The sequence below is a fragment of the Syngnathus acus genome, chromosome 23 (assembly GCF_901709675.1).
Source record: "Syngnathus acus chromosome 23, fSynAcu1.2, whole genome shotgun sequence".
Lineage (NCBI taxonomy): Eukaryota > Metazoa > Chordata > Actinopteri > Syngnathiformes > Syngnathidae > Syngnathus > Syngnathus acus.
Window position 1 is genome coordinate 506043 of NC_051107.1, and position 144179 is coordinate 650221.

General features: G+C 40.3%; 6 protein-coding genes and 1 long non-coding RNA gene across 33 annotated transcripts in view; 3 read left to right on the forward strand and 4 right to left on the reverse strand.

The window, feature by feature from the left end:
* Window positions 1-2136, forward strand: part of tmtc1 (transmembrane O-mannosyltransferase targeting cadherins 1) — a 17472-nt gene extending 15336 nt beyond the window's left edge. Inside the window, exons 13-19 of one of the 2 annotated variants that reach the window (XM_037242562.1) lie at window positions 1-12; window positions 84-219; window positions 370-514; window positions 1029-1166; window positions 1474-1596; window positions 1772-1849; window positions 1979-2136. The exon at window positions 1-12 is cut by the window's left edge and continues 91 nt beyond it. In XM_037242562.1, the coding sequence (XP_037098457.1) occupies window positions 1-12; window positions 84-219; window positions 370-514; window positions 1029-1166; window positions 1474-1596; window positions 1772-1849; window positions 1979-2104 (758 nt within the window). In that variant the 3' untranslated portion in view covers window positions 2105-2136. The remainder of the gene's footprint in view (window positions 13-83; window positions 220-369; window positions 515-1028; window positions 1167-1473; window positions 1597-1771; window positions 1850-1978) is intronic. The other variant, XM_037242563.1, reaches the window with a different exon arrangement.
* A 2955-nt stretch (window positions 2137-5091) lies between these two features.
* cog5 (component of oligomeric golgi complex 5) lies at window positions 5092-19734 on the forward strand. Of its 3 annotated transcripts, none has more exons than XM_037242564.1 (22): window positions 5092-5223; window positions 5312-5451; window positions 6189-6246; window positions 6333-6387; window positions 6647-6716; window positions 6841-6961; window positions 7890-8020; window positions 8152-8311; window positions 8565-8677; window positions 8750-8827; window positions 9449-9530; window positions 9632-9827; window positions 9893-10054; window positions 11079-11178; window positions 11439-11549; window positions 11630-11692; window positions 11852-11955; window positions 12888-13125; window positions 13202-13278; window positions 18964-19090; window positions 19143-19255; window positions 19466-19734. In XM_037242564.1, exons 1-22 carry the CDS (start codon window positions 5169-5171, stop codon window positions 19584-19586), a joined length of 2475 nt encoding a protein of 824 aa, XP_037098459.1. In that variant the 5' UTR covers window positions 5092-5168; the 3' UTR covers window positions 19587-19734. The 3 variants fall into 3 exon arrangements, with proteins under 3 accessions (XP_037098459.1, XP_037098461.1, XP_037098460.1); XM_037242566.1 differs by having other exon boundaries at window positions 19176-19255; XM_037242565.1 differs by having other exon boundaries at window positions 5109-5223; window positions 5324-5451.
* Window positions 19735-19819: 85 nt separating this feature from the next.
* ndufa5 (NADH:ubiquinone oxidoreductase subunit A5) lies at window positions 19820-23125 on the reverse strand. 3 transcript variants are annotated; one of them, XM_037242569.1, is made up of 5 exons: window positions 22990-23125; window positions 22004-22048; window positions 21005-21121; window positions 20175-20240; window positions 19820-20016 (listed from the first exon to the last, which is right to left on the reverse strand). In XM_037242569.1, the coding sequence occupies exons 1-5, from the start codon at window positions 23008-23010 to the stop codon at window positions 19915-19917; spliced, it is 351 nt and encodes a 116-aa protein (XP_037098464.1). In that variant the 5' UTR covers window positions 23011-23125; the 3' UTR covers window positions 19820-19914. The 3 variants fall into 3 exon arrangements, with proteins under 3 accessions (XP_037098464.1, XP_037098465.1, XP_037098466.1); XM_037242570.1 differs by lacking the exon at window positions 22004-22048; XM_037242571.1 differs by lacking the exon at window positions 21005-21121 and having other exon boundaries at window positions 19856-20016; window positions 22990-23114.
* Window positions 23126-24037: 912 nt separating this feature from the next.
* Window positions 24038-27647, reverse strand: aebp2 (AE binding protein 2). Its single transcript, XM_037242568.1, has 8 exons — window positions 27055-27647; window positions 25910-26141; window positions 25684-25791; window positions 25419-25605; window positions 24959-25083; window positions 24817-24884; window positions 24612-24725; window positions 24038-24540 (listed from the first exon to the last, which is right to left on the reverse strand). Exons 1-8 carry the CDS (start codon window positions 27528-27530, stop codon window positions 24528-24530), a joined length of 1323 nt encoding a protein of 440 aa, XP_037098463.1. The 5' UTR covers window positions 27531-27647; the 3' UTR covers window positions 24038-24527.
* Window positions 27648-34067: 6420 nt separating this feature from the next.
* plekha5 (pleckstrin homology domain containing, family A member 5) lies at window positions 34068-112515 on the reverse strand. 19 transcript variants are annotated; one of them, XM_037243797.1, is made up of 31 exons: window positions 112243-112487; window positions 112067-112143; window positions 111500-111557; window positions 70708-70791; window positions 70189-70242; window positions 65974-66130; window positions 62524-62628; window positions 61777-61849; window positions 61569-61669; window positions 61199-61344; window positions 59854-60879; window positions 55712-55998; window positions 54604-54836; window positions 53166-53249; window positions 46972-47091; window positions 45727-45780; window positions 42468-42548; window positions 41444-41500; window positions 41283-41336; window positions 41052-41204; window positions 40634-40735; window positions 40445-40550; window positions 40255-40298; window positions 38046-38270; window positions 37023-37161; window positions 36823-36947; window positions 36542-36736; window positions 36322-36465; window positions 35140-35282; window positions 34868-35028; window positions 34068-34787 (listed from the first exon to the last, which is right to left on the reverse strand). In XM_037243797.1, exons 1-31 carry the CDS (start codon window positions 112332-112334, stop codon window positions 34753-34755), a joined length of 4515 nt encoding a protein of 1504 aa, XP_037099692.1. In that variant the 5' UTR covers window positions 112335-112487; the 3' UTR covers window positions 34068-34752. The 19 variants fall into 19 exon arrangements, with proteins under 19 accessions (XP_037099692.1, XP_037099690.1, XP_037099691.1 ...); XM_037243795.1 differs by having other exon boundaries at window positions 36823-36929; window positions 41283-41363; XM_037243796.1 differs by having other exon boundaries at window positions 38073-38270; window positions 41283-41363; window positions 112243-112486.
* Window positions 39759-40215, forward strand: LOC119117506. Its single transcript, XR_005096535.1, has 2 exons — window positions 39759-39831; window positions 40138-40215. It is a non-coding gene; the product is annotated as an uncharacterized LOC119117506 (long non-coding RNA).
* A 21050-nt stretch (window positions 112516-133565) lies between the features above and the next one.
* The window catches only part of recql (RecQ helicase-like), an 11651-nt gene continuing 1037 nt past the window's right edge, over window positions 133566-144179 (reverse strand). For 3 of the 4 annotated variants that reach the window (XM_037243115.1, XM_037243114.1, XM_037243113.1), the window contains exons 2-15: window positions 144122-144173; window positions 143266-143490; window positions 142755-142934; window positions 142558-142664; window positions 141492-141690; window positions 141261-141427; window positions 140704-140782; window positions 140478-140626; window positions 140139-140256; window positions 139920-140058; window positions 139754-139845; window positions 138919-139135; window positions 138465-138591; window positions 133566-134232 (exon numbers count right to left, since the gene is read on the reverse strand). In XM_037243115.1, coding sequence (XP_037099010.1) covers window positions 133615-134232; window positions 138465-138591; window positions 138919-139135; window positions 139754-139845; window positions 139920-140058; window positions 140139-140256; window positions 140478-140626; window positions 140704-140782; window positions 141261-141427; window positions 141492-141690; window positions 142558-142664; window positions 142755-142934; window positions 143266-143490; window positions 144122-144146 — 2442 coding nt within the window. In that variant the 5' untranslated portion in view covers window positions 144147-144173 and the 3' untranslated portion in view covers window positions 133566-133614. Of the gene's footprint in view, window positions 134233-134694; window positions 134807-138464; window positions 138592-138918; window positions 139136-139753; window positions 139846-139919; window positions 140059-140138; window positions 140257-140477; window positions 140627-140703; window positions 140783-141260; window positions 141428-141491; window positions 141691-142557; window positions 142665-142754; window positions 142935-143265; window positions 143491-144121; window positions 144174-144179 lie in introns of those variants that run through there. The other variant, XM_037243116.1, reaches the window with a different exon arrangement.

Here is a 144179-nt window from a genome sequence, read left to right on the forward strand (position 1 = left end):
TGGTGGATACTGGTAAAGTAACCATTTTTAGTTTGAACATTCTCAAAAACTGTTGACTCCTGCTTACACTTCCTCTTCCATAGGAAAGGAGGAGCTGGCAACTGTTCACTACCAGCAGGCAATTCAACTTAAACCAGCTCATTATGTGGCCATGGTGAACCTGGGCCGCCTTCTCCGCTCTTCCAATTTGAACAAAGAGGCAGAGTCCTGGTATAAAAGGTAGCTAAATTGATTGTATTTTTTGTCAGATGAATTAAAGAAGCACATAGCAGATTGTCTTAAAAGTAAGAGGGGCTGGTAGTAAGGAACTGTATTATCAAACTGAACAGCTTCTAACTAGTAACCATGATCCTTGACACCACCCTGCAGAGCACTTCAAGTGACAAGGAAGGTGGAGATTCTGGCACCACTTGGGGCGCTGTACTACAACACTGGCCGCTACGATGATGCCCTGCATGTTTACAGAGAGGCTGTTATTCTACAGCCAGAGAACACTGACATTCGGCTAGCACTGGTTAGTATACACATAATTACGACATCCAGAAAGAGTTTCATGACATTTTAAGATAATTCCCATAATTCTGAGGAAGAAGTTGAAGATGCTAGCTTAGATGTTAGCTTATGTGATAACTGCAACTGTGGGGCTATTCCTTTAAAAAGCTTCTTTTTGTCATTTCTACGATACCCTCAACTTGACGAGTTGCACTTCCAAGGCTTGACCAATTCAATACGTGTACCACGTAAAACACATTTTTACATATAAGTGTAACAACACTGACTGCTACCACCACAACTACACGAGACACAAACACACAGAGCTAATTGCATATCGGCATTCAATTGTTGCATTAGCGACAACAACGTAACCCGCAATTTGTAAAAATAATATTTAAATGAAGAAAGCATTACAAAAGTAAGTACTGCCTGGTTGTTATCAGCTTAACCAGTAACCTTCCAATAGACAGTCAACACATTACAATAAACCTGTATGGCATCTTGACATAATACTTGTCTGTGTTTCCATCCAGGCGCAAGTATTAGCCATGGCTGGCCATACAAAAGACGCAGAGAAAATGACCCGGGACATCATTTCCAGAGGGAACAGATGCATTGAATGTTACCGCCTCCTGTCTTCCATCTACAGCAAGCAAGGCAACCACACGGAGGTGTGCAGTATATTCAATTATTCAAAAGTTGAAGATGTGTTCCATTATAGTAATTATGATAGAAACTCCGTTTGAATATTTGCTTCTCCTTTTGTATAGTTTACTGTTTATAGTTTTGTATAATTTTTGTCGTAGGCATGATCGTTCATAATGAATAAAATGCCCTAAAATCCTATCTATCACAACTGTCTGGATTGCCAGTGTGGCAATTAATTTTGTTTTCTCAGTTCTGTTATGAGAGCACAGCAGAGAATAAAATTGTTAAAGACCATGACGATAAATGGGTGGCATTATCTGTTTGCGTCAGGCTCTGGAAGCTCTGAACAACGCTCTACACCAGAATCCCAGTGATCTTGCAGTGAGAGCGGAATTGTATTTCTCTAAAGGAAACCAGCTACGAGAGATGAACCAATTGGACCTAGCTTTCAAGGTACCGTTCTTGTCCTTTTGTGTATTTCTGTTGTTTACAGACTGATTCTTGTTTCAAGATCCTGATCTTCTCAGAGTTACTCAGATGTCCATACAAGCACACTTTGTCATTGTGCTGCTTGGTCAGTGGAGCCATTCTTCTTAATATTTACCTCAATGTTTACTTTCCTCACTAGAGCTATAAATTAGCTGTGGAACTCAACCCAGATCAGTCACAAGCTTGGATGAACATGGGAGGGATTCAACATATCAAGGTATAAAAACTCTGTCGTCCAAATAAAATTGATAATATCCTTCCTCTGTCTCTCACAGCTCCATTCCAACATTTTTAAACACAAATATGTCCTAAATCAAAGTATGTGGGTCTGTTCGTGTTTCTGCAGCGAGACTATACAGCAGCCCGCATGTACTATCAGAGAGCATTGAGTCTCAATCCTGGGTCCAAACTTCTGAAAGAAAATCTGGAGAAGCTGGATCGGCTTGAGAGGAGGATGACAGGAGTTCCGTAGTCCCCTTTACTTGATTCGTCCTTGCAACTTCACAAGATTTGCCACAGATTGACCTTTGCTAGGCTTTGCAGCAGTTGGGATCCTGCCTCGCTGGTCACAAGTGTGATGACAGTGTGTAAGAAGGAAAGGGACTACCGTAATTTTCGGACTTTAAGTCGCTCCAGAGTACAAGTCGCATCAGCCATAAAATGCCCAAAAAAGTGAAAAAAAAACATATATAAGTCGCTCCGGAGTATAAATCGCATTTTGGGGGGCAATTTATTCGACAAAATCCAACACCAAGAACAGTCATGAACGAGCAACAACAGGCTAAACGATAGGTATGCTAACGTGACATAAACACAAACGAAGAGCCGAGAACGGCCCTGACGTAACACTCAGTTATTTAAAAAAAACTATTACATAAATAACACGTTAATAAAACCATCTGTGTCACTCCAATTCATTAAATCCATCGATCGTCCTTTGTCAACAATGCGTGCGCGCCGTTGACTGCGCTTGCACTTCAAAATATTCCACAGGCCCATATAACGATATATAAATTAGATATCAAATAACTATTATATAAGCAATAATGTTATCAAACCATCTGTGTCACTCCAAATCATTAAATCCATCGATCGTCCTTTGTCAACAATGGGTGTGCGCAGCTGACGGCGCTTGCACTTCAAAATATTCCACAGGCCCATATAACGATATATAAATTAGATATCAAATAACTATTATATAAGCAATAGTATTATCAAACCATCTGTGCACTCTAAATCATTAAAGCCATCGATCAAATTCCTCGTCCTTTGTCAACAACGCCGCGCGTGAGCCCTGACGTCAGCCTCGTCGTTATTCCACAGATCTAGTATATAACTAGATTGTAGCCTTAACAAAGTACAAGGAAAGACGTGGGTTTGGTAAACGGCTCTTTATTTAACAAAACAAACTTCCAGGCGTGTGGCGGCGTGGACTTCCAGCCACAGAGGTGGAAGAGAGATCCATAGAATAGGACCGGGCGTGCGTAAAAGCCATGACCGAGCCCCATCCACCGTCCCCGGACAGCCACCCGGCCGAGCGCCGGCCCGCGACTTCCATCCACGGAGGTGAAAGAGAGCTTCGTAGAGTAGGACCGGGCGTGCGTAAGAGCCATGTCCGAGCCCCATCCACCGTGCCTGGACAGCCACCCAGCTGAGCGCCGGCCCCCGACTTCAATCCACGGAGGTGAAAGAGAGCTCGGTAGAGTAGGACCGGGCGTGGGTAAAAGCCATAATAGTTTTTCAAACCTTCTGTGTCACTCCAAATCCTTCAAACTCTTCGTCCTCCGTGTCACTTAGAAACAAAGCCGCTAATGATGCCGGTAGTACGTGGGGTCCTTCGTCATCCCGTGATCAATCTTTGTTCTTTATGTAAACAACCGCCGCGTCGCGCTGCTGACGTCACTTGAAATTCAAATTACAGTAATCCCTTGCTTCATTCATCGCGGTTCGTTCATCGCGGTTTCACTTTTTTTTTTTTTTTTCGAACATTTTTGAAAAAAAACACATAAGTCGCTCCTTATTATAAGTCGCCCCCCCACCCAAACTATGAAAAAAAACACGACTTATAGTCCGAAAATTACGGTACTTGGTATCGGACTCAAGAAGAGCCCCAACATTTTAAGTGAGGAGTATCTTGGAAACAATGGGGCAATATAGCCATTGTCCACTCTATATGAGCTATCCCAAAACATGTACACGGGTGGACAAAATATATAGTACTATCATAGATTACTTTGGGGGTCACTTGTATTTGAGAAAGATTTAAACCTGTTTTATACTGTGAAAGTGAAAAAGACAGGTTTGACTGGACAGATCGCCAAGCAATTGCAGGGTTGTTCATTTTGTTCTGTGAGAATGAAAAAATGTCAATGTAATCCCATTTCGTACAGTTAATTTTCCTACACTTGTGTGTATTCTGAAATGTCAGTGTTTGAATACCAGCAATTATTGAGAAACGTTATCTTGAGGTACTTTCGGTTTAGAGGTGAGACTGCGCTCCATACATATTCCACATATAAAGAAAACCAACTGAACCCCTTAAGAATCCTTTTTTATGTTGTCTGACTGAGACGCCTAGAACAGTTTTCTGTTTGAAATGTCTTGTTTTCTCGGGAAAAAGTCACAGAAGCTAGTACAAGATAATGAATTCATTTACTTGGGCTGATTTAACAAATTCAAAAAATTGTTTGTCAGTTACGCTCAATAGAGTATCGTGAGATTTTTTTCTTTATTATTTTCAAATGCTATATTACAAAACACTTCTTACTCTGTATAATTTTATGTAAATTCTTATAATGTAATCTTTATAAATTGAAAGTCTATATCAGATTATGTTATAAAGTACTTTAAAAGTAAATGTTGATCTTGCTGTTCTGCTCATCAACACTGTAGAGGACAAATGCAAATATTTACTGGAAGGATATATGTTAGAGATGGGCACTACTGGTACAAGTGAAGTGAAGCAGTCTGGTTTATAAATTTATGAGTACAAATGCAATTAAAAGTAATTTCAAAAAGACCAATTGAGATACCGAATAGGAATCAGAATCCAAGAAATGGCAGAAAACTAAGTATAATGATGTGAAAAAAAGAAACACCAGGACAGACTCACCACCACTGACTGACTACTATAATTGATCTGGAGGACAAATACAAACATTTACTGGTAGGATATAGTATGTTAGAGATATTAGTGTATAGCTAACAATTAATGTAATGTTACCATAATAAATATTGACATTTTCTGGGTTTAGATTTTATATATATGTTTAGATGATCCAACGAGACTTGCACTTTGTAGAAAGCCGCTTTATGGAAATGACCCATTTATGTTCCAGTCGAAGGGTGGATTTGCCACATTCAATATGGCAGACAGACTGATGTACCGTGGCAGAGGGCTGAACCATCGCAAGGCGCAAGCTTGTATTGTACCTATGGCTGTTTCTACTATATATTGTGTCTATGGCTGCCACGAAGAAGAAAATAACACGCCGAAGAAGAATCCCGACTACCTTGGGTCGTTTACGGAAGTCAACATGGATAACTTGTCTCGCGGCAAAGATGCGTCCATAAATTTGTCGTTAAAAGACGGTAAAATAAATGAAATAATAAATAATAACGTAATTTGAAAAAATATGGGGTATTTTGCGTAAAATGAATTATGTTTCTGAATTTGTAGAGTTCTACGCAGATTTCTTGTCTGGGGATTTCGATGTGAAGGTTTATGCAGCTCAAGCGATCCACCATGGTGTCATCGCTGAACAGCTGGCGAAGCTGGCACAAGGAATCAGTCAACTTGATAAAGAGCTGCACAGCCAGGCAGGAACGCCACACACACACACACGCACACACACACACACACACACACACACACACACACACACACACACACACACACACACACACACACACACACACACACACACACACACACACACACACACACACACAACCTTCAAGTCACCGAATTGCGGCTGACGTTTGCAGTCCATTTTCAAGTTTTACCTAGAGATGAAAGAAAATACAGTGATCCCTCGCTACTTCGCGTTTCGTTTATCGCGGCTTCACTGCATCGCGGATTTTTTTCCAAATTAAAAAAACATTTAAAAGTCAAAATAAAACTTCTAAATTGAGGAAACGTGTCTAACCTTTAGGGCAGTGTAGTATTGCTCCAAATGTTCGTTTACATTCCATTAGAAGTCCGTTTTCGCACGATCGAGAATTAGCATCTTTCCGCTAACTCGTTAGCCTGCCCAGTACTTGTTGGTGACCGTACTTCACGGATTTCACTTATCGCGGGTGGTTTTTGGAACCAATTATCCGCGATAAACAAGGGATTACTGTATATCGAGTTTTGATATTCTGGTTGGAATGGTCAATTCCACCACAGTAACAAAGCACCGATATTTTAATTTTCTGAATTGGGTGTTTTTTTTGTGTGTGTCAGACACTCGAACTGTAGAGATGACACCAGCACAATCTGATTGGTCTCTTATAGACTATATGTAGTTTTATAATAAACAACAGTATGTAATATGTTTTTCTTTGCATTCCAGGTAGTAGCCAGACATGAAGACTTACTGGCTCAGGCAACTGGGATAGAATCTCTTGAAGGTACTACTATCTTTTATAACACAAAGGTAACATGAAAAAATATGATCATTGCAAAGTTTTACTGAAAAAAAAACCTTTGTCTTCAGGGGTCCTCCAGATGATGCAGACGAGGATCAGTGCACTACAGGCAGCTGTTGACAGGTAAACATTGTGGCCCCTAACTGTCGTCATGTTCTTTTCCAGACTGACGCAATTATCATTGGATGCTTTTATGTTTCCTGTCAAACAGATATTGATAAGTGTAAAACTGTAAGATTATTCAGAATTCAATTTGTTAGATATAAAATGCTCTTTTATTTTTCATGTTAAAAAATATGGTTAAAAAGTAAAGTTTACCTGGCCTGGTGTGTTACACTGTGATAATAAAGCGTGTCCTTATTTTCTCCTGATGTATTTTCAGGATAAGAACGAAAATAGTTGACCCGTACAACAAGATCGTGGCCAGGATCACTCAGCTGAGCAGATTACAGGTAAGGCCTGTATATTTCTTTATTTTTCACAATTTTCTTTCTTTACATTTGTCATTGGTATGAGTGATATTCAAAGCAGTACCTTAACTCCATCACTCGTTTCTGCTATCCCCTCACTGTCCAGGTGGCCTGTGACCTTCTGCGAAGAATTATTCGTATCTTGCACTTAAGCAAGAGGCTTCAGGTTCAGCTTCAGGGTGGCAGTCGGGAGATAACGAAGGCTGCTCACAGTCTCAACGAACTAGGTCAGGACATTGTTTTGCCCAACTCAAATATACAGTGAAGCCTCTTAGTTCTGTTACAGGAACACTCTGGATGTACTGCAGCTGTCTTGTAGCTCGTTTAAAGAGCCCAGTGAGCAGACCATGTGTAACCAGCACTGTGCAAACACGTACAGTAGCGTCATCATTTAGATGTAGTATCTGTGTATCATCTGCAGAGTTGTGGTTGGACACTTTACAGCTGTGAATGGAAGCTTGTACAGCATGAACAAAAGGGTTCCGGGATTGACCCCTGAGGAACCCCGAAGGTCGTAATCATTTGGTCTGAGACGCGATTACCAATTTCAACAAAGTACGACCTGTTCTTGAAACAGGAATTGATCCACGTTAGAGTTGTACCAGGGGTTACCGCCCAGTGTTCTCACCTCTGTAAAAAAAAAATAAAAAATGGTACAGCAGAGCAACAACTCCGATTTTGCCCGGATCTGTATTCGGGCGGATATTAGCTGTGTTTTTATTGCTCCATGTCTCATTTAAAAAACAAAGTTTGTAAGAGGAAATAAATGTATTAATGAAATGGTTGTGTGCTGCATGCTAAAGATTATCTAGAGTTGAACTGGATGCTGTATTCTTGTGAGAGATGTAAATTAGAATTCTCTAATCAGAGTCTGAATTTCCCTCTCATCTAATTTCTTGGGGTTGACAGTAATTACTTCAGAAGAGAACGCTCTCGTGGACCTTCAGTTAAAGTCATAGTGGCCATTGGTATTGTGATCTGAGTTGTTGAGGTGGCCTGAGATTAGAATTTGTGGGGGAAAAAAACGTTAATGTTTCATTCATTTCAGATATGGCATTTTTGCGCTCATTCCATAGTCACACTGCCACATGTGGAATTCATTAAAACATTAAATTGTTTTTCCTTTCTCTTTCTTTTCCCTTGCAAATACACCAGATTATCTGTCACAAGGAGTCGATTTGAGCGGCATTGAGGTGATTGAGAATGACCTGGTACTGATCAGTAGAGCAAGGCTGGAGGTGGAAAACCAGGCCAAGCGATTATTGGACCAGGGCACAGAAATTCAGGTAGGAAGTCACGCGCACACACACACACACACACATACACACACAAAGTGGCAAAACATCATATTTCTAATGCGAGTTTTGGATACTCTGCAAATGGAGTTGCTTCATTATTTTCTCTCTGTGTGTGTCAGAATCCTACGCAGGTTGGCACCGCCTTGCAGGTCTTTTACAACCTTGGTAGTCTGAGGGAGACCATCAGCTCTGTTGTGGGGGCTTACCAGACAAGCATACGGGACAGCATCATCAGTGCTCTGGACATTAAGGGCCTGACACAGCCATCCAACCCCAGAGGTAAACAACTCAAAACACACAAAATGGTTGAGTAAGATGTTCATGGTTGGAGGCAGAGATCCTTGCCGAAAGCAAGAAACACAAAATATAATATGCTGTTATAATTCTCTAGGGCCTCTTTCTTCTTTGTATTTGCACAACCATTGTGTGACTGTGCTGTATTTAGAAAAATGTGGCCAGAACTGTAAATATAAATCCAATCAAATTCTTTGCACAAATTTAAAGTGTGGCCACCGGAATATCTTCCATTCAGGTGCCCCTGGAAGAGCAGTTCTTCCAACTCCAGGCAGCACAGCAGCTTTCCGCGCTGCTCTTTGGACAAACCTGGAGAAACTAATGGACCAGATATGTGCTGCCTGCAAACAAGTGAGAAAGTGAAGAATAGGAGATAATATGAAAAAAATGATTTTCAGCAATTCTGCATAATTTTTTTTCCAGGTGCAGCATCTTCAGAAGGTCTTAATGAAGAAAAGAGACCCTGTTACTCATAAGTGTTTTATTGATGAGATTATTAAGGTGAGTAATAGTAATAGTTTAGGATTTTTCATTGTAGTACTCTTTTTGTTTAGTTTTATTTAGTTTTATTTTTTAAATGCCTCATGCCTGTTTTTATTAGTTTTAGCATTAATTTTAGTTTTGCAATACAGAGTATTTGTCAAGTGCAAGATGAAGGAGAAAAGTTAATTAGATATTGTGTAAAAAAAATACGAATATCAAACGATGAGTTGACCTTTCTCGTTTTGTTCGGACATACAGCAAGACCAATCTAAATATCTAATGAGTCTAAAATGAACTTTGAAGGCTCATGTATGATTATTTGATGAAAATGTTTGCTAATGTTAGTTTTATGAACGTAAGAACTAATTTCAGTATTTTTAAAGCATTTTTGGTTTTATTTTATTTTATTAATGCTTTTCAGTTTCAGTATTTTTTTATAACCTTGGTCATCACCATTGTTAAGCATCAAAGTGAATTGTTGCATTTTGTTTGACAACAAAAACACAAAATATTGAATTGCCTATCTTGAAGGGATTTTACTCCAATGTATAGCAGTTCTATTTATTTTTGCTGTGAGTGCTCGAATAATGCACATTGAGCCAAAGTATAAAATGATAATTTTGTTTCATATAATGACAGGATGGTGAGCCGGATATTCTCCACACCTTTTGGACTGATGTAACTACCAAATTAAGAGAAGAATTTCACAAAGCAACTCAAGGTAACAATTTGCTTTACCTGTAAAGTATTTGCAACAGAGTTGGGTGAAAAAATGATGACATGGTCAATTGTGCGCCTCATCCTTTATTTTTTCTACATCAGCCTCATCTTTTCTGAAGCAAGCGTTTGAAGGAGAGTATCCAAAGTTGTTGCGACTCTACAACGAGCTGTGGCGTCGCCTCCAGCAGTATAGTGCCAGTCTGCACAGCTCGCTGATCAACAGCGGTGGGATGGACACCACTCTGGAGCCAGAAACGGACAGCCTTGACCTATTCTCTCAAAGAAAACAGGACTACAAGTGAGCATTTCATTTGAAGAAAAATTGTGTTTGACCTGTAAATCTATCTATTTGTGTGTGCGCAGTCCAGAAAGAGCCCTGAAGGATTCTCTTCAACCGTACGAAGCAGCGTACCTCTCCAAATCTCTCTCTCGGCTCTTTGACCCCATTAACCTTGTGTTTCCAATGGGTGGTCGCAACCCGCCCTCCAATGATGAGTTGGAGAGCATCATCAAGACCATCAGCAGGCAAGTACCGTATTTTTCCGACCATAAGGGGAAAGTCTCAATGATGATTTGTTTTGGGGGGAAGTTTCCATATACAGTGATCCCTCGCTACTTCGCGTTTCGTTTATCGCGGCTTCACTACATCGCAGATTTTTTTTTCCAAATTAAAAAAACATTTAAAAGTCAAAATAAAACTTCTAAATTGAGGAAACGTGTCTAATCTTTAGTACAATGTAGTATTGCTCCAAATAATCGTTTACATTCCTTTAGAAGTCCGTTTTCGCGTGTTAGCATGATCGGGAATTAGCATCTTTCTGCTAACTCGTTAGCCTGCCCAGTACTTCTTCTTGGTGACCGTACTTCGTGGATTTCACTTATCGCGGGTGGTTTATGGAACCAACTATCCGCAATAAACGAGGGATTACTGTACGGGACAAACTGGGTTATAAGGCGCATTATACCAGCTCAGTGGCCTAGTGGTAGAGTGTCCGCCCTGAGACTGGAAGGTTGTGGGTTCAAACCCCGGCCGGGTCATACCAAAGACTATAAAAATGGGACCCATTGCCTCCCTGCTTGGCACTCAGCATTAAGGGTTGGAATTGGGGGGTTAGATCACCAACTGATTCCCGAGCGCAGCACCGCTGCTGCTCACTGCTCCCCTCTCCCCCAGGGGATGGATTAAAATCACACGGGGATGGGTTAAATGCAGAGGGCAAATTTCACCACACCCAGATGTGTGTGTGACGATCATTGGGACTTTAACTTTTAACTTTATTATCACACATTAATGGAGACGAACCGGTACAGCAAATGAGTCAAACTTTAAAGTTCGTTTCGACATGAATACATAAGGCACACACAGTCGATTTTGAGAAACAGATTTTAAGTGTGCAAAAAATCCAGCACATTACTTGCGACTTCCCTGAATACTCTGTATTTGTTCAAATAATGGCCCCCATGCAAGATACCATGTTTCTTACCTTTTTAAATAGCGTTAAATGAGTTTAAGAAAACATGTTAAATGTCTTTGTTTTATTGTTTGCAGTGAGCTGAATGTTGCATCCATGGATTCAGACCTTTCTCTTGCTGTTGCCAAGAACGCTGCCAAGACCGTGCAGCTCTTCTGTGTCAAGTCTGAACAGCTGGTACGTTCACCATATATTTCCCAGATTTTAAGGCGCACTTAAAATCTTTTGAATTTTCTCAAAAATCAATGGTGCGCATTATGAATGAATGATGTGTTAAAGTTGAATGAAGGTTTACGCATTTGCTGTACTGGTCTGTTATCCCTTAATGTGCCTTGATGCAATGCCTTACAGCCCCAAAAATAAAAATAAAAAACTCTTTTATATATGCAGCACCAGTATGGAACAGTTTTGAAACTAATTTTCTTTTGGTTGTATAGTTGTGTACTCAGAGTGATGCCAGTCAGGTGATTGGTCCATTATCTGAAGGCCAAAGGAGGAACACTGCAGTAGTCAACTCACTCTACCGTCTGCAGCAGGCCGTTGCCAAGGTTTGATAAAGATTCTGAAATTCAGTGATGGTTGGCCTATATATCTTGTTGAAAGTAACCGTTTTGTTTTCTTTTCTCAGATAATTTCTGGATTGGGGTCATGTCTGACAGCTCCCGTAGAGGCGCTCTCTTTGTCTTTGGAGGTGAACAATCAAGCTCAACTAGATAGAGATAAATGATGCCGCAGACAAGATTTTCTTCAACAAAATTTTTAGTTGGACTCCAGTTTGCATTGTAATTTAATGTTACCACTGTATGTGCGTGCATGCAGTCACATTGGTTTTTATTTTTTTGGATTTCAGGAAGTGCTGGCCCTGATGAGCAATGCAGTGCAGCCGCTCTTGCAGTCAGTCAGTGATTCTATCGAGGCAATCATTATCACGCTACACCATGAGGACTTCTCAGGGTCAGTTATTTCCTTGAAGACTACAGTACATATTCATTATACAGTGTTATGGCTACTCTTGTATTCCAAAAATTGTCACCACAAAAATAAGAGTTGCTTGTAAGGAGGAGGTCTTAAACCCACTAAACCAAAAAGCACTCGCGGAGATAGTTCTTCAATCTAACAAAGGTATTTATTTACATTAAACATAAATCTCCGGGTTGACTTTAATACAAGAAAAATAAAACAATAAAACATAACCTAGTAATGATTTTAGTGGTTGAAAAAAACGGTATCACACTCCTTCAAAACCAAGGACCCCCCCCCCCCACCCCAAAAAAAACCCCACACCTGTCCTAACTCCCTCATTATAGGTAGAAGGTGGCTGCAAAGGAGGAGGAGACCTGACTGGCACTGGCACTATCTGGCTTCACATATAAAACAGAAATAATTCATAGGCCAGACCACAAATAATAATGATATTAATACAATCAACATAAGAAATTAAATAGGCTCCAACATACAGTAATCCCTCGTTTATCGCGGATAATTGGCTCCAAAAACCACCCGCAATAAGTGAAATCCGCGAAGTACGGTCACCAACAAGAAGTACTGGGCAGGCTAACGAGTTAGCGGAAAGATGCTTATTCGCGATCGTGCTAACACGCGAAAACGGACTTCTAAAGGAATCTAAACGAACATTTGGAGCGATACTACATTGTCCTAAAGGTTAGACACGTTTCCTCAATTTAGAAGTTTTATTTTGACTTTCAAATGTTTTTTTAATTTGGAAAAAAAAATCCGCAATGTAGTGAAGCCGCGATAAACGAAACGCGAAGTAGTGAGGGATCACTGTATATAATATTTATAGAGTATATTTTGTGTGTGTTGCAGTCTATAGTACATATTCATCATATATAATATTTATAGAGTATTTTGTGTGTGTGTTGCAGCAAGCTGCCCAGTCCTGATAAGCCTGACGTTGTCTGCTCCCTCTACATGAAAGAGTTGCAGGGGTTTATCTCCAGAGTCATGACTGACTACTTCCGACACTTCGAGTGTACAGACTTCATCTACGAAAGCACCGAGTCCATAGCTCAGAGAGCGATCGAGCTGTTCGTTCGGCACGCCAGCTTGTTGCGTCCACTGGGCGAAGGCGGGAAGATGCGTCTGGCTGCTGACTTTGCACAAGTTTGGTCTTAAAAGAATGTTTTTAGTTGACTGTACACTTGCGTTATTTGGAGTAATTGTACTTGTCTTTTCCAAGATGGAGATGGCTGTGGCTCCGCTATGCAGACGAGTGTCGGATTTGGGGAAACCTTATAGAGTGCTCCGATCCTTTAGGTATGTCTTTGACTCTTTAACTTGACATTGAGGAAAAGCTGAGCGACTTTGTCAAAATTGCCAATCATATAAAGAATTTAAAAAGCGATACATTAGCACGTGGCACGTTTAGACAAGTTAACTTCAAATGTAGCACAAAACGAGAGTACATTAATTTGTTACGACTTGCTGATCATATAAAGAATTTAAAAAGCGATACGTTAGCACGTGACACGTTTAAACAAGTTATATTCAAATGTATCTCAAAACAAGAGTAAATTAATTTGTTACAATATGCTGACAAGGCAGTTAATGTTTGCACAAGTATGCACCCTGTTCCTAGTAGGATTTGGCTGTGTTGAAAATTAACCAATCTCATTCAAGCTCATGTTAAAAACAGAGTATTTGAATACTCAACATGCTCCTTACGAGCTGCATGCTAATGCTGACATTTAGCTAACTTTGACGTTTGATGTGCAATTATGGCCAATATTGATAACGTGAGCAGAAATAGGCTGCTAACCACAATAACAGACTGTTACGGGCAAAGCATAACATCATCGTCATCATTGGTTTAAAGTCCGCTTTCCAGGCGCCGCTGGGTTGGACTGGATTCTCGATATGGCTTTCTTCCACCGGGAACGGTCCATGGCCATCTCGTGGTTGATGCCGAGTGCCTTCATGTCGGCTGCCACGGTCGTCTGCCAGGTCTTTTTAGGCCGGCCGCTGGGTCTTGTTCCCTCTACGTTATACGACATGACTTTCTTCACCCAGTCGTTCTCGTCCTTCCTCACTACATGTCCGTACCATCGCAGTCTGCCTCTCCTCACCACATCCACTATGGCCTCCAGTCCCATCTTCTTTCCCAGCTCCGCACTGGTCTTTTCTTCCCTCATTGACACCCCACACATCCATCTGATCATCCTCATTTCTGCTCTGTTTAGTTTGTCTTCATGTTCTGTTTTCAGGGCCCATGCCTCACTTCCGTACGTCAAACCACTTCTGACGCAGGCTGAGTACACTTGGCCTTAGATGGGGCATGAGTTCCCTGAATTTCTTCCACCCGCTTCTCACCCTTGTTGGTCACTGCTAGGTCCACCCCCCCATCAGCGTTAAGCATGTCTCCAAGGTAGCAGAAGCTGTCCACCACCTCGTACATCTCCCCATCTACTACGAGCCCCTCTTGCTCAGCTGGGTCTGCTTGGGCGACTTCTCCCCTGCACCGCTTGCATTGGAAGGTCTCACTTGCAGCTAGTAGGCTGCCTTTTACTCCGCTGCATCTCCGGTGTACCCATCTCTGACAACCCTTGCACCGGATAGAGTTAGCTTGCACTCCCTTCCCGCAAACTCCACATGGCCATACTCCTGACTGCGGTATCACTCCCATGCCAGCACCACAGACCATGACCTTTGATTTTGCCGCATTCACCTTCATTCCTTTCACTTCCAGGCATGAATTCCAGGCCGCTAGCTTCCTAGCTAGGTCTTCTCGACTGTGAGCCATCAATACCAGGTCATCCGCGTAGAGCAGCTCCCATGGTAGTCCACCCCTCACTTCCCTCGATACCACATCCATCACGATAGCAAACAGTAATGGGCTAAGCACTGATCCCTGGTGCACCCCTACCCTTACTTCAAACCCATTACTGTCGCCAACTCCTGTTCTAACAGCTGTGCATGCTCTGCAGTAGAGAGCCATCACAGCCTTAACCAGTCCCTCTTCCACGCCCGACTTTCTTAGGGCCCACCTCACCACCTCCCTTGGCACCCTGTCGAACGCTTTTTCCAGGTCAACAAAAGCGAAGTACAACCTCTTCCTCTTCTCCTGGTGTTTCTCTTGCATCTGTCGGGTGACAAAAATTGCGTCTGTTGTACCTTTACCAGGCATGAAGCCATACTGCATCTCGTCCACCTCTACCCGTGACCTGACCCTCCTTTCCAACACCCTCTCTAACAGCTTCATTCCATGCTCCAGCAACTTTATTGCCCTGTATGACCCGCATGCGAGTGGGTCCCCCTTCCCTTTGAATAGAGGCACCAGGACACTTTTTGTCCAGTCCTCCGGAATGTGCCCCTCAGCGATGACACTGTTACACAGGTCAGTCATCCACTGCACACCGACGTCTCCCGCTGCCTTTAGCATCTCTGCCACCACTCCAGATGGTCCAGTTGCCTTTCCATCCTTCATGGCCTTCATGGCTTTCCCCACTTCTGTTCGTGTGATCGGGCAACATTCACCCTCCACTTCATCGCATCCCACCTCTCCATCCCAGTCATTCTCCAAATTCAGCAGCTTCTCCATGTACCTTCGCCATACTTCCTTCACTCCTCTGTTGTCTGTCACGATGTTGCCATCCTCATCCTTCACGCAGTTTGCACCGGTCACATCACGTCTCTCCTTAACCATTTGCTTCGCTATCTTGAAGAAGCTCTTTTGTCCTCTCTCACTCTCCAATTCACTTGCAAATTATTTCGTCTTGGTCTCTTGGGCCTCCCACACTGCTGTCCGTGACGCCCTCTTTGCCTCAGCTTCGAAAGGCTGCTCAAAGATCACATCGTCTCCAGACTCCCCCCAACATTCGATCCGTTCCAGTTTGCCTACCGGCAGAACCGCTCCACTGAGGATGCCATCTCCTCCGTTCTTCACCTGAGCCTGGCTCACCTGGAGGAGAGGAACACCCACGTGCGGTTGCTGTTCCTGGACTTCAGCTCAGCGTTTAATACCATCATTCCACAACATCTGGTGGAAAAACTGGAACACCTGGGCTTCAGCACCCCCCTTCGGAACTGGCTGCTAGACTTCCTCACCAACAGACCTCAGTCAGTCCGGGTCGGACAGAACACCTCCGATGTCATCACCCTCAGCACAGGCTCCCCTCAGGGCTGCGTCCTGAGCCCCCTGCTGTTCACCCTGATGACACACGACTGCGCCCCCAGGTTCACCACCAATCACATCGTGAAGTTTGCAGACGACACAACGGTGGTGGGCCTCATCAGGGACAACAACGACCTGGACTACAGAGAGGAGGTGGAGCAGTTGGTGGGCTGGTGCAGAGAAAATAGCCTGATCCTGAATGTGGAGAAGACGAAGGAGATCATCGTCGACTTCAGGAAGAACCAGCCTCACCACGCTCCACTGATCATCAACAGCTCAGCTGTGGAGGTGGTCAGCAGCACTAAATTCCTGGGAGTCCACATCACAGACGACCTCACCTGGACTGTGAACACCACAACACTGGTCAAGAGGGCACAGAAGCGCTTGTACTTCCTGCGGAGGATGAGGAGAGCCCACCTGCCCCCACCCATCATGAGGACGTTCTACCGAAGCACCATAGAGAGCATTCTGACAAGCTGTCTCTCGGTGTGGTGTGGAGGTTGCAGCGCCTCCGATTGGAAGAACCTGAGGAGAGTGGTGAGGACAGCAGAGAGGATCATCGGGGCTCCTCTTCCCTCCATTCAGGACTTGTCATCCCAGCGCTGCGTGTCCCGAGCCCGAAATATTATCAGTGACCCATCACACCCCCACCATGGTCTGTTCTCCCTGCTGCCCTCTGGGAAGAGGTTTCGCAGCATCCGCTGCAGGTCCACCAGGTTCTGCAATAGTTTTTTCCCTGCTGTCGTCAGACTGCTGAACATTCAAACGTAGCATTCCTCTGCACACTTGTAAATACTGTTTTTGTCTCCTGCACTGTTCACATACTTTATCACTGCTGCACTTTGTACTTTATAATTATCTTATCTCATATTTTTATATAGAATGTCACTTTTTTTAACCAGCCGAAATACCTCTACATTGCTGAAAGCCGTATGCAACGAAATTTCGTTTTGTACACACCTAGTGTTGACAAAATGACAATAAAGTTCTGTCTAAGTCTAAGTCTAAGTCTACTTTGCCTCCCTTTTAGATTATGGCACCTCCTCTTCTCATTCACCGCTCTTTCGACACTGTCATTCCACTACCATGTTTCTCTTTGTCTTGCTTTACCCTTTGACCATCCGCACAACCTCCTCTGTAGCTTCAAGCAGAGCCTTCTTCATTGCCTGCCACTTGCCATCCACACCACCCGACTCCATCATTTCCTCCACTACTTCTGCTATTTGCTCAATCTTCTCCCTAAACTCGTTTTTATTCCCTGTGCTATGTAGCTTCCACACCTTCAACTTGGGAGGATGCTTCTTAGCCCCCACCTACTTGATTCGCAGAGTTAGGTCTCCGATGACTAGGCGATGCTGAGACACACACTCTTCTCCGGGGATTGCTTTGGCATCTTTGACCAGGACGCGGTCCTCCTTTCTGACCATGATGTAATCTATTGTGCTCTTGCAGCCACCCGAACTGTATGTTACTAATTTGGCTTCGTCCTTCTTGAAAAGCGTGTTGCACAGCACCAGCTCCAGTGCGTCGCCGAACTCCAGGATCCTCTCTCCCTCTGCGTTCCGCATGCCGTACCCCTCCCCATGTACCCCCTCAAAGCCATCTGACTCCCTCCCCTCATGTTCATTCAGATCACCTCCCAGAATTATAACCTCATTCTGGGGGATCCCTGACAGCACCATGATGGCCTTGTCCCAGAACGCATCCTTCTCGTCCTGACTTCTGCCAACTTGAGCGGCATAGATTGAAATTACGTTTGTCAGGCGCTTCCCAACGATCAACTTCACAAAGATGATCCGCTCATTTACCCTGCTAATGCTTAGCACTTGATCTATCCACTTTTCGGCGATAAGTACTCCGACACCACCAGTCCCTTCATTGCAGCCTTGCCAGAAGAACTTGTACCTTCTGCCGATTGCACCCAGCATCCTTGCACTTCCACCCTTCCATCTTGACTCCTGGACACAGCAGACATCCACCCTTCTCCTGTGTAGAGCCTCAACCACCTCCCCCGATCGGCACGACATGCTACCGATGTTCCATGTAGCCACCCTAACACGTGCCTCCTGCCCCTCTGCCAGTTCAGGCCTCCCCGCAGTCCATCGGGCCGTCATATAATCTACCTGCGGTTTGGCCTCCTTCTCCATCATTCTTTTTGTCGTAGGCTGATGAAAATGCCCACGGAGTACTTAAGGCTGTACCCCGCCTCTCCTGTGTTTGTCTAGCCATACTGAGAATATTTTGGAGCAAAAACGTTTTACAGTCGGATGCCCTTCCTGACACCAACCCAAGGGGAAATTGATTTTCTGTAGGGATTGACTCCTTTAGCCCATTCCTCTCCCGAGGAGCCCACTAGGCAGTGGTACTATTTAACCCATAGTTGGGTGCTGGTTCGTGGGCACCAGGGCGTGTCCACACACCGGTGGGCCTGCGTGCCGCACGTCTAGGGGCCAAACCTCCTCCGAGTCCCTTGTAGTTTAGCCTGGGTCCGTGTTGTACCCAGTTACCATGTGTCGCCGCGTGGAGGCACTACATAGGGCTTGCTGTTAGAGAGGCTATGTACTGGCAGGGAGAGACTTATGCACTCGGCTCTCCCATTCGCATACTGCTAGCCAGCGGTGAGGGTTGACAGTGAGAAGTGACATGCACTGGGCACTCTACGAACACACTAGACGCATCACAACAACCCGACTTGGTCTTATGAAGTCAGACACATCTTATGAAGTCAGACACATTATGAAGTCAGACACATTATGAAGTCAGACACATAACAATACTTCCAATCAACATTGTTAATGTTACTCTACATTACTGTTGATGCTATCTTTCAGGCCACTGCTGTTTCAGACAAGTAACCTGATAGTCAAGAGTCCGGCTGTGGGTGACCTGATTCCTTACAGCACTGTGCTTCACTTCCTCTTCGCTAGGGCTCCGTCAGAGCTCAAGTCACCTTACCAGGTCTGTACCAATTACACACATTTATCAAAAATGCTTTTTTTTTTTTTTTAAGAAGATTTTAGTTGATGTACGTTTGTCCCCTCAGAGAGCTGAGTGGTCGGTCACTTGTTACTCCCAATGGATGGATGACCATCCGTCAGAGAGAGACCGTCTCACGCTCATCAGGTAATCAATGAATGTTTTTTTTTGTACTATGATGAACACCCGAGACAAATACGCTACAAAAGACTTTTAACTCGCAACCTAATAAAATTATTCTGATCTCATTGTGATTTTACAGCTATCCTCTGTAAAAAAATTAAAAACAAATCTATCAATTTTGCACTGAGTAAAATAATTTCCAGATGTAAGTTGATCATTTGTATTTTTCAACAGGGGCACGTTGGAGGCGTATGTCCTGTCCGTAAGGGCTCGGCAGGGGAAGGAGTTTGCACCAATCTATCCCATAATGCTCCAGCTGTTGCAGAGGGCCACCTCATTGGAAGTGAAAGGATGATGACTGAGTGCTCAAAATGGTTCTATGCTACTACGAGTTAGTTCGACTTGTGCTTTTTGAGTTGGAACTGATGAAAAATTAAACTTTGGCCAAAATCTAATTGTGACAAATCAAGTGGATGAAATAAGGACTTTTTAAATCTTAAGTTTAAAAAAAAAAATAATAATAATGTAATTCTGTGAACTTTGGAACATTGTATTTACGTATTTAAAAAAATTGCAGTGACAAAAACATGCTTAATAATTTGGATCCAACACAGTGAAACTAACTTTCTGTCTGAATGGATTCATTTTAATAATAATGGCAGTAATATAAGTCACAAGTATTTTCAGATGGGCCATTTCCACTGGTTAGGAGGAGGCTCCTCAATCAGAGGTTCCCATGGTTTCCACTCGGCCATCTTTCTTGATAGAGCCAGCTCACATTCGGCCTGTAAACATGAAAACAGCACCTTCATTGTATTACTGTGCCGGACTTAAATTTTGTTGTACAATTAAATTGAAAAGAAACAGAAAATGACTATGTATCCATCCTAATCATTCAATAATAATTAATGTTCTTGACTTAGTCAAAATCCCATCTCAGTACCTGAAAAATTACTTCTTCAATTTGTCCACAATTAATCTTCTTCTCTAATTGCTCAACATCAGGCTCCTGCAAACAACATTTATTTGTATTGCTTTGATCAATTAAATAGTTAAAAGCAGGGCTGTGGACTCGGGGACTCGGACTCGATCGGACTCGGTCATTTTTGCCGGAGTCGGTGCTGATTTTGACCGAGTCCACCGAGTCCGACAATAAAAAAAATACATTCAATTTTATTTGGAGGGGCCGTCGATGGAGGCCGAGGTTGATGGCTCCACATCGACGGAGGAGGATGAGTTTGAAAAAGAACTTGACAGCATTGAGCGCCGCCACCTCGCCAACCGACATAGATGAAGAAATTGGGGCAATGTTGGCACTTGGTCGAATGAAAGAGAGCCCATTTGTTACAGCTGATCGTTATCCGTCCGGCCTCAAGGCAGCGACTCGGACACTAACAGCAATGCCAATCAGCCAAGTCAGCGTAGAGCGCCTGTTTTCCGGGCTCAAGTTTATCATGTCTGATCAGCGCGGCGCGATGAAGGCTGACTTGGTTGAGGCGATTTTGTTCCTAAGAACAAACTCAAGTCGTTGAATTGAAACTTGAAAGTATCTGTTTATTGTATTCGTTTATATGTTTAATAAAGACAAAGCCATCACAAAACTGTTGTAATTATTTAGATTTTGATCTAAATTAGCCTTGAATAAAGACTAAGCAGTCACATGAATTAACAGAAAAAATGGACAGCCGGACTCTGACTCGGTGGTCAAGAGGCCGGACTCGGACTCGGTGCAAAAATCCGACCGAGTCCACAGCCCTGGAAAAGGTAACTGACCGTTTTGACGTGGCTGAACCTCTCATTGACCAACTGTTCAGTATACTTCCTGTAGCCAGCATCCTGTGGCATGCTCTGCACTGATGCCAGGATTTTTGAGTAGAGAATCCTCAGTCGCTGAGTGATGTTTTGAGGAATCAAACAGGTGGGGGGAAACAAAGACATCTTGATTGAATGTGTTGGTTAATTTTTACATTTTCAAACATGCTTCATTTTAGTTTTGTTTTCCTTAGTTTTGGTAGTGTTTTTTCTTAATGGTGTATTTGTCAAGTATACTGCAAATCTCAAATGACTGTTGGACCTTCCTCTGTTCGGTAAGAAAATACATTTAAAATGAACCCCATAAGCTCATGTATGTATCATACATGAAATAGTGAAAACAGAGATCATTTTGTAGTTAATCTGGAATTTATGATTTTTTTTTAAAAGCACTCAGCATTTTTATTTTATTAATTGGTTTTAGTAATTTTTTATTTAGTGGTTGGGAAAGTTTTTAACTCTTGTTATAACTTTGCAGTGCACCAAGAATACAACAAACCAATAACTCCTATTTTTGAGCTACCTAACTAAAAGCTGCTGCATTGTCACAAAACAATTGACACTGCTGCATTGGTTTAAGTAAATTTCTAGATAAGTTTAAACACTGGGGGAAAAAAACCCTGAGCTAGACAAACCAACAAACAAACAAAATACATGAATGTTTAATTTGTTTTCAAATCTATTCATTCTTCCCCCATTTTGGAACCTCTGGAGTTTTTCAATTGATAGCGACATAGCATGTAGAACATGACCGATTTATCGTTCTACCAATTAAATCTGCCGATTATAGCTCTTTTTAAGCGGTTCGGAAAATGGATGGATGGATGGAATTATTTTCTTTCAAGTATAGGCATTGGCCTAAAAAAAAAACATATCAGTACATATAGGGGGTTTTGTAATTGGTTTTTTTCTTTCTAAGTTTGTCATCACGCAAAATGTTGCTGACGCACACTTTCTAACCTCATGTGGATTTTGGGACACTGCCAGGCCAACCAGGCCAGTCGTCTGCAAGAGAGCAATGGGAGATGATTTGAATGACAGCAATGAACACACAACTGTTATTTCACATCCACGATTATACTACTGGATAAAAGAAAGCATTCGTAATTGGTGTAAATTATCTTTGTGAGATAAAGAAACATTTATGCAACTGTTAATTGCAATGTCTACCATTATTTAATGTGAGATGCACATCTTACAGTCCCAGAATATTAGTAATTTAAATTACTTAATTTTGTCACGCTCTGCTACTTTGTCTTGAATCATACGTTGGGTATTATCATTTGAAGCATTGTGTGCACATCAATTACAGCAATGTATTTTTTCCATCATTACCAATCATATAGGATATTCTCCCATAAATAATCATACAGCATAGCTTTCTTTAGCTACTGCCTAGAATGACATGAATCACTGTGAAAGCAGACCATTTTTACACACACTGATAATAACTAATGGTGTGAACATAATTTACTATATAACACATTATTTTACTCTGGTACACAAACATGTAATGCGTTTAGGCAAAAGTAAGACGAATGGGAAACATTTAATCATCTCCTCAAATCCCAAAATATTTTCTTGACAAACCAGCTACATCCAAATCATAACAAATGTTGCGAAGAGTACAATTTGGATTAGACTCTTGCTTGTGGCGAGTTGCAAAACGTTTTTTTTTTTTTTTTTTGCTCTAACGGTGCTTGTGTAACAGACGTGGTGAATGTGAATAGTATATTAGCGAAAATTTACGTACAAATAAGTCAAATGGCTCATGAAATGAGGTAAGCTACCACGCTAGCTAAAGCGGTCACTTTTAAGCTGTGCATATGACGTCAACTACAAAAAAAAAACGCTGTTGGAACGCGACAATCAAACGAACAAAGAAATTGTCTTCTTTTTAGGTTTTGGTTCATATCAAAACAAAAATCATTGACCTCTACTTGTACCTTTTTCAGCAGTCCAGCCATCGGATCAACACGGGACGGTGAGCGATTTCCGGCCACTTGTTATGACGTCACGAAAGGATCCCGACACGGTGGTCTGTGGGGGTACGCTTCCCAACTTCGTTATATTGTACAGCCAGGGGTGTCAAACTCCTTTCCTCGGGGGCCGAATCCCTACATGTTTTCCAAGTTTCCCTTGTTAAACACACCTGATTCAAATGACCAGTTCATCCTCACTTTCAGCAGGAGCCTGATTAATTGAATCAGGTGTGTTTAACGAGGGAAACTTGGAAAACATGTAGGGATTCGGCCCCCGAGGAAAGGATCTTGACACCCCTGTATGTACACCCTCTGAACTGTGAGGCGAACCAGTGCCGCCTACTACCTAATTTAGTTTTAAAATAAATACCATATAATTACTATTAAACTCCAAAACCCTTATTCTTTCTATTGCTCGTGTGTTTTGGCACAATCTACAACTGCAGAACCTAAGTTTGCTTCAACCTGATGTCACAAACTGATACCCAAATATTTTCCCTTAGGAATTTCTGGTAAAGAGCCAAATTTATGATTCAATCAATCACAGCAACTCACCCAGTACAATAATGCAAAGCAGCCCCAGACCATTACAGTACCCCCACCATGTTCAACTCTTGATATTTTGTTTTTCTGAAATGCTGTTTTTACACTTTCCAAAAGTTCAACTTTGAATTCACTGACATGTTCACTCACCTTAACTAAGGCCAGAGAGGCCTGCAGTTCTTCAGACGTGACCTCCTGAATGAGTCAACGTAGTGCTTGGGAAAACTTCTGTAGGCCCGGGAAGCATCATGACTTTTCTACGTTTCCTCCATTTGGAAATACTAATTGCTCTCATCGTACCTCTTTGCCTTGTAAATACAAATGAATATCAGAATACTACATTTGTTAAATGTGTGGCCTGTTAAGAAATGGAGTCCTGTAGTTGTGCACTTGAAATATGCTAACAAACTTTTTTTTGTCAGAAAGATGTTTACGATGTATCATTTGGATGTGAATAAGAAAAGATGGATGAAGTCTCAATTTGGGATCTTTATATAACTAAAAACACACAAGTTACACAGAAACAATACAGCAGATAGACCAGTTGTTTTGAACCACTCTGATTAAAAATCACATTTTGTAGAAATGAGTAAAAAAGTGGTACAGCACTAATGACGGTTAAGGCAATCTCCTGGTTTTCATGGTGCTGACAATACCTGATAATGACCTCGATAAAACCAACTATTTAAAAATATATTTAAAAAAAAAAAAAGGTACATACAGCTACAGTCCATTTTGAGAAACTTTTCAAAGTCAAGGTAAGAAAATATATTACAAATCTCAAGTATTTACAAACTGCTTTTCTCTACAAATGTGTCTAAATTGACTCTGTTCTGAATCTAGTAAGAGTAACACATCCCTAAATATCTTACGAGATTAAGCTCCTAAGCACAAAAATAAGTCTCTAAACGCTCCAAAAATCTTTGTATATAGCTCTACTTCATTCCTGGGAGAAATCCTTAGAAGAACATCCTGTGAGTGGGGACACAATATATTTTTGTTAACAACAAAAGTGATTCTCCTGCTCCTCATTTGTCACACACCTGTAAATGTTGGGATCCAGGAGAACAGCCGTGTCGGTCGGCAGCTTGGACAAGTGCACAACTTTGGTTTTCTGCTGCAATCGGTCACTCTCACTCACCCAAACGTCAGGGAGTCTTCAAAAAAAAAAAGTTATCCGTTGACATTTAAAGACAGATTAAGATAAGCACAAAATCACAAGAATGGGAGTTAAATAAAAAAACCTACATGTCTTCAGGTGTCCAGTGCAGAAGGACTTTCACTTTGCCAGATTCTTCTTTCCTCCTTGCTATTACCTGGATACACACACATATGCTCATAAAAACGCAAAAACACATGTAGTTTTTTTTTTTTAATCTTATGTGCGTACCGTGCTGTGGAACACAACACTGTGTCCGTTTCCAAGGCTCTCGATATGTGTGGCCAAGTTGAGGCATATAGCTCGATGGCGGATGGCGTCCATGGTCTGGGCGTCAAAGAAATCATGTGGACGGGCTAAAGAAAGAAGGGGGGGGGGGGGGGGGGCGATTCATGCATTATTTGTCTAACTTGTAGAATTTATTACAATATGGGTAGTTCTCTATAAGAGTGGTCTCGCGTCGAGAGTCATTATTTTCTTCCCTTTACAATAAAAAAAATGACTCCAGACAGAGATAAAATTAACAACCTGAGCTGTGTGTCAAGGGGTCCGTTTTATTGATAAATTATTTTCCGTCAATTGTGAGTCAGCAGCAGATTTACTAATGAGAAGCTAAATTAATTTTTTTTAGATTGAAAATGGATTTTGATTACTTGTCAAAAATGTTTTAATGGTCATGTGCTGTACGTACGGAGTGAACGTCTATGCTTGTTCTTGAGCTTCCTCCTCTTGTTGAGGCCAGCCTTGGACGGAGATTCCTCCTTCATTTTGCCTTGGTTGGAGACTTTAGACGAACTCTGCGAGCTGAAGTGAGTGGGGACATGGCGGGCCAGCCCACCCTGGGAGGCAAATGTGGCATTGCAACCTCCAACCACACACTGCACCCATACAAATACATTACAAGCCAGCAGACAAAGTGTGCGGTTTTGACAATCAATTCGTGAACCGCGTGTCACCTTGAATGGTTTGTCGCCGCTGTGAGTCAACATGTGTCTCTGTAGCCAGCTCTGACTGGTGGACGGTGTGTTGTACACTTTACAGCCTTTCCACAGACACACAAAAACCTGTGCAGAGCAAACCGAAAATGCAAGTCGAGAAGTGACTTAAACTAGCTTTCAAATTGAGAAAAGCAAAATTAAAAAACTAACAGGCACTGTCATACAAACATGGAATAAAACTCACTCCTCCTCTCTGTCCATCAACATGGGTGGCTCGGATGTGATCGGCCAAATCGGGGCTGGAGGAAAAGTGCACTTGGCAGTGATCCCAACAGCACGTATAACTCAACGATTTGCCGTTCACCGGAATGGAGCCGTTGCCGACAATCATGGCCCCGCCGTGACTGTTGAACGTCGCTGGTGTGGAACGGCCACTTGATGCTATGCTCTCCATGTCCATTAGAGTGCTGCTGATACTAGAAGACCAAAGACAACAAAGAAGTTAGGGTTGTGATGGGAGAATGGGTCTTATGCTTCCTCATATAAAACGTGAGTGGGCCTATTTTTTTGGACTGATATGCTGGATTTGGACTGATATGCTGGATGATATGGTACCTCAATAATATTAAAATGTTGAGTGAGTTACTTTAGAGAGGAAAAATAGAACATACGTAAGTTCTTATTTTGTGTTCAGCAGTTTTCTGCCATGTGTTAATGATGACAGTAAATCGTCATAATTTCGAAAAGCAGAAAGGCAGAACTGTTAAATTGAACTCCTAATTTATTTTATTTAACTTCTGTAATCCCACATTTACACTTTGTTTTAGCATTTATAGTTAATGTTCAAATCTGTCTTAAGTACAGTTAAATGTTTTATGATGACAAATATTTGACCCTCAAATGGATTGATTCCATTTGGTAAAATGTGCTGTAAATTTGAGGGAATTGATTACGATTGTTACCTTACAATTTTTGTTGATGCTTAAATTGGATTATTGCAATTGACCATTTATTTTTTCTTATAATTTTATAGCTTGAGTGAGAAACGTTTTTGGGGAAAACCAACCGATTGTAGACCCAGTTGCTGCATTTCGGTGCGTTTGTTTTAACGTGTCTATAAATCAAGTTGAGTTCAGAGTGAAACAACAGCGCCACATCTGGTTGCATCCAGGTATTGCACTCCAATTTGTTTCAAGACGTGAGGCAGGATGGCACGCATTTAAATTTTAACATTCTTTTCATTTTGGCTGAGTGTGCCGTTATTTGCACAGGAAAGATTTCAAAAGGCTGGCGCGTTTGGGTTATTTTAGGGGAACCTATTCTTCGGAGTAATATTTAGACTACCAGTGACCAAGTCGCCATGCTTCTTGAGTTACTACTTTCCCAGACCTGTCCTCAGAATCCATCCGACTGAGCGGCTCCCCGTCCGACGAGGCCACTTCCACGCTGGCTCGTCTTTTCACGCCGTGCTCGTGTTTCTCCGCGGCCTTTGTATGCTCTGTCGGAGGCTCGGAAGAACCGTTGCCTCCCTCCCTTTGTTCTGCTTTCAGCACCCGGGAGCCCTCTTGGGCCGACTCGGTGCTAGTCGCCAGACTCCCCTGTGCGGGACTTTTGCCCGGCTCGGAGAGTTTGCCGTAGTCTCCCTCGTCTTTGCCGTCGTCAAGCAACGAGTTGTTTTCCACTCCGGCACCGCGACCGCCACGAACGTCCATTCCGAGCCCAATGTCGTTCTTTTTATCCAGTTCCTGTTTGGAGTCCGACACGGCCTGTCCCCCAAAGCCGGTATGGACGGTTTCTCCGTTGTCATTGTGCTCCAACGTTGACTGAGAATCTTGTTCAACTCCCCCGGAAGTTATTTGAGCCATATTTGCCCTTCAAGAGTATCTATTTTGGGGTTATTCCAGTGAAAAAGTTGCTTTCCTGACGCTTTCCTCGTCCAGTCTGCAATTCAAGCATTGAAAACAGCAGGCGTTTGTGGTGACGTCACGGCCAAAGATCGTATAAAATAATTTATTGTCACTCGTTAACTTAAATTTACCCCACCCCAAAAACTATGGACTTTCAAAATAACATCCCGCATGTGAAATAAACAATTAATCTTAGCAGCGCTACGTTGAAAAAAAAAAACTAAAACAGTTGCAACTTAACTGCAAATCCAGCACCACCGCTTTCGTTGGTAGGAGTGATTCATTTTCACTCCCGTCGAAAATCTTTGGCATTGTGGTGGAACCCCTCCACGTGTTCCAACAAACAGAAAATGAAGAAATTCGCATCTTGCAAGGTGCATGTAAGATTTCACTTTTATTATTATTCTTTTTTAAAGAATCACACAGTATACTTAATGAAACGAAAATTGTTAATTTCTGACCAATTGAAATACGCACTACCCTGGTTGACACATTTTTACGATTTTATTTTATTTTTTCAAATCAGAGATGCAAGTAAACTTTTCTGAATTAATTTTTGGGTGCTGATTCCAAATCCACCCCATTTTTTTCTCACTGCACACAGATCTCCATTTGCCTTGATGGATGGATGAGGGATGGATAATACAAATATTTGTCTTCATACTAGCCTTTTGTGCTTTTTAAAAAATGTTTTAGGCATTGTTAGAATGGTGTTCTACTTTTACTGACCCATATAATTTGGTCAGAATTGTATTTCACCTTCAGGAGGCAGTGATGGAACTGTTTTTAAAATACAACTTTATTTTCATAAATGAAATATAGCTTTATTTTAAAGTTAAGTAGTTAAGTCCCAATGATCGTCACACACACATCTGGGTGTGGTGAAATTTGTCCTCTGCATTTAACCCATCCCCATGTGATTTTGATCCATCCCCTGGGGGAGAGGGGAGCAGTGAGCAGCAGCGGTGCCGCGCTCGGGAATCATTTGGTGATCTAACCCCCCAATTTCAACCCTTAATGCTGAGTGCCAAGCAGGGAGGCAATGGGTCCCATTTTTATAGTCTTTGGTATGACCCGGCCGGGGTTTGAACCCACAACCTTCCAGTCTCAGGGCGAACACTCTACCACTAGGCCACTGAGCATATACAGTGCCTTGCGAAAGTATTCGGCCTCCTTGAAACTTTCGCGACATTTCAGGCTTCAAACATAAAGATATAAAAGTTTAATATTTTGTCAAGAATCAACAACAAGTGGGACACAATCGTGAAGTGGAACAAAATTTATTGGATAATTTAAACTTTTTTAACAAATAAAAAACTGAAAAGTGGAGCGTGCAATATTATTCGGCCCCCTTGCGCTAATACTTTGTAGCGCCACCTTTTGCTGCAATTACAGCTGCAAGTCGCTTGGGGTATGTCTATCAGTTTTGCACATCGAGAGACTGGAATTCTTGCCCATTCTTCCTTGCAAAACAGCTCGAGCTCAGTGGGGTTGGATGGAGCGCGTTTGTGAACAGCAGTCTTCAGCTCTTTCCACAGATTCTCGATTGGATTCAGGTCTGGACTTTGACTTGGCCATTTAACACCTGGATACGTCTATTTGTGAACCATTCCACTGTAGATTTGGCTTTATGTTTTGGATCATTGTCCTGTTGGAAGATAAATCTCCGTCTCAGTCTCCGGTCTTTTGCAGACTCCAACAGGTTTTCTTCCAGAATGGTCCTGTATTTGGCTCCATCCATCTTCCCATCAATTTTAGCCATCTTCCCTGTCCCTGCTGAAGAAAAGCAGGCCCAAACCATGATGCTGCCACCACCATGTTTGACAGTGGGGATGGTGTGTTCAGGGTGATGAGCTGTGTTGCTTTTACGCCAAACATATCGTTTTGCATTGTGGCCAAAAAGTTCGATTTTGGTTTCATCTGACCAGAGCACCTTCTTCCACATGTTTGGTGTGTCTCCCAGGTGGCTTGTGGCAAACTTTAAACGAGACTTTTTATGGATATCTTTGAGAAATGGCTTTCTTCTTGCCACTCTTCCATAAAGGCCAGATTTGTGCAGTGCACGACTGATTGTTGTCGTATGGACAGACTCTCCCACCTCAGCTGTAGTTATCTGCAGTTCATCCAGAGTGATCATGGGCCTCTTGGCTGCATCTCTGATCAGTCTTCTCCTTGTTTGAGATGAAAGTTTGGAGGGGCGGCCGGGTCTTGGTAGATTTGCAGTGGTCTGATACTCCTTCCATTTCAATATAATTGCTTGCACAGTGCTCCTTGAGATGTTTAAAGCTTGGGAAATCTTTTTGTATCCAAATCCGGCTTTAAACTTCTCCACAACAGTACCTCGGACCTGCCTGGTGTGTTCCTTTGTCTTCATGGTTCTCTCTGCGCTTTAAACAGAACCCTGAGACTATCAAAGAGCAGGTGCCTGATTACACACAGGTGCATTCTATTTATCATCATCAGTCATTTAGGACAACATTGGATCATTCAAAGATCCTCACTGAACTTCTGGAGTGAGTTTGCTGCACTGAAAGTAAAGGGGCCGAATAATATCGCACGCCCCACTTTTCAGTTTTTTATTTGTTAAAAAAGTTTAAATTATCCAATAAATTTCGTTCCACTTCACGATTGTGTCCCACTTGTTGTTGATTCTTGACAAAAAATTAAAATTTTATATCTTTATGTTTGAAGCCTGAAATGTGGCGAAATGTTGAAAGGTTCAAGGGGGCCGAATACTTTCGCAAGGCACTGTATATATATATATATATATATATATATGTATATATATATATATATATACACAGTGGAGCCTCGGTTTTCGAATGTCCCGGTTCTCGAACAAATCGGTATTCGAAAAAAAAAAAAAAAAAAAAGAAATCGAGATTTTCTTTCTTCGGATGTCGGACGAAATTCGGTTGTCGAACCTCGCGAGAGGACCCGCATGCCAACTGACTCCGTTCGTTATTACATTGTCGTTACTCTGAGGATTGCATCAACTCTAATCATGCCTCCAAAGGAAGCAAGTGGGAGCAGTAAAGCCATCCTAAAACACAAAGACGCTCCTAAAGCAATGCGACAGTGAGCGCCCGGCGCGCTGCGGTTGCGCGACCGGACCAAATTAAGCTCCCTGCGCACTGAGGTCCACTTAAATTTTGGGAAGTACATCAGGACTTTAAAAATATTTTCTAAATTTGAGTAACCGCTCTGTCACAATAATGCGACCAGCGCGGTGCAGTTGCGCGGTCGGGGGCGCGCAACGGTTGCGCGTTCGGCGGTGCGCTGCAGTTGCGCGATCGGTCCACTTAAATTTTGGAAAGTACATCAGGACTTTAAAAATATTTTCTAAATTTCAGCGACGGCTCTGTCACAATAATGCGACCAGCGCGGTGCAGTTGCGCGGTCTGCGACGCGCTACGATTGCGCGTTCGGCGGTGCGCTGCAGTTGCGCGATCGGACAAAAATGCGCAAATAAAAAAATGCTTAAAAAAGGCGCTTTTTTTGCTTGGAACGGATTTTTTTTTTCATTATTTGTATTGGGAAAACATTATTCGGAATTCGAACGATTCACTTCTCGAACAGCCTTCTGGAACGGATTGTGGTCGAAAACCGAGGCTCCACTGTATAAAAACATGCACGCAGAGTGCGTGTGATTTTACGAAACAATGTGGCCGGAACATTCCGACAATCAAGGAAGTCCAAAGAGGAGTCAAGCGATCCAAGGGGATCACCATCCCTACCCTGGAAGAGATGGAACGCCTTTCCTGGAACGCCTGGAAGTGGTCTAGTGATGGTGAGGAGGTAAATGAAGCAAAGAAAAGAAATCCTGGATTGAGTGGAAGTGAAGAGGGTGAAGATGAAAGTAAAAATGAATACATAAAATAAAAAAATAAAAAAGCTAGGTTCGTTTTAAGTTAACGTTATGCAAGTTGGATTAAATAAAACTGAAAACTAGAAAAAAATGTGTTTAAAATATAAAAAAATAAAACAAATAAGCAAAGTTGATTTGAAGTTCACATACTGTACAGTAAGTTAAGGAACGTATGTATTTCTATGTGTCTCTAAGGTACAGCGACAATAAAAATCCCTTTTTATTGATTCTTTCTTAGTAATTTATTTATTTTTACATCTTTCTGATATAATGCGTTTGTTTTATTACTATGTGTAATTATCTGCAGTATTTATGAAGAAGTTATCATTGATTTTTTTGGCTGTCGAACAAATTAAACGAATTACAGTGTATTCTCCTGGAAATATTTGATCCAATATACGACTAATTCAACATACGAAGTAGGTCCTGGAACAAATTAAATTCGTATGTAGATCTATCTATCTATCTATCTATCTATCTATCTATCTATCTATCTATCTATCTATCTATCTATCTATCTATCTATCTATCTATCTATCTATCAAGATCATTGTTTTCTATTTAATGAAAAAAATAGATTGAGTAATGGATTTAAATTAGTGCAACATAATGATAGTGGGTAAAGAGGAAAAACCAGAAAAAAAGCAATCAAGTTTGTATGAACATCAACATTTATTCCACAATATAAAACACATGGGGTATGAACGTTTTGCATATTGGATCTAATAACATTAATAATAATCTCTATAATATATTTGCTCTTTTTCTTTTTAATTTGTACATTATTATTATATATACAGATTTTTACATCGCTTTCATTTCTTTTCTGTTCTCAAGTCCCACTTATTGCTTCGTACATGTGCTATTCTCTTTATTTTCTGTTTTAGGGTGTCTACCCTTTTGCCTCATACTCATCTCTTAAACGGAATAAATGTCACTGGAAATGACACTGGAGAGTCAACCCAGATGGATGAAAATGATAAATTCAAACAGAACCCAGTCGTGGTCACTTTGGAGTTGAAGTAAAGCACTGCATGTGTTGTGATTTGGTGCCATTCACCGTACGAATTCTCAAATGCTCCATTATATACAGCTGTACACAAAATGTATCGACTACCCCCCCCAGGCTGTACAATGTCATCGTTATATTATATTCTAGTTTGAATACTCATATCAACAAATTGTATGTACTGCATATCAAAATGTACTTGTACTGTAGTTAGAAACAAAATCGAATTAGCATAATTTCACATTTCACTCACAAAATTTGTTTGAATTGCTAAACGTCCGAGATCACACTGTTTGTAAAAGCAACACAATTTCCCACTTTTAATCTTCAGATAATTTTCCACCTTTCTGGGAAATGGTGTGGCTTTGTGAAAGCGCATGATTGTGGAGGTATCCAGCTTTTGCACAAAGTGTAAAAAGGCAAAGACAAAAAAATCTTTCTTTCCGCCGCTGATGTAGGACACAAAACTAAGCCTGCAAAATAAATAAATAAAAATCAGAGATAGTGCATGTATTTGTATGTAAACCGATGAAGTATTAGTGCTACACTGTCATAAACATATTACAGTGAAGAAATGAAAAATAACGGATAAAGTTGTCGTTTAGTCGATTTGTCAGATTAATGTTGGACATTCATGAAGAAAAAAAAATAGAGAATAAAGCATATACAATTAAATTAATGTTGCACGAAAAATTTCTGAACTTTCTAGGTGACAAACTTTAATACAATTTTACGTTGGGCATTCTAATTGAATATTTTACATTTTGCTGTTGTGAAAATTCTCTTTCACAGCAACGAGTTTCCAGAATCGTTGTTCCTTGTATTGTCCCCTCCAACTTCAACATTTAAAACCAACTTGGCAAATTGTTTTGGAGCGAACAACTTGCTTACTTTGTTGTGCTAAGTAACATAGTTCCCGTAAATATCAATAATTGATATTTTAAGCCCTCCCTCAAAATACAAGTTGTGTTTTCTACAATGCATCTATCAATTTATCTACTTTTACGGACATAATCAAATCCTGCAAAAGTGGTTTGCGAAACAAAGTTTTATGTAATTTTATGAGAAAAAGGTTAATTTTGTGAAAAAATATGTTGCTAATAGGATTAAATCAACACATGAGCAGAAATTTACTACATAGGCGAAGAACAAGCTGATACATGTTTTTGGTACTGTTCTTGGTAAAGACTATTGGAAGTTTATTATGATTTCACAAATTAATGTTAATGTCACACTATGATTTATAATTAGTAACATTCAAATCTTGTAACAAAGCCTTGGTGGTCGACCGTGCAGCATTACTGACTTGCCATTTCTGAAACATCTGTATTCAAACCTACACTCCCACCTAGTGGAGTCAAAAAATACAACACGTTGGTCATGAAGCAAATTTGAAGCTCCATTTCCCCCATCACTACATAATGTGCTTTATTCTTGTAACTATGTCTTTTTGTTCAGTTTTCAGTGTATACTTAATACTTCTTTGCACAAACTAAAGTTGGTTGTGTTGCAAAATGCATCAAGTTGCATTATTATCCGTTCGATTGATTCAGGCTCAACTAATTCAGTTTCCTCCTTTCGCTATGACAACGTTCTCTGAGCAGCATGGAAACAGGACTTTTGAACATTCAGAGATTTAATTCATGAATAAATTAATAAATATTATTGATCCATCTGTTTTTCTTACAATTGTAGTCAGATGCCCATCCACATGTCACGTACAACTGCTCAGCAGCAAACAGGTTAGAAAATTGTTCAGAAGCTTTTATAACAAAATAACGAACTGGTGTAGAAACAGAAACAGAGAAAGCTAACTTATAAGACTTTGTGGACAAATATAGTCTAGTTTTGTTGGAACATATTTTAGGCAAGTACGCATGAACATTTCCAAACATAACCAATAAACGGAATATTATTATATACTGGTTCATCTCAAAAGTTAGACAATTGAATGCAATTTCATTTTGTTTCAGTAGTTTAATTCAAAAAGTGATACTTGTGTTGTACAGATTTAAATACTACCTGGGAAAAATACTTCATTATATAATATGAGGTTCACTTTTTGAATTGAAGTACTGATACAAAGTTAGTTCGTTTTTTTTTTTGTTAAACTTTAAAAAACCTTTGGGATAAGAACATGTACACCTAAAGTCTCTGCCTCGACCACTTGCCATCATCTTTTTCAGTCTCCTTGTTGTGTCATCGTAGTTGTGTTGTAAATGTGGGAAACTGGGGGGTGAGCTTGTTGTAACTTGCTACATTTGGGCTCTATGGGATGCCATCGTGGATGTCCAGGTTGATGCTCATGTGTCATTGCTCACCATAGTGAATATTTGTGCTGCGAGGCAGAGAACAATGAAAGTTATGTTTTTTTACTTAGCAGTATTTACACTGATTCTATCGACTGTATATACTCACAAGCCAATAAGTTGTTATTGTTTTTCTTGTCATTTTCTGGTAGCTGGTTGTAAGATTCCAAGTGCTTCTCTAGGCTTTCCTCCCTGGAATTTTGTTGTAGCACATCTACCTCCCCTTCTTTTGGCTCAGGACTTGGCGTCTCTGGATCAGGACTCTGGAAGCTGGTTATTAAATATGACAGCAATTTGGAATTAGTAAAAGAGATGATGTTGAGAAATGATTTGCACACAAACATTGAATATTATGGGAGAATACTCCAAGCAAGCACACACCTATTTTCAGTTGTGATATTGGTTGGTGAGCTGGTCATATCGCCTCTGCTGTTGTCATCCTCAAAGGAGTGAAGGCTTACAATCTCCACATGCTGGGTCTCAGTGTGCTGGTCCAAAATCACTACTGTCTGCATTTCACACAGCTAAAAAATACAACACAAACATGATGTCATATCATTTCCAAACAAACATGAGGACTTTTGTATTGTTATCTCATACTGTGTGACTTGCATGCATTAAATGAATTTCAAATGTATCCTGAGGACTGGTAAAGAGAACACTGGAAAGCAGCCTAGACCCTGGCTGCATCCAGCAGATAAAACATTTAAAGCCAAGATGACTTCCTTTAAAATTCCACAAATCTTGGCACAGATTACACTCTGAGATGATAGTTGAGCTTCATTGGGAAAGTAACCACACTCCAGCATGCAAGATAGGATTACAAATGGTGCTTTAACATTGATAGCTGTAAGCTGTGTCAGTAATTCCTGCTTCTGTAGATGCTGCTTTGTTACCAGCTCAAAATCCCGAAGATAGAAATGTATTTTCTATTCCATTTTCTAGCAGTGAAAATGGGCAGACTGTCCAATAATACTCCACAAGGGAAGCTTCTAAAGACCAAAGAATTCTGGTTCAAGTACAGACCCCTGCGGTACACCGTATTTAATAGGCATAGACTTTTTGCCTCTATTTACAAACTGTAGGATGACAAGTATGATTTAAACCAGGGGTGTAAAACTCGTTTTTATCACGGGCCGCATCGTAGTCAGTTTCTTTTGGAGGGCCATTATGACTGTCAATGCCTTATGCGATATATAGTATCACACAACAAACTGATGAATAGTTTTGAAATCAGAGATTAGTAAAATCTGCTCAAATATTTTAAAAAGGTCAATGCTAATTTAAATTGCTCGCAATTTTTCTATTTTTTAAAAGTGAAAATCATCTGTAATTTTAGTATTGACATGAAGTACTTTTAGTAGTATTGACACATTTAGTTGATTTAGTTGTCTGCCACATAAAATATGGCGGGCCGTATCTGGCCTCCCCTGGGCCTTGAGTTTGACACCTTTGATTTAAACAAATTTAGAGGTGGTATGATGTAGTGATCATAAAAACAGTATATCATATACTGATGAGTTGTTTAGCTGTGGTAACTAATTATAGCAAAATTCTATCAACCTCTGATGTATTCGGCACTCTCTGTGTGTAGGTTTGACTTTCAGCTTCCGTCCTGCTCTGCTCATTGTGAAACATTGTAACTTGCTTCAGGGCTGCTTCCAGCTCAATTGGGTCTGCGCAGGCTCCCTCTGTGAGGTCCCGGAACTGAGTACATCAACAGACAAATTTCAAACACTTTCAAACACAAAAACACTTTATTTCGATGTTATGTTTTTATCACCTGTGGCATAACAAAGGGCTCGTCTTTGCCAAACGAATGCGAGCGAGATAGGGCTTCTCTTCTCTTCTCTCGTTGAGATGATGCCTCCTGGTGTCTTCTCATCCTTTCCATCTGCTCCTCCACACTCATCCTGGGTCGGCCCACCTCTCTCTCCCCGTAGCCAATCTGGTCTACTAGTGCACTTCTGGGACGGTCCTACAAAGACCGAAACACAGACTTAAGAGTATTTAATCAATCTTGGAGGTGTTGTCTACTAAGTTAAAGCTAAAAGCAAAACATACCGATCTGGATTCTGTCTTTTTAGTCTTCCTCAGGGTGACGTAGGAGGCAATAGTTGTGGACTCGGGAGGGCTCATGGGGGATTTGGTTCTCGGAGGAACAATGCCCACTGGGTAGAGGGGTACAACTGTGTTGAACAATCATCATAATTAATCATAAGTTAGTCAAGAGAATCAGTCAAGTGTTAAAAAAAAAAAAGTACCTTTTGTGGCTACAATGTCAATATTCTCAGCAGTTTCATTCTTGTCCTTGTCTTTGTCCTCACCGTTGACTTCATCCACTTCCTCTTTGACTGTGGTGAGCTCAGGTTCGCTCTTATACAACCGATAGTCTGGACCTTGCTGTGTGGTGTAGGGGTGGAGAAACATTGAGTGATGTTGAGGCACACACAAAGTATTTCATGTCTGACCAAACACAAAGAAACATAACACTGATGGGGTCATTTTAATCGTCTGTTATGAGATATTGTCATGAAATTCATTCAAATATGCGATTTTTGTCCTTAACGTTTTATTTCATGCCACATTTCACAGTAAAATTGGCGTTGCAAACCACACCAAGAAGAATTGCATGCGTAACCCACACACACACACAAAAAACACATGCAAACATCTGTGTGAACTGCTTGTAGGTGACAAACTGAGATGGCTGATGTTGAATGAATTTTTTGAAAAATGGCAACATAAAGCTGAGTGGATCTGGGTACCATGAGTCCTTTCCAAAAATTTACAAACAGCATGAACAAAGTTTAATTTTTTTGTGTGCAATATATGAACTTGTCTGTTGGGAAGATTCGTTATTCCATATTTTCAATATTTTTAATAGCTCTTTACATCAATATCAATGCTAAAAATATACATACGGATTAAAATCCATTAAAATAATACACAATAACCAGATTTGCTTTCATGTGGGCTCCGGCTGCCGAAATCCTAAAATCTCAGAACATTTCGTTTTAAGCACTTTGATGTCACCCAAGCGTCCAGAAAAAAAACGTCATCTTGAAGCGATTTTTCTCGAGTCAATTTTGAATGAAATTCTAGTATTAAAAGTCAGCTCCTCAAAAACTGCCAAAACGAGCTTCAGCATTCAACTAAGGGTCCCAAATAAAATTGGAATACATGAGAATGAATGTCAAATAACAGCAAGAACACAAAATCGTCTGAGGATGACCGAGTGACATCACAGACAAAAACTAGACCAAACATGTTGACAGAATGCGCACGCTATGGACGTTTTGCGCTGCTCTTACACTGTGCGCGCCATTCCTAGAGCCGGTTTTGCGGTCCTCGGGACGTTGCGTATAAGGAGGCGGACGGCTGCTGGAGTTTGGATGGTGGGAAGGGATGTGAGGGGGTTGCTCGGATGAATAGTAGTACTGTGGAAGAGGTGGACGGGGGGGAACGCCGTTTCCCGTCTTGATAGGACTGAGTGGCAGCAATGTCACTGCCTGTTAAAAGTTAACACAGCGGCTGGTCTCAATCCAAGAAACATGATGTTACTTGGTTGACCGATGACGTGCAAGAAAAGGGGAAGGGGGCAGTGTCGCTGTTTGTAATTGTTGTTTCTGACAATCAATTGTTGTTTCTGACAATCACAATCGTCAATTTAAAGGTTTAGGTTTGTAAGCGTTAGACAGTGAGCTGTAATCAGAAAGTGTTCTTTTTTGTGTGAAAAGCATCTAAAATTTGATTTGAAGACCACATTGCCAAGGCCAATTATTGCATGTAAAAGTTAATCCATTGTCGATATTCAGAAGAACCTCTGACTGATATCAAACACAATTGGGTTCAGGATGTCGGGTGAGTTTTTATTGGAAATCATGTAACGAGTAAAAATCTGGTCCGGAGCTGTAATGAGGCCATCGCAAAATCACAAATCACATGATTAAGTGATGAAGAACTGCAATTTCACGAGTACAAGACATCTGTACTTTTGTGTAATGAGGTACCCCGATTTGTTATTTTCTTTAATTATCAGAGTGGGGAAGAAAATTTAAAACAAAAGATTGAAAACATACTAATTATGTGTAAATGTTTTTAAATACAGGTTAAAAAGATCTTTCCTACCTTTTCTCATAGCAATGATTAAGGTCTTTCAAAGCATTTTTAAAATCATGTTTTCCAAAATATTTTTTCTTACACTGTGTGCTCTCTTAGTTAGATACCTTTTGTTTCTTTATTTTGCTTCTAAATGCTATTAATTGGTTTTGAATGTTGTACTTTATATGAAGTACATTTGAGTATGTTTTATGTATGTCGCCTAAAACCTCAAACAATATGATGACGCTATCTAGTGGCTACAAAAGAAAATGACACTTACTAACGTACGTTGAAAAATTATAACATAAATTCTAACGATTGTTAGGTGACTTTACAATATACTAATAGTACTTACAACACTTTTTTTTTGTTGTATTTTACATCCCCCAGGTATTAGCGAACTTATAAACAATGTGAAATTTTTTCCTTATTTTTTCCCCGCTGAACCTTTTACAATAATCCACACGGATTTTAGATAATTGTTTTTACAAAATTTTTTTTTTTTTAAAATGCATATTGTTCATGGGAACTTTGGTAAACCACTGTAAAATAAAAATAAAAAATACTGCATGCTGAAGAAAACCATCGCCGGTACATAAAAAGCAAGACCACAATAAGTTGGTGTAGTTCATCTCAGCATGGCCTAGACAACGAGACATTAGCATATAAAATTTGAAGAACTACAGATTTTTTTTTTCCAGCGGACCTCATTTAACGGATGGTTTATGGGTTCCAGTGAACAGACTGGCACAGTTGTAGGTTAGTTTGGAATGTTAAAGGTTTGCATCACGGTGAGCAGCCACAATAACAAAACAAGTGTTATTCTTATTGTCTTTAAGATTCATCTTCAGATTCATCTGTCTCTGTTCTCTGTCCATCCATGTTGTACAATCCACACGACTTGCATTTCGTGGGTTTGCGTGTACACCCTGGACAGGCCAGTAACTCCCAAGGTCTCCATTTAGAGCAGTGGTTCTTAACCGGGGGTGCTCGCACCCCCTAGGGGTGCGAGAATGCTTCCTAGGGGGTGCGAGGATACCCTGGGGGAAATTTAAAATTTTTCGGGGATAATGGTCGGGTAACCGAAAAAAGTGAAAGATTCTGGAAATCAAGAAGTCATTGTGTTAATTGGCATTAGGGATAATGCTAATTAAGCCTTACTTTATAGCTGTAAAGTAAACCAATTATTATTATAATAATTATTTAGGGTTAGGGTTAGGGGTGCGAGAACTGGTTGGTGAATTGAATGGGGTGCGAACAAGGAAAAAGGTTAAGAACCACTGATTTCACATTCACGCCAATGGGGAAATGTCTTAAATTCACCTAAAATACACGTTTGTAATTATGTATAAAGGTTAAACAAGATTAAAAAGTGCTAATGCAGAAGCTTACCTCATTTTTGTGTTGGCTGGATAGTGGTTTGGAATCAGAACAACCTGTAGAAATGAAATTTTATAATTAGACTTTGACATTTCTCGAGTGTTTTGTTAGCTAAATTGAGAAAATAATTAAATGTTTTTTTGCTTTATTCTGTGATTCTCACAACACAAGAACGCATAGCTCATTCACGAATGACACTCACTGTCTATGCTGCGCTGTGGTTTATTTTTAGTCAATGCTTCCATCACATCCTGAATTCTCCACAGCTCCTTCTGGATTTGAATGTGCCGCTGGCTTGGAGGCTCTGTCTAAATCCCCAGATGCACAAGGACAGAAAAACAAATGTAAATAACTGGCAAAAAAGTGACTCTGTGTGTAAGGTGTGTGTAACCTGTGGGCTGCCCAGAGCTTCCAGCTGCTCCAGTAGGTTGGATTTTGCCAATGTGACGTCTCCCTCCAACCTATCATACTCCCTCCATGAGCGCTCCAGCTCCTGAAAGCAACCATGATGCAGCCAATGTCATTCCCGGTTTTTGTTGGCACGCCTGACAATTTGGTGGCTGAAAGTAGCCTAAACTTGAAGCCTTCTGGTGGATGTCATCATATTGCATTCATAAATATGACGACAACGTGCATTGAACTCTCTCAATCAATGTAGTCATCAATCCAAATCATATCCCGAGTGATTGTGTTTACGCCCACAACGGGGCAGACCTCCCTTTTGCTCCTGCATAAGACCTAACAACAGTGTGTGCTTCAATGAGCGCTAAAGTGCTTGGACTTCTCACTGAATATGGAGGAATTCTCACCATATTGACTCTGGAAAGTTCTCTGCAAGTGCTAAGCAGGCCATTTTGGAGCACATCTCGCTGCTGGACCAGACTTTGTGTAGCTGACGCACTGGGATTAGTTTGGTCACTTAACTCTTGACTGGCGGATAGCAGCGCTGTCTCCAGAGTGTGCTGGAAATGGACAATGCACATTCCAATATAAAGTTTGCATGAAACATAAGATCCAAAACAACGAATGACACGCATTACCTTTTCTCTGTGTAGTTGCTGTAATTTCTCCTCTTGCATCCTCACTAACTTGTCCTGCTCACAAAACCTGCTCAATTTGGTCTAGCATAGCAAATCATAAAGCATTAACGACAGTCGTTTGTGACATACATATGGCTAATACGAAATACAGTTTGTCTTACATCAATGTCGTCGGCGGGTTGGATTATAGAGCAGTCTTTGTAGTCATCTGGAGTTATCTGGAGGAAAAACAAACACGGGAGGAAAATGTTTATGCATAAAGGGTGGATGAATTGAAATCATTCAGGGAAAAAAAATCCGTTCATGTGATGAAAAGCAGACCACTTTAACGCTCTAAAAAGTGCGATGGGAAACTGTGAAACCTTCCAAATACCAAATAAGAAAAATCACCCTTCTATAATGATGTTTTGATGTGTGAAATTAACTTTTCAAATAGCAATCATCCCATGCAGTTCGAAGCGCAGTACAATAGAAATGAAGTTAAAATAAGAAACTCAGTTTCTTTGACAGGTTGGAAGATTAGGAAATGTGTTTACCAAAAAAGGGCAAATTTAGGAAAATGTACTGCTCTGCCACATGGCAACATTCAGCAAAGTGTGGAGTCAACCCACAGTTTTGCTTGAGAACATCTTTAGCAGTCCAGGATAAAACCTTCCATTCATTTTTCCAAAGATCAATTCACTTTTCTCCACCTTCCACTACCCATATGAACCCAGTAATCATAGTAGGGAGGCAAACAAAAATGCAATCACAGAATGACATGTAACTGTTCAAAAAAAACAACAACAACCAAGACTCCTTATCTGAAGACACAATGTTCACCATTAACAGTATTGTGGACAAGGATGGGGTAAATGGGAAATCCATGACTATATAGCATTGGACTATAAGCCATGTTCAAGTCAACTCAACAGCAAACAGCCAGTGAAATAAATTAAAACCATGTATGCAAATGAGAAATAATGAGCTTTTTCTGTGGACGTGATGACTACATCCAAAATGGAGAAATGGGAGGTGCATACTGAAGGGGAGACATAGATAACTACATCATGTCAGATACAAAGGCACAGGTCTGGCTTGAGTCGACCGTCTGAGAAAAGAAACATTTGTTGCTTAAACAATTTGCTGAATGCTAATTTGACTGACTCAACAGTGACTCAAGCCAGAACCTGCCTGAAATCTTACTTGCTGGTAGAGTTGCGGCCGTGGTGCCGAATTCTCGATCATAGTGTGAATGATGAAGATAAGAGGCTCATTCTCCTTTTTCTAGCAGAATGTTGAGGGAAAAGAGGACATGTAGCTGTCATCTTTGTTTCAATGGAAGTTTCTTCCAAAGTGGTATTTTAGCAGTGATGGGAAAATGAAGCTTCAAATTTGCTTCATGAAATCTTCTTTGGACTCTAGATGGCACTGTTGGTTGAAATAAGGGACTGAGTAAATTGCAAGTCAGTTTTCTTTCAGCCCAATGTTAAACAGAAAGTGAAATCTAGAGGAGTCAAAAAATACAACTGGTTCATGAAGCAAATTTGAAGTTTCATTTATCCATCACTACATTTTAGAAGATGATGATGCGCTGCAGCGCATCCGCAAGCTGAAAACTAGCAGGAATTCTCTTTTGGCCATAGCAGGGCAAATTTTGACAATCTACCAGAGGCCCAATTACGGCATGTCCCATTATCCTTGTCATGATGACACCAGGGATGACAAACATACGGCGTTGCCTTACAGAACCAGAACTGAATTTGACAATAATAATGTACAGAGTATCTTAACAGCAGTTTCTGTCACGATTCGTCCCCGGTTGCTTTACGTTTGTTACCATGGTTTCTGTTCGCGTCGCCCCTCCCCTCCTGTGTCACCTCAATCAATGTAACCACAGTCACCTGCCTCTTGTTACCTGTTTTGTATTTAAGTCCTGTCTGCCCCTCACTCCCTGTCAGATCATTGATGTCGTCACGTCTGATGTCGTCACGTTTGATGTCTTTTTGGTTCCTGTCGTTATCAAGTCTGTTTCTGTTTGCCATCCCTGTCGGTCAGTCAGTCATGTTATTAGTTTGCTAGTTCCCGTCTGTTTCCCTTGATGCTTCGTTCCACTTCCCCTTTCCCTAAATAAATCCTGGTCCAAGCTGCATTTGGTCGCCCTGCTCCATCCCGATCCGTGACAGAATGATCCGACCACTTCAGCGACCAACGCCTGGACCAACCTCCTCCATCAGCTCCCGCTGCGACGCCCGATTCACGTCCGTCGTCCAAGCTTGTTCCAGCGCCATGGGCTCCGCGGCTGCCATCAGACTTCACTCCAGCGACGCCGGACTTGCGGCCGCCATCGGAGTTCCTCCCGGCGCCATCGGCTCCGCGACCGTCATCGGACTTCGCACCCGCGACGCCAGACCCACGGCCGCCATCGGAGTTCCTCCCAGCGCCATCAGGACTCGCGGCCACCATCGGGCCCCACCCAAGTGTCACCAGACCCGCGACCGTCGCCAGACTTCAATCCAGCTGCGCCGGACTCGCGATCGTCCCTGGCCCCACTCCCACTGCTGCGGCGCGTGATGGCTCTTGCCGCTGCGCACAGCCCCGCCTTCCGAATGCCGCTGATCGCGGTACAGACTTCCAGAGTTGCCGCCGATTGCGGTTCGTGTTCCAGAGTTGCCGCCGAATGCGGTTCGTGTTCCAGAGTTGCCGCCGAATGCGGTTCGTGTTCCAGAGTTGCCGCCGATTGCGGTTCGTGTCCCCCGAGTAGCTGCCGATTGCGGTTCGTGTCCCCCGAGTAGCTGCCGATTGCGGTTCGTGTCCCCCGGGTAGCCGCCGATTGTGGTTCGTGTCCCCCGGGTAGCCGCCGATTGCGGTTCGTGGCCCCCGAGTAGCTGCCGATTGCGGTTCATGTCCCCGAGTTGCCGCCGGTTGCGGTTCATGTCCCCGAGTTGCCGCCGATTGTGGTTCATGTCCCCGAGTTGCCGCCGGTTGCGGGTCAGGTCCCCGAGTTGCCGCCGGTTGCGGTTCATGTCCCCGAGTTTCCGCCGATTGAGGTTCATGTCCCCAGAGTTGCCGCCAAGCACGGTTAGGACTTTGTCATAGGCCAGTGAGGTCGTTTGGACTGGTGCGCTTCCCCCCCCGCCCGCCCGCTCGCCACGTGGGGGTTTCGGTTATTTGGGACGTTGGGAGCCATCCCTTGTGTGTGTGTGTGGGGGGGGGACTGTCACGATTCGTCCCCGGTTGCTTTATGTCTGTTACCATGGTTTCTGTTCGCGTCACCCCTCCCCTCCTGTGTCACCTCAATCAATGTAACCACAATCACCTGCCACTTGTTACCTGTTTTGTATTTAAGTCCTGTCTGCCCCTCACTCCCTGTCGGATCAATGATGTTGTCACGTCTGATGTCGTCACGTTTGATGTCGTCACGTTTGATGTCGTCACGTTTGATGTCTTTTTGGTTCCTGTCGTTATCAAGTCTGTTTCTGTTTGCCATCCCTGTCGGTCAGTCAGTCATGTTATTAGTTTGCTAGTTCCCGTCTGTTTCCCTTGATGCTTCGTTCCACTGGCCTTTTCCCTAAATAAATCCTGGTCCAAGCTGCATTTGGTCGCCCTGCTCCATCCCGATCCGTGACAGTTTCTTTACAGTTCATACGAAACTTCATATATGCACAGTTGAATACTTCAGTTGTTTCTGGCAAGTCAGTGTACAACGACCAAAAACAAAGTAGAGTGGATAAGACTAACCTCCGAAAAAAAGAATTGCTTCTGACACCTGTTGCATCTCTCAATGAACAAATCAATCTCTCTATCAACAGGAAAACTTTGTCAAAATTCAGATTCCAACATCTAGAAAATCTTGCTCCATGACGAACTGATTGGAAAGATACCTTAGGGCTGTCGAGCAACCGCACAATATACTTTATCTTCATTCCCAAACTGTTGAAACCGTAAGGCCAAGTCCTTCACTTTTGCTTTCGGCCGAAAAACGTTTTGACATCAGTTGATGATGCAACTTATACCATCGTTTCAAAACAAATTGGCCTTACTGTTCCAAACTCTTAGAAGGGACATCCTCTGTCAGGTGTTATCATCTTAACCCCTTCCACCAGAGACTCTACTAAGGACTCAAGAAAACCACTTATGGAGTTCTCAGAGAGTAGTGTTGAGTAAATCAATCAATCAATAAGTAAATAAATAAAATAGATGTCCTTTGCTTTTGTACTGCATCCTCAAACAACCTTGATGGAGTTCCATCAATTATAGATCATTGCAGCGTAATTAACTGGATTCAAATCGACTTTTGGGTCGCAAATAAGACGGAGCCCCGGTGTGGAGTTGGCACAATTTTTGATTGGACCCTCTGAAACAAAAATGGTCCAATTATTGCCTCTTGATCACATTGTATTCCTCGTCATTGGGACCTAACAATCTCATATGGAATGGGGCATAGATACAGGTTTGTCCTCACCTGGTTGTCCAGGTAAACAAGGTTCCTCTGAAGATGATGAGAAAGAACATCAGTCTGCAGTGGCAGCAGGAAAAGGAGGGAAAAGAAGCAGAAAGCGAGCTCTGTTTGGTAAGATGGGATCAAGGAATCTACCGACATTGGATTGGTCTTCTATAGACTTGCAAAACAGTTAAGACTGAATCAACAGCACCTCTGCTGGTTGAAGCTCAATAGTGCACTCAACTTTACTTCAATTGGTTCAAGGAGGGATCAATTCACACGAGAGAATTAAGGAGGAAATACTCAATTAGCATGCCAATTCAAAGCAGGAACACATGGTATGCTGACAGAACAGCAGCTATTCATAAGAAAAGTACAGTACAAAGACGGTAAGGAAATACACACAAGTGCATAATAGGGCTCACTGTGCGCAAGTGAGAAGATTGAGATGTAAGATTGAGCAACACAGGGATTTTCAGACCGATACTTGTACAAGAATTTGCTATCTGAATGAAACCTTTCTGTCTTTCTGACACACAATACTGAACTAATGCCAAGGAAGACTTACTTGATCGTCAGAGTTCTATTTTTTGCTTTAAGTATCAGTAGCTGGTATCGGTATCCATCACAAGGACTAGATACCTTGAAATATGCCTGATATGCGCCCATCCCTACTATGAAGTCTTTATTATAACAAGTTGTTGTGCTGTACTTTCACTCTCCAAATAATAAAAATGACTAGAGAATTATGAATATAAATAAATGGTTTAAAAACTCTCATTAATGAAGATTTATAAGTGAACAAATGCAACATAAATGTCAAATGCATCTACTACTACAAATTCACAGTATTACAATGCTGTCACAACGTGAATATGCATGGGCAGAGAGCGTATATTCATGCTCAAAACACACAAATACACCCCCCCAAAAAAAATCACCAGCCACAAATCAACCACCACAAATTACTGCAATGCGTTCAATATGAAACTGATTTTGGTGTGTAAAAAAAAAAAAAAAATCCAATAGACTCCCATCTTATTTTTTAATTGAGTCTAAAACTCAATTTAACAATGTGATTCCTGTAACATTAAAACAAATTCAATTTCATTTGAACTAAACAGCAAGCCACCTGAAAAGGCATGCATCTGCTGATACACACATACATACCAACACTTAATGCAAGGTTTGGACCGCAAAAGCAACCCCAGCACCAAAGACTCTCCGTGCGTGAACATTCAGTACATACATACGCTCAGTGCTGACCTTGGGATTGGGCCCCTCTATTCCAAGGGCCATTAGCTGGGATAGTGTGTGCTCCCGCAAGCTGTTGAGCTCTGCCTGTTGCCGGCGGAGCTTGATGAGCATCAGTGTCAGTTCCTCAGGCTACGTGAAGCATCACACAGAGGAGAAATCAACTGCTACATTAAAAACAATACACCATACGTCAGACTGAGACGACCTTACATCGGATTCACACAACCCATCAAACCAGGACCAGTAAATTCAGACTCATGCACAACTACGAAAGCGCGGAAGTGCCAATGTTAAGTGAAAAGTTTTGGCTGGCAAAAGTTGCCATTATACCAATATGTGAGAAAATTAGTAAGTAAACGTTGTGCATTTTTAATGTAATGGTTTGATTATGTTTATATTTTTCTCATAATGCCAAAATAGCGTATCGATATACTGTAGGCCAAAACACCAAATAATAATATGGCGTATTGGCCTACATTATATCGATACACACACGCACGCACGCACGCACACACACACACGCACGCACGCACGCACATACATACGTATATGTACACATATATACATACACACACACATATATACACACACACACACACACACATATATATACACACACACATATATACACACACACACACACACACACACATATATACACACACACACACAAACACATACATATACACACGCACACACATATATATATATATATATATACACTGCTCAAAAAAATTAAAGGAACACATCAGATTTCAATGGTGAAAAAAAAAAGTTGGATATCTATGCTGATATGGACAGTTTAATGTCTCAGGAACAAAAGGCTGCCACATCTTTTGATGGAAATAAAAGTTTTCAGCCTACAGAGGGCTCAGTATATAGACACCCCAAAAATCAAAGTGAAAAAATTATGTGGCAGGCTCATCTATTTTGCCTAAATTCAATTTCTGCAACTCAAAATTCTTTTCAAAATCTTGTGTGGCCCCCACGAGCTTGTATGCATGCTTGACAACGTCACGGCATGCTCCTAAGTACGTACCTACCTCTGCAACTGGCTACTGGACTTCCTCTGTCAGAGGCCTCAGGTGGTACGTGTTGGCGACAAAATCTCCGCCAGCATCACGCTGAGCACGGGGGCCCCCCAAGGCTGCGTGCTCAGTCCGCTGCTCTTCACCCTGCTGACGCATGACTGCACTGCAACTTACGGTAGCAACCACGTGCTGAAATATGCCGACGACACGACTCTGGTGGGTCTCATCAACGGGGGCGACGAGACTCAGTACAGGTCGGAGGTCGACCTTCTGGCCACGTGGTGCAGGGACAACAACCTCCTGCTGAACGTCAACAAGACCAAGGAGATTGTTGTTGACTTCCGGAAGGGTCACACCCAACACCTGCCGCTGACCATCGACGGTGCTGTGGTGGAGAGAGTGAGCAGCACCAGATTCCTGGGAGTGCACATCAGTGAGGATCTCTCCTGGTCCACCAACACCGCATCACTGGCGAAGAAAGCTCAGCGCCGCCTGTACTTCCTGCGGAAACTCAGGCGAGCAAGTGCTCCTCCGGCCGTCATGACTACATTCTACCGTGGCACCATTGAGAGAGTCCTCTCCTGTTGTATCGCTGTTTGGGGCGGTAGCTGCACTGAATACAACATGAAGGCCCTGCAGCGCATAGTGAACACGGCTGGTAAGATTATTGGTGCTTCACTCCCCTCCCTGAAGGACATTTACACCTCCCATCTCACCCGCAAGGCGACCACGATTGTGAGTGATGTGAGTCACCCCGCTCACTCTTTGTTTGATCTTCTGCCCTCTGGGAAGAGGTACGGGAGCCTGCGCTCCCGCACCACCAGACTCACCAACAGCTTCATACTTAGGATCCTGAACTCTCTCCCCCTTTCTGCGTAGCGTCCTGTACTTTTGCGCTATATTCTGACTGTCTGCTGTATGCACACTTGCTCCATTTGTGCTCCTCTTATTTATTATGTTATTTGTTTATTATTTATTCATCACTCTTATTTATTTATTGTTTGTGCCTTCTTGTTTTTATTTTTTTTGTGTTGTTTACTTGTATGTATATATTGTGTACTATGTCTTGTCACCGTGGGATAGTGGGAACGTAATTTCGATTTCTTTGTGTGTCTTGGCATGTGAAGAAATTGACAATAAAGCAGACTTTGACTTTGGCTTTAATGAGACGACGGATGGTGTCTTGTGGGCTGTCCGCCCAGATCTGTCTCAGGGCATCAGCTAGCTCCTGTAAAGTCTGAGGAGCAACCTGGTGGCGTCTGATGGACCGAAACATTATGTCTCAGAGGTGTTCTATCGAGTTTAGATCAGGTGATCGTGAGGGCCATTCAATTGAGTCAATTCCTTCATCCTCCAGATACTGTCTGCATACTCTTGCCACATGAGGCCGGGCATTGTTGTGGATCAGGAGGAACCCAGGACCTACTGCACCAGCGTAGGGTCTCACTATGGGTGCAAGGATTTCATCCCGATACCTAATGGCAGTCAGACTGCCGTTCTCTAGCCTGTAGAGGTCTGTTCGTCCCTCCATGGAAATGCCTCCCCAGACCATCACTGACCCACCACTGAACTGGTCATGCTGAATGATGTTGCAGGCAGCATAACGCTCTCCTTGGCTTTTCCAGACCCTTTCACGTCTATCACAGGTGCTCAGGGTAAACCTGCTCTCAACTGTGAAACGCACAGGGCGCCAGTGGCGGACTTGCCAATTCTGTTGTTCTATGGCAAATGCCAATCGAGCTCCACGGTGCTGAGCAATGAGCACAGGGCACACTACAGGACGTCATGTCCTGAGGCCACCCTCGTGAAGTCTGTTTCTGACTGTTTGGGCAGAGACATTCACACCAGTAGCCTGCTGTAGGTCATTTTGTAGGGCTCGGGCAGTGCTCAACCTGTTCCTCCTTGCACAAAGTAGCAGATATCGGTCCTGCTGATGGAATGAGAACCGTCTACGGCCCTGTCCAGCTCTCCTAGAGTAACTGCCTGTCTCCTGGAATCTCCTCCATGCTCTGGAGATTGTACTGGGAGACACATCAAATCTTCTTGCAACAGCACGCATGGATGTGCCATCCTGGAGGAGTTGGACAATCTGCGCAACTTCAGGAGGGTTAAGAAATCGCCTCATGCTCCCAGTCGTGATAATGACTCTAGCGAAAGCCAACACTTGTGGAAAAACAGTTAGAAAAGATCAAGAGGGAGGAACTTGAAATGGCCTCCACCTGCAAAACCAGTCCTGTTTTGGGGACCATCTCGTTGTTGCCCCTCTAGTGCACCTGTTGTTAATTCCATCAACACCAATGCAGCTGAAACTGATTAACAACCCCTTCTGCCACGTACCTGACCAAAACCATATCAGAAAAGTGTAATTGAATTCATGCCATACCCTGATAAAAAACTGTTCCTTTAATTTTTTTGAGCAGTGTATATACATATATACATATATATATATACACACACACACACACACACACACACACGCATATATATACAGTGCCTTGCGAAAGTATTCGGCCCCCTTGAACCTTTCAACATTTCGCGACATTTCAGGCTTCAAACATAAAGATATAAAAGTTACATTTTTTGTCAAGAATCAACAAGTGGGACACAATCGTGAAGTGGAACAAAATTTATTGGATAATTTAAATTTTTTAACAAATAAAAAACTGAAAAGTGGGGCGTGCAATATTATTCGCCCCCCTTGCGCTAATACTTTGTAGCACCACCTTTTGCTGCAATTACAGCTGCAAGTCGCTTGGGGTATGTCTCTATCAGTTTTGCACATCGAGAGACTGGAATTCTTGCCCATTCTTCCTTGCAAAACAGCTCGAGCTCAGTGAGGTTGGATGGAGAGCGTTTGTGAACAGCAGTCTTCAGCTCTTTCCACAGATTCTCGATTGGATTCAGGTCTGGACTTTGACTTGGCCATTCTAACACCTGGATACGTCTATTTGTGAACCATTCCATTGTAGATTTGGCTTTATGTTTTGGATCATTGTCCTGTTGGAAGATAAATCTCCGTCCCAGTCTCAGGTCTTTTGCAGACACCAACAGGTTTTCTTCCAGAATGGTCCTGTATTTGGCTCCATCCATCTTCCCATCAATTTTAGCCATCTTCCCTGTCCCTGCTGAAGAAAAGCAGGCCCAAACCATGATGCTGCCACCACCATGTTTGACAGTGGGGATGGTGTGTTCAGGGTGATGAGCTGTGTTGCTTTTACGCCAAACATATCGTTTTGCATTGTGGCCAAAAGGTTCGATTTTGGTTTCATCTGACCAGAGCACCTTCTTCCACATGTTTGGTGTGTCTCCCAGGTGGCTTGTGGCAAACTTTAAACGAGACTTTTTATGGATATCTTTGAGAAATGGCTTTCTTCTTGCCACTCTTCCATAAAGGCCAGATTTGTGCAGTGCACGACTGATTGTTGTCCTATGGACAGACTCTCCCACCTCAGCTGTAGTTATCTGCAGTTCATCCAGAGTGATCATGGGTCTCTTGGCTGCATCTCTGATCAGTCTTCTCCTTGTTTGAGATGAAAGTTTGGAGGGACGGCTGGGTCTTGGTAGATTTGCAGTGGTCTGATACTCCTTCCATTTCAATATAATTGCTTGCACAGTGCTCCTTGAGATGTTTAAAGCTTGGGAAATCTTTTTGTATCCAAATCCGGCTTTAAACTTCTCCACAACAGTATCTCGGACCTGCCTGGTGTGTTCCTTTGTCTTCATGGTTCTCTCTGCGCTTTAAACAGAACCCTGAGACTATCAAAGAGCAGGTGCATTTATACGGAGACTTGATTACACACAGGTGCATTCTATTTATCATCATCAGTCATTTAGGACAACATTGGATCATTCAAAGATCCTCACTGAACTTCTGGAGTGAGTTTGCTGCACTGAAAGTAAAGGGGCCGAATAATATTGCACGCCCCCCTTTTCAGTTTTTTATTTGTTAAAAAAGTTTAAATTATCCAATAAATTTCGTTCCACTTCACGATTATGTCCCACTTGTTGATTCTTGACAAAAAATTAAAATTTTATATCTTTATGTTTGAAGCCTGAAATGTGGCGAAATGTTGAAAGGTTCAAGGGGGCCGAATATTTTCGCAAGGCACTGTATAATATATATATATATATATACACTTTGATGTAAAGTGATGCAAGTCAATACCCCATGACATGGAGGGAAAACAAAATCACATTGAAAAGATTATGATAATGAATGGTACTTCATTTTCTAATGTATTGGGCCAAATGCAATTTCCCCCCCCCGCATAATATTAATACCCCGTGGCATACGGGAAAAAAACATGTTTGGAGCATTTAGCCTACAAGCGCTTTCGAACGTAATCACAAATCTGTTTAAATGTTCACACAAATACATTTGAATATGATCCCGAATACATTTTGAAGTGCTCGCACAGACGTTCGAACGTGCTCGCAAACATTTTCAAACACATTTAAATACATTCGAGCGTACTTGCAAATAAGTTCGAACAAACTCGCAAGTACGTTGGAACATATTTGAATACAGTTACACATGTTCAAATGACAACTCTAGGAGGCCTGTGACACATTATAATATCCAAAACAATTACAGAGATGCAAATGAAATATTCATATTCATAGACTGCAAATAAAATATTCATATTTCATTTATATATTACTTTCATACATAATGGTCTTTAATCAAGACAACAATATACCAATCCAACATGTCATGCCTTATGTCTTTTCCAGTATGTCAAACAATTCATATTTTTATAGCCACAGGTAAAAAAATAAATTAAGATTGCGACATAATGGCTAACGTGTGCCCCCCCAAATAATACAATGAATAATTTTATTTTGAATTTGTTCCACAAAAAGACAAGATGACAAAACAATTGGCCAAAGTTGTGCTTTTAAAACATCTGTGTTTACGTCAACATGATCATAGAATGTTGCTAATGGAGGTAACGGAGTCAAAAGTCATCATGGTGCAATAGACTACATGCTAGCTGATAATAACAGCTAAATTTTATGTCCGCCTAAGTCAGGCCCTATCTGTGAAACAGTAAAAAAATAAAATAAAATAATAATAATGGAGTCAGCCTTTGGTGACAAGCAATTGCGAGGAAACTGATGTCTGAAAAAGCCAAATGTAATAGTGTCGCAAATAAGTACTCTTAGACTCACCGTTTTGCCTTGCAGCGACTGAGGTGTAATGGGCTGAGAAGGAACACCAGCTCCCATGGGACGGCGATCGAGTGTGCTCCCGAACTGAGGAAGAAATTTTGATTTGTGTGAATATATTAGAAAAAAGATTAAAAAAGTGCTCTGTAGCCCTTTGTACCAAGCCGTAGGAAACTAGAATTTAATTTTGGTGGGGCATTGTTGCAACGTTTCACAATACTCACTTCGACTATCCCCTTTTGCAGATTCTCTTTTGTACAGTTTATTACCGTATTGGCCCGAATATAAGACGGTGTTTTTGCATTGAAATAAGACTGAAAAAGTGTGGTTTGTCTTACATTCGGGGTCTAGATATTATACCCATTCACAACGCTAGATGGCGCCAGATATCTTTGAAGCGAATGAACTTAACTCCCCAGGCCAAAGCGAACCCCTGTCACGAAGAATAAAAATAAAAATAGCGGTAGCAGTTTGCATTATTTTATTGCAATATTTTTCCTTATTCAGATTTGTTTCAAGAATACAGTTACATTTAGACTTCACTTTGATGGTTAATGCGGTTATTGCAATTTTGTTGTTTTATCACAGTAGATTGGTTTATTTACATTTCAAAAACCAGAAGCCATTCATTTATAAATGTGATTGCACTTTAGTTTACATATATAAATGTTCAGATATTAAGATGTGATAGACCGTTTTTGCATGATTTGAATGAGGCAAAATAACTTGCTTTTTCTGTCGAATATATTGTTATAATCATTTGTTTCAGATGTACTGTAATTATTTTCTGTATAAAAATTAAATTGGTGTTCAAAAAGTCTTTTTTCAAACTTGAGTCTTGAAAAAGAGGGGGTCGTCTTATTATCAGGGTCATCTTATATTCGGGCCAATACGGTACTATTTTTTCCTCGCTCCTCTTTATTTTGGGTGTAATTCCACTGATGACCATTGGATGGTGGAACATTTCTGTTGTAAATTTGGAGAAAGAAGAGCAAAAACAGGAAATACTTTAAGATCATTATAGTTTTTTCTAAGGGTTATCGAATGTTAAATCCTCTTTAATCCTACTTTATATGCCAATAAAAAGCAAAGGGTTGTAGAATCATTTCGCAATGTACATCTTTAGCCATCATTAATGAAGTGTATTGTGCGATTATAAATTTGGTAATTTGGAAAAAAAAAAAAAACTGGATTTCCTTATTTTAAACAGAGAAATGGGTACAATATTTTTGTTTCATCCATTTCCTTAGTTTTCTCAATATACTGTTGTGTTTGCATTTGAATGACACCAGCCTCTTTGTTTATTTATTTATGTATTCTTTTTAAAAAATTAGTGTCAATAACTGCCAATGCGAAAATAAATCAAGTTTTCTGAATCTGAACCTCCGCGTGGAAAATAAGGGCATGCCAGTTAGTCAAACCTTTATGATCTCCTCTTTACCTTGGCAGGGTGTGTCCTATGGAGACGATCAAGCGTCCCATCTTCACTAAAGTTTGGTGATGACACTTCGGAGTGGGAGCTGCCGGTGTTAGAAATGCCTTGCTTGCATGGAGGGGGCAGAGTGTTGTAGAGCGCTAACGATCCGTGCGATGGCGAGGTGGGGATGGAGTGTACGGCGCCGTGTTCTGATATGTTGCCCATTGTTTTTGTGTTGGGAAGGGTGCCATAATGACCTGCAGACAAAAACACAAAATGAGAAAAGCATGTCAGTTGTTCTTTTCGTAATTTCTGACTTACTTTTTATTTCTCTACTTTGCCACTACTCCTTTTTTTTTTTTTTTTTAAAGTTACAACATAATTTCAGTGGACCACAGCAATTTGGGTTTGTAGAGAAAATAACTTGCAGTTACAACAACGCAACGTTATACTGTTAGCTTTTTTTCTTACCTGGACCATGAAACATAACTTGTACATCAAATTTGTATTTCTCATGAATTACGCTTAGGTCTGTCATTAGCTAATACTTTTAGAATTATCGATAATTCCATCAATTAATCGGTTGTATTTGTATTTTGTATTAAAAAACAATTTTTGCCCCATTTATTGCTTATTAGCCAATTGTTGTTTATATGGTATTGTTTAAGTGAAAACAACTAAACAACCAATAATATCACATGACTGAGATCACTGTTGTATTCACCAACCTTTTTCAAATTGATCCAGTTTATTGATGAGGTTACTGTTTTCCAAAGTAAAAGCAGAAGTTTGTAAATAAAAGATAATCAGTCTGCTTTCATATGAATGATTGCAAAAATTAATGAATTACTGTTAAGTCTGACAGAAAATGCGGACAATTTTAAGTTAAAATGGCTCTAAACAATTAGTCCATTATTAAAATAGCCGTCAATTAATTTGATAATCGATTCGTTGTCAATTAATCGATTCATTTTGACACCTCTAACTTAGGCACATATTATAATTAAGGTAAATGAAGAATTAATTAATATCAGAGATGGTTTACTTCAGTGACAATTAAAAATGTTCTTTGTAGCGATTCCCCACGAGAACTTGAATTTTCCGTCGTATTTGCTCAACTGTTTGTTGCTACCTGTTGGTTGAGCCAGACTTTGCCTGGAGAAGGCCTGCCTCTGCTGCCATTCATACAGCTGCCACATGGTGTCGTCTCTCATTGACCTTCTCTTCTCCGCTGTGGTGACGGTGCTGGTTGAGGCAGGTCGAAGAGCCTGATCATATGTTGAACCCGCCACACTGCAGATGCTGTCAGGCCTCATCATGCTGTTTCGGGGTAACGTGCGGTAGCCCTCTGGGTATCTGGGTACAAGCTGGGCATGGTGGCTGGGCATGTTTCTGGGTAACGTCTGGTAGGATGAAACACTGGGAAACAAAGGAAGAATGGAGATTGCTGGTTGGCTCTCTCTATATTTGTTACTTTTTCATTACTATTTTGTAATTTCCCTTCCATTTTGTATGAAAAAAAAAAAGTTTGACAAGCCAGACGGTCTTGTTCACTCATTTCAATTAAATGCTCATCCTTTACAGATTTATTGATGAATTTTCTTAAATTATGCAAAGGCAACACAGCCAAACAAGTGTCCCTTGAGACTATTTTTGAAAACACTACCATGTATTTATTGCTTAAGATTTGAAAGCCTTCTCTGTGTTCAAATGTTATTTACTCACTTCATCTGTCCATGTTCAGGCAATGTCATTGCATGACAAAAATTATACAGAGATTTTTTAAGTGACAAAATGGCCTTTATGAAGTGTTTCTCCCTTTATTATTGATTTTATATTCCCGTTGCAAGAACACTGAACACTGAAGTTCTTATTTAGAGTACCATAAAAAGCTTTGCTCCTGTATTGCTCTAAATGGCTGACCAAATGGTAAACAAAATCCGCACTTAACAAGTGACACAAAAAGCTTTTAGCTCCCTCAGGACAAGGATGAAGGACTCTATACAAAGTGATGAGGGAGAAAAGCTTTTAAGTTTTGTAAAGGAGCACAAGTTGAACCAACTGCATGCGTACAAACTATGTAACATAATTTCTGTCCTAAATTTCTGTATTGCAGAACTAATGAAGGCCTATATTGTTGTCAATTAACTATCAGTTTTTATTGTGTTGTAGGTCAGAAAATCATACTGAGTGATGATTATCATTACATTGTATGTGCATCACACAATTAGATTTTCTATATTTTAAAGCTATCATAACCTATTCATTTACCATAATCCTGCAACCGTAAGCAACTCGCTTCCTGACATTTAATTAATTAAATTGTCTTAATTTTTTCACAGGAGGGAAATTTAAATATACTAATAACATTGTCTATTCCAAATACAAATCAAGGCTGGCCCTATTTCCAGTAACACCAATAAAGGGCTAAGCAACTACTTGCAAAATGCAATATTTATTTTTAACCCAGCCAGGGTTTCTGCAGGTATCAGCAAACCTAATTTAAGACTTTTCAATGCAGATTTAGTTCATGTAAAATTAATGACTACTGCATATATATATACCTATACCCACAATTAATTGCATGATTTCCACTCAGGATTAATCGTTAACCATTTTGTTATTGTTTTAAATGTACAAGAATTTTTTTCAATTATTTACTAACATAACAGTGGACTGTTGTAATCTTGATGCGTGCCTTGCGGAGATCAAGCAATGGATGTCTCTCAACTTCCTTCGTCTTAACCCAGATAAAACTGAGATGTTGATAATTGGTCCAACTCGTTATCAACACTTATTTAAGGACACCACTATAACTACAGGTAACCGTACTATCACTCAGAGCGATACTGTAACTAATCTCGGGGTAATATTTGACCAAACGCTGTCCTTTCAAAAGCACATTAAGAATATAACCAGAATTGCGTTTTTTCACCTTCGTAACGTTGCTAAGATTCGTCCGATCCTCTCGACCGGTGATGCGGAAACTATTATACATGTGTTCGTCACGTCGCGCCTGGACTACTGTAATGCATTATTCTCTGGTCTTCCTAAGTCCAGCATCAAAAGTCTACAGTTAGTACAAAATGCTGCTGCGAGGCTGCTCTCACGGACAAGAAAATTTGATCACGTTACCCCAATATTAGCCAACTTACATTGGCTCCTGGTCCATTTAAGATGTGACTTCAAGGTTCTTCTATTAACCGATAAATCACTGCATGGCTTAGCGCCTTCATATCTCGTCGACCTAGTTGTTCCTTATGTTCCGTCTCGTAACCTTCGTTCGCAAAACGCTAGTCTTTTAGTGACACCGAGAGCCAAGAAAATGTCCGCAGGGTCTAGAGCATTTTTTATTCGGGCTCCAGAGCTTTGGAATGCCCTACCAATGGATATTAGAACTGCTACCTCACTAGGAACATTTAAGACGCGTTTAAAGACACATTTCTCTGATATGGCCTTTAATTAACCTGTAGTGGCCGCTTCGGCTGGAGTTTGTTTTTGCTCCCTCTCCCCACACCCCTCCCCCCACCGGCTGGGGAGGTGGTTAGGTGGCACCAAAGCTGACAGCGGCTATCTGGATTCTCGTGGACCAATTCAGGATGAGGGAACTGCAGCGCACCCTCCTCGAAGACACTGCCAGGACAATCGAGGGCACCTCCGGCAGCTCTTCGCTTTGACTTGGACATCCACTTTTTCATTGATTTTCATAATATGTATTATTTGTGCCATCTCTGCATCCATTGCAGCCTGGTGATCCTGAAAGGGGGATCCTTCCATCTGTGGTCCCTTCTCAAGGTTTCTCATTTTCCCCTGGTAGGGGTTTTTTGAATTTTTCCTTGCCCTTTTGGGAGCTTAAGATCAGGGGATGCTTTGAGAATAATTGTCAATTTTTGTCTATGTGAAGCCCTTTGAGACTGCTTGTGATTTAGGGCTATACAAATAAACTTGACTTGACAAATGTGTTGGACAGAATAAAAGTATCTTTTAGTTAATTGTATGTAAGTTTATAGTAATGTTGAGTTATTTGAAGTTAATATACACACACACGCGCACACACACACACACACGCACGCACGCACACACACAAGGATAAAAATTGAGTCCGATTAAGATAAATTTAAGTGATTTTTCTACCACTAGGTGGCAAGAGCATTTCATGTAGGATCTTGGTGAAAGGTACAGTACATTTTTCTTTTCGAATTAAGTAAATTAATTGCCCATATTTTTCATCACATTAATTATTGTTTTAATGTCTTAAAGTGACTCCTTTGCACAACTTTGTGTACCTTTAGTGAGTTAAGTTTTATAATGATGCACATTGTAATTAGAGACACAGCTTTTCTGCAAACGAGACAGAAAGGACACTGATGATGTTACACATGCTATTTTCAGGAGTTGCTGAATAAAATATGCCTCAAGTCTGACGAGCAAATGACTTGGAGTAACTCCAAGTGACAAGCTGGGCATAGCCTCTTGGTTCTAAGGGTCTAAAAGAGTTGTCGCAAGCAAGGTCAGTGCTAACTAATGATGTTTTCCGTATTTTCCGCACGCACTGTAAGGCGCACCTAAAAGCCTATAATTTTCTCCAAAACCAAAAGTGTGCCTTTTAATAAGGTGTGCCTTGCGTGTGGATCGAATTCCAAAATCTGTTAAGTTGTTTTGTGTGGCTTCCGTAATATACAGGCGTAATTTGTAGACCCGATGACCCAATCAGAAGACATTACGTTCTACGTAGATCGGTGCAAAAAATAACCAATCAGAGGACTGTACTTAACACGTAGCGTATGTACCTCCTCCGCCATTGATAAATAAATACTATCGTTTTTGCAAAGCATTAGGACCCTCTAAAATGGCATAGACAAAGAGACATGCTTACGAGGCACAATTAGAGCTTTATGGAATGCCAGGATCATTGCAGAATAGCAACGTGACAACGACGAGAAGGAACTTGGCATGTTTAATGGCGAACTTGCCAAACTGTTTCATTTGGATACAGAAGATGAGGATTTTGATGGATTTGCGTATCGATTAACAATGCGAGTACAATACAGTACATGATTAAATAGTAGAATAAAGTACAACGGGAATTGACTGCCTTGCTCCTGTGACTTTTTTTTTTACCGTAAATCATGGCCCTATAATGCGGTGCATCCTGTGTGGATTAAGTACAGAAAAGCCCCCGGAATTGAGTCTGCGCCGTTTAACCCGAAGCGCCTTATGGTGCAGAAAATACGGGATTTGATGCTTCTTGACATCATCTCACAGCCATCTTACCTTCTATCATCTTCTGTCCGAGTTCTGCGACTCGTCTGCTCCAACTGCTGAATGGAATTGGTTCTGGACAAACCTCTAGCTGGTTCCTGAACTGGAGTCGCTGCAACCCTCGCCTGGTATTCGTTTTTTGCTGTGTGGTCTACTGACCCTGATCCGTTCACCTGTGTAGGTTTTGGCAGCGCGAGTGTGGCCTGGCCCTGGCGGGAAGCAGACACCGCTGCTGCAATGGCAGCCGCCTGGGCTGGTTGTAGTTTTAGGTTGCTTATTTTTGTGTGAGACAGCTCGGCACTGGGATCTTGCTGGAAGCGGTGTTCATTCCCATGACGAAGCGTAGCATACTTTTCCAAGTCTCTTAGAGTTGCATATTTATCCCCTTCTCTGAGCGTGCTGTATTTCCTAACTTCCTTCAAAGTGTTATATTTGTCCACAATTTGTAATGTTCCATATTTACTCTGTGTTTCCTTTAATGAAAGCTGCCTCCTCACTTCTCTCTGAGGGACGTATTTCTGTGTTTCTTTTACAAGGGTGGGCGGGATTCCCATTTTTTGCAGTAGGAATGCGTCTTCTTCATCATTTGACAAAAAATATTTATCACCAACTTTAGTTGTAGCAAGTTTCTCTTCTGTTGGCGTCGCTCTGTATTTGTCGTCGGCTTTCCGAATTGAGCACTTGTCCAAGTCCCTTTGGATGGAGTACCTTTCGCCATCCTTCTGCAGCATGTACTTTTCACCTCCCTTGTGCAGGAGATACTTGTCACCATCCCTTTGGAGCATGTAGCTAACACAGTCTTGCTTTAAGCAATACCTCCCCCCATCTTTCTGTAAGGTGTAGTACTCTCGCTCCTTCTCGCCGTGCGGTTTATCAGCATCTCTCAGTCGTTTCTCATCAGCTCGTGATAAGGAATGTTGACGTACAGGCACACGATTTCGTTCGTTGTTTTGGATCTCTGGTCGGCTGAAGACTCTGTTATTCAATAGGTTGTTTAATTCCTGAGGTGCCGGCTGATCTACTTTAAACTTGTCCAACCTGTGACAGAAGCAAAAAAAAAAATTATGTTAATTGTAAATACAGAAAAGTCAGATTTATGCTCCAAGATCAAACATATAAGTAGCGTTCTAAAATGTAATTATCATAAAAGAGAGAAATTCTCAAAAGGTATGACGCCCCTGTATAGTATTGAAAATCATTCATCGTTGTTAAAATGAATCTTTGACGTCTATAGCTGTCAATGGCAGTGAATGAGATAAAAATAAAATTGTGCGTTTTTGCTGTTTTTGTTTCTCATGCGAGTTTTTAATTAGGGTTGCATTATGATAACAATATCAAATATGACATAAAAACTAACATGTCTATTTGTGGGCATTGCCCCGCAGAGGTTTTGACAGGTCCACCGTGGACAAGGGCAGCGTCTGTCATGACTTTCATCCAGGACTCCATTTCTTTGGCTGTGTCAGTGCAGAAATAGTACGTCCTCATATTGGGGTGAGTGGCCTACAAGAAAGAGATATTAAGAGAGACAGCGAAAGAGAAGCATCAAACTGCACAATGCCTTGATATGATTTCTGTTGACATCCTAGATTTGTCTGAGTGTGTTTGGCTTCTTTAATCCAATTTATAACAAAAAGTAAGCATGACCCCACTCAAAATATCTGTCATGCTGATGACATAAATCCCCATTGCTATGTGGTTATATCAGTCACGATGAGAACTTTTACCTTAAAGGCATATTTTCTGCTGATGTGGTCATCCACTGACAACATGGAGATATGAAAGCTCGGGAGCAGGATACTACCAAGGATGCTGTCTTCTTTTTCATCTGCAACACATCATAACAATAACATTAAAAGATGGTTGTAAAATCATCAATACTTTGTTCAATATTGTTTTCAATGACAATGTCTTTAGTCTATTGAGTCGCCTTACCACGGTAGTAGAAAAGGCACATGTCCGACAGAACAAACCACCTCTTCTTCCATAGCTTCATGCCTGTACTGTCCTTAGAGGTCAAAGTTAACAGAAAATCAGTCAACATTTACTGGGGGTGGGAAAATGAAGCTTCAAATTTGCTTCATGAACCAGTTATATTTTTTTACACTTCCAGATGGCGCTTACTGTTCAAAATTGGATTGACTTTCTTGAATCACTTATTTAGACTAACAGTGTCATTTACAGTAAAAAAATAAAACCGGTTCACGAAGCAAATGTGAAGCTTCATTTTCCCCTAACTAATATTTACTCTTGCTCACTCACATAACCTTTTTTTTTTTTACTTACGTCATTTCTTTTTCCTCTCTGCTGCCTTATTTCACCTTGTTTTTCTACTAACCCATCAGTCGTAAACAGATGTCTTTTTTATTTTACCCTGCTTTTTGATGATGTTTGCAGTGACTACTTTGACTGACTACTGATTCTGATTCTGACTTCCTCCACAGATCCTACCTCAAAAGAAGGTCACGATTTAAAGGAGGAGCAGATGAGTTTTCATGTGTGAGAGAGAAATTTGTTGACAGGTTTACAGGCAGGGAGTGAAGGTCTGCTGGTGGGTATTACAGCCACGCTTTTTTGCAAGCTGATGAAATTCTGTAGACTTGCTTCCTTGTTGCTACTCTGCTTCTAATAAACAGATGAGTAAAATATACTCATCACCATGAGTGCAACTTTCTGCCTTACCTGTTTATAAAGCCAGCTGCTTTTGACCACTGGGGCATTTATGTTTCTCTTGATAGAGTTGGACCTCTTGCCAAAGTTGTGAACTTTTTTGGAAGACCTAGAAGGCTGTTAAAATAGAAAATATAGGCAAACCTATTTTATATACGGTATTTTCAAGTAAACATAGTTGAAATCATGGACTGCCAATCAACCAAAATAATAATTTAGGCACCATTTTTTGTCACCTTTGGTGTGTTTTTTGCCGACAATGCACAAAACTATTCGTTCAAGTATAAAAATAATGTGGTTTTTTTTTACTCTTTCACCAAGAAATAGAAAGACAAAGCATTACTTGCCAATATTCACAGAATACACACTTGTTTTCAAATCTATTTTAAATAGTAAAATATACAATATTGAAGAGAATCACTGATTCGTATATTGCATCTACAATACAACAATCTAAACCTCTGCCGATGTTTAAAGTAGGTCGTCTTGCTTTAGGGGATCTCAACAGTAGCAATCTTTGGTACATCATTTGTTATTTCAGCTGAGTTGCCACATTACGCTGCATCTTAAATTGACAGCAACGCATTTAAATTCATAATTTATACTCAGTTTTCCAGTTTTTTTATACCATCCATTTTTTTCCCCCTAGCAGTGCACAAAATTAGATCCATTCATGTTTATAAATTATGATTTCTCATGAATACATAAATACTGCGCATAAGATATTTTTTTTTACCATTTTTTACCATGTATAATGCGCCCCCATGTATAATACGCACCCTAAAAATGGCATGTCGATGCTGGAAAAAAGCCTGTACCCATGTATAATACGCACCCAAATTTTGACTCCTACTTAAGTCCGTAAACATAAAATTATTTCAGAAAAAAGATCATCTTTGGGAACAACCGGTTGTTATTCTGCCGGTCAGTATCACTGCGCATGCACTAGCAAACTTGATAGCGAAGAAATGTTTCGGATTTGTGTAGGGTACATTGTGACAGCAAACGATCAGGTGATCGAGCAAGCGTCTGATACGAGAGCATTGTGTTCGTATGGAGCGTGTTTGAAGTGAACAGCAGAGAAGAAAGGAACAAGGCAAAGTGTTGTGAAATAAAATATTACCTGTAATACGCATTTAGGTAGAGAACTGAACTCTCGCTCTTTATATAGCTGACATGTCAAAAAAAAAAAAAAAAGAATTGTACCCATGTATAATGCGCACCCCAGATTTTAGGGCAATAAATTAGTTAAATTTTGCGCATTATACATGGGAAAAAACGGTAATTCTTTCAACCAGTTTAAACATGAACTTATTCATGACAGCCTGAAGACTCCGATTAGATTTTTAGGGGCACGTTTACAGACTCAAAAGCTGCTTTTTGCGAATCGGCATTTTAAATAACAGTCTGAAGTCCTTCGATTAGTAACACTTTCTACTAAAGTAACTGTGAAGCTTCAATCCTCTAAAACCGATGGCAAAAATAGATGCATTTAAGTAAAAGCAACATTTCTAGCAAGTGGCCTCCAGTTAAATACCGTATTTTTCGGACTATAAGTCGCGGGTATTTTCATAGTTTGGGTGGAGGGGGGCGACATATACTCAGGAGCGACTTATATGTGAAATTATTCACGAATTTTTACTTGATCATTAACACATTCCTTACTTATTTGTATAGTTGATCACTTCACTATAAACTGCATGAGGGTGCACTATGGCTGTGGAATAATTGGAGCCTTACTGACAATGAGTTCCATTCACTGACTTCCAAAGTCAGGAGATTTAATGATTTGGAGTGACACAGATGGTTCGATAAACTTGTTATTTATGTTATAGTTATTTGATATATAGTTTATTTAGAGTAGCAACGTCTATGTTGTTAGACTTCAGTAGTATCCGATTGTCTAGCAAGGCCGCGAAGGCAGCAGGGGGGGAGACGGGAAGAGCGATCCAGGGCGCTCGCTTATAGCACTGTGTGTTGGCTCATATGTTGAGCTCTTGTTTTGTGAAATAAAGAGCCGGTTACCAAACCCACGTTTTGCCTGGTACTTTGGTAACGCTACAATATAGTTATATACGTAGATCTGTGGAATAATTGGAGTCGCAACTGATGACGAGGCTGACGTCAGCGGCGCACGTTTTTTTTTTTTTTTTTTTTTTTTTTTTTTTTTTTTAAGTGACACAGCGGATGAAGATTCCGATGGGTTTAATGATTTGGAGCGACATGGATGGTTCGTTAAAATTGTTGTTTATATTACATTTATTTGATATATCTAGTTTGACGTCAGCGGCGTACATAGTTCCGGAGTCAACAGCTGTGTTTTTTGTTTTATTTTCAAGTGACACAAGACGAAGATTCCGATGCATTTAATGATATGGTTCGATAAAATTGTTGTTTATATTACATTTATTTGATATATCTCGTCTGACGTCAGTGGCGCACATAGTTCCGGAGTCAACAGCTGTTTTTTTTTTTTTATTGTTTTTTTTTAAGTGACACAAGACGAAGATTCCGATGGATTTAATGATTTGGAGTGACACGGATGGTTCGATAAAATTGTTGTTTATATCATTGTTATTTGATATATAGTTTATATATCGTTATATAGGCCTGTGGAATAATTTGAACTGCAACTGACGACAGCAAGTCCAACGTCAGCGGCGCGCGCGCCGCACATGCAGCGTTGTTTACAGAATGGACGAAGAATACGATCAATGGATTTAATAATTTGGAGTGACACACATGGTTTGATAAAGGGGTTATTTATGTTATAGTTATTTGAATAACTGTTAATGTTACGTCAGGCCCGTTCTCAGCTCCTCGTTTGTGTTTATGTCACGTTAGCATACCGTATCGTTTAGCCTGTTGTTGCTGGTTCATGTCTGTTCTTGGTGTTGGATTTTGTCAAATAAATTTCCCCCAAAACGCGACTTAAACTCTGGTGCGACTTATATATGATTTTTTTCCCCCTTCATGGTGCATTTTATGGCTGATGCGACTTGTACTCCGGAGCGACTTTTAGTCCGAAAATTACGGTAATTGCTTTTCATTTAATCAAGGCTTTGATCCTCAACAATAATTTAAAAGGCTCAATTGTCACCTTCCCTTACCTCTCCCAAATGGCATTTATGTCAAGTTTATTTAATACTACAGTTTTACAAATTTGCATTTGTGACCTTAATCCTTTCTGCCACTACCCAGACCTTTGAGTTTACCAGAAGCCTACTTAACTCAATTCAATGCATGTTCATAGTGCTTTCACAACAGCTGGCGCTGTAACGAAGTGCTTTGCAGAACACAAGGCATTAAACATTTACAATAATACAACAATGGAATTGTAGGGGGCACACAACTCTGTTGAACACCACATACTCTGAATGTATTCTGAAGGGTCAATGCAAACTGTGATAGGTCATCTCAGAAATCTAACACCAGTGTGATTTGTTTCAAGGCTATACTGACCCGTGTGAATGACGAAGAGTGAGTCAAAGTAGTGGCAGGGCTCCCGGTGAAGTTGCTGTTGTCTGAGCCACCTGTGTAGTTGGACGCTTCGCTCATGGTGCTCATGGGACGCTCCTTTTTATTGCCGCTATTTTCCTCCTCTGGCTTTGGCGTTGTCCTGCCACAAGTTAAGACACACAGAGAGATTAAAGTTTTGATCTGTATGATATACGAAAATGAACATAGGCCGAAAAATTGTTATTGCAATTAACCTTAAACTATCCGAGGTGGAACAATATAGAAACAAGACGCAGTGCTTCTCAGGGTGGCACAAACATTCTGTAGTCCAAAGAATAAATTTAAAATAAATTTGATTGAATTGCAGCAATAATTTCAGGTTCAGATCAATCAACATACGTAACTGCTCGACAAATAGGGTTTTCTTTGTGTGTGCAACTCAAATATATATGAGTGTGAATTCAATTTAAATTGACCTAAAAGTAAAAATGCTCCGTAAAAACGGTTGTGTGTGTACATCAGCGTGTACCACATTGCGTGTGTTTCTGCTACTAAGATGAGGATCGTTCAATTCTATGTCAAATTGTACTCCAGCAATCAATACCAGACAGTCTCATTAAACAGACCTCATCATCTACATCTTCATGAGCGACAGGAAGATAAGGAAATTAAGGGCTCCGGTGACTTGAATGATGAGTAGCGATATCTATGTATCTTTTATTAAGAAAGCCCCAGATGAAAGACTGTCTTTCCTCTCCAAGGATTTAAAATGACATGTAAATTGATCATGACTCAAGTACAATAAGTAAAAAAGAGAATGATCTGGACTTATTTGGAAAGTTTCTTTGTTGTTGGAAAAAGGCTCATTGAGAATTCAACACCCAAGAAGAAAAAGAAAGGTGGATTCCAGACAATACCAGAAAACCCACCTGCGAGCGGCAACCATTTGACAGGGTAGTTTGCTTTTCGTTAGTTTGCTTTTCTCTCTTGTCTGAGCTCTTAACTGCACTGTTAACAGTTTGCTTCTGCTTTTGTTAGGCAAATGCGTTTCCACAGGCAACATACAATAAGTAATTGTACTTTGCACCAGACTACACTTAATTTTAAGAACAGCATAGCTCTGAGCACACAGATGCGTACAAGAGGATGTGTAAACAAGGACGCTGGATGAGAAATTGACACCCGCAGCCATTTGAAACAGGCAACCGCAGCTGTACTGTGCTTTTTGGATATGGAACAGACATTGGGAAATCACAAAGCAGTCTGCTCAGCAGTGGTGTTGAATTAATCATATAATCTTGATTATTTAAATAATTTTTCAATGTTTGACTTCAAATTTTCCAAATGTCAAACATAGTTTGTAATTTTAACCAAAAAGTGAAATGAGGAATATCTTTGAAGCCAAAGTTGCTAAGAGCAAACAAAGAGAGCTTAAACCGGTTGGCATAATACACTGCTCAAAAAAATTACAGGAACACTTTGAAAACACATCAGATTTCAATGGTGAAAAAAAAAAAGTTGGATATCTATCCTGATATGGACAGTTTAATGTCTCAGGAACAAAAGGATCCCACATCTTTTGATGGAAATAAAGGTTTTCAGCCTACAGAGGGCTCAGTATATAGACACCCCAAAAATCAAAGTGAAAAAAATTATGTGGCAGGCTCGTCCAATTTGCCTAAATTCAATTTCTGCAACTCAAAATTCTTTTCAATATCTTGTGTGGCCCCCACGAGCTTGTATGTATGCTTGACAACGTCACGGCATGTGCCTAATGAGACGACAGATGGTGTCTTGTGGGATGTCCTCCCAGATCTGTCTAAGGGCATCAGTGAGCTCCTGTAAAGTCTGAGGAGCAACCTGGTGGCATCTGATGGACCGAAACATTATGTCCCAGAGGTGTTCTATCGGGTTTAGATCAGGTGATTGTGAGGGCCATTCAATTGTGTCAATTCCTTCATCCTCCAGATACTGTCTGCATACTCTTGCCACATGAGGCCGGGCATTGTCGTGGTTCAGGAGGAACCCAGGACCTACTGCACCAGCATAGGGTCTGACCATGGGTGCAAGGATTTCATCCCGATACCTAATGGCAGTCAGACTGCTGTTCTCTAGCCTGTAGAGGTCTGTTCGTCCCTCCATGGAAATGCCTCCCCAGACCATCACTGACCCAACACCGCACCAGTCATGCTGAATGGTGTTGCAGGCAGCATAGCGCTCTCCTTGGCTTCTCCAGACCCTTTCACATCTATCACAGGTGCTCAGGGTAAACCTGCTCTCATCTGTGAAACGCACAGGGCGCCAGTGGCGGACTTGCCAATTCTGCTGTTCTATGGCAAATGCCAATCGAGCTCCACGGTGCTGAGCAATGAGCACAGGGCACACTACAGGACATCGTGTCCTGAGGCCACCCTCGTGAAGTCTGTTTCTGACTGTTTGGGCAGAGACATTCACACCAGTAGCCTGCTGGAGGTCATTCTGTAGGGCTCGGGCAGTGCTCAACCTGTTCCTCCTTGCACAAAGCAGCAGATATCGGTCCTGCTGATGGAATGAGGACCGTCTACGGCCCTGTCCAGCTCTCCAAGAGTAACTGCCTGTCTCCTGGAATCTCCTCCATGCTCTGGAGATTGTACTGGGAGACACATCAAATCTTCTTGCAACAGCACGCATGGATGTGCCATCCTGGAGGAGTTGGACAATCTGCGCAACTTCAGGAGGGTTAAGAAATCGCCTCATGCTCCCAGTCGTGATAATGACTCTAGCTAAAGCCAACACTTGTGGAAAAACAGTTAAAAAAGATCAAGAGGGAGGAACTTGAAATGGCCTCCACCTGCAAAACCAGTCCTGTTTTGGGGACCATCTCGTTGTTGCCCCTCTAGTGCACCTGTTGTTAATTCCATCAACACCAAGGCAGCTGAAACTGATTAACAACACTCTCTGCCACGTACCTGACCAAAACCTTATCAGAAAAGTGTAATTGAATTCATGCCATACCCTGATAAAAAACTGTTCCTTCACTTTTTTTGAGCAGTGTATGTTATGTTAGCTGGCAACAAGTGATGATAAGTTAAGACTGCCAGTGTTTAATATAGATTCAAGAACATAATAAAAAAAAAAAATCAACAGAATGGATAGTTCAGTGCAAAAATCAACAGAAAATTAAGTGAAAATTATGAATGCGAATTACCATAGTTAGCAGAGGAGAGTGCTAATAGATAGATGCTAACGCTTAAGTTCATTTGGAGATTTGTAGGAGCAAATGGACGGTAATACTGTTGTATCTGTGGCTTAAAAGATAACTCGATTATAAAATGACTCAGGTTTTTGAGAATTTGGCCATTTCAAAGATGAGTACTAATTAATTTTTTCCACTTTGACTGCAGATTTATCACCACTAACTTAGCATCAGGTCAACTTGCCACACTTACTCTGTCTTATTTAGTCAACATTGTGCACTACATTGATCGACATTCTACAGCCACACTGCCTAGCTGTTATTGTAATCACCTATTTCCAAATTGCTCTTCTTTTCATTGTAAAAGTCAGGGAGTCCAGTGATATTCAGTTGAATTACCAGTTGACCTTTATGGCTCACAACACCAGCTGTGAGGAGCTCCGCTTAGCTTGGCTGTACTCCCTGACATAATTTAATGTGACAACAGTATATTTGCATCTTTATTGGAAATGTTGACGGTTGTTCGTTTTAGTAGGGGTGAATGAAAGATGAGTAAAACACTTCACTTGAAGAAAGAAAGGTGATGGATAAGACATGTAGGCATAATTAATGGCCTTCTAGAGAGAAAAAAGCCCAGTCAGAAATAATTTAAAATTGACAATCCGTATAGCATGATATATATAATTTTAGTGATAATTTACTAATAAAATTAAACATTGCTTTTGAACTGTTGTCCAACAGAATTATTTTTGAAAACTATTGAAATCAACAATTTTGCCTACATGCATTACAAAGTGGGTAAAAAGTAATGTAATCACTAGTTTATTTACCAATTTAAAATACTTCTAAAGAATGTATTTCTACAATTTTAATCATTTCCTAAGGGAAATCAGAGAAATTTTTGAATAATCTAAATAAATTACTATAATTTATTTTTCACCACCTTGTATGCATCCCGCTTACCAGTAAGAATTCGAATGATAGTAGTCTTGACAGAAAAAGCCAAAAGCAAAACCTACTCTTTCTGTATTAGGGTTTATTACCTGGTGTCAGCCTCTAGGGGCTTGTCAGGATGGACAAGCTTTCCATATTTCACACTAAAAGAACAGGAGGAAGACAAGATGGCAAAATAATAAGAATCCAAAACCATGACTACAAATTAGACTGAGTCAAATAAAAAGTAAATCATGACAATGGATAACAAAAACAGCATAAAAACAGTCAATGAAGATGCCTGTCACCATGTCATCAACACAGGCTGAAATCTGGTAGCCCTCCCCCCAAAAAATCGAAACTGTACTTGAAGCAGTGCATCCAAGGAAACATTACGAAAAAAAGAGACTGTTAGGAATAAATAAAAACAAAGCAAATATTAGAATGAAGGCTTTAAAGGGAGGTCATTGCTTTTGAGAGTGTTTACGCCAGCAGAGATCTTGCTGACCTGAATTGCTTGCCACTGCTAAATAACACAAGTTGCAAAAACCTGCTGAAAACCAAGATAAAGTGTGATCATCATTACTGCCATTGTCGTTTTTAACTTAGAATCCTGAAAACAGACTTACTGTTCATTCACCACGAAGATACAGTTGTCTTGCGAGGGAGCTCCTGAGACAGGGTGCTTACACATCACCTTTCGCTCATTGTGACTGGAGAAGAAAAATAAAAGAACATTGAAAAAAACGTGTTTGTAAAATACAGTGAGCCATTTGTAATGGTAAATCCATGCCTGGACGAACAACTGAAAACTTTGTAAAATGATGGCATACGCACACACGCATTATTCTTTTCTTTAAAAATACAACTGGAATAGGATATGGAACAGAAAAGGGGGGGAAAAAATGCAAGCGCTGCAAAGAATGATGGCGGGATAACAATTCCAAAAAACAAAGGGAAAATGCTTTCTTGCATTCATCTAGGAGCCAATGGTCTGTTTTTGTAAATGGAAAAACAGCTTATTTGAAGTGAGATGAAAAATTGGTTTGCTTCGAATGCTATATGAAAAATCCAGCTAATACCCACCAAGCTAGCTTGTTAGCAAGCTTGACTGTAAAAAGCACAACTTGTATTTTTGTACTACAACAGTGGAAAAATATTTAGAATATAGATTACCGACATTCATGGCAACAATGTCAGCGCCACAAAGCAAGCAAGTTGTTTTGACTTGCATCTTTAATTTGGGGTTCTAAGGGACGAATGTTCTGTAAAATGCAGGAAAAACAATTTTCACATTAGCAAAACATAATACATTTACTTGAATTATTCAACTTAAAATGTTATTGAAGTTTGTTGAAGTTCACCCAACATTTTTTACAGCGTAGTTTGCAAGCCAGACAGAAAGATAGCAAACAAGCTATCCCTGCTAGCCCGATATCTCCATCTGTGTTATTTTATTTCTTTGTACATTCTGTGCTTTTTTTATCCACACCGCTCACATTTCACAATCTTGATACACTATTATAACCTAAGCTAGGTTTAACACAAACAACAAAATTGTTTTAATTCAAGGACAAAACTCCAATGTTTTGTTCTTGACTGTTGTATGACCAGACATTTGTTATTAAGCATTGCAAAGGTGGCATCAGAGGCAATAGAAAAGCCTTCATTTATTTACATTTCCATTTTACAAAGAAACCCAATGAAGTGGTATTCTCCAAATGTTTTTGCTGACACAGAAAAATGTAGCATTCCACAATCAGATAAAACCATCAGTGGACAATGACAACTGCGTCAACGTAGCAGGACTTGAAAAAGCGCAATTATTTTGTAACATAAGACTACAGGGTGTATGTGAAATTGAACACACCACATTTTCCAAAGTACTGAAAGTAAACCATTGCGCAAGCTCCAAATCATTAATTTGTTGAGTTCACTTTCTAACCATTACATATCTTCACATTTTACTTAAGCAATACGCAGATTGCTTTATCGTGTATTTTTTAGTGAATAAATGGAAATGGTCACCGAAATGCAATTTTCCATTTTCCTCAATTGGAAATTATTCTTTCTGAACACAGTAGTACAAGTTCTGCATTTTATCTACTCCTCTATTAAAAACATAAGAGCGGTCTCCGGGGATTGTGAATCTGTTTTCCAGGAAAACTACCGTAATTTTCGGACTATAAATCGCACCGGAGTACAAGTCGCACCAGCCATAAAATGCCCAAAAAAGTGAAAAAAAAACATATATAAGTCGCTCCGGAGTATAAGTCGCATTTTGGGGGGCAATTTATTCGACAAAATCCAACACCAAGAACAGTCATGAACGAGCAACAACAGGCTAAACGATAGGTATGCCAACGTGACATAAACACAAACTAAGAGCTGAGAACGGCCCTGACGTAAAATTCAGTTATTCAAAAAACTATTACATAAATAACACGTTAATAAAACCATGTGTCACTCCAATTCATTAAATCCATCAATCGTCCCTTGTCAACAATGCGTGCGCGCCGCTGACGGCTCTTGCACTTCAAAATATTCCACAGGCCCATATAACGATATATAAATTATATATCAAATAACTATTGTATAAGCAATAATGTTATCAAACCATCTGTGCACTCTAAATCATTAAATCCATCGATCAAATTCCTCGTCCTTTGTCAACAACGCCGCGCGTGCGTGCGCCCTGACGTCAGCCTCGTCGTTATTCCACAGATCTACTATATAACTATATTGTAGCGTTAACAAAGTTCAAGGAAAGACGTGGGTTTGGTAAACGGCTCTTTATTTAACAAAACAAACTTCCAGGCGTGTGGCGGCGTGGACTTCCAGCCACGGAAATGGAAGAGAGCTCCATAGACGATAGGTATGCTAACGTGACATAAACACAAACTAAGAGCTGAGAACGGCCCTGACGTAAAATTCAGAGTTATTAAAAAAACTATTACATAAATAACACGTTAATAAAACCATCTGTGTCACTCCAATTCATTAGATCCATCAATCGTCCTTTGTCAACAATGCGTGCGCGCCGCTGACGGCTCTTGCACTTCAAAATATTCCACAGGCCCATATAACGATATATGACCGAGCCCCATCCACCGTCCCCGGACAGCCACCCGGCCGAGCGCCGGCCCTCGATTTCCATCCACGGAGGTGAAAGACAGCTCGGTAGAGTAGGACCGGGCGTGCGTAAAAGCATTGTCTGAGCCCCATCCACCGTCCCTGGACAGCCACCCGGCCGAGCGCCGGCCCCCGACTTCAATCCACGGAAGTGAAAGAGAGCTCCGTCGAGTCAATCTTTGTCCTTTATGTAAACAACGCCGCATCGCGCTGCTGACGTCGCGCTGCTGACGTCGCGCTGCTGACGTCGCGCTGCTGACGTCGCGCTGCTGACGTCGCGCTGCTGACGTCGCGCTGCTGACGTCGCGCTGCTGACGTCGCGCTGCTGACCGCGACGTCGCGCTGCTGACGTCACTTGAAATTGAAATTACAGTAATCCCTTGCTACATTGCGGTTTCATTTTTTTTTTTTTTTGAAAATTTTTGAAAAAAAACACATATAAGTCGCTCCTGAGTATAAGTCGCCCCCCCACCCAAACTATGAAAAAAAACGCGACTTATAGTCCGAAAATTACGGTATTAGACAAGGCTGGCTTATGCAATTGTTTCTCCCGCATCTCAACTGGACAGTCCGATTTCATCAAATCCATTAAATGTTAAAATTGTACACTACAGATAGGCATACATAAGCAGCATACTTTCCACAGCATCACCCATATTTTTCTTCTCCACATGATTGCAAGTGACAAGTACATACGCAAGAACATGAGCATTTAAGCACAACTAACAAGCACAGAACATTTGAGAGCAGAGGAGCAACAAGCCAGCTTACTGACGATGATTGTTGGGGTCGCAGAACAAAATGGTGCTATTTTCTGAGAAACTTGCCTCTTCATCATTTTTGTGTCCTCTTGTGTAAACAGCTAAAATGCCACAAGATGGTGGCAAATCCCCGACTAACAGGAAAGTAGTAATTGCTGTCAGGCAAGTGCATAGAAGGGATAAATCTCAACTGAGACTAAGGTGAAAATATTACATCTAAATTAAATTAATTGCGCTTCCACAAAACAAAACACAACAAATGTTTTTTTTTATCTCTTTCAGAATGTCTTGCAGTTGTTTATACAAAGCTGTTTGGGAAATTATATTTTTTAATACATGTTTTGCTTTTTAATTAATTAATTTGAGGAAATTAATTAATTTGTATTTTTTTTGGGCAATTTTTACTGCGTATCAAAAGTTTCATTTCAACGCTTGTTTCTCAATGGTCATGAATGGCATATCATTTATAATCACTTTTATTTTTTATTTCATTCACAAAAATGTTTTTTCAGCACACCCGCAACCCCCGTGGGGACAAGCAGTACGGAAAATATTCATCATTGAATTCATTCGTGGATGAGTTAATTAATGACAATAACTTTAATGATTGTTTATAACTGATTTTGAGGTTTTGTTGTTTTGTGACTTTTTTCATACAAATGAGACATTCACTACATTGACTGACTCATTCTTTCATAATACCTATGACATCATCTGTAATTACGATCTATTAAGTGGTTCGCAACAAACCTGAGAGGTTCAACACTCGGCTCGTGATACTAAATTGTGATGAGATATTTAATCTCAAAACAGTTCTTTTATTTTTATTAAAATTAAATTACAAAGGGCTATATATTTAACACACAATTATAATATATAATTCCAAGCACCTCTGAAAGAACTAGCAGAAACAACAGAGCCATGGTGGACCAGCTTTTCACAAGCTCAAACGAATGTGCCCTGGCAACTGGCTGTGCATCGGCATTGAGCCAACCGGATGGCATATCCATCTATGAATTCAGTTACCGCTCACAAACTTATAATATGATCATAAAAAGATGAGCAGATTGTTGACTCACCGGATGAATAGCAGAAGGTGTTAAGGAGGGAAAATAGAGACAGGAGGATGGCAGCCTTGCGCATGGGGCTTTCCTCCGAGAGAAGACAGCAATACTGCTAGTATATGCCGCTGCTCGACTGCACTCCCTGCCTTTCTCTCTCTTCAGATGTGTCAAAGTTGTGTTGTACTATGTGCCACAAGGAAGCTTTCAACTGAATCCAGCAAAATCGAACAAGCACGAGATAGATTCCTGCAGAGAGCTACAGTACATTGCCTTTAAATTTCCAAACTGCAAGTTAATTAGTTGTGACTTTGTCTTGTATGCTAACAAGCACATTGTCTCGGTTTAAAATGTCACTGTTTTGAAATATTTCAAGGAATGGCCTGATTTACACTCTTAAACCAGATGGGCCAAAAGTAATTCAAATTGGGTGAAATAGCTAACCGAACACCGGGTCGAAGAGGGACTATGTGTTGAGGATTTAACCCAGCATGTTGGGTCAAGAATTTAATCCAACAAGTGGTACCAAATACGCATACTGATGAGATAAACCTTCTGTGGGTGGTCTGTCTGTCCTGACCAGGATTTGAACCTCAAACCCTGTGTCACACTGAGCCTTCAACCATCCACCAAAGACTGCTTCATTAAATTTATTTCAACCAGTACACAAATCTTAAATCCATTCTTAACTCTTCAGCCTGCAAAAATCTAATCTTCAACCCAAACCAATGGGTAAAGATAATTAACCCAACCTTGCCCGGAAGTCGTGGGAAAATTTGGCCAGCTAACGCCTTACTGCTAGCGGGCTACAGTTAACGCTTCATTGTTGGCACGCTTACGCCGTACTAGCAATGAGAATATTTGGTCAGTTAATGCCTCACCGTTGGCCGGCTAACGCCGTGCTAGCAACAAACGAAAGGGATTTTCGAATTTAGATGCTGAGAAACAAACTAGCGTCGCGCCGTTTAGAATTAGGCTCCTAAAAACGTAGATGGATTTAAAATGGAAGTATATATACTGTAGAGTAAATATCCTTTGTTTTGCCAATTGAATCTACTATAGAATGTACAGCTCGTTGCTTACTCCGCCACCCAAAAAAACCCAAACAATAAACACTGAAAATCTTGTGTTGCTTGGCAACAAAGGCAGAATATGACTGTGTGTGTTCAGTGACAGGATATCAGCAGCAGTTTCCCATCCACATATTAAGGACATTAGTTCCTAACCTTCTTGTCCTTTTCTCCTATTTTAAACAATTAAAGTTGTTTTCCCTGTTACAATTTTCTTTATATTAGCAATAGCATACAGCATACATCTTGTCATGTTTTGTGTTTATGATTCCAGACGTTGACCCAGGACAGAAGTAGTAATCCTAAACATTTAGTTTATTCAGTTTTTTTCTGCTGCCAAGAGCCTTCGGCCCCAGCAGACCAACCATAAAAAGTCTGGATCGACTTGACTGTTCACATTTTATGTTTGGGTTGTTCTATACACTGGCCCTTGGTGATAACTTGTTTTCCCTCCCTATAACTCCTCGTGATTGTTGTTTATTTTTCCATCCATAATTAATTGTAGTGTATTACTAACCGTTGATAAAGAGATTTCCACTCTATTTCAGAATGGTGACTTTATATATCCCAGAAAGAAACATATAGTGGTGTACAATCTGCAGTTTCAAGTAGTAACTACTATTTTTATATGCTACCGTAATTTCCGGACTATAAGGCGCACCTAAAAACCTAAAATTTTCTCAAAAGCCGACAGTGCGCCTTATAGTCTGGTGCGCCTTATATATGGCTCAATTGATGAATTTGTTGATCGATACTAGTTGTACCCAGTGCTCTGCCAAAATGTTTCAGTACGTTTTAGTACGACTAGTAAATTACAAGGTCGCATCGCTTCCCAGCATTACGGCAACCGTGGTCAGGGGGCGTCACTGAATAGCTGTTGTACCCATGAGGCTATTTCATTTCAAAATAGGCTGCTCCGTTAATGTTTCGAGTAAATTTACGGATCGATATGGAAGGGAAACATAGGTAAGCAGTACCGATGTGTTAGATTGAACTTTAGTCAGTTCCGATCATTTTATAGGAGATCGTTTGAGAAACGCGATTGTTTACACTTTCTGAGGCTCATGGGAGTCTGCGAGCTGAGGCTCATGGGAGTTTGCGGGTGGCTAATGCTATAATGATAGCTGCTATACGCACGAGGCTATTTCATATCAAAATAGGCTGCTCTGTTAATGTTTTGAGTACATTTACGGATCGATATGGAAGGGAAACACAGGTAAGCAGTACCAATGTGTTAGATCGAACTTTAGTCAGTTCCGATCATTTTATAGGAGATCGTTTGAGAAACGCGATTGTTTACACTTTGCTGAGGCTCATGGGAGTCTGCGAGCTGAGGCTCATGGGAGTTTGCGGGTGGCTAATGCTATAAGGATAGCTGCTGTACGCACCAGGCTATTTCATGTCAAAATAGGCTGCTCTGTTAATGTTTCGAGTAAATTTACGGATCGATATGGAAGGGAAACATAGGTAAGCAGTACCAATGTGTTAGATCGAACTTTAGTCAGTTCCGATCATTTTATAGGAGAGAGTATGAGAAACGCGATTGTTTAGAGGCCTCATTGGTTCTTGGCTAGTGGATGCATACAGCAACCCTAGTCAACCTCAGTTTGTTGCAGTATAGCTTCTATTTTATGCGCCTTTTACTCCAGTGCGCCCTATATATGAAATAATTTCTAAAATAAAAAAATTCAATGAGGGTGTGCCTTATAATCCAGTGCGCCTTTTGGTGCAAAAAATATGGTACTATATCCACATCACAGTTTTGTGAAAATATTATATATTGCTATTTAGATCTCTAATTATGATGCTGGATTGAAACAGAGTTTACTCTAGAATTTATCACCAACTAGCCAGATACGAATTAAAGCAGTGTTTCCCAACATTTTTTCATTCACGGCACACCTTTCCATTGGAAAAAATCTCGAGGCACACCACATGTCATGAAGCATGTCTCTTTGTCTATGCCATTTTAGAGGGTCCTAATCCGTTTTCTTTGCACAAACGATAGTACTTAGTTATCAATGGCGGCAGAAGTACGTACTCTACGTGTAACGTACAGTCCTCTGATTGTTTTTTTGCCCTGATCTACGTAAAACGTAATGTCCTCTGATTCGTTCATTGGGTCTACATATTACGCTTGAATATTATGGAAGCCACACAAAACAGCTTTACAGATTTTGGAATTCGGTCCACACAAAAGGCGCACCTTCCTTTTTTGAGAAAATTATAGGCTTTTAGGTGCGCCTTATGCACCATAAGGACAATACGGTAATCAGAATCAAAATGCATTAGGAATCTTCGACATGGCATCTTTTCACCAATGAGACTATCGTTAGATTCAGTTCTATTTGCCCTGGTACTCGTTCAATCATCAATAATGTTTTTTCTTTTATATGTTTAAGTATTTATAAAGACACCGCTCTTGAAGTACTAATGACTGAATCTAGAGGTCATTTTGGAGAAAACAACAAAAAAATCTGGATTACATCCCCAAGTGTGTCAATTTCATGGCTGTTTTTTTGGTCCACAAAACAAACCGTGCTTCCAGTGGTGCTGTGCAGCACTCCAGGTGAATATCAAGCAGCGATCTAAACAACCACTGAATGCTGAACACAAACATCCAAAGCCATGAAAATGCTTTCTTGGAGCTATCACGTGATGATGCATGGTCTGCATAATTACAGACTGAAATTACAGGTCTCTGAAAAACTGCATTCATTCCGAACGACAAAAAGATACAAGTAGTGATAATTCAAAAAGGGCAGGCAGGGTGAAGATGAAATGAAAAGACGTGTAATCGCTGCATCTATTGAGGGGAGGGGAAAAAAACGAGATGGTGAACTGTGCTGTGCCTGCTGCCACCGTATCCCTGCTTCAGGCTGCAGTTGTCATGGTTACCCATCTGCAGACGTAAATGCATGTGCCTCAAGCACACACATAAACTAGCATACCAACACACTCACGGTTCAGATAACCCATATACATAGAGGTAGAGTATATGAACAGTAGATAACCTGTTAAATGTCATGGGTAATCATTTGATTGACAGAAAACAATTACAAGGCAGTTCATTATTTTACCACTAGCCCTCAAATACTTACAAAAATCAATACTCAATTCGAAAAAAAAAAGTATTTACACACATAACTGAAACAGCATGAATGAAAACATCTTTATCAACAATGTTAAAAAAATAAACTACACAGAAAAGAGAAAATCACAACAGAATTTTTCTACAATTATGTGAAAGAGTATTTTAGGATGAAGTGCTATACTCAAGGATACTAATTTAATTTCTGAGTGGCCTATTTAACCACCTGAGATATGAACTTGTTCAACCAAATTACAGCAGTAAACCTTAAAACCTGGGAATAAAAAAGTGATTTAAAAAATTTAAAATGTCGTGTGAAAATTCTTAGAGCCTGCTAACTGTTGCAAGTCAATCCTTCCAGGATTCACTCAATGAAAATTGATACAGTACAGTGCTAGTATGCTAACATTTGTTTTGCTATCATCCACTCGGACAGCAACCTGTTTCGAGAAAGTTCTGAGTCAGAGTGATATGGATTTTACAACTACATTCACGCCACCTATGAGAATAGCTCAGATGCTAATATTTGGTAAGCTAACATACTCGAAGATGGGAATTTGTGTTTAAAGCACTAAAGTTTAAAGGTACTGTTTTAGAGATGAGCTAAAGTGCTAACACTCAATTAGTTACTTCGTGTGTGACTACATTGAAAATCCCAATGATGCTGAATAAAAGCAATAAAGTAATAATAAAAGTAGAGTCGACCTCCGCATACAGCACTCGCGGATTTGAATATTCACCGATTTATTTTTTCAGTAGTTTTTATACTATTTATATAGTTTTATTAGTTTGATCATTGAGAATTGAGTGATTCCACATTTCACAAGTAACTGTTACTGACCACCAAATTATTTTCTTAATTTTTACTTCAGACATTTTCTCCTTCCTCTGCTACCTCATGAAGCCCCAAGATATTAAGATCATACTCTCTGCATAACTGAGAGAGAAGCAATATTACTCTAGTACTTTAGTACCCTCTTGTGGCCACTGACATATTATGGAAATATTGTACAATATTCCCTAGGGTTCATCTATTTATTCCAAAATCTCTGAATTGCCTATAGGTGATGGATATATTACAAATTGTTGACCGCATTTGGAGCATGGATTTTGTTTTTCCTGATGAAAACTATGAGAAGATCAGAGAGGTTTAATACAAACAAGTCTAATTTTCTTGGCGGATGCAAACAAAGATAAGTTGAGCTGAAGTTTTTGTTGTTATTAAATGAACTAAATTGTTTATCACACTTTCTAGGACAAAGTGGTTGAGTTCAGAAAAAGTAATTTAAAACAATCAATTGAAAATTTAAAAAAAACACACACACACAATTACTTGATAATTTGATTCATTCCGATGAATCACATTAATTAGATTTCAAAATATTATCAAGTTCTGCCTTTGGGTGTGTTTATTATCCCAGAAAAATAAACAAAAATACAAAGTGAGGAAAGAAGACAACTGTTGAGTTTATTGGCACAGACAGCCAAAATAGTCTATTCCAAAGGGAAAGATGTCACAAGAAGACATCTAGAAAGTTAGGAGGACGCAAAGGATGGGATCTCCCTTTCTTTAAATGTGTTAAAGTCAAGTGTAGACTTCATTCGAATCTGTAAATAAAAGCAGACAAGGACGGGAAAAAAAGCCGAACTTTTCTGGCCCCATCCCAAGAGATTGTTGTGATCAAAGCCGGATTTGATACAAGCATGCTTACATTGCCAAGAGCACACTGAAGCGTTATCCGCTCCACCCAAACTTCCCCTTGATTGCGGCAATTAGCTTCGAGCAAAAGATGGGAGATGAGTAACAGGAGTTCAAGAGACCTCGACGTCCATTTGCAAAGTTGACACACACAGTTCACTTCAATCAATTTGTACTTTGAAGATTTCTCACAATATACAGTGTTACCGTGTTTTACAGACTATAAGGTACACGTAAAACTTTATTTTTCTTTCAAAAATTAACATTGCGCCTTATGTATGGTGTCAAATTGAAGTTGAATAAAATTTTGACTCTTTAGCTGTCCTGGTTTATTTCCCTGAATGTCTACAAATATGCCTTATATTCCGATGTGCCGAAAAATACGGTACACGTACCGTTGGAGAAAAAGACATGTATCAAGTATACTGGCTACAAATTACAGTAATCAATCACACACATGCACACCTGACGCTTAACAGTTTTGGAATCTACAACAGTATCAGGTTTTAGACTGTGCCAGGAAAAGTGCTTGGAGTAAAACCAGGCAAGCACGGGGCGATATAAACAATTGAATCACCGTAAAAGGCCAAAACCTTGTGTCTCATGCTCTTATGTATCATCTCAACGTCGCAACTTATTTGAAACCCGAGTATTCTGTGCAGAATTATTTCACCGTACATAGAATGAAGTGCATTAAAAGGCAGATTTTGGATTCTGATAAGTGGTTTAATAATGCAGATACAGCAATGAGGAGATTCCCTCTTTGTGTCGGGGAAAGGATTTAGAGCTCAGAAGCCTCGCAGGGATGAGATATTAATTCCTTCATTGAAGTATGATTGATAGTTCCATTGAGAAATGAAAGTGAATATTCAAAATAGCGGCGAGGAACAGCATAAACGCACCCAATAAACTGTACATTTTGAAATTCTTGAATAACATCTGCATTGTTTCAAGACTATACAATGAAGAAAGCTAATTCATATAAGTACCTGTACATGTAATTTATAATGGGTCTTTTATAATGCGCATGGAAATAAGAAGTACCGTAATTTTGGGACTATAAATCGCGTTTTTTTTCATAGTTTGGGTGGGGGGGCGACTTATACAGAGGAGCGACTTATATGTAAATTTTTTCACAAATTTTCAAAATTTATGAGAAAAAAAAAAAAGTGAAACCGCGATAAACAAACCGCGATGTAGCAAGGGATTACTGTAATTTGAATTTCAAGTGACATCAGCAGCGCGGCGCGGCAGTTGTTTACATAAAGGACAAAGATTCGATCACGGGATGACGAAGATGACCAAGGGCCCCACGTACTACCGGCATCATTAGCGGCTTTGTTTCTAAGTGACACGGAGGACGAAGAGTTTGAAGGATTTAATGATTTGGAGTGACACAGAAGGTTTGAAAAACTATTATGGCTTTTACGCACGCCCGGTCCTACTCTACGGAGCTCTCTTTCACCTCCGTGGATTGAAGTCGGGGGCCGGTGCTCGGCCGGGTGGCTGTCCGGGGACGGTGGATGGGGCTTGAAAATGGCTTTTCCGCACGCCCGGTCCTATTCTATGGAGCTCTCTTCCACCTCCATGACTGGAAGTGCCACCTCCGGGGATGGAAGTCCACACCGCCACACGCCTGGAAGTTTGTTTTGTTAAATAAAGAGCCGTTTACCAAACCCACGTCTTTCCTTGTACTTTGTTAACGCTACAATATAGTTATATACTAGATCTGTGGAATAACGACGATGCTGATGTCAGGGCGCACGCACGGCGTTGTTGACAAAGGATGAGGTATTTGATCGATGGATTTAATGATTTGGAGTGACACAGATGGTTTGATAATATTATTGCTTATGTAATAGTTATTTGATATATAATTTATATCTCGTTATATGGGCCTGTGGAATATTTTGAAGTGCAAGCGATGTCAGCGGCGCGCACCGCACCCATTGTTGACATAAATGACGATCGATGGATTTGATGAATTGGAGTGACACAGAGGGTTTTATATGTAATAGTTATTTGAATAACTCTGAATGTTACGTCAGGCCCGTTCTCAGCTCTTCGTTTGTGTTTGTCACGTTAGCATACCTATCGTTTAGCCTGTTGTTGCTCGTTCATGTCTGTTCTTGGTGTTGGATTTTGTCGAATAAATTTCCCCCAAAATGCGACTTATACTCCGGAGCGACTTATATATGTTTTTTTTCACGTTATTGTGCATTTTATGGCTAATGCGACCTATATTCCGGAGCGACTTTTAGTCCGAAAAATACGGTAACTTTTACGAGGCAAAACAACATGCAAAAAAAGCAGTTCTAGTCAAACCGGTGAGAAACATTTCACAAAAAACTCCTGCACACAAAGCAAAGATTTGAACACTAAATCTCTTGATTGTCGGGCAGACATCCTCACCACGAAAACACCATACAGCCCAACTTCCCAAACTATTGCTGAACAAAAAAATCTAAAATAATATAGTTTGCTTGTGACTCAGACCCCAAATAAAGTTTGCTAGTTTTCAATACAGCGTGAACCACAACTTCCATTCAGCGGGGGATGGAGTTCATGACAGAAATGTAAAAACTGGGATGACCATTTATGGATGGCACAATGCCCGTGAGCCAAGTGAGAGAGGCCGAGCACATCGAACCGCACGCACAACAGAGACCGTGTCGTTGCGGCGTAGATCAGTTCAATTAGCCATGGAAGGACAGCATATATCCTTAGGGTTTTGTAATAAAGTATGACTGGTGCATGTGTGCATCATGTCGAGGCAGACATTCGGCATCATTGGGATGGCAATAGCTGTTGTTGGTTTCCTCATTCTTAATATTATATTTTTCTACAGAGTAACCTCCATTTGACTCACAATTCAAGCGTAAAAACAATCAAAGTTGAATGACGACAATGCGACTTTTGAGTTTTGCAATGTAATGTGTGGCATTTCGCAGGGATGGGCACTTGGGGATTCTACATGCTTTTGCCCAGAGACATTTAACGTAAATATAACATTAATTTTCGCTGTTATGTCGATTTGCAATAACAAGCCCACGCAACCGGTGTAACCGAGAGGCGTGCATTGCAAAGATAAAACAAAGGATGTCTTTTTAACACTGGTACAACCGAGATGTTGATCATTGGCTCAGCTCGTCAACAAGACGTAGATATAAATTCCACACGGGAAGCAAAATTTGCATACCCAAACCCACAACTGTGCTAACATCTTATTCACGTGCTACTTTTCAGGGAATAACAATTATGTAATAACTGCCAAATTAGCATGGGGGGAATGTGACGTTGATTCTGGGAATTGTGCTGTTAAAGGAAAATTGAGTTTCCTCCTGTCAGTGTACTATACAATTATTTAAACGTGAAAAGCCACAAACAATTGAGGTAAAAATATGAATGGAAAATAGATTAGAAAGGGGGATGTGCATGAAACTGACAAATGGATGACCTTCCTTTCACAGTAACTCACTACTCCTAACAAAATGTGCAAATTAAAAGTCCCAATGATCGTCGTCACACACACATCTGGGTGTGGTGAAATTTGTCCTCTGCATTTAACCCTTCCCCGTGTGATTGACCCATCCCCAGGGGGAGAGGGGAGCAGTGAGCAGCAGCGGTGCCGCGCTCGGGAATCATTTGGTGATCTAACCCCCCAATTCCAACCCTTAATGCTGAGTGCCAAGCAGGGAGGCAATGGGTCCCATTTTTATAGTCTTTGGTATGACCCGGCCGGGGTTTGAACCTACAACCTTCCAGTCTCAGGGCGGACACGCTACCACTAGGCCACTGAGCTGGTTCTCAATTAATTAGGCACAAGTTCAACCTTCATAATAGAATATGAAAAAGGCACGAACAGAGAAAGCGGCTTTTGTTTTGTCTCTGTGTGCCTTTGAAGGATGCTTGACCTCTACCTTAAAACCAAACAAAAACTAAACACAAATACACAAATAGCAACGCTCATATAAAATGTGAAGAACCTCAACAGCCAAGCATTCTCAAGCATATCATGTAATTTGACACTTCCATTCCAGTTAAAAAGAAGCTCAAGATCATCTGAACTGCTTACAACTGCAAGAACATAATCTATCATCTATTACATGGTGATACAAGATAGTTATCTGTAGCGCTTTAATCATAGCTTAAAGCAGTGAGCAGCCATATTGCATTGACCAAATGTAGTGTAATGCATACAAGGGTCATTAAAGTTTTGGAAACGCAGAGCAACTTGTCATGTACTGATGGACTACATCATCCCATGACCTGTCACTATTTAGAGCTATTTTTAGAAACTGGCCCATGGATTAATTTATCATGTATTTCAGTTCGTCACCTTCCAGGGTCGTTGCAACTGAAAGAATTTACAGTGCGGGGACAATTAAGTCATGCAGTGCAAGAGCTGTTGAATGAGAAATCCTTAGTGAAGCCTGCGATTTTTTTTCTAAACTCCGTCAAATTAAAAATGCTTTGTAATCCCAGAGCACAGTTTGTTGGGCTGTTAACTGCAGTCGAGAGAGAGAGAGAGAGCGTGAGAGAGAGAGAGAGAGAGAGAGAGAGAGAGAGAGAGAGAGAGAGAGAGAGAGAGAGAGAGAGAGAGAGACGCTTCATGACATAAAATGGAGCAAATCAGCACTGATCCAGGCACTCATCTGATTGTGATTATTGATTAAAAATTTACATGGGTGGGTCAATCAAGAGATTAAAATTGTTTCATTCATTTTCCAGTTCCCTTTTGAACTGGTACTGTTTGCGTTTTTCTCCGATCATGGGATACAAGTACATAAACAGCAGCTACTGTTTTGTCTTCAACTCATGCCTGTCCCATTTATATTCCGCACCTGTCAGTTACAAAGACATTGTCATTGTTGTGCGAAGGACAATGTCATGCTACCTATTAGTGTTGTCAAAAGAACCGATACTTTCGGTACCAACATGCAAAAAATACGTCGATACCTGCTTTTTGCGGTACCGACTACCAAATATTTCACCTTTCACTCGGCGAGCTGTGTCAATTCTTGCCGGAACTGAAGGGGGCAGTATACGCATGCGAGCAGCACTGAGCAGCAGTCAGCGGCACTGAAGAAGAAGAAAGCTTTCTGTCTTTCATAATAATGGCTTCAGCAAGTGGGAGTGGAAGTCCAACACGGCTGTTCAGAAGCCAGTTCGCTCAAAAAGTCGTGTGTGGAAATATTTTGCATTCAAGGCGGATGCAACCTGAACAATTATAGATTCGAACAAGCCAATGTGCAAAAACTGCTAGAGGTTTGAGGCTTGAGAGGCTCCAAGTCACTGCTGCTCTTTTTTAATGTACCGTATTTTCCGCCCTAAAAGGCGCACCGGGTTATAAGGCGCACCTTCAATGAACGGCCCATTTTAAAACTTTGTCCATATATAAGGCGCACCGGATTATAAGGCGCATAAAATAGAAGCTATACTGCATCAAACTGAGGTTGACTAGGGTTGCGGTATGCATCCACTAGCCAATAACCAACGAGCCCTCTGTAAACAATCGCGTTTCTCAAACGATCTCCTATAAAATGATCAGAACTGACTAAAGTTCGATCTAACGCATTGGTACTACTTACCTATGTTTCCCTTCCATATCGATCCGTAGATTTACTCGAAACATTAACAGAGCAGCCTATTTTGACATGAAATAGCCTGGTACGTATAGCAGCTATCGCAATAGCATTAGCCATCCGTAAAGTCTCACGAGCCTCAGCTCGCAATCTCCCATGAGCCTCAGCAAAGTGTAAACAATCGCGTTTCTCAAACGATCTCCTATAAAATGATCGGAACTGACTAAAGTTCGATCTAACGCATTGGTACTACTTACCTATGTTTCCCTTCCATATCGATCCGTAGATTTACTCGAAACATTAACAGAGCAGCCTATTTTTAAATGAAATAGCCTCGCGGGTACAACAGCTATTCGGTGACGCCCCCTGACTACAGTTGCCGTAATGTTGGGAAGCGATGCGACCTTGTAATTTACTAGTCGTACTAAAACGTACTGAAACATTTTGGCAGAGCACTGTGTACAACCAGTATGGATCAACAAATTCATCAATTGATCCATATATAAGGCGCACTGGCCTATAAGGCGCACTGTCGGCTTTTGAGAAAATTTTAGGTTTTTAGGTGCGCCTTTTAGGGCGGAAAATACGGTATATAATTGAATATTGTTATTTATTATCAGTCTTGCTTGTTTTTATAGATGTGTGACTTGAAGGCTCCATGCCACTGCTGCTCTTTTTTAATGTACAAAGTTTACTATACGGTTTAAGCAGTCTTAAATAAATGAGTGATTTTAAAAGTAACTCGATTCTGTTTTGTTGTTTTTTTACCGCGGTACCGAATTAGTATCGAGAAACGTGTTAAATCACAGGTATTGGTATCGACTACTGAACTTCTGCTATCATGACACCATTACGACCTAACACATCGAAACAAAATGAGCAAACTGAGCAGTTTGTATTTTTAAATCAAGGGGACACAAGGTTCGCTGGACACATTGTGTGATTGACAGAGGAGTGATGCTTTACTACAATTTGTAAGCATTTATCTAGAGAGAGGATGCTCTTCTTTCTAAATCTCTACAACAACAAGAATATGATCAGATTGTTTTTGTTTTACGAATAAAGGGAGTAACTCTTCCACTCTTTTGCCATAACACAATGAACTACTCCAAAATAATGGCTTTAAGTGGAAAGAAAATATGTTTTTGCAAAGTGTGCCTGAAACATGGAAAGAAATGATCTTTTTACTTCACTGCACTTTTTATTGAAACCACGTAATTCTAAGAAGTGACCCCCAACCCAGAATTTCCAAAACCTCAATCAAATGTTTTGAGGCCCTCGACATAACCAGCCTTCATAATTTTAGCATGGAAACTACCTTGTTTATGCATTCAGCTCTCAGTACTTTCTCAGACTGACTTTGTTTTTCTGTTATTCAAAGATTTGAAAGCTCTTCTCATTGCTGAACACTGTAAAAAAACATAACTTGTATTTTTGGGAGGCTGACACCATCATGAACGTTGGAACAACTTTAAAATATCAATTATCGACATTTCTGGCAACAATGTCAGTTAGCACAACAAAGCAAGCAAGTTCTTTCACTTCCGTGGATGGAAGTCGGGGGCCGGCGCCAGGCCGGGTGGCTGTCCGGGGACGGTGGATGGGGCTCGGACATGGCTTTTACGCACGCCCGGTCCTATTCTATGGAGCTCTCTTCCACCTCCGTGGCTGGAAGTGCCACCTCCGGGGATGGAAGTCCACGCCGCCACACACCTGGAAGTCGATGCCGGTGCTTGGGGCCGTGTCGTGGTGAACTATTTATGTTATAGTTATTTGATATATTTTATTTCGTATAGCAACGTGTATATGTTTTTATCGTTACAGTTCAGTAGTTGTTGGCTCGTTGAACTCTTGTTTTGTTAAATAAAGAGCCGTTTACCAAACCCACGTCTTTCCTGGTACTTTGTTAACGCTACAATATTGTTATATACTAGATCTGTGGAATAACGACAAGGCTGACGTCAGCGGGGCACGCGCGGCGTTGTCGACAAAGGACGAGAAATCTGATCGATGGATTTAATAATTTGGAGTGACACAGATGGTTTGATAATATTGTTGTTTATATGATAGTTATTTCATATATACTTTATATATCGTTATATGGGTCTGTGGAATATTTAGAATATTTAGACATCAGCGGCGCGGCGCATACGGCGGCGCATGCGCGGCATCGTTTCCAGAACTTTTTCCAATTAAACAAAGATAAAACTGAAGTAATTGTTTTTGGAGCCAAAGAGGAACGATTAAAAGTCAGCGCTTAGCTTCAATCAGTGATGTCAAAGCCCACAAACTAAGCTAGAAATCTTGGTGTAGTTATGGACTCAGACCTGAATTTCAACAGTCACATTAAAACCATTACAAAGCCTACTACCACCTCAAGAACGTATCAAGGATTAAGGGCCTTATGTCTCAGCAAGATTTGGAAAAGCTTGTCCATGCTTTTGTTTTCAGTAGACGCGGTTTTTACAGGCCTTTCTAAAAAGTCAATCAGACAGCTGCAGCTGATTCAAAATGCTGCTGCTCGAGTTCCCACTGAAACCAAAAAAATAGATCATATCACTCCAGTTCTGAGGTCCTTACACGGGTTTTCTGTCTGCCAATTAATTCATGTTGAATTAATTTTAAAATACTTTTACTGGTTTATAAAGCTCTGAATGGTCTAGGGCCTAAGTACATTTCTGACCTGCTGATCCTCTATGAACCATCCACACCTCTCAGATCGTCTGGCACAGGTCTGCTCTCTGTTCCCAGAGTCAGAACTAAACAGGGAGAAGCAGCGTTCAGCTTCTATGCTCCAAATATCTGGAACAAACTCCCAGAGACATGCAGGTCTGCTGCAACTCTCAATGTTTTTAAGTCGGAGCGGAAGACTTTTCTGTTTGCTGCTGCCTATTGCTGATTTTGTTTTAATTTACACTGCACTGTAACTCCGTTCCTGTTTTATTTTGATTCTTACTGATTTTAATTTTAATCAATTGTTTTTAATGTTTTTTTTTTATTGGTTTTTTTTAAACTGTGCCGTGATGCTTTTAATGTTTTCTTTTTCTTTGATGCATTTCATGTTTTGTGTGAAGCACTTTGGATTGCCTCGTTGCTGAAATGTGCTATAGAAATAAACTTGCCTTGCCTTGCCTTATTGCTATGCTATTGCTTATTGCTATTTTTTGGCTGTGGGACAAATTAAACGAATTACAGTGTATTCTTATGGGAATGTTTGTTCCAACATACAACTATTTATTAAGGAGTATTTATTAAGGAGTTATACTTGTTTTTTTGGCTGTGGAACGAATTAAACGAATTACAGTGTATTCTTATGGGAATGTTTGATCCAACATACGACTATTTCAACAAATGAAGTAGGTCCCGGAACTAATTAAATTCGTATGTAGAGGTTTGACTGTATATATTTTATTTTTTATCTGAATACCCAATTATCAATAGAATAGAAAGACCAAAATATTTGATAGCTCCAGCCCTGTGTCTGTGTTGCTACATTGTTTTATTGACACTAATTTCGTTAGCTCGTCAGAGGAATTTTGCATTGTGTTAGCATTAGTTTAGAAGTTTTCCTTGACTTCTTTACTTTTTTAGGACAGCAGACTGAGACTGAGCTTTAGCTTCACAGCTAGCACATTGCTTGTCACACTGCTCGTAATCCTGTATTACACCTCAAGGCTGTCTGTCACTCTCCTGTCAAAAAGAATTTGTGATGACTCATTTACCACTTATCCAAGTTTTGCAAGAGCAAAGTATGAATTAATATTACATAAAAAGTGAAGCTTTCATCTTACAAACTTTAGAACCTTCAAATTCCTGCTGTCCATCCAGTAGTGCAGCACATTATTTTCTTTGAGTATTCTTGTCGCTGTAGTCCAGGTTTCTTCTATCCAATAAAGTAGAAATAACATTACGGCATAAATGGGCAGTAGTGGTGGTTAGACACCTATCTGCTGAGCCCAGAGGGAGAACAGTGGGGCTTTACTGCACAGCTAACATAATCTGATTTATGACTATAGTCTGTGACGGGGGTGATTTTCTCCTTGAATGTAATGCTTTATGCGAATTGCTCCACATCCTCCACCCGCGGTGTGTAAAAAAAGCAGGAAAGTCGTGTCTGAAAAGACCACATCTAAAAACAGTGTTTGCGGGGGATAGGGACTATAAGCCCTATCACGTATAACAAAAAAGACCTATAAACTCACATCAGCTAATCAATTCAAGCTAATCTACAACATGTCAGGCTCCTTCCCAGTTTACAAAAGATAATTTGGATGTGTCACTATACTGCAGATCCTTAGAACCAAATCTTATTAGAAAGGTTTTTGGCACCAATTTAGTCACCTTAGATAATTATAGGAACTCAAAGGTTAATTAATCGACAGCAAACCGGTTGTCAAGTTAATCACCAAGTAATCGAATAATTGTTAGAGACATTGTTTAACAAAAAACGTCAAAATGTACGTAATTTATGTGCCTAATGAGACGACAGATGGTGTCTTGTGGGATGTCCTCCCAGATCTGTCTAAGGCAGGGGTGGGCAAACGTTTTGACTCGCGGGCCGAACTGGGTTCTAAATTTGGACCGGAGGGCCGAACCAGGAGCAGATGGACGTAGTGTTTGTGTGAAGTAATATAAGCGACCTGTAAAGGTCATTGCATAAAAGATTTTGGCCTTTAGTAGGTAGTAAAGCATGGATATTCCAAACAAGTTTTTTGAAAACAAATGCATTTATTAACAGCATTAAAAAAAAAATCACTAAAAAACTGCTATCAGTGATTCTCATAAAATACGACACTATTATTATGAATAACAGTCTCCATCACTTCAGTGCCTGCAGGTCAGATTACCGTATTTTCCGCCCTAAAAGGCGCACCGGGTTATAAGGCGCACCTTCAATGAACGGCCCATTTTAAAACTTTGTCCATATATAAGGCGCACCGGATTATAAGGCGCATAAAATAGAAGCTGTACTGCAACAAACTGAGGTTGACTAGGGTTGCGGTATGCATCCACTAGCCAATAACCAACGAGCCCTCTGTAAACAATCGCGTTTCTCAAACGATCTCCTATAAAATGATCGGAACTGACTAAAGTGCAATCTAACGCATTGGTACTACTTACCTATGTTTCCCTTCCATATCGATCCGTAGATTTACTCGAAACATTAACAGAGCAGCCTATTTTGACATGAAATAGCCTGGTACGTATAGCAGCTATCGTCATAGCATTAGCCATCCGCAAAGTCCCACGAGCCTCAGCTCGCAATCTCCCATGAGCCTCAGCAAAGTGTAAACAATCGCGTTTCTCAAACGATCTCCTATAAAATGATCGGAACTGACTAAAGTTCGATCTAACGCATTGGTACTACTTACCTATGTTTCCCTTCCATATCGATCCGTAGATGTACTCGAAACATTAACAGAGCAGCCTATTTTCACATGAAATAGCCTGGTACGTATAGCAGCTATCGTCATAGCATTAGCCATCCGCAAAGTCCCACGAGCCTCAGGTCGCAATCTCCCATGAGCCTCAGCAAAGTGTAAACAATCGCGTTTCTCAAACGATCTCCTATAAAATGATCGGAACTGACTAAAGTTCGATCTAACGCATTGGTACTACTTACCTGTGTTTCCCTTCCATATCGATCCGTAGATTTACTCGAAACATTAACAGAGCAGCCTATTTTCACATGAAATAGCCTGGTACGTATAGCAGCTATCGTCATAGCATTAGCCATCCGCATAGTCCCACGAGCCTCAGCTCGCAATCTCCCATGAGCCTCAGCAAAGTGTAAACAATCGCGTTTCTCAAACGATCTCCTATAAAATGATCGGAACTGACTAAAGTTCGATCTAACGCATTGGTACTACTTACCTATGTTTCCCTTCCATATCGATCCGTAGATTTACTCGAAACATTGACAGAGCAGCCTATTTTTAAATGAAATAGCCTCGCGGGTACAACAGCTATTCGGTGACGCCCCCTGACTACAGTTACCGTAATGTTGGGAAGCGATGCGACCTTGTAATTTACTAGTCGTACTAAAACGTACTGAAACATTTTGGCAGAGCACTGTGTACAACCAGTATGGATCAACAAATTCATCAATTGATCCATATATAAGGCGCACTGGCCTATAAGGCGCACTGTCAGCTTTTGAGAAAATTTTAGGTTTTTAGGTGCGCCTTTTAGGGCGGAAAATACGGTAATGAAAAATGTTTATCTTATGAGATCACATCAAACATCAAACATTCTGACCAAATATATCATCTTGAAGAATCGGTGAAAGCATACATCCAAATAAAGTAATCAAAACGGCAACACGGTGAGGGGTATCTGAACATCAGAGCAGAGTTTTAACTCACAAACACCTGGTAACAGAGGTGAGGAAACGGGAAACACTTCCTTAAAGTAAGCCTCAAGAACTTTACAGGTTAAGATTAGTCGCAAACAGGTGGTGCATCAATGTCCTTGAGCATCCTGCATTGTTTGAAAATGAGAATGGTCGCTAGTTTCAATCCCTGCTATGTGTACAAATCATATTCAAAATGCATTTTTTTACAACAAACTTGAGCCTCCCCTTCATTTTCAGTGGGAACAGTGTTATTGGTCTCCCTTTTTTGCTAGTGCATCATAGTCTGGAGTAAAATTTGTTGTGGCAATTCTTAGGAGAGATCCGTTTACCTCGATCTGTGACGGGTTGATGTGGCTGAACGTCACGTCGCGTACGTCGAGCCAAATTGGCCACTCTTTTAACATTCGGCACTCACTTCTTTTCTTCGGGCCACTCATTTTAATGAAAGGATTCCAGGGGAAGGTTTGTGGGTGGCTTTAGCGTAAAACTGTATCTGAAAGCTCAGCGAGCGAATTACAAGAATGCTGTCGTCACAGCCCACGCTCTAAATTCGGGACTGATACAAATAGAGCGCGAGTGCGCCATGTCCGTACTACTGAGTACGTACGTACACGCACTTGTGAGTGTGCACCGAGCTTTCTGACACGGCTTCCGGTAGTAAATGCGCAGGCGAGCGGTTCCCCATCTACTGGGGAAACGCAGTCATTGCAGGCAAAATGACAAAAAAAAAGTTTAATAATACAATTAATTCAGGGTTGGCGGGCCGGATTAAACGGTCCCGTGGGCCGGATGTGGCCCGCGGGCCGTAGTTTGCCCACCCCTGGTCTAAGGGCATCAGCAAGCTCCTGTAAAGTCTGAGGAGCAACCTGGCAGCGTCTGATGGACCGAAACATTATGTCCCAGAGGTGTTCTATCGGGTTTAGATCAGGTGATCGTGAGGGCCATTCAATTGTGTCAATTCCTTCATCCTCCAGATACTGTCTGCATACTCTTGCCACATGAGGCCGGGGATTGTTGTGGATCAGGAGGAACCCAGGACCTACTGCACCAGCGTAGGGTCTGACCATGGGTGCAAGGATTTCATCCCGATACCTAATGGCAGTCAGACTGCTGTTCTCTAGCCTGTAGAGGTCTGTTCGTCCAGTAGCGGACTTGCCAATTCTGGTGTTCTATGGCAAATGCCAATCGAGCTCCACGGTGCTGAGCAATGAGCACAGGAAACACTACAGGACGTCGTGCCCTGAGGCCACCCTCGTGAAGCCCGTTTCTGACTGTTTGGGCAGAGACATTCACACCAGTAGCCTGCCGTAGGTCATTCTGTAGGGCTCGGGCAGTGCTCAACCTGTTCCTTCTTGCACAAAGCAGCAGATATCGGTCCTGCTGATGGAATGAGGACCGTCTACGCCCCTGTCCAGCTCTCCTAGAGTAACTCCCTGTCTCCTGGAATCTCCTCCATGCTCTGGAGATTGTAGTGGGAGACACATCAAATCTTCTTGCAACAGCACACATGGATGTGCCATCCTGGAGGAGTTGGACAATCTGCGCAACTTCAGGAGGGTTAAGAAATCGCCTCATGCTCCCAGTCGTGATAATGACTCTAGCTAAAGCCAACACTTGTGGAAAAACAGTTAAAAAAGATCAAGAGGGAGGAACTTGAAATGGCCTCCACCTGCAAAACCAGTTCTGTTTTGGGGACCATCTCGTTGTTGCCCCTCTAGTGCACCTGTTGTTAATTCCATCAACACCAATGCAGCTGAAACTGATTAACAACCCCTTCTGCCACGTACCTGACCAAAACCTTATCAGAAAAGTCTAATTGAATTCATGTCATACCCTGATAAAAAAACTGTACCTTTAATTTTTTTGAGCTCTCTGGGACCAGAAAAACCTTAAGCAATCATTGTAGGCGTGAATAATGGAAACATTGGTCAATTTACTTATCAATCAATCTGTTTTCCGGGTTTTATTTCCTTGTTCCATGCTCGCTCACATCCTTGCGCATGCACGTAACTTGTGATTAAAACTCTTAGAATTTTGGACACTGGTTTAATTGTAGCGTTCCCTGCTTGATTTTTGAGTGAAAATTCGCAAGAGAAAGTCTGTTTTTGACGTCTTTAAGAAATATGGCGCTTGTGCATGAGAGTGTGGAGGCAGTTCCTAAAAACAACAGCGATGGGTGGGGAGGAGGGTTCTGCGCATGCGCAGTATACAAAAACTGAGAAGTTTCTGAGCTGTCGGCGGTAATGCCTTTAATAAACCCTAATCATAGGGAAAATGTACCGTATTTTCCGGACTATAAGTCGCTCCGGAGTACAAGTCGCACTAGCCATAAAATGCATAATAAAGAAGGAAAAAAATCGCACCGGAGTACAAGTCGCATTTTTGGGGGAACTTTATTTGACAAAATCCAACACCAAGAAAAGACATGAATAGGCAATAAGTCAAAATCTTTGTCGTCTGTAACACTTAAAAACTCCACCGACTCCGGAAGTCAGTGGATGGATTCAGACTCATCATTAATTGCAGTTCCAATTATTCCACAGGCCTAGCGCGCCCTCATGTAGTTTAAAGTGAAAATAACATGTGAAGTGATTAACTATACTCGTAAGTAAGTCATGTGTTAATGATCAAGTAATAATGTGTTAATAATTTCACATATAAGTCGCTCCTGATAAGTTGCACCCCCGGCCAAACTATGAAAAAAACTGCGACTTATAGTCCCTCCCTAAAGAAAAATTAGGGAAAGTGAATCAACGAACAGCAAACTCGACTCGAATGACAGTACCCATTTAATTGAAGTGAATATTACCCTTAACTTTCTGCTTTGTAACGAAAAAAATGCTTCTGCTTGAGTTATTCTAAACAGTCAAGTTTTGTTTGTGCTTCCATCTGCTGCTTTTAAATCCATAATCACAAACCATAAGCCTCCTATTGATTCCAGAAAGGAAGGATCGCCTCAAAATCCTATTCATGTTGTGCGTTTGTTTGTTCTGCACAAATGCTTCCAGGCTCACATGTACGAATACACGTGCACGCAATGCCAAGTGGATTTGCGTGCTTTTAGCTCAACTCTTCACAAAACCAGAATGAAAACACGAACATATTGCAAACAGCCAATCACCTGCTGGACTGGATCAAGAGAATTTCATCAATTTGGCATAGCCTGGATGAGATCCCCTTGATCATTGTAATCCTGGCCAGCCTCAGTAGCAGATTATCTATTCATTCTGGGAAGAGAATGTGCCCAATGTGCAGGAAAAGACAGAAGCTCCCATTTACCCTGCTAGTCCTCTGCTCCCAAAATGAGATGAGAGCAAAAACAATAAGGTTCAGAGATTGGACAAAAACATCAGATCTCGGCCGTTTACTATTGTTCTCGGGGATGATATCTTAATTAGCTATTTGGATTCTGGCAGATCAGATATCTAAAAGTTCTGTGTTCCAGTGTTCACTGACCACATCATGACCACTGACATCACCAGTGACAGTAATTTCAAGGCCACATAGAGCAACACCAAAACCAAGACTTTAAGGAGATGCAATCAAGTCAAAACCAAGACCAGGAAAAAAAACATGTATGATCCTTCCTTCAAAGTTCAATTGGAGCCGTCTGTTTAGGCCCAAGGCAATGGTTTTCTCTGGGGTCCTCAGACTCTTGGGATAACTGTAATGGTGTTTGTGGTCCTAAAATAATTAGAAAATTATTATTAAGTGTAAGACACTAGACATAATAAACCACTTACTCTTCCCAACCTTAGCTTTGTTGAAAACTCTGGTATGATCATGACAGGATTCTGACAACTCTGCATGTGTGCAGCCTTTCTAGATATCAAGTTCTTTTTTTCGTGCAGAGTTCTCGAAGGGAGGCAAGGTAATCTTGGAAAAATATTTGCGTTTGGAAGCACATAGCTTTTGCTCAGCAGGGTCAGCCCCAGGAATATTCATAATCTAACCCTTGCTAAAGGCTTCACAACCATCTTCTGATTGTCCCTGACCTTGGCTACCATCTCGGTCTACCTGACCTCTGCCACCGTTATCCCTGCACGAAAGGAACCCACCACTGGCTTGCTGCCAATTGCTTTAACTTCATCAAAATTAATCAAATGAGACAATATTAAGATAGATAGCACAAACACTGGTAGCAACTCGATTTGAACATGATCCAAATCGAACTGTGTTCTGCGCACATGAAAAATGTCTTTGGCAATAGAATGACAAATATGAAGTCAAAGTCAAAGATACAATTACAGCAAACCTCCGATAATTACGGGGGAAAGGGTCGGTGCCCTCCGTCAAATAGCAAAAGTCCAAGAGTGATTCACCCACCCAAAAAGATTTGTAATTACCAGTCGGAGCAACAAGATGGTGGTTTACACAAAAGAGTTTTTGCTGATTGTTATAAACACAGACAGATTTTTTAGTTTTGTTGTTTGGGCTATACTTATTTCTACTGTGCTGTATTCCATCTATTTGGTCATATAGTTCACGCTGGCTCATCTGAGCCGCAGTTTCGTGGCATAGCCTATTATGTTTACAAGGTAGCCATGTTGAGCAGCGTGACGAACCGCTAACTTCTGTATGACTATGTTTGCCTTGGGCCCACAAATGATTAGCGGCTCGTGCATTGATGTAGACAGCAACTCGTAGCTGCAAGAACTAATGTGAATTGCACGACTCATTGACCACGGACAGCTCGTATGTACAACTCGGTAATATGCTTCTATCTGGCGTGCTATACGATACATCTTTTTCGGTTAATTCATGAGCATCTTCGAAACTTCGGTTCCCCCTTGTCTTGATGTGCTTCAGCATTGACCTCCAAGCCTGAAGTCATTACTGTTAGAGGGCATCCATAAATGTAAAAGGGAACGTGTGACCATAAACATACATCATAATCCCATGGAACAAAATTCCAGCACTGCTGAAAGAATCCGGCAGAGGTCATTGAAAGTCATGTCCCGCTTTCATCAGCCTTAAGTCTATTTTTCATCTGGTATTTCATGTTTTTTTTCTGCTAGACACCTATTCATCAAGAAAATAAAGATTCACATTCCCTTGCAACATTATACAGTGTACAACTGTACATCATCGATGGCTGTTTGATTTGCATGAAGAAAAAAAAAATTAAAAGAGAATGTGAATATAATTAACAATAACATGTCAGAATGCCAAACCCCAAATGCATAATAATATAATCGTTAATATAGTTAAAATATTTGTGATGTAGAGACATAAGTAATATCTATTTTATTCAATTCTGAGCCAGGGAGATGAATGAAGGATATTTTGATTCAGTTCTTCTGCGCGAGTAGCCTTATGAATAAATAAATTCGAATTTTTTATGAGTTTTTAGAAGGGAAAAAAAGACTAATAAAAGGAGTATAACGAATGACCGATTTGAATTGGTAAATCCGTTTTGACGAATTGCAGACTGAGGATTCACAATACTACATCAAAATTCTCCAACTATCATTCCCATAAATTCTTTAAAATTCAAATTGCATTGAACCCACTTTATAATGTACCGTCCATGAATTGTATTGCACCTATATATATTTATATATACGTATATACGTATATATTTAGGTGCAATACGATATAGACGCGCACACACACACACACACACACACACACACACACACACACACACACACACACACACACACACACACACACACACACACACACACACACACACACACACACACACACACACACACACACACACACACACACACACACACACACACACACACACACACACACACACACACACACACACACACACACACACACACACACACACACACACACACACACACACACACACACACACACACACACACACACACACACACACACACACACACACACACACACACACAGGATTAGAAATCGCATTCTCAATGAACAGGTCTATTTTTAGATATTTCCATATATAGTGTGTAAGGCGCATTACTGCACCTGAACAGACACAAATGAGTACAACAAATGAGTCCATTTTAATTCAACTTACATTTGAAATCCATACATAATACTGTCGATTTTTGAGGAAAGTAAACGATTTCATATTGACACTAACTCAATTGGGTCTGATGTTTTTTTTTTTTTTTTTAGTAAACTGATAAATGCTGTACTCATTTTTACAAATTAAGATGCTATGCAATTGATGTCTGTTTTTATTTTTGTGAACAAGTCAATGTCAGTGCTATAACATAATGCGTTAAAGTGTCCATGTTGGTTCTTGAACTGGGAACGTTCACACTGCTTGTTCCATATTCAAAGGCTGTACAGAACATAACACCTCAAAGAGCAGCATCAAGTAATTTATTAGCAGCAGAAGCTCTGGAACCGGACAGTTTAAGAAGCTAGCCTGCTTTTTGGCTTCTTTCAAGGTGCCCTTTGAGCAAGAGGTGCAGAACTGTTTGCACGCCTCATTCACTCTGACATCTCTCCTTGCATGCCTGCATCTGTGTTATCTGGAGTGTGTGGTGTGCTACACAAAATAAACAGTTGAATTTCACCTTGAGGGATTATAAAGAATAAAAAAAATGCTGAACTTTCAAATTTCCTCAGATGTCTCTGATTCTGGTAATCGACCCCTTTACTGGCCCACTTTCCCTTTAGTGAACACTCTTGTCTAAAATTACTATCACTATAAAAAATGTTTTGCAAAAACATTTAATCTAGCATTTGTTAAATTCTAAGGAGCCAAACACAAAATCAGCAGCTCTCAATTCAAGAGTGGGACTCAAAGAACACGTGTGTTTGGTCTGTGCTGATTGTACAGGAAATAATTAAGGAGAAGATCTGCCCCACCTTGCCCATGACCTACTTAAGAACTATTTGTAGTGGAGAAAAAACAAAACGCTGTATCAGACATACCCACCCATATGGGACTTAGATGTCATCATCAACGAGACAGGTTTAGTGTCATGCACTACATAGTAGGGGTGTAACGATTCATCGATACATCGATATAATGCTCTACGATTTATTGGCATCGATGCTAAACGTAAACATCGATTTATATCGCCGTGTTTGACCTCGGACATTAGACGCGACTTTATTTTGAAATCCAGTTCATTGTTGCTTGCTTCCTCTTTCCGGGAGCAGTACGCGGCGTGCTGTGTTGTGAGCAGAGCAGGCACGTGAAAGGGGAGCCGACAACTACGCGGCTCCTGGGCTGGTGCTATGGCTAGTGTCCAAGAAGACGAGGAAATTCGCTCCCCTTTGGGCTTCAAGTCATTCGTTTGGAAGCACTTTGGATTCCAAAGAAAAGATGGCTCAACGGACAATTAAAATTATTGTAAATAAATAGTTCAGTAATGCACTTTAAAGTTAATGGTATTACAAAAAAAGAAAGAATATTCATTTTTCTTTACTTATATGAGAAAAAATATAGGAATTTGATAAAGTTCAGTGTTAAAATAAGCACTTTGTATACTACAATACTCTTGTAATTTCCTAAATAAAGAGTTTGCAGTACCTTGTTGATTTTGCGTATGAATTGTTATAAATCAGGATATTGTTCTATATTTTTTATTTAAAAAAATAAAATAAAAATAAAAATATCGATCGTGGAGCACTATATCGTGATGTATCGTGAATGAACTTTGCACTTTGTATACTACAATACTCTTGTAATTTCCGAAATAAAGAGTTTGCAGTACCTTGTTGATTTTGCGTATGAATTGTTATAAATCAGGATATTGTTCTATATTTTTTATTTAAAAAAAATAAATATAAATAAAAATATCGATCGTGGAGCACTATATCGTGATGTATCGTGAATGAATCACAGCAGGCTTTAAGATATCGGCAATAATCGTATCGTGGTCCTTTGTATCGATATGATATCGTATCGTGACAAAACCCGCGATTTACACCCCTACTACATAGTATATGAAGAATTTTACATTTATGTAACATTATTGCACACTAATTCATATAAATAGAAAGGACAATATCTGGAACAGCTCAGTGCAATGCAAAGTGCAGCCTCCAAAATCGCTGTTGAAATAACTCAACACTATCAATCTCTCAAACAGATTTGATAAAAAAATGAAGCTAATCCTTGCATAGGGTGGATTTAAGGATTTATTGCAGTACTGCTTTGTTGTACTGCACTTTGGCAAAGATTCTCTTTCATGGGATTTTATTTGAGTCTAAAGTTAATCTCTAAAGCTTGACGAGCCATGTTGATCAATCCATGGGACAACCGGTACAACGGCGGTCTTTTGTTAAATCTGCATGAGATGGATACATTTAGTAAGGATGTCTGATGCCAATTATTTTCAGACCAATACCAGTACGAGCAGTCAATTCACCTTCGGAGGCCGGCCTCTTCGACCTGGGACCAGAGATGCTGGCGTGGCTCCACGACACCAAGTTGGAGCTCTGACGTTACACGAGAGAAGAAGTGGCCACCAATACCGATACCAAGTACCGATACCACAAGTACTTTAGATATATAAAATTTCCCCCAAAGAACACTGCCAGATAATTTTAAAGACCTACGTATATATACACCAATATTGCAATTGTAAAATAACCAGAAGAGGAAGTTCAATACCGGTATCTGCCATCGTCGCGAGTACCGATGCCTAGAAATATAGCTGGTACAGGTATATACAGTATACAGATACAATACAGATACCTGATATCAGTACTTTCCCATCTCTAACATTTTATATTTTTATTGAAGAATCTTGTATTATCATACTTAAACTTTTTCAGCACGGGTATAATTGAGTCACTGATATTTAAGTCTGTGGAAACTGACTGTTCATTCATCCTTCTTGATGCAGCTAAGGCAAAAAAAACAGCCTCAACAAATTTGTACTCTAAAGTGGAGCAACGTGATAGCTATGAAAGTTTGAGTTGCATCCAACCAGACCTCCACTACATGGCACTGAAACACGTACAAATTTGTTTCCAAGAATCTTCCATACCATAAACAAAATCTCGGTATTGGAAAAAAAAAAATTACGGTAATTTTCGGACTAAAAGTCGCTCCAGAATATAAGTCGCATGAGCCATAAAATGCACAATAACGTGAAAAAAAACATATATAAGTCGCTCCGGAGTACAAGTCGCATTTTGGGGAAATTTATTCGACAAAATCCAACACCAAGAACAGACATGAACGAGCAACAACAGGCTAAACGATAGGTATGCTAACGTGACATAAACACAAACGAAGAGCTGAGAACGGGCCTGACGTAACATTCAGAGTTATTCAAATAACTATTACATAAATAACACGTTTATAAAACCATCTGTGTCACTCCAATTCATTAAATCCATCGATCGTCCTTTATGGAAATGATGCCGCGTATGCGCCGCGTATGCGCCGCGTATGCGCCGCGTATGCGCCGCGTATGCGCCGCGTCGCGCCGCTGTCGTCTAAATATTCTAAATATTCCACAGACCCATATAATGATATATAAAGTATATATCAAATAACTATCATATAAACAACAATATTATCAAACCATCTGTGTCACTCCAAATCATTAAATCCATCGATCAAATTCCTCGTCCTTTGTCAACAACGCCGCGCGTGCGCCCTGACGTCAGCCTCGTCGTTATTCCACAGATCTAGTATATAACTATATTATAGCGTTAACAAAGTACAAGGAAAGACGTGGGTTTGGTAAACGGCTCTTTATTTAACAAAACAAGAGTTCAACGAGCCAACAACTACTGAACTGTAACGATAAAAACATATACAAGTTGCTATACGAAATAAAACATATCAAATAACTATAACATAAATAGTTCACCACCACACGGCCCCAAGCACCGGCGTCGAATTCCAGGTGTGTGGCGGCATGGACTTCCATCCCCGGAGGTGGCACTTCCAGCCACGGAGGTGGAAGAGAGCTCCATATAATAGGACCGGGCGTGCATAAAAGCCATGTCCGAGCCCCATCCACCATCCCCGGACAGCCACCCGGCCGAGCGCCGGCCCCCGACTTCCATCCACGGAGGTGAAAGAGAGCTCCATAGAGTAGGACCGGGCGTGCGTAAAAGCCATAATAGTTTTTCAAACCTTCTGTGTCACTTCAAATCATTAAAAGCTTCAAACTCTTCGTCCTCCGTGTCACTTAGAAACAAAGCCGCTAATGATGCCGGTAGTACGTGGGGCCCGTCGTCATCTTCGTCATCCCGTGATCGAATCTTTGTCCTTTATGTAAACAACCACCGCGCCGCGCCACTGACGTCACTTGAAATTCAAATAATAGTAATCCCTTGCTACATCGTGGTTCGTTTATCGCAGTTTAACTTTTTTTTTCTTTTTTTTTTTTGTTGAATTTTGAAAATTTGTGAAAAAATTCACATATAAGTCACTCCTCAGTATAAGTCACCCCCCCACCCAAACTATGAAAAAAAACGCGACTTATAGTCCGAAAATTACGGTACAAGTGATTTTTGAGCCATTACTTTCACACTATTCCACAGGTGTCAAACTCCGGTCATCAAGAAGTATCCTGCAATACCCTTGCTAATATTTGCTCACGCTAGAGTGCAGTAGGTGGGGGTGTCACGGCTCTGTGTGTACACTTAACTTATGACAACGGCTATTGTTGTTGCTTTCAGGCTTCTTTTATAGCTGCAACATTTTAAACACACAGTTAGTGTCTTGTGTTGAAAGGTGGGTGGTGAGGAGTTTGATTTTTGAGACCTGAAGGCTATCTGCTCTTTGGAATGGCTTGTTTGCTATATGGTTGTCTCCTGCTGTATAGAGGCTACTCGCAAGCTAGCAGTATTTCTTCTTTGCGTGACTAAAACACCATAATATCCGTATTTGTGTTTTGAATGTGTTCCTAACAAAGAAACTGTTGAGATTTTTGCACGAATCAAACTTGTGGGCTCTGTAACCACACTGCATAACAAATCAAACAGGAAGTACATTTTGTTGCGCTAATGCTATTACCAGAGTTTGACACAGTAGCATTTTTGACCTACATAAAGTTTTAGTCCACTTTAGGTTGCCTCAAGGAACAACAAATTTGATAAGCTGTGTTAAGAATCATTTTATATCCACTCTATTGTTGCCTTTATGGTGACTTTGCAGTCTTGTAATGCTCTTTGAATGTGTTGTGAGAATAGATTAATGCTAATTTTCTAGTTAGCATAGTGCTCTCAATGTATCCCATAAAGCATCTTGAAAATAGTGAGCAAATTATGGACTCGAAAAACTATATAGCTCTAATGTAAAAGATACAAGTCGTGTCGGGAAAACAAACCAAATAGTACACGAGTATTTTTTTGTTGAATTGGCAACATTAAGGTGAAATTATTTCGGCAATTACGCTAATAGCCAATATTATGACACTACGACTGGATGTAAAGCCCTTTGTTTCTACCAATTTTCTCATATTCACTAATTTCTCTAATTCAATTATTTGTTCAATACGTATCATGGAAGATCTACTTGCTGATATTGATTCAGCACACTGCAATCATGCAATAGCCATGATTTTATTTAACTTATAAGTGACATATACAGCCCACTAAAAATGCGTTTAGAGAATAAGTGAATAAATATGAACTTACTCTATCATACATCAACAACAAAAAATGTGATGAAACTGTCCCTGGAAAATACAGAAAGTCCACCATTTTGCTTTTAAGCAGCCATTTTGTCCATTTCTGATAGTCCTTAAAAATAAACCTGTCTGATATTCTAAGAACCTCCAAGTATATGTACTCTCAACAGATAGACAATGTTAAAAACTCCAATGTTCATCAATGCGTGTACAGTATAGGGGCATGACAGAGAAATTTGAAATTTGATTACTCGGCATAAAACACGAAACTGAAATCAGCTCTCCAAGGACAGAGTCAGACCAAACGTCTCGTAGTGATGGAGGTCCTGCCCTCAAGAGATTTATTGAGACCCTAATGGCAGGAATGTATACATCTAGATACATTCCAGACCAGCCCTGCTCGGAGTGATTCTTTTTTTCACACACACAGACTCGAGTCCCTCAGCCCGGTGTTCAAAGTAAACATGGTGAAGCAGCATTTAGCTGTTATGCTGCACGCAAATGAAACAAGCTGACAAATGAAGTGAAATCAACCCATGGGTGAATGCTTTTAAATCCAGGTTAAAACAAAATATGCTACGCCCCTCATACCTACAACGTACATCTAAGAAACCATTTCTTAAATAATTTATTCAGAAATCTTGTTTTTGCGCTGTACGTTGTTTTAGTCATTTCAGTAAGCTACTTTTCATCTCTTTACTTTTAAATATATTTAACTGTTGTTTGTAAATGCTTTTCATGTTGGACTTATTTATGTGAAGTACATTGAGTTATCCTATGTATGAAATGTTCTATACAAATAAAGCTGCCTCGTCTTGCCTCAAAACACATTTAAACTTATTAAAACGGGATTTGGAGGGAGATTTCTGAAGCAGACGCTTAGATAACGTTCCACAAGAAAATCTGTGAACACCTTAGTCGCTTTGAGTCCTGCTTCTGGCACACCTCACAAATTAAATGCACCCCACAGGCATGGGGGTGCAAGGGCCTGTGCACCGCTTTAATTAGCTGTTGTCGATTTGCTGATCTGTACATAGTGTGCCAGAATCAGCTGCTGCTTCTGCAGTGAAAGCACCACCATTGTTTTCTGGCACATGGGGGACAAAGAGGCTACATTAGTGTTACTCTATTTATTTTTGCAAGATTCCCAAAGTACTCAGTAGCTCCCACAAACACTCACACACACACTTGCTTGCATCCCCCCTCCAAATGAAGATTCCGTTCAACAGCTATTGAGCAACTGTATCTGTTTTTGCCGCTCTATAATTTGAATGGGCCAAAATGCACACAGCGTGTGTGCACTAAGATATCTGGTGTGCCGCATGGGTTCCTAGCTCGTTTACATAAATTCTGTTCACTTGAACTGACCATTTTGTGCGCCATTTTTTATTGTCTCTGGAGACTCATACTGTTCTTGTGCTTTGGGAAACAAAAAGCAGCACTGTTCCCAAAGTATGCTATCCTATCCTCCAGAGAATAAGTATTTTTGACCTTTAGCATCTCAAAGACCTGAGGGCTTATGACAAGATCTTATTTGTTGACTTGAGCTTTGCTTTTGATGAACAGTTTCTTGTCTAAAAACTTAAATGTTAACGCTACGATTGCTCAACTGCTTTATTTGTTACCGTAAAATGACTACAATATGTAGTCAATATGTATTACTAGAACAATATGTAGTCAATATGTATTACTAGAACTTACTAGAACAATATGTAGTTCTAGTAAGTTATTTGAGGTTAAAAAGCTATAAAATCAGTGTAAAAGGGAGTCAGATTGAAAATTGTTCTGCCACAACGTGGCAACCGCGTTTTATGTTGGAAGATTGTGAAAGGAACTGTTGATTTTTCTTTTCAAATTAAGAGCAAAATTATTGGACCATGAATGAGCTCATGGACCTCTGCCCATTCAATATACTATTGTAAATTACAACTAACACCTAGTGTACAATACATGTAGACCTCTTTGAGAGCTGTAGTAACCTAGCACGGCGCTAACTGCTAATTAGCAGTCTACCACTTTTAATTTCATTAATGCTTCTCAACATAAAATGTTATGTTTGTTAATGCAATTTATGGTTTTAATTTCATAAAAACCATTTAATGACAATATTTTTTATGACCTGTGGAAACGCTGCATAATCAAAGTGCTACGCTGACAAGACTAAATCATCACGTCAGCTGTCAATTAGCAAATTCACCAAACGCCCTTTTGGGAACAGAGAAGAAAGACAAGAGAATATAGTGAGGAGTCTACTCAGACGATGAAACGGGGACAAGCAGTGATCGCTCAACAAGATCTCCATTGTGACAATGAACAACAGAACTCCAAGAGAAACATCCAAGTCTACACACTCCAGCTACACGCTCACCCAATCACAAATCACCCTGACACCTTCACTGCCTCACAGACATTGGGAATGTATAGAACTCTAGCAAGGATCCACATAAGGCTGTAATCGAGGTCATTGCAATACATTTTTGTAAAGCGTTCCCTCCTTAATGTGATTATTTTAATGATAGCACTGAAACAATTAGCAGCTTTATGACATGACCACCGCTTGAAGAACCGTGAGACATCGGTTAGATACAATTATCAAGTGCTCAGAAAATGCAGTTCATGAAACCACTCTTGTAGACACTTGAAGTTGAGTGAAATAATTTAGCCACGAAGCACTTCAAACCAATGAAAGCGCTTAGAAATCTTGGCAGCCAAAACAGTTTGCTGTGAAAGACCTTGGAAAAGAATTTGTAAATAGACACGATGTACTCAGTAAATAAGAAATTCAACACAAAATTAAAACCCCCAGCGAGTTGTCACTAATGTCCAGATTGTGGCGGCTTGGGGCGGATTTCTGTCGACTTGCTCAGTATTCCATAAATAAATCAAACACAAACTTTTAGATTCATCAAGAGTATTGTGTCTCTATGACGTCTGCTGAATGTGCTACAAAGAAATCTCAGTTAGCTTAGCCTCACCCCAAAGCCAAACAATCCTTAACATGCCCATCTGACTCATTCTGTAGATAGTTTTTGGCACCGTCGGGCTAACTTTAATGGCGTACATTATTACTTGAGACACATCTTAATCTAGATTGGTCCTAATATTGAAGTCATTCTTCTGGTGATAGAACCATTTCTAGTCCTTTAAACGCAACAACAAACCTTTTTTCATTGTGTTTTATCTCACCTGCTGCACATCTTCGAGTTGAAAAGAGTTTAAGTTCAAATGTGACAGCTACTGTTTCATCGTCTATGCACTTCAGTTATAAAAATAGATGAACTGTTGTTACTTCTGATCAGTGCAAATAAGAAAGCATGACTTTTAACATTCATTCAAAACATATAAAATTGTTTTGAAAAACAGTGTCTATTCCGCCAACCCCAGTGACACAAAACAGTTCTCAGCGCCCCTTATCTTTAACACACCGATAACTGTTACACTTGACGCCTTGAGTTATGTTGTTTCTTTTTACAAAAATGTCCAATTGATGCTTGGAGTATATGGATGTGTACTAATTGTACAACAAAGACTGCTTATCACCAAAGCACTTCAAGCTAACATTATCACCCAAATGCTAATAAACAAGTGGCCGAGAGCATAGATACAGAGGCTAACATTAGCATAACCGTTCAAGTACCGTAATGTTCGGACTATAAGACGCGTTTTTTTTCATAGTTTGGGTGGGGGGGCGACTTATAATAAGGAGCGACTTGTGTTTTTTTTCAAAAAAAAAAAAACAAAAAAAAGTGAAACCGCGATAAACGAACCGCGATGTAGCAAGGGATTACTGTAATTTGAATTTCAAGTGACGTCAGCAGCGCGACGCGGCGTGGCGGTTGTTTACAAAAAGGACAAAGATTGATCACGGGATGACGAAGATGACGAAGGGCCCCACGTACTACCGGCATCATTAGCGGCTTTGTTTCTAAGTGACACGGAGGACGAAGAGTTTGAAGGATTTAAGGGTTTGGAGTGACACAGAAGGTTTGAAAAACTATTATGGCTTTTACGCACGCCCGGTCCTACTCTACGGAGCTCTCTTTCACCTCCGTGGATAGAAGTCGGAGGCCGGCGCTCGGCCGGGTGGCTGTCCAGGGACGGTGGATGGGGCTCGGTCATGGCTTTTACGCACGCCCGGTCCTATTCTATGGACCTCTCTTCCACCTCCGTGGCTGGAAGTCCACGCCGCCACATGCCTGGAAGTTTGTTTTGTTAAATAAAGAGCCGTTTACCAAACCCATGTCTTTCCACGTACTTTGTTAACGCTACAATATAGGACGAGGAATTTGATCGATGGATTTAATGATTTAGAGTGCACAGATGCTTTGATAATATTATTGCTTATATAATAGTTATTTGACATCTAATTTATACGTATATCGTTATATGGGCCTGTGGAATATTTTGAAGTGCAAGCGCCGTCAGCGGCGCGCACCCATTGTTGACAAAGGACGATCGATGGATTTAATGAATTGGAGTGACGCAGATGGTTTTATAAACGTGTTATTTTGTCATAGTTTTTTTTAATAACTCTGAATGTTATGTCAGGCCCGTTCTCAGCTCTTCGTTTGTGTTTACGTCACGTTAGCATACCTATCGTTTAGCCTGTTGTTGCTTGTTCATGTCTGTTCTTGGTGTTGGATTTTGTCGAATAAATTTCCCCCCAAAATGCGACTTTTGCTCCGGAGCGACTTATATGGGTTTTTTCACGTTATTGTGCATTTTATGGCTAATGCGACCTATATTCCGGAGCGACTTTTAGTCCGAAAATTACGGTAGAATCAAGGCTACATTGTCTAAGTAACCGTTCGAAAGGGGAAAAGGGGAAACATTTGATTGAAAGCAAACAGATTTTGAAATTATGGTATTTCTTATTTTCAATATTTTTTAAGCAAGCCTCCCCTTCCACTATTATATTGGAACTCCTTTGGGGTATGTATTGATGGCACAACAGACTGCCCTGGACTCTCGTTCAAAATTTCACTAAATTGGCGTCATTAAATTATCAATTGGAAATATTTGGAGCAGCAAAAAAAACCAAATAATTTCAAGATGTCTATCCCATTATAATGTTTTAGTATTATGGAGGTGGATCAGAGACTGAAAATTTGCCTTTGCTTGATGCTGCAATCGTAATGCGGACTCGGGTTAAAGAAAATCCACATCTGCATTCACAGCCTACCGTGTGATGACGTGATGACACCTTTTTGCACACGTCCTACATACTGTATTTGCCTGTCTGCGTGTACCCATGCCTTTGTGCATCCTACATGCATTTATACATACAGATGAGCAGCGGTTCTGTGCTATTTTTAGAGCAGCTATATTAGCACACCATATGTGTCAGCTGCTGTTCTCATAATGGCCACAGACCACATGCGGCAAAACTAGCCAGGAAAGTCATCGAACAAATGAACCCATTAGCACGTGGAGAAAGCGAGACAGACAGAGACATAGTGAGAGCGAGCGAGCGAGAGAGGAGTAATTTTTTTCTGTCAAACAGGTCCAATAAATATACGTACATAACAAATACACACAGCACTCCAATAAGCCTAATAAGGAAGCACGCAAACAGTGCACCAACAAGAAGAGCCTGTTCAGCTCTGAGTCACACTTGCTTGACAAACATGATTCTAACTGACACAGCAGACAATTCACCCCGAGTGGACAATAACAGGATTCCCCAAAAACGAACTGACACCTGCACCCAAAATGATAACGCGCGTTCACTTTTACTGGATGGCCAAATGGTTCAATAAAATTGTGGACTGTCCATCTGTTTTACTGACACGCAAGTATGCTTCCGTTGTGATCCTTTGCGTCACCAATTATTTGTTTTCATTCATTGGTTTCATATCACTGCATATATTTCACTCTTTTCGATGGGTACCATCATTTTGTCCAAGCAAATGGTGAATGAGCTTTTCTACCTACAAAATGCTCAAAATCTTCTCATTGAGCAAGTGATGACAGCATCATGAACAACTCTGGAAATCACTATTTTGTTCAAGGACATTTTGACAATCAAAAAGGCTGACAATCAAACAATAGTTCTACCGCTTGAGCCATGTCGCCCCAGGCATGTTTCATGAATTTTGTTTTATTTTTAATAATTCTGTTGAACCATAATTTAATGATTTTCATCACTGATGTGTATTTTCTTTATTATTATTATTATTATTTCCTTATGTGTATAAATTCCAGATAATTCTTTTGTCAGCTTGGATCCACATTTCTAAATTGTAATTGAAATTGTCTTTGCGTGTTAGTTTATTGAGTAATGCTGCTCAAATGTATTGGTAAAACGTAAGTTAAATGCTAAGAACGTAGTTCCAACAATTGATAATGTCCTTCAAATGTATTGGTAAAGTCATTTGAACGTATTTGGTAAAGTTTGAATGTTTGAATATTGGTAAAACATATGCTAAATGCCAAAAACCTTTTCCAAAATCATTGCAAAGTCATTTGAACATATTGTTAAAACGTAGGCTAAAAGAAATACCATAAGGCCAGACGGTATGGACAGAACGAAGCTCACCAACATTGAAAGCAAACATTTTTTATAGAAAATGTTGCAGATATTGAATGTTGTTTTCTGCATCATTAAATTGTTAGCGCCAAAAATAAAAGGTGATGGGGAGATCGGTCTGTTTAACATTTCCATAAAATACCCAGTGGCATTATGGGGGGGGGGGGGGGGGGTGGGAATGCTCTTTTTAGCATTCACCCTATACGTTACTATTTCCCTAAATGTGTTTGAACTACTTTGCAGTATGTTCGAACAATATAGCCTAGTCGAAATGAAAAGTCTATTGAAGCCTTAAGTTTCCAGTGTCTACTGGAGGAAGCTGTTTTGAGGAACTACGCTACGTGTTTTGCGTACGTATCAAGAGGATAACCGCAGACACAGCTTCAACATCATCAGACAAAGAGGCCATGTTCATTTGCAGGGAATGTCGCGTATTCCTCCAGCAGCAAGGGATCTTAGTGGGTGGCGAAGACAAGGAAGAAAATTTCTGCCTTGCCTACTAAACAAAGCAAGCCCCCCTTGAAGATGGCTACTGCAGCCCTATACAAATCTGCATCATTTATGGGAATCCCAAACTCACTTGATGAAGCAGCGAGCGCCCTCGAATGTGTAGCCTTCCTCCCATCCTGTTGGTAAATCTGGAAAGGGCAGCAACAGAACGAGTGTTACAGCTGGGCAAGGGAGATCTTACATACCAACACACACTCGCGCGTGATACATGCAACGTCTGGGTGATAAAGATCTGATTTGGCGAGTATCGTTTTCCACAATTGCTATTCCTCTTTTTTTCTTTTTGCGAGATCTGCATCACATCCAGCTGTTCGCCTCGCTACCCTACAGATGTGTGTGACCATACGCCTACGTCACAGCATCACGACGCTTCAGGGATTCAAAATGTATTTTCCAAGTGACACTGCGGGGGGAATTTGCTACATCAGCTCACGCCTACGTGACGGAACTTTTAAAAAGTGTGTCGCAAAGTGAGCCAGGTGGACTAGCAAGGGGGGAGGGGGGGGGGGGCGTTCGTGAGGGGGCTGCCAAAGGAGAGAAGAGGAGGCTTGTTGCTTTGCTGCAGAGGTCTTCACTCAACTTCTCTTCCTCGCTAGCTCGTATTTTATCGTGAGATTGAGAAAAACAAATGACTTACCGAGAGTTTTTCTGTGCCCAGTTATTACAGCCTCTCCGCTAACAGGCTGCAACCAGGTTGTACTCTTGGCTTCTTCGCTGTTAACAGAAGAAAACGAAGGGAAATGGGGGATAAAAAAAAATTGACGAATGATAACCAGGAGCAGTTATAAATCCACAAATCCACGCGATATTTACTTGATAAAGAATATACGTCCATCCTGGGTGACACCGTAACTCCAAGAAGGGGGAAGACAGGAAAGCCAGTCCGGTTTGGGGTCCGCCGCCATGTCTAGCCGAAAAGCTTCTCGAGCTGCGGGTGACTTCACAGTCAAACAAGGGGGCTGGGGTGCACGCGTCCGCGGAAAACCTAGCGAGAACGCGCATTGGAAAACACAAGACAGCGGCGGCAAATGATTTCTGCCAAATGTCAGAAGGCGGGCTCGCTTTCCTTCACAATTACGTAAGACTCAAGTTGTGCTCGGAGAGTTTACGCCTTTAAATAAATAATGAGTCTGAAAGAAAGTATGAGCGTCAATTCTTGAGAACGCCTTGGTAGACGCGAAGTGCATGCAAATGAGATCATTAAGAAATCATTAAGATAGGAAAATGCTAAATAAAATTCTAGAATGACAGTTTTGTGGCTTTTTCGTGAAACAGATTGCAATTCTTAATTTGTGATTTTTTTTTGCTTGTTACTATGAGGCAAGTATAAAATAAATAAAAGAATATGTACAGTGACCATGATTTTTGGCACCACTGGTTAAGATGGAGAGAAATAAAACATTTTGACTGTATGTCGTTTGAACGTATTTAGTAAAGTCATTTGAACGTATTGTGGAAATTTAGGCTAAATGCTAAAGACAGCATGGAACTGCCAAAGAAAATGTCAGATATTCCCATTGCTAGGAATGGACAAGTATCATACCAGGTATCGTATGAGGCCAATATTTCAAGGCAGTGGTACTCATAACAGTAGCCAATACCAGAATCTGCTGCCCTTTGTGGCTGTTTCCCAATCAGGAAGTAGCAATTCGAAAAATAGATAATTGCCATTTGTTTTGTGCATTCTAATGGAAAGTGCTATATTAGGATACATACCTCGTTCTTTAAAATTGTGTCACTTCTTCGGGGAGTGGGGATTTTATATGTCAAAAGTACGAGTGGTATTGGTACTCTACCAGTATCTTTGACTACTCGAGAGTTTGGTACTCGTATCGGTCTGAAAAAAACTGGTATCAAACTTTAATATCCATTACCTTCGATTTTAGACGCTAACAATTTGATGCCAAGAAATGACATTCAATAGCATCAGCAGAAACTAACCCTGACAAATACGGTCAAGAAATTAGAATGACTTCATCAATACATTGAAACAACTTTCCGGTACGTTTGACTTAGAGGTGTTAAAAGCTTTTTTGATTGCAGAAGCATGCTTTCATATTGAAAATTGTACTCATGTTAATCACCCACACTGTTCCTTGAATGTGTGCAACAAAATGCTGGCGATATCCGACCTGATGGGGGTTGCAAGTGCCTTCAATGTTGGGGTAGCAACAACGGCCCTCCGGTCAATAAACTCATTAAGAAGGCTGGTGGCAAAAAGTGACCTCAGATTGACACAGTTTAGTCAGTGAGATTCAACAAGTATCAAACCATGAGACCTTTTATTTTTTAGCATTTTACTACATATTTCCTGTATTTGTATTTTTCATTAATGTCACAGCCAACCTTAGCCAGTCCAGGTTAAAGAATATCTCCAGCTGGTAGCAGACCCAACTAATCCTCAAGCCTCTCTTTCAACCCTAATACAGTCTAATGACAGAGCTAATGCTCTGTAATGATGAGTGGCTCATTTTGAAAGAACTGTCTGTCAAAGCACAACATATTCTGGAGCATTTCCCTTCCTGCTGTATTGATTTCCAATCAGAGTACTGTAGCATTCACAATCAAGCCACCAGAAGACATTTCAACATATATTTACACACATAGTTTTGCATATTATTACCGTATTGGCCCGAATATAAGACGACCCTGATTATAAGACGACCCCCTCTTTTTCAAGACTCAAGTTTGAAAAAAGACTTTTTGAACACCAAATTTAATTTTTATACAGAAAATAATTACAGTACACCTGAAACAAATGATTACAACAATATATTCGAGAGAAAAAGCATGTTATTTTGCCTCATTCAAATCAGGCAAAAACTGTATCACATCTTAATATCTGAACATTTGAATATGTAAACACATTTGTAAATGAATGGCTTCTGGTTTTTGAAATGTAAATAAACCAATCTACTGTGATAAAAATTGCAATAACCTTTTTTGGGTTCGTATCTCTGAAGCCATACATGCCACTGTGTTAGTTCCTGTTGGCCCTTATAAAGGACATCCGAGGCTTTTCACATTTGCCATAACCCGATGTTCTCTCAAAAGGACATATTGTAAAAAATAAACACGTTTTGACTTTTTTTTTTTTTACTGTAGTAATGTTTTTGTCACCCTGAAGCATTATGTGGTCTAAATAAAGTAAATTCAAAAAACTTTTTTTTCTCTGGGTCTCAGGAGGATATTTTAAAAAAACTATATCCAATAACTTCCTCAAAAACAACATTATTAGGATTATGGCAATACATTCACAGTTGTTGTACTAAGTTCATTTTGTTTTTACTTGTTAATCACTTCACTGGTTCTTTTATCTCAAACAAAATATTTTAGGTTGCATTACCTGACATGTTTCGGCTTGTACTTCCGCCTTCATCAGAGTGTCACTGGTGTGGTTGTGACACGTCTTTATTTAATTTGTTTGAGATAAAAGAACCAGTGAAGTGGCAATACATTCACAGTATTGTAATATTGTAAATATATTAAGTACCATAAAGAACAGGCGTTAATGAGGTTGGACAAAGCACATAGACGTTCTCTCCTCTCTTCTCAAGGTCTCAAATTGCTTACAAACTAGAGGCCCTTACGGGCACACCCAGTCCTACCGCCCTACTCACACCGTGGGGTCAAATAGTAAGAAGACGATCCAGTCCAAACACGAGGAATGTTACACACGTGTGGATTGTTGCACCTTTTACCACTGCTTTGCCTCACCCACACATTCCCTCATACAGACTTTAAAAATTTACCATCGAAAAAAAATGTCTCTGTACAGACTGAATAATTAAAAGTAAAATATGTTTAAGGTTTTGATGTGAAGACATAGTAATTCAGTTAAAATTTTTAAGAAAATGAATGGTAATAAAAATTGCTACAAATAGAAACATCTCTATTTTTCAAAAGTGAAGGCAATTTGCATTTGTAGTATTGACACAAAGTGGATGCACAATTTTTCTTACGGGCCAAATATAATTACACTGCGGGCCAAATTTGGAATTTGACAGCCCTGGATTAAGAGATTACGTAAAAAAAAAAAAAAATGCAACACAATATCAAAAATGGGATCAGAATTAGAAAAAATGAGGTAAAGGTTAAAGATATTATATGTATTGTCCTTTACCAACAAGAAGGACAATGACGCATCAATTACAGAAATAGGAGCCTGTCTCAAAACTTCCCCGGTCAACCGGAATCTTCACGCTTGTGCCATCTTCTTGTTTTAATCCAGAGAGCAATTATGATCTTTGAGGTACTGGCTGGCTGGCTGTTCCAGGTTAAATTTCTCCACAACCAGGTTTCCAGAAGGTTTCAAGCCAGATGCCCCACTGAGCACCTACATTCTTTTATTAGTTCACAGTTCATGTGTTGTGCAAAAGGGAATTGCGTAATCATTTGCACCTCTTTGCTGTGCAAAACAGCAGCACTAAAACACATAAACAGTGTCTTGAAGGAATTGAAGCGCAAAGAAGACTTGCCTGCACATGAAAATGTTATTTATAGATTGCTGGATCTTAAAAAACTAACTAAACGCGCACAAACAACTGCCCATTTCAGTGCTTTTGATTAGATTTTGAATTTCAATTTTCAGAAAAAACAATAATTCACAATGGCGGAGTTCGATATTCTTATTTAAGTCTATAAAGTACAAACATTCAGAAAGTTCCCTCTTGAGTATACTTGAGAACATTCTTGAGCGTTGATAAGAAACACCCTCTGCTAAATGTCACATTTTTCTCAAACATTGTGAGGCTCGGACTGCAAAACACATTTGTTTCATAACAACTGTTGAATACAGCCCATTGTTTCTTGTTCTCCCGTGATAAGAGTAAATTACTTTGTGTTGAACTACAATTAAAGACAGATAAATGAATGTAATCACATCTCTAAAAACAATCATTTAAAAAAAATCACACAAATCTTAAGGTAACATTACAGTAATAGTAATAACATTTTGCATATATGAGAGCGAAAGAGAGAGAGAGAGCGAAAGAGAGAGAGAGAGAGCGAGAGAGAGCAGACAGACAAACAAACAGACAGAGAGAAAGAGACAGACAGACAGAGACAGTGAAACAGACAGACAGACAGGCAGGCAGATCACAAGATCGAAATAAAAGAGCACCGATGTCTACCAAAGTTAGTGTAGTGTAGTGTAGTGAAAGTAGAAATCAGGTGTATCATCGGTGCATGTGCAGAACAGAAATTGAAAAGGAGGCAGGAGGGACTGTGAAGGAGAATTGAAACAAGTTTGCAGATTTAGCAGTATAGAGAAGAGCAGGGACAAACTGGGAGCAAAATTAGTCGATGGGACATTCCTCTGCCCGTTTTATTTCCTGGATTGTTTTTCTGTATACACGACACTGACACGAGGGTTAGTTCTCATATAGCATCTTCAGATATAGTATCAGAACTATAACAGAAGCAGGGTGGCACCTGTGTCCATGGGAATCTGCTTTATTCGACTTTGGAGTCCTGTGCAGCCAAACTTCATTTTGGGATTTTGTACTCTCTGACTTTTCATATATACACTCTCAAGCATGAACTCTGTTGTTTTATTGGTTCTACACACAAACAAGACGGATCAACTGTCAGCAGGGGTCCATACTAATCCTACTGCTGTGTGGTGTCCGTACAGAAGCTGCTCAATGTGTGTGTCAAGTATAGAGTGATCTGTGATTAAGACTGGCGCTCTACAGGATGAGATAACGCCTGCCATCTGGTTGCTTAGGCCCGCCATGTACCGCACCATGCGGCCGAATGCCACTAAACTGTTTCACAATGTGCAGTGTTCTGCCACCAATACTCACAAGTGGATGACTGTTGGCAATCCAAATTTGAATCAGAGGTGAGTGGCGTCGCAGCTTCAAAGGAGTCACAGTCAAATCGAAAATTGCAACCAATATGAGGCTTTCTTCATCTGGTCGGTACTAACATAAATCAATGAAGTTGATACAGTTCACAGTTTTATGTTTTGCAATAAGAATTACCTATTTTCATCATGTCATATGGCTAAAAAGAGAAGCGCGGCGAGTCTGTCACAGAATTATACGAGCAGCTAGTGAATGGGGCGATCAAGAGCCATAAAATATTCACACTCCGTTATTTTTTGCGCAGTGCCTCTCTTTGTTTTATCATTATTATTATTATTGTTATTATTGTTATTATTTTTACAATCATTATTATTATTATTATTATTATTATTATTGTTGTTAGGGATGGGCGAGTACTGATACCAGGTATCGGTATCTGTGCTGATACCAGCCTTATTTCGCAATATCGGTACTCGCAATGTTAGCTGATACCAGTATTGACTGCCCTATTGTGGTAATTTTATGATGAGAAACTAGAAATTAGAATAGAAAATTGTCAATATTTTCCATGCAATTTTAAGGAAAAATGCCTTATGGGAATATAAAAAAATTATCTGTCATTGTTTTTTTAAGGGGCGGCTCGGTGTGGCACTGGGTAGCACGTCCGCCTCGCAGTTAGGAGGGTGCGGGTTCGATTCCACCTCCGGCCCTCCCTGTGTGGAGTTTGCATGTTCTCCCCGGGCCCGCGTGGGTTTTCTCCGGGCACTCCGGTTTCCTCCCACATCCCAAAAACATGCTTGGTAGGCCGATTGAAGACTCCAAATTGTCCCTAGGTGTGAGTGCGAGTGCAAATGGTTGTTTGTCTCTGTGTGCCCTGCGATCGGCTGGCAACCGGCTCAGGGTGTCCCCCGCCTACTGCCCGTTGACGGCTGGGATAGGCTCCAGCACACCCGCGACCCCCGTGGGGACTAAGTGGTTCAGAAAATTTTCTGAAAACACCTAGGGACAATTTGGAGTCTTCAACCGGCCTACCAAGCATGTTTTTGGGATGTGGGAGGAAACCGGAGTGCCCGGAGAAAACCCACGCGGGCCCGGGGAGAACATGCAAACTCCACACAGGGAGGGCCGGAGGTGGAATCGAACCCGCACCCTCCTAACTGCGAGGCGGACGTGCTACCCAGTGTATCACCGAGCTGCCTATTCCTAAATATGATTACTATTATTAATTATTATCATACAGGAATATTGACCAAGTTAATCTGCTTCCTGTTTTTGGTAGTACATCAGGAAACTCAAAAGGCTTTTATCTTTAATCTAGTTCGCTGTTTTTCCTTTCATTCCCCGCTCCCACAGCTTTTCCTGCTTCTGTGGTTATCCGCCTTTTAACATTGTTTTTGAATGTTAACCTGACATGCTATGGTCAAATTAATTTGAGTCAAATGACTTGAGAGGCATATTTTCCCCAAATCCTTGGTTAAGTTCCAAATCGTATAACCGAAGCATTGCAATGCAATTCCAGGTCCCTGTAATAGTCTCTAAATACAAATTTGATGAATGGAAAAAGAGCTCAAGAGTGCACCCCATGTCCCACCTGACTTTTCAACTTGTGTCAATATTGTAGTATATTATATGTCAGAGAAGTGAAGCAAGGAGATGCTGCTGAGTATGCAGAAACAAAATGACTGACTGTTGTAACTTTATTCTCTTGAGAATATCTACTATTACCAGAAAAAATTCCAAGCAAGATAAAGGATCAATTCTGTAAACGTTTTTCCCATGACCGACATGGTTCCTTGAAGGTCGTATTTGCAGGAAACAGGTTTTTTTCTTTGAACAGAGCACCATGCTGTGGTTGAAAAGCACACAGAGCATGAGAGTCAGCCAAATATACGCAAACATGCACTGGGCTGAAAGTCAACATAGAGCTGACGATGTTTTTGATTGATAATGAGGAAAATAAACTCCTGCAATCCACTGCCTGGAGGAGTGTGTAACAACCTTGGCAAATGCGGTGAGAACAGGAAGATCCGAGCGGAGATTTGAACCACAAAGCAAAATTGTGAAGCAGAGGTACCGTAATTTTCGGACTATAAGTCGCGTTTTTTTTCATAGTTTGGGTGGGTGGGCGACTTATAATATGGAGTGACTTATATGTGTGTTTTTTTCAAAACGTTTCCCAAAAAAAAAAAAGTGAAACCGCGATAAACGAACCGCGATGTAGCAAGGGATTACTGTAATTTGAATTTCAAGTGACGTCAGCAGCACGACGCGGCGTGGCGCGGCGGTTGTTTACATAAAGGACAAAGATTGATCACGGGATGACGAAGATGACGAAGGGCCCCACGTACTACCGGCATCATTAGCGGCTTTGTTTCTAAGTGACACGGCGGACGAAGAGTTTGAAGGATTTAAGGATTTGGAGTGACACAGAAGGTTTGAAAAACTATTATGGCTTTTACCCACGCCCGGTCCTACTCTCCGGAGCTCTCTTTCACCTCCGTGGATTGAAGTTGGGGGCCGGCGCTCGGCCGGGTGGCTGTCCAGGGACGGTGGATGGGGCTCGGACATGGCTTTTACGCACGCCCGGTCCTACTCTACCGAGATCTCTTTCACCTCCGTGGATGGAAGTCGAGGGCCGGCGCTCGGCCCGGTGGCTGTCCGGGGACGGTGGATGGGGCTCGGTCATGGCTTTTACGCACGCCCGGTCCTATTCTATGGAGCTCTCTTCCTCTTTCGTGGCTGGAAGTTCACGCCGCCACACGCCTGGAAGTTTGTTTTGTTAAATAAAGAGCCGTTTACCAAACCCACGTCTTTCCTTGAACTTTGTTAACACTACAATATAGTTATATAGTAGATCTGTGGAATAACAACAAGGCTGACGTCAGGGCGCACGCGCGGCGTTGTTGACGAAGGACGAGGAATTTGATCGATGGATTTAATGATTTAGAGTGCACAGATGGCTTGATAATACTATTGCTTATATAGTTGTTATTTGATATCTAATTTATATATCGTTATATGGGCCTGTGGAATATTTTGAAGTGCAAGCGCAGTCAGCTGCGCGCACCCATTGTTGACAAAGGCCGATCGATGGATTTAATGATTTGGAGTGACACAGATGGTTTGATAACATTATTGCTTGTATAATAGTTATTTGATATATAATTTATATATCCTTATATGGGCCTGTGGAATATTTTTGAAGTGCAAGCGCCGTCAGCGGCGCGCACGCATTGTTGACAAAGGACGATCGATGGATTTAATGAATTGGAGTGACACAGATGGTTTTATTAACGTGTTATTTATGTAATAGTTTTTGAATAACTCTGAATTTTACGTCAGGGCCGTTCTCAGCTCTTCGTTTGTGTTTATGCCACGTTAGCATACCTATCCTTTAGCCTGTTGTTGCTCGTTCATGACTGTTCTTGGTGTTGGATTTTGTCGAATAGATTGCCCCCCAAAATGCGACTTATATTCCGGAGCGACTTATATATGTTTTTTTTCACATTTTTGGGCATTTTATGGCTGATGCGACTTGTACTCCGGAGCGACTTATAGTCCGAAAATTACGGTAGTCACAATCAAACATACCACTGTCTTGCCGACTAAGCGTTATGGGCCTTTTCAAAATCATAAAGGAATGAAGAGTCACCAAGGTGTCCCTCTAGGCTCTGTGCAAGGACCCCTTCTCTTTACTGACAGTCCAGTGGTCACTCCCCCTGTCAGGTGGGCCCCTCTTACCCCACCTCTGGTTTTATACATGATGTTAGATAGGGAAAGTGCCGTACCACCTGTCATCAGTCGGTAACACTCTGTCACAGTCACCATGGATACCATAACATCATTCATTCACAGCCATGCCCCTTCTATTGAGTTAATCACCCACCCACACCGGTTTCTGCTCATCAACCATTTCGGCCATCCAACGATCAAGATCCAACGTCACCCGATCCCCTCATTTCCGCAATAAACAGCATTTGGTTGTCCAGTCGGTTTCTCCAACAGAAATTCTTTGATGTTTCTAAAAAGATTCTTAACCCCACTCCTGATACATTTATGTTTTGTTTATGTATGTCAAAATGGAAATATTTTCTTTTAGTTTGTACTGAGGTATCAAAATTAATTGATTAATCAACAAACTGTTGATCAACTTAATCGCCCCGTTTTTTTAATAATCAAGTCATCGTTTACAGCCATTTTTTAACTGAAGATTGTCCAAATCATCTGAATTTAGCCTCTCAAACATAATAATTCTCTGATTTGGCTAAAATACAGGTGTCAAACTCAAGGCTCGAGGGCCAGATACGGCCCGCCACATCATTTTATGTGGCCCACTAAGACAAATTGTGCATCACATTCGTGTGTCATTACTAGAATTGCAAATTGTCTTCACTTTTAATAATATCTTTTCTTTTTAAATATTTGACCAGTTTTTACTCGTCTGATTTGAAAACGAGTTATTTGTCAGTTTGTTTTGTAGCTTTTACTGTATATAATATGAGGTGCTCATTTATTTGGGTTGACAGTCATAATGGCCCTCCGAAAAGAAGCTATGACTACAATGCGGCCCGCGAAAAAAAAGAGTTTGACACCCCTGGTCTAGAACTTTATGAAAGCAGACTGATGAATCATTTGTTTAATAAAAATAAAAAATAATTTGCAAAAGTTTGCGTTTTAGTTTAATTTTTAATCACCAAATAAACAAAAGATAAATGATTAATATGGAGTAAGTAAGTAAGTAAGTAAGTGGGAATTTTTTAAGACACTTAAAAGCAAATAAAATTGTATTTGATTATTAAATTAATCAAAAATCAATAGAATAATTTATTCTTAAAATATTTGAAAGTGACAGCCCTATTTTAATTTTTGTTTTGGATGAAAGGGGCATTTTATTTTTAATATTATGCGATTGTCAAATTTGATCTGACCGATTTCAGTAAATTAACATTTGAATTATTGAAACATATTTGATCGTTTAAGCTTAATATTTGGGTACCCTTGGTTCAGAGTATCCAAATAAAATAAAAGAAACAAAAGTCATTTATCGGCTTTGCACCTGGGTGAGTCCAGGCATATTTCAGGGGTGACCAATCTCCCTGTGACACCCCCTCAAGCTCCGCCAGTGTGTGCTAACAGTAATAATTAACAACCATTGACTTCAGTATCAGAATCTATTTAGGTAAATGCCCCATCCCAATTCACAAGAATAACACAACCTAATGTAAAAATATGTCCTTGTTTCCTGGGCTGATGGCAAAGAGGCCAAACAATTATAATCAAGCTGTGCATCGAAGCTGAAACACGCCAAATATTGTCTGAGAGAGATCAAGAGAGTCGAAAAGTAAAGGGCAGCCTCCCAGTGTGCAAAAGGGATTAGTCAGTTGAGTGAAATCCATTTAAATGGAGGATTAGACTGCATAAACGGTCCACTAAATAAATTCTTCTCACTGTATATTACCTTACAATGCAACAGTGGAAGAGGATGGGGGAGAAAAAACAGGGATGCCCCAAAATAGATAGCAGATATATTTTGTATCATAAAAGTACTTCAGTACCACAACACTGATACCACTTTACCATTTACTATATGGGAGGTTTTATATTATGTAACTTCAAGCTGCTTTCTCTGTTTTATTTCCTGCAGTGTGTTATGAGAATATGTGTCCCACAAAAACTAATCATTTTCACATTTTCCACCCTTGTCAGTCACACTGCAAATTATTTTGCCAATTCGTCAGCACAATGGCTCTCGCTGTTCCGACATTTTCTTCTCTGCCTGCAGACAAATATTTAAGATTCAGTAGTTAATTGGATTTAAATAGCCTGCCGGTCTCTGTTTGCCATGATTCTAATTATGCATCACAGAACGGTTTGTCTCAACAAGCATATTTGTTGTTAACTGGCAGGAAAGGATAATTACATATGCACTATGATCCCACAAAAGAGGGTCAATAATATATAGCTTGAAAATCTAAAACTGATACACACTCAAATTGCGCTAAGAAGCTCATTTTAGGACATGCTCATTTGTCACAGTTACTAATTGTCAGGTTTTTTTTTTATGACAAAAGACGTGAGGTAATTTGATGACAGAAAGTAAACGAGACTTTAGACTAGGTGAAACATGCTCTAAGTTCCGGTGCAGGTGGTGTAACATTACAGAAATCAATTGGAATATATTATTATTATTATTATAAATGTTACCTTCATTATATTTTTAAAAGCACTCTCCCTGATCGCGGTACAACCTTTGCCTCACCTGTGCTGAATTTAAAAGGATGCTGCTTCAATTGGCTGGGAATCAAGTCAGCTGTGATCACTCCCACAACGGTGCAAACGTTTATTTCAACCAGCAACCGTCTATGAAAACGTCAAAAGAACCCACCCAGTTAGATGGCACTTTGCATTCAATTTATTCCAGGCATGAAAATATTAATAAATATGGAAAATATTGACAAAAACATGTTTTATTAAGGTAGGAAAATCACTTATAAACCAGCTCAGTGGGCTAGTGGTAGCGTGTCCGCCCTGAGACTGGAAGGTTGTGGGTTCAAACCCCAGCCGGGTCATACCAAAGACGATAAAAATGGGACCCATTGCCTCCCTGCTTGGCACTCAGCATTATGGGTTGGAACAGATCCGCGTGATTGTTGTAATCTTGAGGCATGCCTTGCGGAGATCAAGCAATGGATGTCTCTCAACTTCCTTCGTCTTAACCCAGATAAAACTGAGATGTTGATAATTGGTCCAACTCGTTTTCAACACTTGTTCAAGGAAACCGCTATAACTATAGATAACCGTACTATCACTCAGAGCGATACTGTAACTAATCTCGGGGTAATGTTTGACCAAACTCTCTCCTTTCAAAAGCACATTAAGAATATAACCAGAATTGCGTTCTTTCACCTTCGTAATATTGCAAAGATTCGTCCGATCCTCTCGACCGGTGATGCGGAAACTATTATACATGCGTTCGTCACGTCGCGCCTGGACTACTGTAATGTACTATTCTCTGGTCTTCCTAAGTCCCGCATCAAAAGTCTACAGTTAGTACAAAATGCTGCTGCAAGGCTGCTCTCACGGACAAGAAAATTTGATCACATTACCCCAATATTAGCCAACTTACATTGGCTCCCGGTCCATTTAAGATGTGACTTCAAGGTTCTTCTATTAACCTATAAATCATTGCATGGCTTAGCGCCTTCGTATCTCGTCGACCTAGTTGTTCCTTATGCTCCGTCTCGTAACCTTCGTTCGCAAAACGCTACCCTTTTAGCGACACCGAGGGCCAAGAAAGTGTCTGCAGGGTCTAGAGCATTTTCTATCCGGGCTCCAGAGCTTTGGAATGCCCTCCCAATGGATATTAGGACTGCTACCTCAGTAGAAACATTTAAGACACGTTTAAAGACACATTTCTATGACATGGCCTTTAACTAACTTGGAGTGGCCGATTCGGCCGGAGTTTGTTTTGTTTTCTCTCCCCCCCCCCCCCTCCCCGGCCGGGGAGGTGGTTAGGTGGCACCCAAGCTGACAGCGGCTATCTGGATTCTTGTGGGCTAATTCAGGTTGGGGGAACTGCAGCTCAACCTCCACAGCCAGGATAGCAGAGGGCTCCTCTGGCAGCCCTTCGCTCTGACTTGGACATCCACTTTTGATTTTCATATTATGTATTATTTGTGCCCTCTCTGCATCCATTACAACCTGGTGATCCTGAAAGGGGGATCCTTCCATCTGTGGTCCCTTCTCAAGGTTTCTCATTTTCCCCGGGCAGGGGTTTTGAGTTTTTCCTTGCCCTTTTGGGAGCTTAAGATCAGGGGATGCTTTGAGAATAATTGTCAATTTTTGTCTATGTGAAGCCCTTTGAGACTGCTTGTGATTTAGGGCTATACAAATAAACTTGACTTGACTTGACTTGAATTGAATTGGGGGGTTAGATCACCAAATGATTCCTGAGCGCAGCACCGCTGTTGCTCACTGCTCCCCTCTCCCCCAGGGGATGGATCAAAATCACACAGGGATGGGTTAAATGCAGAGGACAAATTTCACCACACCCAGACGTGTGTGTGACGACAATCATTGGGATTTTTTTTAACTTTTTTTATAAAGAGCCTTTTTAATAAATGAGTAGACTTAAGCAAAATGAACTTTCATTTTTCTGTTGCATCGGATGATGCACATACTGAAAATTAGTTTACATTAGAAGTTGACAAAAAACTCAATTTTCCAATAACCTGTGTATAAAAAAACACTATTTCAGTCCTGTACTGTGAATAAGTTCCATGTGCCTTATCAAAACAAAATGAAGATGCACATACTGAAAATTAGTTTACATTAGAAGTTGACAAAAAATTACATTTACCAATAACCAGTGTATAAAAAAAACACTATTTTAGTCCTGTACTGTGCATACGTGCCATATGCCTTATCAAAACAAAATGTTTCACAACTCAATATGATGCAATATGATGATGATATGTTTGAACAATCTGACCAAAGGCATCCAGTATATAGAATAGAATAGAATAGAATAGAATAGAATGCCCTTTATACAACTTAGTTGAACAATGAAATTTGGAGAGCTACTCCCTTTCTAGTGCAAAACATTACAAAAATTTAAAAAAGTATAAAGGAAGTCTAAAATAAAAGAATAAGTATAAGTCTAAGAATAAAAGTGAAAGATCTTATTTACAGTATGTTCAATGTGGGTATTTATATTAACATGAATGAGGTATGTACAGAAAGTAAAGTAAGTAAAGCTAACGTTAGCTAACGGAGTGGCGGCTGTGGCTCAGGCAGTAGAGCGGGTCATTTAGTAACCGGAGGGTTGGCGGTTTGATCCTAACTCTGTCACAGATGTAAGAGATTTATTAATTAACCCACACTAATTTATTGTTGCATCTCCTTGTTGTGTAACAAAATGAGCTCTTTGGGGAGACAGTACTAAAAGAACTTTACCTAATTGTCTTTTTTAATGAGGAAATCATTTCACCTGTTTTCATAGAATATTTGCTTTGCTACGAAAAACCGTCACCTTTCCCACTGGGATTAGCTTGTCAGGATAATGAGCGACCGCAAACGAAAGACAGAAAGTCAGCTTGCCTGCAGGTGCCATTCGTCTCCTCTTCCAAGATGAGAACAGTGTTTGCTTGCACACAAAAACTCACACTTTTACACCTGTAGTGGTTATGAAAAAGTATTTTCATTAAGGGGCTTTTACCAAAGCAGAGCGGACAAAGAACTCATTGATTTGAATTAACCTGAGGATTGTTGTTGTTTTTTTGACTGACAAATTGGAAGTGCGTTTTTACAGTGACATTTAAGAATTGTTTCTTTTTTATTACAAATATAAAGGCAAATTCTTTGACTTTTTATTACTAAAAAAAAAAAAGTCTTTGTAGACTTGGGACTTACGCTAAGCTTGAACACATACTGTGCTATGATAGCTAACAGCAAAACTATTTGCAAGTAGGCTAGAACATACTCGCAGGTTTGCTCAAAGGTATCAAAATTCTGCCCAATCTCTATAACAGCAAATTCCTAACAGACAAATGTTGGTGTTTGACAGTTTTATTGTCAATATTATTATTGTCAATATACAGAGCTGCAGTGTACTAGGTGTGCAAAAATAGATAAAATGTGTTGGCATTCTCATCTGGGTATTTTCCTCCATTATATTTTATATTTGTATGATTTGATTTGTGTATTTACTAGCTAACTGATATTATTGGACTGCATTGTGTTGGTCCTTTGTTCCTGTAAGTTTATTTTCAGGTGTTAACTATCATCATAATATTTTACTTACACATGCAATGAGATGCTGCAAAAAAAATTCTTCGGTGACCAGCAGCCCGAATAAGAACGAACGATAACTCTCGAAAACAGATATTTCACAACGCTGCATTCACAGCAGATTTATTTGTACACGAGCAATTTGCAAGCTGGGCAAGAGCAGGCATGGTTTGCAGTGGCACCACCTGAGGATGATTGGTAACTGGAAAGAAAACGATTTAATCACAGGAATCCATCCAGCAGAGTAATCTACCACAAAATGAAATCGGTACTTTGAAGGCTTTGGATGAAATGTTGCCACGGTTTTTGAAAGCGGCTGATGATGAAAACCAGGTGTTGATGAGCTTTGACTGAAAACGAAAAAGTGAGCATTATTTTTCAGGAACCTCGTCACTGTGGGGTGGGGCAGGAATAATGACTGCAGGTTTTCAGCAATGAGCAATGAATACACTAATTCTGTTTTGGAGCTCACGGGGCTCTTGCTCATCTCTGCTTCTCGCCCTGCTCTGTGCAATCATCTCAATGGGAGAGGAAGGAAGAGGAGGGCTGCAGACTGAATCAGAATGAAGAGAAGAGGAGTCGCGCATGTAAAATATGATGCAAATGAATTCCTGTCATTACATGACGGATCAGTGACCGGTCTGAATGTCATTCCCTCCCATTTTAAACATACATTGGTTAGTCTACATCAGGGGTACTCAATATGTGAATCCCGGCCCACATTCGGCCCGCCTATTTCTAGATTTAGTTCATGTGCTGTGACGTCATGGTTCTTGGATGGTGCGACTCATTTTGCTGTGTGCATCAAAGAAAAAGTGAGTCGGAAAAACCAGGATGCATGAAAATCTGGATGAAGTTTTATCAAGATGGCAGGTTTGTTTTCCAGGATTCTGAGGGGTCACTTGAGAACTTCGCTGGGAACGTTGCGTGTAATAAATTAAATTTGTAAATCATGATAAATTTTGGATTGATTCATAATAGATAGAATTGTAGATATTATTTCTCTTTGACTTATTTTAATTCGTTTTTAGACCAGGTTTGTTAGTTATCTTTATGTAGAAAAACTGTCCCTTTATTTTTTAATATGATTTTTTTAAATTATTTATTTATTTTACTATTTGGTATTTTTGTCAATTCTTTATTGGCTTCCTTCTTCTGTACGGACATAAAGCAACACCGAAATATAACTCTGAAATCTCATGTATGATATTAACTGGCAACGATGACAACTGACATTTTTTGGGGTAGTTAGCTTAGGTTAGTTTTATAAACATAAGATTTTGTTTCAGTGAGTTTCTTTTTTTCTTTTCATTTTGTTTCAAGATTAGTTTTTCGTCAATTTCTTTTAACTATAATAACCTTGCACAAAACACATTAAGAGCTTTGCTAGCATTAGCCGTTGTATTGTGTTTGTTTTGCACTTTGGCCACCGTATGGTAGATTTAAATTGCTACTTAAGCAATGAGGGATATTTTTATATCCAACTTTTCATGCCGTTTTGTAGTGTAAAAATCTTTTGGTAAACGTGCAGAATTAGGATGAAATTAGAATTGGTAAAACTTTCAGTTGTGGGTAATGATAATTTTTTTCTCAGAATAATACCAAAATGGACCACTTGTGTCCAGAAAAAGAGCTCTTCATTTTGAGTGAAAACTAAATATCTATGCCTCAAAACATGGTCAACTGATCATGCGCTGCGTCAAACAAAACATCAGCAAATCTATCAAACTTTATTAGCATCGCAAGGATTAACGCCACAAGCGTTTTGTGTCGATGGGTTTGTTTGATAACACCAAAGAAGGTTAAGAGTGATGACAGACCGATTGACTCGTGGACTGAAATAAAACTGAATCACAAGGTAAGATTTTGTCTGGTTGGCATGATATGATCAATATAATTCAGTAAAATACAGTCTTTGTCTTTTGTCTTTAAGGTATGGCCATGTTTATATTAATGCAACAATTCTTTGATGGTTTGATCATAGAACCAATGCTAATTTCTGGTAGCCCAAATTTTGCATTTCCTCTCGTACTGTTGATACATTTAAGATAGTAAACTTTTGTTAGGTTAATGATGATATGATTAAAGTAACTTGAATGAATATTTTTGACCAAAAAAAAAAAAAAACAGCTTGATGCAAAAACTTGTTTCCTCCATTTTGGAAAACTGTTAGCTTTATGCTTTATGACAAACACTTTACATTCAAATAGGTCAAAAATACAAATAGATAGAAGAGAAAACAAATATTGATAACTTGGCTGTCTAAAATAAACAAGTGGAAATGGCACTAAGTAACGCAAGCAAAGATGATGAGAAAACTTGACTTAAATGAATTTAGCCTTCTTCGCTACCAACATAGTTTGATTTTATGGGATATCAGTCGAAAAGATGGTGTTACGCGAGATAGGTTTCTTCCAAGAAAGACAGAACATTGGTCTTTATGTACATTTTTAACAGGTAAAAACAGACAGTAGCACACTGTTAAAATGCTAGCTAGCAGGTTAGCCACTATCCATCGATCCATTACTTCAATGTTACTCAAAACATTTCCTTTACAGTAAATATACAAAGAGTTCTGGTTGGAACCATTTTCAGCCTGGAACAATTACGTTCATTCTACTTGGAATTCAACGAGCGCCACCGCATGGATAGTGTGCCAAATGCATTCTTTTTACATCTAACTTTACAGTGTTACAACATCTGGTCTGGGTGTGGCTATTAGAATCTCAAATAGCAAAAATGTGCAGCCGATTGTGACTCATTGAGGAATTTTTTTTTTTTTACAACCACTGCTCCGATGGTTTCCTCAACACCTGGTCTTGCGACGTGTCCGAGTTTGAACTAGAACTGGACATGTTCTCCCTAACCAAATCTAACATTACATCAATGAATCCAAAACATCTGTATTGCACGATCTTTCATCCAACACACCCAAACCGCTTGCTTAGATTACTGAAAGAATAATCGAAAGAAATATCAATGGAAAAAAATCAATAGTGACAGGCCTAAAAACCAAATTAAAACTAAGCATTTTCAAAAAAATAAAACATACAAAAATTAGCAAACCTGCTGTAAAAACAAATTAAAAACTGAACTGAATTTGAAAAGCAAAAGTTAGTTTGAAATAAAAATTACAATATGAATTCTTGCTTGATCCATTCCAATGGGATAAGGACAATCCTAAACTTTAGCATCAAAACTATTTTGAAACCCCAAAGAACAACATTTGATCAGGATTCTGGGCATGATTGGATTACCAAATCAATCTTCAAATTTTCCTTGGATCCGGATCACTTATCCTGGTTTAAAATACCATTTTCTCTGGTCTCAGTTAAACCTGGTTCCATCCCCATTGTGTCATACACTCAGCTTAAAGTTTTGAATGTCACTCCTTTGCCGAACTCTAAACCTTATTCCCATTTTTTAGCTCTGACGTAACTGGACGACTTAATAGGACAACCAAATAATTCCAATAGAAGTGGCCAATAAATCTTTTTTTTTTTTAGCCTTTCCTGAGTAGCCTGTACTGTCTCAAAAACGAATTTTCACACAGGAAGTAAAAGCTCTGGGCTTTAATCTCAACATGAACTTCTGAATTGAACTGAATTCACTTACCAGCCCATACAGGAACATTTATTATTTTTTATTTAACAAGCTTCAACTATTGACTCTTAACAGTTTTTATTTATTATGATGCCGAGCTCCCAAATTCGACTTTCAACTCAAGAATGACATCGAGCTGAGCCCTAGTGTTACCTCCTACTAACATGAAGCCCATCGTTCATGAATAATTCAGCTGTATTCTGATTTTACACAGGAGACGTCATAATAAAGGATTTGTACCGTTCTAAGGCAAAAAAAATGTCTACATAGAAAAGATTCCTGTTATTAAAATAATTGTCAATTTGAATATCGATTAATCGATTTTGACAGCTCTAAAATGAATTCAGTGAACAATCAAATATTAGCATGTGTGATCTTGTGTTCCAGTGTACTGCATTTAACTTTAACCGATTGATACGGCATTGTAAAATAGATTCAAGGTTTCAAAAATATTAGTTAAGACACTCTCGCTAACACATTCATAGCTAGTAACGTTGAAATAATATCCTGGGGAAAAAAACTGAGTTGTGAGGGAGGATGAATAAAGGCTCTTTGAAAGACATTTCAAAGAGAGAGGTAAACCTATGTATGAAAGTCTATAAACATAATTTATGTCAGATTCTAACACAGCTGCTTTTATTGAATATTTGTTACCGTATTTTCCGGACTATAAGGCGCACCGGACTATAAGGCGCACCTTCAATGAATGGCCCATTTTAAAACTTTGTCCTTATATAAGGCGCACCGGACTATAAGGCGCACCATTAATGCATCATGTAAGATTTTTAATCCAAATCAAATCATTCTCCATTTTATCTTTTTTATTTCAACTTCAGACGAAACAAATCACAAAATAATGATCCATAGTCTTTTTGATTCATGATTCATTTACTTATGATTGATTTCATGACATAATGCTTCGGGCCAGTTTAAATTTAGGAATTTGGTCCATATATAAGGCGCACCGGACTATAAGGCGCACTGTCGGCTTTTGAGATAATTTTAGGTTTTTAGGTGCGCCTTATAGTCCGGAAAATACGGTACTATGGAACACCTGGGGATTCATTTGCAATGAGGCAGAGAAGTTGGATAGATCACATTCTGAATTGGAAATAAAACGAGCTAAAATTTGTACTTGATGTAAGCATGTTAGCTAGACATTAAAAGACATGATCAAGATATTAGCCTGGTTGGCTCATGCAGTAATTATAAAACGTTAGTTTTATTTTTGTCTGCACAATTGATGTCTGCTTGCTGTAACAAGTTTAACTTGAGACTGAATTAAGAAAACTTTTTTGCTCTCTCGACTTGTATTTTTCAATCTAAAATTCATGGGGTTATTTTTAGGGATAGAAATATCATCAACTAAAATGCAAAAATCAAGCAAAGGAACAGGATTTGAATTAATATTCAATGATTCTTGAGGACAGGGAAGGGGAAATAGGGTCTAATCCTAAATATTATTTATTCAGAGTGTAAGATACGATCTGCTTTTTATTTATACATTATTGAAACCACAACATGGTGTGTGCATATATGAATAATGCAAACCACCTAGCATCTGGTTCCTTATTCTGTTCAAACTTACATTGCACCCTTCGGCTTCTATCACCCTCACATTCTTTTAAAAAGAAGATCACTCTGTCCCCACCGTCTATGGATATGCTTATTTTATATGGTTCATGTGGCACACATGGACGTATTCCATATTTCAAATGACAGCAATGTGAACAATCAATTCAGAGTGATGAAAGCCTCCTCTCTTGAGACGCACATGGCCAGAGGTCAGTCTGTGAAAAGAGCGAGAGACTGAAAGCTGCATGTGGGCTACAGGCTTGAAAATTTATTCAACAGTAGGAGGATAAAACATGGCAAGGCTTTTTAAATCTGACTGGGTGGACGGTGCTTCTGTGCTTGAGTTAGTTTTTGCATCTCATATTAGGTTTGAAAAACAATCTGTTAGGTCAAAACCATTGGCATGATTGGTTCCAGAGCCAAAACTTCAGCCATTATAAATGTATTAACTGTACTGGTAATATTTAAAATAACAGTCTATGATTATGTTGGGGGGGGGGGGGGAAATCACTACTTAAACCAAGAGGGACAAGGAGAGGAGGATTCTTCATCTTGAGGAGAGTAACCTCAAGAGTATTGTAATGTCATCTGCGGGGTCCCGCAGGAATCAGTCTTCAGCCCTCTATTGTTCAGACTTCCGCTTCGTAATATCAAATGTAAATATAACATTAGTTTTGAGACGTATTAATGCCTTGTACTAGCTAACAAATGCTGTAATCTTAGAGGCGTGCCTTGCTGAGATTGAACAATGAATGTCCTGTAACAACAATGAAAAAAGCGAGATGACCATCCCATTAGTTATTCGTTCAATAGTCCCCACATTTTGTAAGTCACCCTTTTTTTCATGAAGTCACTTGCAGAAGTCAGATATTTAATGAAAGATCGTCAAAAGAGCAGCAAAGACTGCTAATTTAAGGTGTCTTTTTTTTCTTTATAGTACAAATAGAACAGTCCCAATCAGAGGCGTAGCCAGGAATATTTCCAGTACCGGCGCACGCCCACAGGAAACAAAATCGAACATCACCCACGCCGTTTGCTGATCGCTAAAACAACGTCCGGGAGGCAAACGGTGAATGGATAACATCGCGCACATAGAATAGCGCAAGCACATTCGCGCAAGACCGAAAGAAAAAAACGGCATGAAAATGAAGAATCGAAAAAGCTCGATTTTTTTTTTTTTTTCCAACCGGGGCGCAGGGAGTCCTAACCGGGGCGCCGCCCCGGCTCGCCCCGGCTTGGCTACGCCTCTGGTCCCAATGGGAACCTGGCACCCAGTACACAAAACGTTGAATTTCAACAAACGCCTATGATTCTACTTAACCATTTGAGTTGATATTATATTCCAAATTATTGCATAGATTCTGTGTGCTTCTTAATTTTATTACAACAGAAACCCGTGCTTCCATGCTCACCGGTGGACCAGTTTCCTCCGACTGCTGACACGAGTCCACAAGCTGCGGGCCGTCTGGGTGATGGTCATCCTGCGGGGAAGTCGCAAGGACTTTAAAGGTTCCCGGATACAAGCCAGCAGCCCCGACTCATCGGGCTGCCCCAGATACTCATGGGAGATGTAGTTGATTCTCCGTAGCTGATTCCTGTAGTAGTTCTGTAGATCACACAGCTCCTCGGCTGCAGTTTCGGAAATAAAGGAGGCCTGGGAGGGAGAGCTGGGGACTGTGTAAGAAGGTGGGTCAGCAACTTTAAATGGAGCCGGAACAACCACGGGCGATGAATTTGCGTGGGGTTTCTTTCTCGCTCTTTGAGGGGTGGTGGATTTACGTTTAGAACAAGACGTAGCTGGTGCATTAATTTCAACATTCACTTCAACTACGTGATGAGGCATATCCGTCCCCTTGTCTTCTTCACCAGCATAACTGTCGGTCTCATCAGCTGGGTTTGTATTAGGTTTCCTTGCCAGGTTCTTGTGTGCTTTAAATTGTTTCTGCTTCGATTGGGGGGGACAGCTGTTTTCTTTTACAAAGGAGTAAAAGATCTTATCAATGATCTTGCTGGGAGCTGCCACATCCTGTCATAACAGAAATCAGTGTTAGTGTCGAACTATCGAATCTGTATCAAGAAATTGTGTTTGTTGCGTTAAAGACACAGCACAGCATTCAAGAGGTGTTAAAACTGGGGATAGCAATGATTCATTATATAGTGTAAACAGAGTAATTGTGATTAATAAAATGTTAGTGATGTTAGTGTCTGGGATTCCATATTTCGATTCTAGTAGGAAGGCTTCAGTATTTTGGAATATGTCTGAAATTGTTTTGCCAATTTATCCATACTGGAGGCATTAAGAAACCAAGCAGCATCCAATTTCAGACAAGCATGCTCCAAGAATAATAATTGCTTCTCTGCGCCAATTGGTCATTTAATTCTTAAAGTTGAATCATTCCAGTGTCTGTTGATTGCCATGCGATGAGCAGATGAACAAAAATAAAATGGACTGTACTTAGTCAGTTTCTCCTCAGGATGGGATGGGGAGGGGGATACTATGTGAGCTCTTTCTTGACTTTCTTGGACACTGGAGCTTCTCCATCACTCTGATCTGATCCCTTTAGCACTTTGGCTTTTCCCCGGTCTGTCTGTGTTTTTACCTGTTGGCCATTAATGACGACAATCTTTACCCGAAAGGGATTCAAGATCCTATAGGTACCAACCCAACAGAGTACCAGCCCAAAGACAAAAAAAAAAAGATTGCTAAACTGAGCATTTGGAGTGTAAATGTGATCACCTTGACGCTTACAAACATGCTGTGATTATTTTTTTGTTGCCAAATAGATGAATATTAGTCTTGTCCGAGCACAAAACACAGCCCATGCTTTCCAGTTTATAGCAGACTTGACCCTTTGCGGTTTCTGGATTGGTCTTGACCATCCAAATTCGCTTCCTTTTCATTTCAACTTGACGATTCATAAGTTAGCTGCAATTGCTTGAACTGATGATCTTGTTCAGAAAAGGCTCCAAAAGAATTTCCAAATGTGTGTAAATCTCAAGAAAAAGTGTTTCATGGACATTCTCTTGAAGATTGAAATTATTCCTATCCATCTTGGGGTTGTAAATCCTGGACATTTTATAGAATCATCCACACCACCTAATAAAATATTTAGTTGTTGTCTGAGCCTGGATACATATTTTAGTTACTGTGTGTAATTCAGATTCGAAAAAAAATATTCTGACCACAATTATAGTGGAACCTTTTCAAATTGCCAACAAAGAGGTGATGAATTAGGGAATGGACTCTATATGACAGCGGATGCCTATTTGAAAAAAATACGATAAATGTATGACTCACAGAACTGGCATTGTACTGGTTTGTTTTTGCCCAAGCTGATGATATGATGAAAGATCATTTTAAAGATGGATACTGTGTAAACTAACACTGTTACATTGATAGATGAAATGATGCCTAATTAAACCATTGGCTCAGTTTAGCAATCCCTTGACAACAATTATCGCCACTTTGATAAATGCAGTGTTATTACCAGGTGGTGGAGCTTGGTATGAAATCAAGAAGACAGAGTATGGTGATTAATAATTACCGTATTTTTCGGACTATAAGTCGCAGTTTTTTTCATAGTTTGGGTGGGGGGGGGGCGACTTATACTGAGGAGCGACTTATATGTGATTTTTTTCACACATTTTCAAAATTCCCAAAAAAAAAAAAAAAAAGGTGAAACTGCGATAAATGAACCGCGATGTAGCAAGGGATTATTGTAATTTGAATTTCAAGAGACGTCAGCGTCGCGGCGCTTGTTTACATAAAGGACAAAGATTCCATCACGGGATGACGAAGATGACGAAGGGCCCCACGTACTACCGGCATCATTAGCGGCTTTGTTTGTAAGTGACACGGAGGACGAAGAGTTTGAAGGATTTAATGATTTGGAGTGACACACAAGGTTTGAAAAACTATTATGGCTTTTACGCACGCCCGGTCCTCCTCTACGGAGCTCTCTTTCACCTCCGTGGATGGAAGTCGGGGGACGGCGCTCGGCCGGGTGGCTGTCCGGGGACGGTGGATGGGGCTCGGACATGGCTCTTACGCACGCCCGGTCCTATTCTATGGAGCTCTCTTCCACCTCCGTGGCTGGAAGTGCCACCTCCGAGGATGGAAGTCCACGCCGCCACACGCCTGGAAGTTTGTTTTGTTAAATAAAGAGCCGTTTACCAAACCCACGTCTTTCCTTGTACTTTGTTAACGCTACAATATAGTTATATACGAGATCTGTGGAATAACGACGATGCTGACGTCAGGGCGCACGCGCGGCGTTGTTGACAAAGGACGAGGAATTTGATCGATGGATTTAATGATTTGGAGTGACACAGATGGTTTGATAATATTATTGCTTATATAATAGTTATTTGATATCTAATTTATATATCGTTATATGGGCCTGTGGAATATTTTGAAGTGCAAGCGCAGTCAGCTGCGCACACCCGGCCAGCATTGTTGATATAAAGGACGATCGATGGATTTAATGATTTGGAGTGACACAGATGGTTTGATAACATTATTGCTTATATAATAGTTATTTGATATATAATTTATATATCATTATATGGGCCTGTGGAATATTTTGAAGTGCAACCGCCGTCAGCGGCGCGCATTTATGTTGACATAAAGGACAATCGATGGATTTAATGATTTGGAGTGACAGATGGTTTTATAAATGTGTTATTTTTTAGTTTTTTGAATAACTCTGAATGTTACGTCAGGCCCGTTCTCAGCTCTTCGTTTGTCACGTTAGCATACCTATCGTTTAGCCTGTTGCTCGTTCATGTCTGTTATTGTGCATTTTATGGCTAATGGGACCTATATTCCGGAGCGACTTTTAGTCCGAAAATACGGCATCTAAATCAGCTACATTGGATTTATACATGATTAATCATGTTAAGAACTAATGAAAAGCCGCTGCTTGTGACTTCATACAATGTAACTAATAAAACACAATGAAATATACACAAAAGTCAAAACAAGGCAGCATTTGAGCACCAGCGGTGACTTACCTGGACTCAGGCCTTCGAAAATGTGAGACATTCTAATGTGAAATTGATGAGAAAAAAAACCCGTACAAATACACACAAAGGTCGGAAGAAAGTGGTTAGAGAAAACATGAGGGGAAAATGTCATTAAATGTGACAAAACTGTAATCACAAACACAGGAGAGTAAAAAGGTTAAGAGGAGCATGAAAATCAGAGTGACATTAACTGGAAAATGGTTTGAAGTGTCCGCACTTCTTATTTTAGTTAGTGATTAACAACTGCCGTGTCAATTGACAAAAATTTTACATATTTATTGTTCTTGTGTGGATAGTGTGGCTATCGTAGTATTTGGAGTACTTCAACTCAGCGGTGAGATTAAGTCGCTTTATAGAAACTATTTTAAAGTTATTTTGTCATGATGGCTTCCGAGCGGGGCAAATGGTATTTGTAAAATAATTAATTAAATTCATGTAACTAATGCATTACAAGAAACAATTACAATTTAATAAAATTTAATTGATACAATATGTTTTTCATAAAAGATACATTTTAGTCTACCAATAGTCATCTGAATTCAAATTAAATTAAAAAGTTTATTTACCGTCAGGCTTCATACACAAAACCTGATTTTTTTTGCTGCTTTTCATGACTGAAATTAGTGCAAGAAATTATGGTAAATATAAAGTATTGTGTACTGTATTTTCCGCACCGTAAGGCGCTTCGGGTTAAAATGCACGGACTCAATTCTGGGAGCTTTTCTGTATTAAATCCACAGGACGCACCGCATTATAGAGCGCATGCGGAAGCCACACAGAACAACTTTAATATTTTGCACAAACGATAGTATTAATTTATCAATGGTGGCGGAGGTACTATGTGTTATGTACAGCTCTGATTGTTTTTTTTTGCCCCGATCTACGTAAAACGTAATATCCTAATTGGTTCATCGGGTCTACATATTGCGCCTGTATATTACGGGAACAACCAAAACAACTTTACAGATTTTGGAATTCGGTACACACACAAAAGCCGCACCTTGTTTTGACCAAATTAAAGGCTGTTAATTGCGCCTTATGGTGCGGAAAATACGGTATATATATTTGCTAATCAAAGTGCCCATTGTTTTGTGTCCCATATTGTTTTTCACAGTAATATTGTTGATATCTTGGATTTTCTTTTAATTAAGAGGTGTTAAGAAAAGATCAGAAATACAGTAAATCAGGTAAATGAGCATGCATATGTGATACTTTGGAACGATTTTAACTCACCGATGAAGAACACAAATTTGCCTGCATCTTCATGCTCAGCATGTGTGTTTGACTCTTCAGCAGGGGAGCTTTGCGGCCCAGCAGGAGGTAAAAGTGGGTGGTGTATGGAGTGAAACTGAAATCCTCCCTAGAAAATGGAGAGCAAACAATGAAATGATAGATTTATTAAAGAGGAAGGAACCCCCCCCCCCCATAAATGAACTCGAAGATCACTTTTTTTTTTTTCATTTGCCTTTGGGTGGTATCAGTGACAGTGACTTTTACTTTCACAATAACAATTTTAAAACCCAAACATTAGCAATATTCAGGGTTTTAAAGTATTTATACTGAATAGATAGATCAAATAGATTAGATAGGTACCGTTAACTGTATTATCGTATTTTTTGGACAATAAGTTTGGACTATATGATTTTTGACCGTCAAGTCATTGCTATTCCACAATGTGACATGTAACCTGAGGTAGCCTTGGAGCAGCAGGTAGACAATCACATCCTCAGCTTGTGCTCGAGACAGCGTAGTGATCTTCATTAACTTCCTGTGCTTTGTGGGGCCCCTCCCCATCCAGGCCTCCACCAACTTTAGAGGAGTTAGCTTCTCATCCGTGGATTCTGCCAGTTCCAAAATCTGCACCACTTGCCTGGCATGGTGGGTAATGTCCACAGATATGACATCTGAAAGTGGAATGATGCTGGTCAGGATTGGTTGTTGTATAAAAGTTACAAAATACTTTTCTTTCTCAAATTTTTAAATCAGTTTTGGGTAGATTTCCAGTACTTATGAAACACTATTATTTTTAATTTTCTTGTTTACATCCCTGCCACCAATAGTTTTCCAATTATGTTGTACAAGTCACAACTCGCATGAATAAAGGTGCTAAAAGGTTTGAACGTGTAGGTCTATAGTTTTAAAACAAGAATATGGCATTTTAACAGATATACTGAAATTAAAAGTTCTAAAACTATGAAATATATTGAACCATATTAAAAAGAAATTAAAATAAAAAAACAGAAAATTAATTGCACATTTTAATATTAATATATGAAAAAAGTGGCTTTTATTCTACCTCCGTCACCCTTAATGCAAATTTTATTAGCAGCTAAGAGCAAGTGGGCATTCCTTTGAAAATTATTAAAGAACTCAGCTGCTAAGGATAAGGCGCTTTGATGGGATTTCAGGAAGACGTTGCAGTCTTAAGAAGCTAACCTCCTCAGGGGCTGGATTTCACATGATTATCAAACTCTTAAAAACATAATTGGCTCTGACTGACTTATCACCTCTCACACACAAACCTTTTGCATTGCGGCATATATCACACATCTGGTTGCATTGTTTCTCGTCCCACACTTCGTCAAAATGAACAGCCAATAGAGAGCGACGACACCTGCCAAGCGCAAAGAGAGATCACGTGATCTATCGAACATCATGTAAGGAACTAAGAGAGGCTGAAGGTGTTACCTGTCAACATTCTGGCAGTAGGTCACCATCTGATTCAGCTTCTGTTGACCAACATTTTCCATTACTACCATTGAGCTGATGCGGAAGATGTCAGAAAAGCCATAGTAGATGATACAGTCAGCTGGGAGATCGTCTCGACCTGGAGACATTTTGAAAAGCAAACATTACATCACATATATTACATTATATATAATATATATACTTTTTAAATTACCGTACCTGCCCGTCCACTCTCTTGATAGTAGTTTTCAACTGACTTGCTCATGGTGTGATGGATGACAAACCTGACATCAGGCTTGTCTATTCCCATGCCAAATGCCACTGTAGCTACCACCACCTATAAACATAGACTTCTTTTCAGCTTCAGTCAGTGTTACTCCTTATACGGTGGCTGACGGCAAAATTCAAAATTATTTGAACCGTATTTTTCAGATTTATAAAGCACATAAGGCACAGTCTCATGTCTAATTTAGGAAAATTTCATAAATCGGGCACACTGGGTTATAGTGCGCATGGGGTTATAAATCACGTTGGAATGCGCTCTAAATTAACCAATACCTGCACTTTGCCGGAGGCCCACTTGCGATGAGTTTGAGACTTATCATCAGGGTTCAAGCTGGCATGGTAGGGAGCAGTTAGGATGTCCCTCTGTTGGAGTTCAGAGGACACAGACTCTGCGTCCTTCTGAGAGAACACGTATATGATTCCTGTGGTGTGAAAAGAAAATCATATTTACATGTAAAGACATTTTTATTTTGTTTTCTAGTCTAATTCACTGCAGTACCTGACTGGTCCTTGTATCGATTCTTTATCAGCGAGGCAATGTCGTTTATTAACGCCTCGTCAGTAACTTTGGCACGAAGCTAAGAGACGTAAAGATGTTTAGTGGTTCATCAACAGATTATCACTGAAAATAAAATGCATATAGGTTGCAGAAGTGAAGAAAATTAAGGGTATCAATACGTTTGTGTTTTTTCTTTTTTTTATAAAAAAATCTGAGAATAGTCAAATCTAAGTGTGCCAAAATGCAGGGGTCAACTGTAGTTTTATACTGTAATATCAGCATTCACCACTAGATGGCAGGCTCAACAATATTAAAATATGAGTTGATTTTTGTGGGAAAAATAAATGATCATAATAATTCATTGCACTTCATGTTGGTTGGATTTGATAAATTGATTCGAACAAGTGCAGCTGTCAATTTCCGCACATGTCCTGAGTGTTGTTAGTCACTTAAATGTTGAACAGAGGCTGAGATGTACCAAAGTCAAATTCCTTGTTTGGCATGCTCAAACATGGCCAATACAAATTCTTGAATCTTCTTGAAGCTTGAATCTTTACCTCATAATAGAGATTGATGCGGTTGAACGAGGCTGTGAGTGAGATTGGCTTTGGCACACACAGGATCTTAGCACAGTCCTTGAGGATGCTGGTGGTCGCTGTAGCTGTGAGTCCAATCACCGGGACCTTCGGAAACTGCCTCTTCAGGATGCCCAACAGTTTGTAATCTGAAGAAGAAAAACTCAAACTCTGAATGGCCTCCCCTTCACCACGTGATGTAAAACGCATTACCTGGTCTGAAGTCATGTCCCCACTGGCTGCAGCAGTGCACCTCATCGACAGCGATACGACTCAGGAGATTTGCATTGTTGGCTTTGTCCAGGCGAGACATAAACATCTTGCTTTTGGCAATTTTCTCGGGTGTCACGTACAAAAGCTTAAATGGGGGCTTCTTGTCAATCATGCCAGCTAAAATGCTCTTAGTGTGCTCCTGTAAATACAAATACAAAAATACATCGGACAGTTCGAACTTGGATATTTTGTTGTGGATTATCGTATTTTAATAATCAAGTAATTGTTTAGAGATATTATTTAACCAAAAATTGTCAAAACTCTCCGGCTTCAGCCTGCCAAATGTAATAATTCTGACTTCTCTAGTTCTTCATGAAAGCAGACTGATTTATATTTTGTGTGTAATCAAAAGAAGACATTTGCAAACTACTTTTATTACTACTACTACTTTTACTTTGGAAAACAATGACCATCAATCTTACTAGTGTAATATTGCAAAACTGTTGTTTAGTGGTTTTTAATCACTAAATAATACCAAATCATTTGTTAAAAAACATTAATTAGAGAATAATGTTTTAATACACTAACGCAAATAAAATTGCAATAAATTTTTTGATTGAAATAAAAGATTCTAAAAATATACGATAGTGACAGGCCTAGAAAAAATTTGCAACTCTAAGTGAAAACATTTCCTCTCAAGTGTCACTGTTGAATGTCTCAAGTGTGATGACGCAAGATTTATTTCAATTATTGTTGTCATCTAATTTATGACTTACCGACTTGTGTTTGCTGTAGAATTTTGTGAGGTTGTCGTAGTGCAGCTTAAAGTCTGAGTTTTTATTAAGTTAACAACTCTAATTTAAGGAGCCTCTCCTACAGATAATGCACAGAAAAGCCCATAGATTAAATAGACGGATCGCAGAACTATCGCCTGTGATCTGATGAGACAACGGTACAGTAAAGCTAATGGGTTCTTTACTGTTGTCGACCAAAAACGCTGAGCCATACGACAAAAAAAGCTTAACTGTTCGAGATGATGAACTGAAATATGACTCCAAGTTACCACCTTGCTACTAGAAGCATTGAGCATTTCTGCTGCAGCGTTGATGGAGTTTAGGTACATGAGCTGATCCTCCATCAGCGACACCAGAGGAGTCACAACCAGTGTAAAGCCTATCATGGACACAAATGTTGTTTACATCATTACAGCATTTTATCAAGACTTAAAAGAAAATCCACTATGTGCTTTGGGTGTTAGCATACCGTCGGAACACATCGCAGGTAGCTGATAGCAAAGGCTTTTCCCTCTGCCTGTGGGCATCACCAAAAATAGATCTTTTCCAGACAGTGTCAGATTGATGGCCCTCAGCTGCAGGGGTCTGAACTTGGAAAGGTGGAATGAATCCTTCAGGTGCCGCGTCACATCTTTGGACCAAGCAAACTCTAAAAACGGGGAAACATTGTTTCAGATGAAGAAAATGTAGCTGGTTGCCCTCCAAATTATTTTTGGGCGTAATAATAGAGGGTATTAATTCATACAATTCACTTGAATAATACTCCCATAGCCATTTTGTGGCTTTTGTAGGTAGTTCAACAAATTAACCGCCAGATGTCACTAGTGTGCACAGTCACGTCTAAGCAGAGAGTTTGGTCATTTTAAAAGTGCGATTTCATTATTTAGACATATGATAAAATGTGCAATGTCTTCTTAAATGCTGAGATATTAAAACAAATATTTTTCAAGTGGTGTATGGTAAGAAGTGTCATTGTGTACCTGTGCCATCGTATTGCTGCATTTCCTCTTTACTCATTTCAGAGCCAGTTGTGGAAGACTGGCTGGACGAAGACGATGCAGATGCAACATCGCACACCTCCTCCAGCTTGCACAGGAGCACAGTCTTGCGAGAATTCAATTCAGTTTTCTTTTCAAGGAGCTCTGCTATCTGCAGCTCCACCAGCTCCAGCTCGGCTTCCACAGAGTCCAGCTCTGCCTGAACATCTGAAACATAATGATAAAATAAATGTGAAATGTTACAGAAAATGAAATTAATTCCATTGATTCATTCTTTTGGTTCTCCTTTTTGTTTCAGGGAAATGAATCTATCAATACTTAATTTAAATTTGTATCGTAAATTTTGTCTCCAAACTATGTAGAGCAGTGTAAAAGTCACTAACACTGCTACCACTCATTCTAAGAAAACAAAATGGTTGCCTCCAACCACGCCATCAATCAAGCAATAAAAGTGTAGTGTGACAACTTGTGAGAAACGCTGTTAGAAGTATTTTTTTTTAGCTATTTGATGTTTAATGGCGAGGGTAACTTTATCTAAAGCCACCACCGCTAACCTGGTTGAATAAAAATTAAATAAGTAAAGATTATTGTGAACCTCTTTTACTATTACTGTAGTTTGACAATACCAAAATATATTGAAGGCAATTCCTTCTCATGCAGTTTGTTGCAACGATAAGTAGCCAAGTCTTGCACCTGCACGTGTTTATCCTCTGAGGCTAACACCTTCAGGGTTTATTATGCCTCTCTTGTGTCCCTATTAGATTCTCTTGCCACCTGCCACAAACAAACAGCATGGACAATGTTTTTTAGGGGGGTTACTTAACATATCAAAACTCACCATTTGTCTGACCCACACCATCCATGATGTACCAAAATCATAAATCTGAATCCTGAAA

What these genes read in the sequence shown, in the direction of transcription:
- cog5 (XM_037242564.1), top strand. Translation starts at nt 5,169, where the DNA reads ATGGATAACTTGTCTCGCGGCAAAGATGCGTCCATAAATTTGTCGTTA. An exon ending in TCACAGTCTCAACGAACTAG is followed by an intron (nt 6,962 to 7,889) that starts GTCAGGACATTG and finishes CAAATACACCAG; the next exon opens with ATTATCTGTCACAAGGAGTC. An exon ending in ACAGCCATCCAACCCCAGAG is followed by an intron (nt 8,312 to 8,564) that starts GTAAACAACTCA and finishes TCTTCCATTCAG; the next exon opens with GTGCCCCTGGAAGAGCAGTT.
- ndufa5 (XM_037242569.1), bottom strand. Translation starts at nt 23,010, where the DNA reads ATGGCTGGACTGCTGAAAAAG. An exon ending in TGGCTGGACTGCTGAAAAAG is followed by an intron (nt 22,049 to 22,989) that starts GTACAAGTAGAG and finishes GCTCTCTTGCAG; the next exon opens with ACGACTGGCCTGGTTGGCCT. An exon ending in GGTTCAGCCACGTCAAAACG is followed by an intron (nt 20,241 to 21,004) that starts GTCAGTTACCTT and finishes TGTTGTTTGCAG; the next exon opens with GAGCCTGATGTTGAGCAATT.
- aebp2 (XM_037242568.1), bottom strand. Translation starts at nt 27,530, where the DNA reads ATGGCTCAAATAACTTCCGGGGGAGTTGAACAAGATTCTCAGTCAACG. An exon ending in TTGATGGACAGAGAGGAGGA is followed by an intron (nt 25,792 to 25,909) that starts GTGAGTTTTATT and finishes TGCTCTGCACAG; the next exon opens with GTTTTTGTGTGTCTGTGGAA. An exon ending in CACTGGACACCTGAAGACAT is followed by an intron (nt 24,726 to 24,816) that starts GTAGGTTTTTTT and finishes TTTTTTTTGAAG; the next exon opens with ACTCCCTGACGTTTGGGTGA.
- plekha5 (XM_037243794.1), bottom strand. Translation starts at nt 112,334, where the DNA reads ATGGCGGCGGACCCCAAACCGGACTGGCTTTCCTGTCTTCCCCCTTCT. An exon ending in TAGAGGGGCCCAATCCCAAG is followed by an intron (nt 45,781 to 46,971) that starts GTCAGCACTGAG and finishes CTGCCACTGCAG; the next exon opens with ACTGATGTTCTTTCTCATCA. An exon ending in GGCCGCAACTCTACCAGCAA is followed by an intron (nt 41,501 to 42,467) that starts GTAAGATTTCAG and finishes TTTTTCCTCCAG; the next exon opens with ATAACTCCAGATGACTACAA.